Here is a 144,179-nt window from a genome sequence, read left to right as displayed (position 1 = left end):
GATAAAAACACTTCAAAAGGTAGGAATTGAAGGAACCTTCCTCAATATGATAAAGGGCATATATGAAGAAAAACCACACCCAGCATAGTCTTCAATGGTGAGAGGCTAAAAGCCTTCCCTCTAAGATTGGGAATGAGACAAGGATGCCCACTGTCACCTCTATTATTCAACATTGTGCTAGAATTTCTAGCCAGAGCAATTCACCAAGACAAAGATTGTGCCAGTTTGAATGTATTATGTCACCCAAATGCCATTATCTTTGATGTAATCTTGTGTGGGCAGACCTATCAGTGTTAATTAGATTGTAATTCTTTGAGTGTTTCCATGGAGATGTGCCCCACCCAACTGTGGGTGATGACTCTGATTGGATAATTTCCATGGAGGTGTTGGCCCACCCATTCAGGGTGGGTCTGAATTAAATTACTGGAGCACTATATAAGATCAGACAGAAGGAGCGAGCTTGCTACAACCAAGAGGGACACTTTGAAGAAAACACAGGAGCTGCAGATGAGAGACATTTTGAAGATGGCCATTGAAAGCAGACTCTTGCTCCGGAGAAGCTAAGAGAGGACAAATACCCCAAGTGCAACTAAGAGTGATATTTTCGAGGAACTGCAGCCTAGAGAGGAACATCCTGGGAGAAAGCCGTTTTGAAACCAGAACTTTGGAGCAGACACCAGCCATGTGTCTTCCCAGTTAACAGAGGTTTTCCGGACACCACTGGCCATCCTCCAGTGAAGACACCCAATTGCTGATGTGTTACCTTGGACGCTTTATGGCCTTAAGACTGTAACCGTGTGACCAAATAAACCCCCTTTTATAAAAGCCAATCCATCTCTGATGCTTTGCATTCAGCAGCATTAGCAAACCAGAACAAAGACATAAAAGGCATCCAAATTGGAAATGAAGAAGTAAAACTGTCATAATTTGCAGATGATGTGACCTTATATTTGAAAAATCCTGAGAATTTGACCACCAAGTTACTTGACCTAATAAACAAATTCAGCAGAGTGTCGGGATATAAGATTAATGCACATAAGTCAGTCAAGTTCCTTTACACCAGCAATGACTTAACTGAAGAGACAATCAAAGAAAATACCATTCACAATAGCAACTAAAAAAATCAAGTACCTAGGAATAAACTTAGCCAAGGATGTAAAAGACCTCTACACAGAAATTACAAAGTTTTACTAAAAGAAATCAAAAAGGATCTATATATGTGGAAAAATATTCCATATTCACGGATAGGGAGGCTAAACATTGTTAAGATGTCAATTCTAGCCAAAATGCTCTACAGATTCAATGCAATTCCAATCAAAATTCCATCAACCTACTTTGCAGACTTTGAAAAGGTAGCTATCAAATTTAAATATAGGCCTCCCTATATTTGTGCCTAAGAGCCTCCTCCCTAATGCCTCTTTGTTGCTCAGATGTGGCCCTCTCTCTCTAGCTAAGCCAACTTGAAAGGTGAAATCACTGCCCTCCCCACTACATCGGATCAGAAACCCAGGGGAGTGAATCTCCCTGGCAATGTGGAATATGACTCCTGGGGAGGAATGTAGACCTAGCATCGTGGGACGGAGAACATCTTCTTGACCAAAAGGGGGATGTGAAAGGAAATGAAATAAGCTTCAGTGGCAGAGAGATTCCAAAAGGAGCCGAGAGGTCGCTCTGGTGGGCACTCTTACGCACAATTTAGACAACCCTTTTTAGGTTCTAAAGAATTGGGGTAGCTGGTGGTGGATACCTGAAACTATCAAACTACAACCCAGAACCCATGAATCTCGAAGACAGTTGTATAAAAATGTAGCTTATGAGGGGTGACAATGGGATTGGGAAAGCCATAAGGACCACACTCCACTTTGTCTAGTTTATGGATGGATGAGTAGAAAAATAGGGGAAGGAAACAAACAGACAAAGGTACCCAGTGTTCTTTTTTACTTCAATTGCTCTTTTTCACTCTAATTATTATTCTTGTTATTTTTGTGTGTGTGCTAATGAAGGTGTCAGGGATTGATTTAGGTGATGAATGTACAACTATGTAATGGTACTGTAAACAATCGAAAGTACGATTTGTTTTGTATGACTGCGTGGTATGTGAATATATCTCAATAAAATGATGATTAAAAAAAAAAAAGAAAAGTAAGGGGCCTCAAATTGCCAAAAACATCTGTGCCAGTTTGAATATATTGTGTCCCCCAAATGCCGTTATCTTTGATGTAATCTTGTGTGGGCAGACGTTATCAGTGTTGATTAGATTGTAATTCTTTGAGTGTTTCTTTGGAATGTGCCCCACCCAGCTTTGGGTGATGACTCTGATTGGATAATTTCCATGGAGGTGTTGCTCCACCCATTCGGGGTGGGTCTAAGTTGAGGAATGTCCTGGGAGAAAGCCATTTTGAAACCAGAACTTTGGAGCAGACACCAGCCACGTGCCTTCCCAGCTAACAGAGGTTTTCTGGACACCATTGGCCATCCTCCAGTGAAGGTACCCAATTGCTGTTGTGTTACCTTGGACACTTTATGGCCTTAAGACTGTAACTGTGTAGCCAAATAAACCCCCTTTTATAAAAGCCAATCCATCTCTGGTGTTTTGCATTCTGGCAGCATTAGCAAACTAGAACAACATCCAAAAAAGAACAATGTGGGAGGACTTACACTTCCAGACTTCAAAGTCTACTATAAAACTACAGTGTTCAAAACAGCATGGTATTGGCATAAACATAGACATATTGATCAATGGAATCAAATTGAGACTTCAGATATAGACCCCCAGATATACAGTCAACTGATTTTTGATAAGGCCCCCAAATCCACTGAACTGGGACAGAGCAGTCTCTTCAAAAAATGGGGCTGGGAGAGCTGGATAGCCATAACAAAAAGAATGAAAGAGGATCCCTACTTCACACCCTATAGAAAAATTAACTCAAAGTGGGTTAAAGACCTCAATATAAGAGACAGTACTAGGAGTGTTTTACAAATTCAATTTCAAGATCAATGTTAATGTGTTATTTAGGAGATATTTATTTGGTACTGTTCTAGTTTGCTAATGCTGCCAGAATGCAAAACACCAGGGATGGATTGGCTTTTATAAAGGGGGTTTATTTGTTTACACAGTTATAGTCTTAAGGCCATAAAGTGTCCAAGGTAACCCATCAGCAATCAGGTACCTTCGCTGGAGTATGGCCAGTGGTGTCCAGCAAACTTCTGTTAGCTGGGAAGACACATGGCTGGTGTCTGCTCCAAAGTTCTGGTTTCAAAATGGCTTTCTCCCAGGATGTTCCTCTCTAGGCTGCAGTTCCTCAAAAATGTCACTCTTAGTTGCAATTGGATATTTGTCCTCTCTTAGCTTCTCTGGAGCAAGAGTCTGCTTTCAATGGCCATCTTCAAAATGTCTCTCATCTGCAGCTCCTGTGCTTTCTTCAAAGTGTCCCTCTTGGCTGTAGCAAGCTTGCTCCTTCTGTCTAAGCTTTTATAGTGCTCCAGTAATTTAATTCAGACCCCCCCTGTATGGGCAGGCCAACACCTCCATGGAAATTATCCAGAGTCATCACCCACAGTTGGGTGGGGCACATCTCCATGGAAACACTCAAAGAATTACAATCTAATTAACACTGATAGGTCTGCCCACACAAGATTACATCAAAGATAATGGCATTTGGGGGTACATAATACATTCAAACTGGCACAGGTACAGTATATTCTCTGTAGCACACTATCTAATTTAACCTGTATGGTCAATTAAACAACATAATTACATGGAATGTAGAATAGAGAATGAGGTCTTGTTATTCAATACAGGTAAATGTAATTCCCCAATACATGTCAGAGTATTGGGGCAGAAAATAAAAAATCATTTGCAAAATCCCTTTGAGGGACTTGGGGAAAATGTGGAAATATTAAACTTCCCCACCTGGGGAATTCCTGATATTCTTTCAAGCATTAGGGACTCCCAATTTAATAAGCAAAGCCCTCAGTCTTGGAGCTTGCCCTTATGAAACTTATTCCTGCAAAGGAGAAGCTAAAGCTACTTATAGTATGCCTAAGTGTTGTCCCTAGTGAACCTCTTTTGTTGCTCAGATGTGACCTGTCTCTCCCAGCCAACTCTGCAAATGATCTCACTTCTCCCCACTATGTGGGAGATGACTCCCAGGGGTGTAAGTCTCCCTGACATGTGAGACCTGACTCCCAGGGATAAACCTGTCCCTGGCATTGTGGGATTGAGAATGCCTTCTTGACCAATAGAGGGAAAAATGAAACAAAATAAAGTTTCAATGGCTAAGAGATTTCAAATAGAGTTGAGAGGTCATTCTAGATGTTATTCTTATGCATTACATAGATATTCCCTTTTTGTTTCTAGTGTATTAGAATAGCTAGAGTGTAATATCTATATCTGTTGAACTGTAATCCAGTAAGCTTGATACTTGATGATTGTATAACTACATAGCTTTGATCATGGGACCATGCGATCATGAAAATCTTGTGACTGACACTCCCTTTATCCAGTGTATGGACAGATAAGTAATAAAAAAAAAGAGAAAAATATATAAATGATAGGGGAGAATATGGGTCATGGGACATTTTGGGTGTTCTTTTTTTACTTCTATTTTTATTTTTTTCTTTATTTTGGAGTAATGAAAATGTTCTAAAATTGACTGTGGTGATGAATGCATAACTATATTATGATGTGAGCACATTGTATATTCTGGATGGATTATATGGTGTCTGAATATATCTCAATAAAATTGCATTTAAAGAAAAAAAGAGACAGTACCATAAAACTCCTAGAAGATAATGTAGGGAAATATCTTCAAGACCTAGTATTAGGAGGTCTCTTCTTAGACCTTACACCCAAAGCACAAGTAATGAATGAAAAAATAGATAAGTGGGGATGCCACAAAATCAAAAGCTTCTGTACCTCAAAGGAATTTGTCAAAAAGGTGAAGAGGCAGCCAATGCAATGGGAGAAAATATTTGGAAACCATGTGTTCTAGTTTGCTAATGCTGTGGAATGCAAAACACCAGAGATGGATTGGCTTTTATAAAAAGGGGGTTTATTTGGCTACACAGTTACAGTCTTAAGGCCATAAAGTGTCCAAGGTAACATATCAGTAATCAGGTACCTTCACTGGAGGATGGCCAATGGCATCTGGAAAACCTCTGTTAGCTGGGAAGGCATGTGGCTCGTGTCTGCTCCAAAGTTCTGGTTTCAAAATGGCTTCCTCCCAGGATGTTCCTCTGTAGCAAGCTTGCTCCTCTTCAAAACATCACTTTCAGCTGCACTGAGTTCCTTGTCTTTGAGTCAGCTCATTTATATGGCTCCACTGATCAAGGCCCACCCTGAATGGGCGGGGCCATGCCTCCATGGAAATATCCCATCAGTTATCATCTACAGTTGGGTGGGGCGCATCTCCATGCAAACAACCTAATCCAAACGTTCCAACTTAATCCCCACTATTATGTCTGCCCCACAAGATTGCATCAAAGAATATGGCTTTTTCTGGGGGACATAATACATTCAAACCGGCACATTCCACCCCCTGGACCCCAGAAAAACATATTCTTTCCAAATACAAAATACATTCATCCCACAATACCACAGAAACTTAAATCATTTCAGTAACAATAGTTAAGTACAAGATCCCATCAAAATCAAATATAGGCGTGGTCAGTCCTAAGGCATACTTTTCCTTTAGCTTTGGATCTGTGGACTTAGAACAAGTTATATGCTTCCAATATACAAAGGAGGGACATTCATAGGATAAACATTCCCATTGCCTTAAGGAGAAGGAGTAAGGAAAACAGGGTTAACAGGACCAAAACAGTTCCTAAAACCTGCAGGATGAACTCCATTAGATTTCAAAGTCTGAGAGTCATTTACAGAACGACGTTGCATCCTTGGGGCTTGAGAAAGCAGGAGTCTAACCCTTCCTAAGGGCTTTTGTGGCAGCCCTTTCCTCTCCAAACACTTGGGTGAGTGCTCCAACATATCCACACACTGGGGAGACCACATTCTCGGCCCCACCCTCCTCAAACATTGGGGCTGCTCCCGGATTCCCTTCCATCTCCGGGGCACACACTCAACCCCTTCAGAACAGTGTGGTGGTGGCCATGCTCTCCCCAATTCCCTGGGAATGTGCTCCACCCTCTTTGGGGTTTGGGATGGCAAGACATTTCCTGAGCATCGAGGCGGAAGGTCCACCCTCGACCTCCAGGGCAAACTCACCCTTTCCATGCGTGTGGGCCACTCCACTCTCCCAGCTCAAGACCTCTTGACTCCAGACCTCAACCTCCTTGGCTCTGTCCTTGAAGAAATTTTTCCTTCAGTTTGTTCCTTGTCTGTCTTCTCCAGTCCAGACTGGCAATGGCTCTGTCTGTAAAGATCTCGCAAAAATTCTGTTGGCTTTGCATGAAGCATGCAGGGGTCAAAGCCATCAGATAATAGGACTTTCCACAAATCCTTTCTGGATAATTTCATCTCCAATCTTGGCTTGTACTGAAATGGCGGCTGGGTTCCATGTTTGGTTACATCCTCACATTGGGCTGTAGCTTCTGGAATTCCACCCCCTGGAAGCCTGTAATTTTCCAAGCCATCAGCTTCTGGTTTCTTTGAACCCAAGAGTTCAGTTCTAAGTTTATCTCTCTCTGCTCGCATTTTACTATAAGCTGCAAGGAGAAGCCAGGATACATCCTCCACATGTAGTCTGGAGATCTCCTCAGCTAAGTATTCCAGGTTGTTGCTTCCAAATTCTTCCTTCCATCTGACACCAGGACTCAATTTTGCCAAATTCTCTGCCACTTTAAAACAAGGATCGCCTTTCTTCCAGTTTGCAACAACACATTGATCATTTCTGCTCAAGTCCTTGTCAGAAGTATCTTTAGAGTCCATATTTCCACAAACAGTCTCTTCAAAGCAGTTTAGGCCTTTTCTATCAAGCTCCTCCCAATTCTTCCAGAATATTCCCCTTATCCATTTAAAAAGCCATTCCAACATGTTCGGTATTTGCAAACACAGCAGCAAAAGCACCCCACTTCTCTGGTACCAAAACTGTTCTAGTTTGCTAATGCTGTGGAATGCAAAACACCAGAGATGGATTGGCTTTTATAAAAAGGGGGTTTATTTGGCTACACAGTTACAGTCTTAAGGCCATAAAGTGTCCAAGGTAACATATCAGTAATCGGGTACCTTCACTGGAGGATGGCCAATGGAGTCTGGAAAACCTCTGTTAGCTGGGAAGGCATGTGGCTGGCGTCTGTGCCAAAGTTATGGTTTCAAAATGGCTTTCTCCCAGGATGTTCCTCTGTAGCAAGCTTGCTCCTCTTCAAAACATCACTCACAGCTGCACTGAGTTCCTTGTCTTTGAGTCAGCTCATTTATATGGCTCCACTGATCAAGGCCCACCCTGAATGGGCGGGGCCATGCCTCCATGGAAATATCCCATCAGTTATCATCTACAGTTGGGTGGGGCGCATCTCCATGCAAACAACCTAATCCAAATGTTCCAACTTAATCCCCACTATTATGTCTGCCCCACAAGATTGCATCAAAGAATATGGCTTTTTCTGGGGGACATAATACATTCAAACCAGCACACCATGTATCTGATAAGAGACTGATATCTTGCATATATAAAGAAATTCTACAACTCAATGACAATAGTACAAACAGCCCAATTATAAAATGGGCAATAGATATGAAAAGACATTTCTCTGAAGAGGAAATACAAGTGGCTTAAAAACACATGAAAAAAATGCTCATCTTCACTGGCTATTAGGGTGATGCAAATCAAGACCACAATGAGATATCATCTCACACCAGTAAGAATGGCTGTCATCTAACAAACAAGAAACTACAAATGTTGTAGAGGATGTGGAGAAATCGGACCTCTTATTCATTGCTGGTGGGACTGTATAATGTTACAGCCACTCTGGAAGACAGTTTGGCAGTTTCTCAGAAAACTAGATATCGAATTACCCTATGATCAGGAAATTCCACTTCTCAGTATATACCCAGAAGATTTGAAAGCAGTGACATGAACAGACATTTGTACACCAAAGTTCATAGCAGCATTGTTCATAATTGCCAAGAGATGGAAACAACCCCAGTGTCCTTCAACAGATGAGTGGATCAGCAAAATGTGGTACATACGTATGTTGGAATACTATGAAGCAGTAAAAAGCAACAAGGTCCTGAAATATATGGCAACATGGATGAAGCTTGAAGTTATAATTCTGAGTGAAATAAGTCAGACACAAAAGGAGAGATATCATATGTTACCACTTCTATGAACTACCTGAAGAATGTAATATCAATGTCTTATAATATAGAATGTGGGAGACCTAGTGATAGACAGTAGCTAGTGAGGGGGAATGATAATCTAATATGATCAGATATGTTAATGATGGTAAATTTGGAGGTATGGTAATGAATAGAGGTGATGATTGTTAATGGGATTATAAGTATCAGAGCTGTATTGAAGCCAAATAGGATTGAAAGGGGTTGTTTAAAGTCATGTTTCCCACAGATCAGCACCACAAATATAAATAGGTGCTTGCATGATATACTTCTAAAGTATGACACTAGCACAGAGAGTTGACAACAGATGGGTATATGGGAAAAATCCACATATTGCATACTAGGGATTATAATTAATAGGAATACCATACTAATATTATGCAAACACTAGGGACAAATAATTAAGGGCTGACAAGAACTACAAGATGTTTTGGGTCATGAGAATTGTTTAAAATGGAGAGTGATGAGGATTGTACAACTAAGTGATGATAATGTGAAATATGGATGGACTATCATGGACATAACATATGCTATGTGAACTTAGGAACCCCCTACTTTACAAGTCAAGCCCTCAATATTGAGGCTTGCTTGAGTGAAACTTATGGTTGTAAAGGGGAGGCCAAGCCCACCTATAATTATGCCTAGGAGTCACCTCCAGAGAATCTTTTGTTGCTCAAATGTGGAGTTTCTCTCTAAGCCTAACTCTGAAAATAAATTCATCACCCTCCCCCTGACATGGGACAGAACCCCCAAGATGAATGAGCCTTCCTGGCAATGTGGGACATGGATTCCATGAATGAACCTGACCCTGGAATCAAGGGATTGAGAATACCTTCTGACCAAAAGGGGGAAAAGAAAGGAAACAAAATAAGGTTTTAGTGGCTAAGAGAATTAAAATAGTTAAGAGGCTGTCCTGGAGGCTACCCCTATTCAAGCTTTACCTATATATGCCAAATGACTACAGTATGATAAACCCAAGTCAACAGTAACCCCAAAACCTTAAAGAATATACAGATCCCTGTCTGAGACTATAAGTTTCACTCACTAAGTTTGTTCTTCAGAAACTTAAATCCTTCAGAGTGCTCCTATGCCAGCTAAGTCCTGAAACCCAGAGGCAATAGCCTCTTCAAGAACATCAACTAGATGTGTCCCCTTTGCTCATAAGGTTAACACCCCTTTTCAACAGGAACAGGTTAGGCTGGTCACTGCCTAGACATCCCCGAAGATTGGGAAAGTGATTAAACTAGAGGAAGGGGTAGCAACAGACAAGGTGGAATTTAACAAAAGATTATGAATACTGAATCTTTATATAATTTTCTTTTTCTTAGTTGTTACAGTATTAGAATAGCTAGAAGTAAAGAACTGAAATGGTGGAACTGTAACACATAGCATCCTTTGAAATTTGTTCCATAAATTGTAATTTGAATACTATAACTTTTTGTATATATGTTATATTTCACAATAAGGAATAACTGAAACTATGGTACTATAACTTATAACAACTTTGGAAATTTCCTATATATCTACTTGTTAAATCATACTTTGAAAGATATTACCTTTTTGTATATAAGATATGTTTCATAATAAGGAAATAACTGTGGAACTGTAACCTATAATATTCTTTGAAATTTGCTCTCTGACTATTTGTTAAATTGCACTCAGAAATTTATTACTTCTATGTATATATGTTATAATCTACAATAAAAATATGATTAAAAAAGAAAAAAATTTTACCATCTGTAGCCTCCACCATCACCCCCAACCTCCTCCTCTGTCAATCTTCTCCATCTCAGTAAAAACCAATTACTCAAGCCAAAAATGAAGAATCATCAATATTTCACTCTTCCTCATTCTCCATTTCCTATTCATTACCAAGAACTGTTAATATCCAAATAGCTCTCAAATACAAACACTTCTCTCCATCTCCACCACCACCATCCTAGCAAAAGTCACCATCATCCCTCATCCACACGATACAATGGTCTCTCAATTCTTTGTCAATCCTTCCACTCTTCTCTCAAATCCAATCATAGCATTGCAGGCAGAGTGATGCTTTCAAAATGTAAATGCTGTCAAACTCATTCTCCTGCCTAAATCCCTTCTATATCTTCCCATGCATCCTGGGATAAAAATCAGATTCTTAAACACAGTGTATAGGAGGCGGGGCAAGATGGCAGACTGGTGAGCTGTATGTTTTAGTTACTCCTCCAGGAAACTAGGTAGAAAGCCAGGAACTGCGTGGACTGGACACCACAGAGCAATCTGACTTTGGGCATACTTCATACAACACTCATGAAAACGTGGAACTGCTGAGATCAGCGAAATCTGTAAGTTTTTGCGGCCAGGGGACCCGCGCCCCTCCCTGCCAGGCTCAGTCCTGGGGGAGGAGGGGCTGTCAGCTCCGGGAAGGAGAAGGGAGAACTGCAGTGGCAGCCCTTATCGGAAACTCATTCTACTGATTAAAACTCCAACCATAGATAGACTGAGACCAGACACCAGAGAATCTGAGAGCAGCCAGCCCAGCAGAGAGGAGACAGGCATAGAAAAAAAACAACACGAAAAACTCCAAAATAAAAGCGGAGGATTTTTGGAGTTCTGGTGAACATAGAAAGGGGAAGGGCCCTGAGGTGCATATGCAAATCCCGAAGAAAAGCTGATCTCTCTGCCCTGTGGACCTTTCCTTAATGGCCCTGGCTGCTTTGTCTCTTAGCATTTCAATAACCCATTAGATCTCTGAGGAGGGCCCGTTTTTTTTGTTTTGTTTTGTTTTTTGTTTTTTCTTTTTTTTTTTAATCCTTTTTTCTTTTTCTAAAACAATTACTCTAAGAAGCCCAATACAGAAAGCTTCAAAGACTTGCTATTTGGGCAGGTCAAGTCAAGAGCAGAACTAGGAGAGCTCTGAGACAAAACGCAATAATCCAGTGGCTGAGAAAATTCACTAAACACCACAACTTCCCAAGAAAAGGGGGGTGTCCGCTCACAGCCATCATCCTGGTGGACAGGAAACACTCCTGCCCATCGCCAGCCCCATAGCCCAGAACTGCCCCAGACAACCCAGTGTGATGGAAGTGCTTCAAATAACAGGCACACACCACAAAACTGGGCGTGGACATTAGCCTTCCCTGCAATCTCAGCTGATTGTCCCAGAGTTGGGAAGGTAGAGCAGTGTGAATTAACAAAGCCCCATTCAGCCATCATTTCAGCAGACTGGGAGCCTCCGAACACAGCCCAGCAGCCCAGAACTGCCCTGGGGGGACGGCACTCACCTGTGACATAGCACAGTCATCCCTCAACAGAGGACCCGGGGTGCACGGCCTGGAAGAGGGGCCCACTTGCAAGTCTCAGGAGCCATACGCCAATACCAAGGACTTGTGGGTCAGTGGCAGAGACAAACTGTGGCAGGACTGAACTGAAGGATTAGACTATTGCAGCAGCTTTAAAACTCTAGGATCACCAGGGAGATTTGATTGTTAGAGCCACCCCACCCCATGACTGCCCAGAAACACGCCCCATATACAGGGCAGGCAACACCAACTACACACGCAAGCTTGGTACACCAATTGGACCCCACAAGACTCACTCCCCCACTCACCAAAAAGGCTAAGCAGGGGAGAACTGGCTTGTGGAGAACAGGTGGTTCGCGGACGCCATCTGCTGGTTAGTTAGAGAAAGTGTACTCCACGAAGCTGTAGATCTGATAAATTAGAGATAAGGACTTCAATTGGTCTACAAATCCTAAAAGAACCCTATCAAGTTCAGCAAATGCCACGAGGCCAAAAACAACAGAAAATTATAAAGCATATGAAAAAACCAGACGATATGGATAACCCAAGCCCAAGCACCCAAATCAAAAGACCAGAAGAGACACAGCACCTAGAGCAGCTACTCAAAGAACTAAAGATGAACAATGAGACCATAGTACGGGAGATAAAGGAAATCAAGAAGACCCTAGAAGAGCATAAAGAAGACATTGCAAGACTAAATAAAAAAATGGATGATCTTATGGAAATTAAAGAAACTGTTGACCAAATTAAAAAGATTCTGGACACTCATAGAACAAGACTAGAGGAAGTTGAACAACGAATCAGTGACCTGGAAGATGACAGAATGGAAAATGAAAGCATAAAAGAAAGAATGGGGAAAAAATTGAAAAAATCGAAATGGACCTCAGGGATATGATAGATAATATGAAACGTCCAAATATAAGACTCATTGGTGTCCCAGAAGGGGAAGAAAAGGGTAAAGGTCTAGAAAGAGTATTCAAAGAAATTCTTGGGGAAAACTTCCCAAATCTTCTAAACAACATAAATACACAAATCATAAATGCTCAGCGAACTCCAAATAGAATAAATCCAAATAAACCCACTCCGAGACATATACTGATCACACTATCAAACACAGAAGAGAAGGAGCAAGTTCTGAAAGCAGCAAGAGAAAAGCAATTCACCACATACAAAGGAAACAGCAGAAGACTAAGTAGTGACTACTCAGAAGCCACCATGGAGGCAAGAAGGCAGAGGCACGATATATTTAAAATTCTGAGTGAGAAAAATTTCGAGCCAAGAATACTTTATCCAGCAAAGCTCTCCTTCAAATTTGAGGGAGAGCTTAAATTTTTCACAGACAAACAAATACTGAGAGAATTTGCTAACAAGAGACCTGCTCTACTGGAGATACTAAAGGGAGCCCTACAGACAGAGAAACAAAGAAAGGACAGAGAGACTTGGAGAAAGGTTCAGTACTAAAGAGATTCGGTATGGGTACAATAAAGGATATTAATAGACAGAGGGGAAAAATATGACAAACATAAACCAAAGGATAAGATGGCTGATTCAAGAAATGCCTTCACGGTTATAACGTTGAATGTAAATGGATTAAACTCCCCAATTAAAAGATATAGATTCGCAGAATGGATCAAAAAAAATGAACCATCAATATGTTGCATACAAGAGACTCATCTTAGACACAGGGACACAAAGAAACTGAAAGTGAAAGGATGGAAAAAAATATTTCATGCAAGCTACAGCCAAAAGAAAGCAGGTGTAGCAATATTAATCTCAGATAAAATAGACTTCAAATGCAGGGATGTTTTGAGAGACAAAGAAGGCCACTACGTACTAATAAAAGGGGCAATTCAGCAAGAAGAAATAACAATCGTAAATGTCTATGCACCCAACCAAGGTGCCACAAAATACATGAGAGAAACACTGGCAAAACTAAAGGAAGCAATTGATGTTTCCACAATAATTGTGGGAGACTTGAACACATCACTCTCTCCTATAGATAGATCAACCAGACAGAAGACCAATAAGGAAATTGAAAACCTAAACAATCTGATAAATGAATTAGATTTAACAGACATATACAGGACATTACATCCCAAATCACCAGGATACACATACTTTTCTAGTGCTCATGGAACTTTCTCTAGAATAGATCATATGCTGGGACATAAAACAAGCCTCAATAAATTTAAAAAGATTTAAATTATTCAAAGCAAATTCTCTGACCACAATGGAATACAATTAGAAGTCAATAACCATCAGAGACTTAGAAAATTCACAAATACCTGGAGGTTAAACAACACACTCCTAAACAATCAGTGGGTTAAAGAAGAAATAGCAAGAGAAATTGCTAAATATATAGAGACGAATGAAAATGAGAACACAACATACCAAAACCTATGGGATGCAGCAAAAGCAGTGCTAAGGGGGAAATTTATAGCACTAAACGCATATATTAAAAAGGAAGAAAGAGCCAAATTCAAAGAACTAATGGATCAACTGAAGAAGCTAGAAAATGAACAGCAAACCAATCCTAAACCAAGTAGAAGAAAAGAAATAACAAGGATTAAAGCAGAAATAAATGACATAGGGAACAAAAAAACAATAGGGAGGATAAATATCACCAAAAGTTGGTTCTTTGAGAAGATCAACAAGATTGACAAGCCCCTAGCTAGACTGACAAAATCAAAAAGAGAGAAGACCCATATAAACAAAATAATGAATGAAAAAGGTGACATAACTGCAGATCCTGAAGAAATTAAAAAAATTATAAGAGGATACTATGAACAACTGTATGGCAACAAACTGGATAATGTAGAGGAAATGGACAATTTACTGGAAACATATGAACAACCTAGACTGACCAGAGAAGAAATAGAAGACCTCAACCAACCCATCACAAGCAAAGAGATCCAATCAGTCATCAAAAATCTTCCCACAAATAAATGCCCAGGGCCAGATGGCTTCACAGGGGAATTCTACCAAACTTTCCAGAAAGAACTGACACCAATCTTACTCAAACTCTTTCAAAACATTGAAGAAAAGGGAACACTACCTAACTCATTTTATGAAGCTAACATCAATCTAATACCAAAACCAGGCAAAGATGCTACAAAAAAGGAAAACTACCGGCCAATCTCCCTAATGAATATAGATGCAAAAATCCTCAACAAAATACTTGCAAATCGAATCCAAAGACACATTAAAAAAAATCATACACCATGACCAAGTGGGGTTCATTCCAGGCATGCAAGGATGGTTCAACATCAGAAAAACAATCAATGTATTACAACACATTAAAAACTCGAAAGGGAAAAATCAATTGATCATCTCAATAGATGCTGAAAAAGCATTTGACAAAATCCAACATCCCTTTTTGATAAAAACACTTCAAAAGGTAGGAATTGAAGGAAACTTCCTCAACATGATAAAGAGCATATATGAAAAACCCACAGCCAGCATAGTACTCAATGGTGAGAGACTGAAAGCCTTCCCTCTAAGATCAGGAACAAGACAAGGATGCCCGCTGTCACCACTGTTATTCAACATTGTGCTGGAAGTGCTAGCCAGGGCAATCCGGCAAGACAAAGAAATAAAAGGCATCCGAATTGGAAAAGAAGAAGTAAAACTGTCATTGTTTGCAGATGATATGATCTTATATCTAGAAAACCCTGAGAAATCAACGATACACCTACTAGAGCTAATAAACAAATTTAGCTAAGTAGCGGGATACAAGATTAATGCACATAAGTCAGTAATGTTTCTATATGCTAGAAATGAACAAACTGAAGAGACACTCAAGAAAAAGATACCATTTTCAATAGCAACTAAAAAAATCAAGTACCTAGGAATCAACTTAACCAAAGATGTAAAAGACTTATACAAAGAAAACTACATAACTCTACTAAAAGAAATAGAAGGGGACCTTAAAAGATGGAAAAATATTCCATGTTCATGGATAGGAAGGCTAAATGTCATTAAGATGTCAATTCTACCCAAACTCATCTACAGATTCAATGCAATCCCAATCAAAATTCCAACAACCTACTTTGCAGACTTGGAAAAGCTAGTTATCAAATTTATTTGGAAAGGGAAGATGCCTCGAATTGCTAAAGACACTCTAAAAAAGAAAAACGAAGTGGGAGGACTTACACTCCCTGACTTTGAAGCTTATTATAAAGCCACAGTTGCCAAGACAGCATGGTACTGGCACAAAGATAGACATATAGATCAATGGAATCGAATTGAGAATTCAGAGATAGACCCTCAGATCTATGGCCGACTGATCTTTGATAAGGCCCCCAAAGTCACCGAACTGAGCCATAATGGTCTTTTCAACAAATGGGGCTGGGAGAGTTGGATATCCATATCCAAAAGAATGAAAGAGGACCCCTACCTCACCCCCTACACAAAAATTAACTCAAAATGGACCAAAGATCTCAATATAAAAGAAAGTACCATAAAACTCCTAGAAGATAATGTAGGAAAACATCTTCAAGACCTTGTATTAGGAGGCCACTTCCTAGACTTTACACCCAAAGCACAAGCAACAAAAGAGAAAATAGATAAATGGGAACTCCTCAAGCTTAGAAGTTTCTGCACCTCAAAGGAATTTCTCAAAAAGGTAAAGAGGCAGCCAACTCAATGGGAAAAAATTTTTGGAAACCATGTATCTGACAAAAGACTGATATCTTGCATATACAAAGAAATCCTACAACTCAATGACAATAGTACAGACAGCCCAATTATAAAATGGGCAAAAGATATGAAAAGACAGTTCTCTGAAGAGGAAATACAAATGGCCAAGAAACACATGAAAAAATGTTCAGCTTCACTAGCTATTAGAGAGATGCAAATTAAGACCACAATGAGATACCATCTAACACCGGTTAGAATGGCTGCCATTAAACAAATAGGAAACTACAAATGCTGGAGGGGATGTGGAGAAATTGGAACTCTTATTCATTGTTGGTGGGACTGTATAATGGTTCAGCCACTCTGGAAGTCAGTCTGGCAGTTCCTTAGAAAACTAGATATAGAGCTACCATTCGATCCAGCGATTGCACTCCTCGGTATATACCCGGAAGATCGGAAAGCAGTGACACGAACAGATATCTGCACGCCAATGTTCATAGCAGCATTATTCACAATTGCCAAGAGATGGAAACAACCCAAATGTCCTTCAACAGATGAGTGGATAAATAAAATGTGGTATATACACACGATGGAATACTACGCGGCAGTAAGAAGGAACGATCTGGTGAAACATATGACAACATGGATGAACCTTGAAGACATAATGCTGAGCGAAATAAGCCAGGCACAAAAAGAGAAATATTATATGCTACCACTAATGTGAACTTTGAAAAATGTAAAACAAATGGTTTATAATGTAGAATGTAGGGGAACTAGCAGTAGAGAGCAATTAAGGAAGGGGGAACAATAATCCAGGAAGAACAGATAAGCTATTTAACGTTCTGGGGATGCCCAGAAATGACTATGGTCTGTTAATTTGTGATGGTTGTAGTAGGAACAAGTTCACTGAAATGTTGCTATATTATGTAACTTTCTTGGGGTAAAGTAGGAACATGTTGGAAGTTAAGCAGTTATCTTAGGTTAGTTGTCTTTTTCTTACTCCCTTGCTATGGTCTCTTTGAAATGCTCTTTTATTGTATGTTTGTTTTCTTTTTAACTTTTTTTTTCATACAGGTGATTTGAAAAAAGAAGGGAAAGTTAAAAAAAAAAAAAGAAAAAGAAAAAAGACAAACAAGGGAAAAAAAAAAAAAAAAAAAGATGTAGTGCCCCCTTGAGGAGCCTGTGGAGAATGCAGGGGTATTCGCCTACCCCACCTCCATGGTTGCTAACATGACCACAGACATAGGGGACTGGTGGTTTGATGGGTTGAGCCCTCTACCATAAGTTTTACCCTTGGGAAGACGGTTGCTGCAAAGGAGAGGCTAGGCCTCCCTGTATTTGTGCCTAAGAGTCTCCTCCTGAATGCCTCTTTGTTGCTCAGATGTGGCCCTCTCTCTCTGGCTAAGCGAACTTGAAAGGTGAAATCACTGCCCTCCCCCCTACGTGGGATCAGACACCCAGGGAAGTGAATCTCCCTGGCAACGTGGAATATGACTCCCAGGGAGGAATGTAGACCTGGCACCGTGGGACGGAGAACATCTTCTTGACCAAAAGGGGGATGTGAAAGGAAATGAAATAAGCTTCAGTGGCAGAGAGATTCCAAAAGGAGCCGAGAGGTCACTCTGGTGGGCACTCTTATGCACACTTTAGACAACCCTTTTTAGGTTCTAAAGAATTGGGGTAGCTGGTGGTGGATACCTGAAACTATCAAACTACAACCCAGAACCCATGAATCTCGAAGACAGTTGTATAAAAATGTAGCTTATGAGGGGTGACAATGGGATTGGGAAAGCCATAAGGACCAAACACCACTTTGTCTAGTTTATGGATGGATGTGTAGAAAAGTAGGGGAAGGAAACAAACAGACAAAGGTACCCAGTGTTCTTTTTTACTTCAATTGCTCTTTTTCACTCTAATTATTATTCTTGTTATTTTTGTGTGTGTGCTAATGAAGGTGTCAGGGATTGATTTAGGTGATGAATGTACAACTATGTAATGGTACTGTAAACAATCGAAAGTACAATTTGTTTTGTATGACTGCGAGGTATGTGAATATATCTCAATAAAATGATGATTAAAAAAAAAAAAAAAAAAAAAAAAAAAGAAATAGAAGGGGACCTTAAAAGATGGAAAAATATTCCATGTTCATGGATAGGAAGGCTAAATGTCATTAAGATGTCAATTCTACCCAAACTCATCTACAGATTCAATGCAATCCCAATCAAAATTCCAACAACCTACTTTGCAGACTTGGAAAAGCTAGTTATCAAATTTATTTGGAAAGGGAAGATGCCTCGAATTGCTAAAGACACTCTAAAAAAGAAAAACGAAGTGGGAGGACTTACACTCCCTGACTTTGAAGCTTATTATAAAGCCACAGTTGCCAAAACAGCATGGTACTGGCACAAAGATAGACATATAGATCAATGGAATTGAATTGAGAATTCGGAGATAGACCCTCAGATCTATGGCCGACTGATCTTTGATAAGGCCCCCAAACTCACTGAACTGAGTCATAATGGTCTTTTCAACAAATGGGGCTGGGAGAGTTGGATATCCATATCCAAAAGAATGAAAGAGGACCCCTACCTCACCCCCTACACAAAAATTAACTCAAAATGGACCAAAGATCTCAATATAAAAGAAAGTACCATAAAACTCCTAGAAGATAATGTAGGAAAACATCTTCAAGACCTTGTATTAGGCGGCCACTTCCTAGACTTTACACCCAAAGCACAAGCAACAAAAGAGAAAATAGATAAATGGGAACTCCTCAAGCTTAGAAGTTTCTGCACCTCAAAGGAATTTCTCAAAAAGGTAAAGAGGCAGCCAACTCAATGGGAAAAAATTTTTGGAAACCATGTATCTGACAAAAGACTGATATCTTGCATATATAAAGAAATCCTACAACTCAACGACAATAGTACAGTCGGCCCAATTATAAAATGGGCAAAAGTTATGAAAAGACAGTTCTCTGAAGAGGAAATACAAATGGCCAAGAAACACATGAAAAAATGTTCAGCTTCACTAGCTATTAGAGAGATGCAAATTAAGACCACAATGAGATACCATCTAACACCGGTTAGAATGGCTGCCATTAAACAAACAGGAAACTACAAATGCTGGAGGGGATGTGGAGAAATTGGAACTCTTATTCACTGTTGGTGGGACTGTATAATGGTTCAGCCACTCTGGAAGTCAGTCTGGCAGTTCCTTAGAAAACTAGATATAGAGTTACCATTCAACCCAGCGATTGCACTTCTCGGTATATACCCAGAAGATCGGAAAGCAGTGACACGAACAGATATCTGCACGCCAATGTTCATAGCAGCATTATTCACAATTTCCAAAAGATGGAAACAACCCAAATGTCCTTCAACAGATGAGTGGATAAATAAAATGTGGTATATACACACGATGGAATACTATGCGGCAGTAAGAAGGAACGATCTCGTGAAACATATGACAACATGGATGAACCTTGAAGACATAATGCTAAGCGAAATAAGCCAGGCACAAAAAGAGAAATATTATATGCTACCACTAATGTGAACTTTGAAAAATGTAAAACAAATGGCTTATAATGTAGAATGTAGGGGAACTAGCAATAGAGAGCAATTAAGGAAGGGGGAACAATAATCCAAGAAGAACAGATAAGCTATTTAACGTTCTGGGGATGCCCAGGAATGACTATGGTCTGTTAATTTCTGATGGATATAGTAGGAGCAAGTTCACAGAAATGTTGCTATATTAGGTAACTTTCTTGGGGTAAAGTAGGAACATGTGGGAAGTTAAGCAGTTATCTTAGGTTAGTTGTCTTTTTCTTACTCCTTTGTTATGGTCTCTTTAAAATGTTCTTTTATTGTATGTTTGTTTTCTTTTTAACTTTTTTTCATACAGTTGATTTAAAAAAGGAGGGAAAGTTAAAAAAAAAAAAAAAAAAACAAGGAAAAAAAAAAGATGCAGTGCCCCCTTGAGGAGCCTGTGGAGAATGCAGGGGTATTCGCCTACCCCACCTTGATGGTTGCTAACATGACCACAGACATAGGGGACTGGTGGTTTGATGGGTTGAGCCCTCTAGCACAGGTTTTACCCTTGGGAAGACGGTTGCTGCAAAGGAGAGGCTAGGCCTCCCTATGGTTGTGCCTAAGAGCCTCCTCCCGAATGCCTCTTTGTTGCTCAGATGTGGCCCTCTCTCTCTGGCTAAGCCAACTTGAAAGGTGAAATCACTGCCCTCCCCCCTACGTGGGATCAGACACCCAGGGGAGTGAATCTCCCTGGCAACGTGGAATATGACTCCCGTGGAGGAATGTAGACCTGGCATCGTGGGACGGAGAACATCTTCTTGACCAAAAGGGGGATGTGAAAGGAAATGAAATAAGCTTCAGTGGCAGAGAGAATCCAAAAGGAGCCGAGAGGTCACTCTGGCGGGCACTCTTACGCACACTTTAGACAACCCTTTTTAGGTTCTAAAGAATTGGGGTAGCTGGTGGTGGATACCTGAAACTATCAAACTACAACCCAGAACCCATGAATCTCGAAGACAGTTGTATAAAAATGTAGCTTATGAGGGGTGACAAGGGGATTGGGAAAGCCATAAGGACCACACTCCACTTTGTCTAGTTTATGGATGGATGAGTAGAAAAATAGGGGAAGGAAACAAACAGACAAAGGTACCCAGTGTTCTTTTTTACTTCAATTGTTCTTTTTCACTCTAATTATTATTCTTGTTATTTTTGTGTGTGTGCTAATGAAGTTGTCAGGGATTGATTTGTGTGATGAATGTACAACTATGTAATGGTACTGTGAACAATCGAAAGTACGATTTGTTTTGTATGACTGCGTGGTCTATGAATATATCTCAATAAAATGAAGATTAAAAAAAAAAAAAAAGACATAATGCTTAAGAAAATAAGCCAGGCACAAAAAGAGAGATATTGTATGTTACCACTAATGTGAATTCTGTGAAAAATGTACAATGTTTTATACTGTAGAATGTAGGGGACCTAGAGATACCAATTAGTGGAGGGGGAATGATAATCTAATAAGAACAGATAAACTACGGAGGGTAATCTCAATGTTATGGGAATGCTCAGGAATGATTATGGTTTGTAAACTTTCTTGGATATAGTAAGATCATGTTGGAAGCAATAGAGTTATTTTAGTTTTTTTTTTTTCTCTTATTCCTTTGTTTTCTTAGGGGTTGTTAATTTTCTTGGGGTATGGTAGGAACATGTTGGAAGCAATGTAGTTATTTTAGATTATTTGTTTTTCTTACTCCTCTGTTTGGACATGGTTTATTAATTTTCTTGGGGTATGGTAGGAACATATTGGAAGCAAAGTAGTTATTTTAGGTTATTTGTTTTCCTTAATCCATTGCTTTGTTTGAAATGTTGTGGGGTTTTTTTGGTTGTTGTTTGCCTGTTTGTTTTTAATGTTTTGATAAACAAAGTTAAAAAATTGAAAAAAAATCAGTAGAAAAATGGGAGAAAAAACTAAATGACAAATAGGGTGGGATGGGGGGATGGTTTGGGTATTCTCTTTTCACTTTTATCTTTTATTCTTATTCTGATTCTTTCTGATGTAAGGAAAATGTTCAGAAATAGATTGTGGTGATGAACGCATAACTATATGATCATACTGTGAACAGTTGATTGTATACCATGGATGACTGTATGGTTTGTGAATATATTTCAATAAAACTGAATTAAAAAAATAAATAAATAAATAAATAAATAAACACAGTGTATAAGGCCCTGCATATTCTGGTCCCTGCTATCTCTCCAGACAGCATCTCTCACCATTTTGCTCCTCACTCTGTACTCTAGTCTCACTAACCTTCTTAAGTTCCCTATCTGAATTACACTCCCTCTTGTGTCAAGGTGTTATAAATATAGTTCCCTCTACCTGGAACTCTTCCTCACCCACTACTTCTTTTTTTTTCTTTATTTAAATTGTGGAAACATATTTGCAACATAAGTTTTCCCATCTCAACCACCCTCATGTGTACAAGTCAGTGGGATTAATCACCTTCACAAAGTTGTGCTACCCTTCCCACCACCCATTACCAGAACCTTCCCATCACTTCAAACATAAATCCTGCACCCATTATGGATTAACTCCCAATTCCCCCTCCCCTCCCTCCACCTCTGGTAACCGGTATTCTACTTTCTGTTTCTACATTTTAGCTATTTCGTGTAAGTGAAATCATGCAATATTTGTTCCTTTGTGTCTGACATTTCACTCAACATGTCTTCAATGTTCATCCATGTAGTGGCATGTATCAGGACTTCATTCCTTTTAGAACTGAATACTATTCCATTGTATCCATATACCACATTTTGTTATTCATTCATTCATCCACTGATGCATATTCAGGCTGCTTCCACATTTTGGCTACTGTGCACCCTATACTTCTTGACCTCCATTCCTCTTTTTAACTCCCATTTATCCTTCAGCTAAATCAACATCACTTTCTCAGGAAGTTCTCTCACCCTGCCTCTTCCATCTCCAGATAAGGAGATGCAGTGGATGGAGGTGACCTAAGGGCACATTGACTGATGAATGGAATGGTGAAATGGAATATTGAGCTGCTACAAGAAGGAATGAAGTTGTGAGTTATGCAACTAGGTGAATGGACATTGAGGACAGTATGTTGAGTGAAATAAACCAGAAATGAAAATACAAACATTATAATGCCTCACTAATATGTATTAACTATAATGTGCAAACTCTGAGAATTGAGTCTGAGATAATAGGTTATCAGGGGAAGGCTTATTGTAAAGGTTCCTAGATTGTAAGCTCTTACAGCAGTTACATCTATTCCTGAGTTATAATGGCTATTTCTAAATTCTGAGATGCTGAGCTCTTTGTGTATAACCTCATCAGTCCCTGGAACTTTGGGTATCTGTGTGACACCTGAGACTCTGAGCCAGAGTCTGGCAATTATGAACATCAGCATTACCCCATACAGCAAATGTTAAGGAGCCTGAAAAAGGAGATCAGACTTCAATTAGAGATATAAATGAAATGGACTTTATTAGGACTAAGGTAAATCAGACTAAAGGGAAAAGGAAGTTTTAAAACTTCAACTTCTGTATGAGACCAAAGGAAGAGATGTTTATTAGGGGCAAAATCTATATATTTTGTAACACACTACATAATTTAACTTGTATGGTCAGTTTATTCAAACAACATAATTGCATGGAGCATTGAATAGCGAGTGAAAATCTGGGTGGTTTGTACAGGTTCGTGTGAAGCCCAAATACATCTAAAAGTAATTTGGGCAGAGAATTAAAATGTACTTGCAAATGAAAAATAGGGTGGGATGGGGGGATGATTTGGGTGTTCTTTTTTACTCTTATTTTTTATTCTTATTCTGATTCTTTCTGATGTAAGGAAAATGTTCAAGAATAGATTGGGGTGATGAATGCATAACTATATGGTGGCACTGTGAACAGTTGATTGTACACCATGGATGATTATACAGTATGTGAATATATTTCAATAAAACTGATTTATAAAAAAAGAAAGAAACTATCAAACTGTTTTCAAAAGTGGCTGTACCATTAAAAATTTCCACCAGCAAAAAAAAAAAAATTTATTTGCAAATCCCCCTTGAGGGACTGGGAGAAAATGTGGAAATATTAAATTTCCCCACCTGGGGCATTAATGATATTCTCACAAGCACTGGGTGCTACCAATTTAGAAAGCTGAGCCCTAGATCTTGGGGCTTGCCTTTATGAAGTTTGTTACTGCAAAAAGAGGCTAAGCCTACTTATAAGTATGCCTAAGTGTCACCCCCAGAGAACATCTTTTGTTGCTCAGATGTGGCCCTCTCTCTCTAAGCCAACTCTTCAGGTAAACTCACTGCCCTCTCCCCTATGTGGGACATGACTCCCAGGGGTATAAACCTCCCTGGCAACTTGGAACAGGACTCCCAGGGATAAGCCTGACCCTGGCATCATGGGATTGAGAATGCCTTCTTGGACCCAAAGGGGGAAGAGAAATGAAACAAAATAGAGTTTTAGTGGCAAAGAGATTTCAAATCAAGTTGAGAGGTTATTCTGGAGGTTATTCTTATGCATTATATAGATATCCCCTTTTAGTTTTCAGTGTATTGGAATAGCTAGAAAGAAATACCTGAGACTGTTGAACTGCAACCCAGTAGCCTTTACTCTTGAAGACGATCGTATAACTGTGTAGCTTACACTGTTTGGCTGTGATATTGTGAAAACTTTGTGTCTCCCATTCCCTTTATAAACTGTATGGACAGATGAATAGAAAAATGAGGACAAAAAGTAAATGAATAATAGGGAGGGATGGGGGTTATGAGATGTTTTGAGTGTTCTTTTTTACTTTAACTTTTATTCTTTCTCTTTTTTGTGTGTGGTAATGACAATATTCAAAAATTGATTGTGGTGATGAATGCACAACTTTATAATGGTACTGTGTACAACTGTTGTACACTTTGAATGATTGTATGGTATGTGAATATATCTCAATGAAATTGAATTTTAAGAAAAGAAAAAAATAAGTAAGCTTACAGTGGCTAAGAGATTTCAAATAGAGTCAAGAGGCTATCCTGGAGGTTACTTTTATGCAAGCTCCAGCTAGATATCCCAAATGGCCATAGTATGCCAAGCCCTAACTAATGTAGTCCCAAAATACCTAGGTGTCTGAGAAACTTAAATCCACCAGAGTGTTCTGATGCCAGACATGTCCAAAAACCCAGAGGCAACAGCTCTTTAAGAAAAACAATCAGATGCAGCCCTCTTCCCCATAATATTGACACTCCTTTTCAATATGAGCAAGTTAGGGTTGTCACTGCCTAGACACCCCTCAATATCAAGAAAGTGATTAAATGAGAAGGAGTAGCAACAGACAAGATATGATTTAACCCAGTAACCTTGATTCTTGAATACAATCTTGTAACTATGTAGGTTACATGGTGTGACCATGTGATTGTGAAAACCTTGTGGCTCACACTCCCTTTATCCAGTGTATGGACAGATGAGTGAAAAAATGGGGACAAAAAGTAAAGGAATAATAGGAGGAGGAGGAGGGGCATGAGATGTTTTGTGCATTCTTTGTTTTCCTTACTTTTATTTTTATTTTTTTTTATTTTTATTTTTATTTTTTTTTGGAGCAATGAAAATGTTCAAAAATTGATTATGGCAATGAATATACAACTATATGATGATATTGTGATCAACTGACTGTACAATTCAGATGATTGTATGGTATGTGAATATATCTCAATAAAATTGCATTTAAAAAAAGGATTTAACAAAGGATTATGAATACTAAATCTTTATATAAGTAGATTTTTTTTTCTTAGTTGCTAGGGTATTAGACTAGGTAGAAGCAAATAACTGAAATGGTGGAACTGTAACCTATAACATTTTACAAAATATGCTCTATAGCTATTCATTGAATTGTTCTTTGAAAGTTATCACCTTTCTGTATATATTTTATAATTTACAATAAGGAAATAACTGAAACTGTGGAACTGTAACCCATAACATTCTTTGAAAGTACCTATATAACCACTTGTTAAATTGTACTTTGAAGGTTATCATCTTTCTGTATATATGTCATATTTCACAATAAGGAAATAACTGAAATGGTGGAACTGTAACCCATAACATTCCTTGAAATTGCTCTCTAACTACTTGTTAAATTGTACTTTGAAATTTATCACTATTATGTATATATGTTAAATTTCACAATAAAAAACACATTATAAAAAAGAGAGAGAGTTGGTAGAAAGTCAGGAATTGTGGGGACTGGACACTGCAGAGGAATTTGAGTTTGGACATGCTTCATACAACACTCACAGATGTGTGAACAGCTGAGATCAGTGAAATCTGTGAATCTTTGTGGCCAGAGGGCCCATGCCCCTCCCTGCCAGGCACAGTCCTGAGGGAGAGGGGCTGATGGTGCTGGGAACCAGGAGGGAGAACTGCAGTTGAAGCTCTGATTGACAAGCTCAGACTCCTGAACAAAACTCCAACCATAGATAGACTGAGACCAGACACCAGAGAATCTGGGAGCAGTCAGCCTGGTGGAGAGGAGATAGGACTAGAAAAACCAGCAAAAAAATAAATAAATAAAAATAAAAACAGAGACTTTTTGGAGGTGAACATAATACGGAGAAGGTCAGGGCTCAAACACAATCAGGCATATATACAAATCCAGGGGGTGAGAGCCCTTGTCTGAAAAGCTGGTTTCTCTGCTTCCTTGATTGCTCCTTAATCGCCTTCAACTCCTTGTCTTTTAGCATTTCAATAGCCCATTAGATCTGCAAGGACTGTAAATAGTCCATACTGGGCCCTTCTTTTTCTTTTTTCTTTTTTCTTTTTTCTTTTTTCTTTTTTTAAGTCTTTTTCTCTTTTTTTAAAATAATTATTCTAAGAAACCCATTACAGAAAGCCCCAAAGACTTGCAATTTGGGCCCAGGCAAGAGCAGAGGTAAGATAGCACTGAGAGATAAAGCAATAAGTCTCTTAGTGGAGAAAATTTGCTAAACACCATAACTTCCCAAGAAAAGGGGAGTGTGGCCCAGCTCCAGTGGTAGCCCTCCTTTTGGGAACTCAGACCCCAGGGGCTGGAATTCAGAAACCAGCTTCAGTCAGCTATGCCCCCGACAGGGTCAGGGTCACTGGGAGAACTAAAGGCTCCATACCTCTTTACACTGGTGGGGGAACTGCAGGCTGGCAAGCACAACCTGCTGGATGGCATAGGAGAAGCACAGAGTCTAAAGGGTCACAGGAGGGTCTCACTCTCAAGGAAAATGCACACCCTCCTGCTGAGAACTAGGTCTCTCTGGACTGGGAAAACCTGACTAGGTTTGACCATATCTGAGGAGACAATCACACAAAAAGGCTACATAGAGGCAGGGCAAGAAACAAAAAAAAAAGAGGTGAAAAACTCTGATCAACTAAACAGAATCTAAGTTAAAGTTCTAGAATAAGCTGAACTGAACACCAAAAGTTAGAGAACAAAGCCAACCAAGAAGAAAACTCTAGGTAAAACAGTGAAAACAAGCTCCCAAAAAATAATCAAGAAAGTCAGGTGCCTATGCAGCTTAAGATAATGAGGCATACTAGGAAACATGAAAATATGGACCAGCCAAAGGAACAAATTAATAGTTCAACCAAGATACAGGAGTTGAAGCAATATTGCTAAATCAATTCAATGAATTGAAGGAAGAACTAATTGGAGACATTCAAACAAATCTAAATCAATTCAGAAATCAAGTCAATGAACTCAGGGAAGACATAGCAAAAGAGATGAAGGATATAAGGATGACAGCGGATGACCATAAGGAAGAATTCATAAACTTGAAAAAACAAAAGGCAGAACTTATGGGAATAAAGGGCATAATGGAAGAGATTAAAAAGACAATGGAGGGATACAACCTAGATTTGAAGAGGCAGAAGAAAGGATCAGTGAATTGGAAGACCAGACATCTGAATTCACACACACAAAAGAACAGATGGTGAAAAGAATGGAAAAATATGAGCAAGATCTTAGGGAGCTGAGCGACAACATAAAATGCACAAATATACGTGTTATGGGTGCCCAGAGGGAGCAGAGATGGGAAAGGGGGCAGAAAGAATAATAGAAGAAATAATCACTGAAAATTTCCCAACTCTTAGGAAAGACAGAAAATTAGAGACTCAAGAAGTACAGCACACCACAAACAGAATAGACCCCAATAGACCTACTCCAAGACACTGATCAGATTTTCCAACATCAAAGACAAAGAGAGAATTCTGAAAGCAGCAAGAGAAAAGCAATCCATCACATACAAGGGAAGCTCGATAAGATTATGTACAGATTTCTCCACAGAAACCATGGAGGCAAGAAGACAGTGGTATGATATATTTAAGATACTGAAAGAGAAGAACTTCCAACCAAGAATTCAATATCTGGCAAAACTGTCCTTCAAAGATGAGGGAGCAATTAAAATATTTTCAGACAAACAGACACTGAGGGAGTTTGTGAATAAGAGACCAGTGCTACAAGAAATACTAAAGGGAGTGCTACAGGCTGATGGGAAAAGACAGGAGAAGTTCCAGTGATGCACCAGCTGGACAAGGTCTGCTAAACCCACAGGGACTGTGCATTTGGTGAAACCGGGAGTCTGCATTCTGAAATGAGAGAGTGAGCTAGCTGAAAGTCCAGCAGCCACACTGCGGTATGGGGAAACTGTGGGTTGGCATTTGGAGATGGACTAGGTCTTCTAAAAAAAAAAAAAAAAAAACTGGGACTGACTGCAGATACAATGGTGAGAACCGTGCAGTGAAGCACAGCAGGAGCAGGCTCTCCCAACACCTCGGTGTCTGGCATGAAGGATAACCCTACCCACACCTACTGCTGATTGTCTTGGGGCCAGGGGGGGCAGAGGAGAGCCAAAAGGAGAAAGAAACCACTCCTCTTGCAACCATCTCCGCGGCAGGTTGGGGATGCTCCCACCTGGGGCCACACCCACAGCCCAGAGCCGTGCCAAGAAACCCAGTGTGACAGGGAGGGATTCCCACAGCACCGCGCACACACCACAATATCGGCTGTGGACAGTGGCCTTTAGGGCACCCACAGCTAATTGTCCTGGAGCTGGGAAGGCAGAGCTGTGCAAAGAGGGGGATATTAACACGCCCCATTCAACCATCTTTACAACAGGCTGGGCATGCCCCTGCATGGCCCAGCAGCCCAGGGCTTCCCTGGAGGGCCAGCACACACTTGTGATGTGGCACAGCCTTCCCTTGGCAGGGGTCTTGGAAGAGCACAGCTGAGAAGGGGGACCTTCTCAGAAATCCCAGGGACCCTAAGCCAGTGTCAGGGACTTGTGGGTCAGCGGCAGAGATGATCTGTGGTGGGACTGAGGTAAAGGCTTGGACTCTTGCAACAGCCTTAAATCTCCAGGAACACCTAGGAGGTTTGATTATTAAAGCTGCCTTGCCTCCCTAACTGCTCAGATACATGCCCCACATTCAGGGAGGACAGCACCAACAACACACCCAAACTTGGTGCACCAATTGAACCCCACAAGAATCAAACCCCCACACACCACAAAGACAAAGTTGGGGAGAACTGACTTGAGGGGAATAGGTGACTCACAGATGCCATCTGCTGGTTAGTTAGAGAAAGTGTACGCCACCAAGCTGTAGATCTGACAAATTAGAGATTGGTATTTTATAGACCCTGAAAGAACCCCATCAAGTAAAGCAAATGCCAAGAGGCCAAAAACAACAGAAAATCTTAAAGCATATGATAAAACCAGATGATATGGATAACCCAAACCCAAACACCCAAATCAAAAGATCAGAGGAGACACAGTACTTGGAGCAATTAATCAAAGAACTAAAGTCAAACAACGAGAGCATGGCACAGGATATAAAGGACATGAAGAAGAGCATGGCACAGGATATAAAGGACATAAAGAAGACCCTAGAAGAGCATAAAGAAGAAATTGCAAGAGTAAATAAAAAAATAGAAGATCTTATGGAAATAAAAGAAACTGTTGGCCAAATTAAAAAGGCATTTGATACTCATAATACAAGATTAGAGGAAGTTGAACAATGACTCAGGGTCCTCGAGGACCACAGAACGGAAAATGAAAGAACAAAAGAAAGAATGGGGAAAAAATCAAAAAACTCAAACGGATCTCAGGGATATGATAGATGAAATAAAATGTCTAAATTTAAGACACATTGGTGTCCAGGAGGGGAAGAGAAGGGTAAAGGTCTAGAAAGAGTATTCAAAGAAATTGCTGGGGAAAACTTCCCAAACCTTCTACACAATAGAAATACACAAAGCATAAATGCCCAGTGAACTCCAAATAGAATAAATCCAAATAAACCCACTCCAAGACATATTCTGATCAGACTGTCAAATACTGAAGAGATGGAGCAAGTTCTGAAAGCAGCAAGAGAAAAGCAATTCACCACATACAAAGGAAACAACATAAGAGTAAGTAGTGACTACTCAGTGGCCACCACGGAGGCAAGAAGGCAGTGACATATTTAAAATTCTGAGAGAGAAAATTTTCCAACTAAGAATACTTTATCCAGCAAAACTCTCCTTCAAATTTGAGGGAGAGCTTAAATTTTTCACAGACAAACAAATGCTGAGCAATTTTGCTAATAAAAGACCTGCCCTACTTCAGATACTAAAGGGAGCCCTACTGACAGAGAAACAAAGAAAGGAGAGAGAGATATAGAGATATTTAACAGACATATATGGAACATTACATCCCAAATCACCAGGACACACATTCTTCTCTAGTGATCATGGATCTTTCTCCAGAATAGACCATATGCTGGGACATAAAACAAGCCTCAATAAATTAAAAAAAAAAAAAACTGAATTCATTCAAAGCACATTCTCTGACCACAATGGAATACAAATAGAAGTCAATAACCATCAGAGACTTAGAAAATTCACAAACACCTGGAGGGTAAAAATCAGGGGGTGATGAAAACATTCCTGGATAATCAAAAGCTGAGGGAATTCATTACCAGTAGATCAGTCCTATAAGAAATGCTAAAGGGAATTGAGCAGGCTGAAAGGAAGGGACATTAAACAATTGACTGAAACCACATGAGGAAATAAAGATTTCCAGTAAAGATCACATGGTAAATATACATACCAATACTACTGTATTTTTGATTTGTAACTCCACTATTTACTTCCTACAGGATCTCAAATACATAAACTGCAATGATAAATCAGTGGTTTTGGACTCAATGTAAAATATGTATTTTTTGACAAGAACTACATAAAGGTGGGGGAATGGAGGAGTATAGGAACATAGTTTATGTGTCCTATTGAAGTTAAGTTGGTATCAAAGAAAAACAAGATTGTTATAGACTTAAGATGTTAAATTTAAGCCCCACGGTAAACACAAAGAAAGTATCAGAGAATATGACCATAGAGATGAAAAGTGGAGTATGGGTTACGAGAAGTGGGGGAAGGGGCAATGGGGAGTTAAGAAAGGAGTGTAGGGTTTCTGTTTGGGGTGAAGGGAAATTTCTAGTAATGGATGGTGGGAAGGTGATAGCATTGCAACATTCTAAATGTGATTAATCCCACTAATGGAATACTAGGGAGGGGTTGGAGTGGGAAGATTTAGGCCGTACATGTGTTTCCACAAGTGAAAAAGAAAAAGACAGTCTAAATAGACAATGACAATTAAATGCCAAGGATGATCCTGGATGGGATCTGAGGATGGAGGAGAGGAGGCTCAAAGGGACACAGCTGGGACATTAAAAAAAAGGAAATGTAGAATGTAAGCATTGTATCAATGTTGAATTTCTTGAACTTCTTAGCTGTGCTTAATGGGCATGCATAAAAGAATGTTCTTGTTCATGGGAAATGTATATGTGAATTATATTGTTTGTTCAAGGATGTGTGCAGCCTGCTCTCATATGTTCAGAAGACAGAGCAATAGATGATGGATGATAGATAGGGAGGGAGAGAGGGAGGGAGGGAAAGAAAGAAATGGTGTGACCAGATGTTAAAGTTGGTGGATTGGGGTATCAGGGGAGGGGGGTCGGGGTATGCTAGAGTTCTGTGTATGGGGTTTGTATTGTTTTTGCAACTGTTCCTGTAAGTTTGAATTTATTTCAAAATAAACTTTAAAAAAAAGACAGGAGAAAGAGGTTTGGAGAAGAGTGTAGAAATGAACATTATCAGGAAGAGTAAAAAGAGAGAGGAAAAAATAAGACATGATGTATAAAATCCAAAAGACAAAATGATAGAAGAAAGTACTGTCCTTACATTAATAACACTAAATGTTAATGGATTAAACTTCCCAATAAAAAGACACAGACTGGCAGAATGGATTAAAAAACAGGACCCATCTATATGCTGTCTACAAGAAACTCACCTTAGACACAAGGACAAAAATAGGCTGAAAGTGAAAGATTGGAAAAAGTTATTCCATGAAAACAACAACCAGAGAAAAGCTGGAGTAGCAATATTAAGTATCAGACAAAGTAGACTTCAAAAGTAAAACAAAAGAAACAAAGAGGGACACTATATATTAATAAAAGGATCAATTCATCAAGAAAACATAACAATCATAAATATTTATGCACGAAGCCAGAGTGCCCCAAAATTCATGAGGCAATCACTGAGAACACTGAAAGGAGAAGTAGATAACTCCATAATAATAGCTGGAGACTTCAATACAGTGCTGTCATCAATGGATAGAACATCTAGACAGAGGATCAACAAGGAAACAGAGATGTTGAATTGTATGATAAATGAACTAGACTTGACAGACATTTATAGAACACTACACCCCACAACATCAGGATACAAATTTTTCTCAAGTGTTCATGGAACATTCTCTATGATAGACCACATGCTGGGTCACAAAGCAAGTCTCAACAAATTTAAAAATATTGATATTATAAAGAAAAACTATCTTGGATCATAATGGAATGAAGTTGGAAATAAATTACAGGAAGAAGATTGTAAAATTCACAAATATATGGAGACTAAAAAACACACTCTTAGAAAACCAGTGGGTAAAGGAAGAAATTACAAGATAAATTAGTAAATATCTTGAGGCAAATGACAATGAAAACACAGCATATCAAAACTTATGGGATGCAGCAAAGGCAGTGCTGAGAGGGAAATTTATTGCCATAAATGCCTACATTAAAAGAGAAGAGAGAGTAAAAATTGAGAAATTAACTGTTCACCTGGAGGAACTAGAGAAAGAATAGCAAACTAACTGCAAAGCAAACAGAAGGAAAGAAATAACAAAGATCAAAGCAGAAATAAATGAACTGAGAACAGGAAAACAATAGAGAGAATCAACAAAACCAGAAGCTGGTTCTTGGAGAAAATCAACAAAACTGATGGACCTTTAGCTAGCTAACCAAAGAAAAGAGAGCACATGCAAATAAGTGTAATCAGAAATGGGAAAGGAAACATAACTACTGATGCTGCGGAAATAAAGGAGATAATGGAAGATACTATGAGCAATATATGCTAATAAACTGGACAACTAACAAAAAATGGAAAACTTCCTAGAAAAGCATAAATAACCAACATTGACCTGAGAAGAAATAGATGACCTCAACAAACCAATCAGAAGTAAAGAGATTGAGTCAGTCGCCAAAAAGCTCCCCAAAAAGAAAAGTCCAGGACCAGATGGCTTCAAATGTGAATTCTACCAAGCATTCAAGAAAGAATTAATACAAATCCTGCTCAAACTCTTCAAAAAAAATTGAAGAGGAGGGAAAGCTACCCAACTCATTCTATGAAGCCAACATCACCCTAATACCAAGATCAGAAAAAGATACCACAAAAAAAGAAAATTATACACCAATTTCTTTAATGAATATAGACGCAAAAATCCTCAACAAAATTCTCACAAATCGAATCCAGCAGCACATTAAAAGAATTATACACCACGACCAAGTGGGGTTTATTCCAGGTATGCAAGGCTGGTTCAACAGAAGAAAATCAATTAATGTAATACACCACATCAATAAATTAAAGCAAAAGAACCACATGATCATCTTGATCAATGCAGAAAAGGCATTTGACAAAATTCAACATCCTTTCTTGATGAAAACACTTCAAAGGATAGGAATAGAAGGCAATTTTCTCAATATGATAAAGTCAGTATATGAAAAACCCACAGCTAACATTGTACTCAATGCAGAGAGACTAAAAGCTTTCCCTATAAGATCAGGAACAAGACAGGTATGCCCACTGTCACTATTGTCATTCAACATTGTGCTGTAAGTTCTAGCTAGAGCAACTGGGCAAGAAACAGAAATAAAAGGCCTCCAAATGGAGAGGAAGAAGTAAAACTTTCACTCTTTGCAGATGACATGATTCTATATGTAGAAAATCAAAAAAAAAATCTACAGCAAAGCTATTAAATCTAATCAATGAATACAGCAAAGTGGCAGGCTACAAGAGCAACACACAAAAATCTGTAGTGTTCTTATACACAAGTAATGTGCAATAAGAGGAAGAAATTTTTTTAAAAATCCATTTCCAATAGCAACCAAAAGAATGAAGTATTTAGGAATAAATTTAATGAAGGCCACCAAAGACCTATTTAAAGAAAACTACAAGAAATTGCTAAAAGAAATCGAACAGGACCTAAAAAACTGGAAGAACATACTGTGTTAATGGATTGGAAGACTAAATATAATTAAATGTCAACTCTACCTAAACTCATTTATAGATTCAATACAATACCAATTAAAATCCCAACAACTTACTTTGCAGAAATAGAAAAACCAATAACCAAATTTATTTGGAAGGGCAAGGTGCCCCAAATAGCCAAAAGTATCTTGAGAAAGAGGAATGAAGTAGGAAGTCTCACACTACCTGACTTTGAAGCATATTACAAAGCTACAGTTCTCAAAACAGCATGGTACTGGCAAAAGGACAAAGATACTGACCAATGGAATTGAATTGAGCATTCAGAAGTAGACCCTCACATCTATGGACAATTGATCTTTGATAAGGCAGTCAAGCCAAAGCAACTGGGAGAGTGCAGCCTATTCAGAAATGGTGTTTGGAGAACTGGATATCCATTTCCAAAAGAATGAAAGAGGACTCCTACCTCACACCTTATAAAAAATTAATTCCAATTGGATCAAAGACCTAAACATAAGCGCTAAGACCATAAGACTCTTAGAGGAAACTTAGGGTGATATCTTAAAGATCTTGTGATAGGAAGTGGTTTCCTACACCATACACCCAAAGCGTGAGCAACCAAAGAACAAATAGACAAATGGGATCTCCTGAAAATCAAACACTTTTGTACATCAAAGGCCTTCATTAGAAAAGTAAAAAGGCAGCCTACACAATGGGAGACAATATTTGGAAACCACATATCAGATAAGGGTTTAACATCCTGAATATATAAAGCAATCCTACAACTCAACAACAGAAAGCCAACCAACCCAATTAAAAAATGGGCAAAAGACATGGATAGACACTTTTCTGAAGAGGAAATACAAATGGCTCAAAAACATATGAAAACATGCTCAACTTCTCTGGCTATTAGGGAAATGCAAATCAAAACCACAATGAGCTATCATCTCACACCTATGAGAATGGCCATTATCCAAAAAGCAGAAAATTACAAGTGCTAGAGAGGATGTGGATAAAGAGGCACACTTATTCATTGTTGGTGGGAATGTAGAAAGGTGCAACCACTCTGGAAGACAGTGAGGAGGTTCCTCAGGAAGCTAAGTATAGATTTGTCATATGACCCAGCTATTCCATTGCTATGTATATACTCAAAGGAACTGAAAGTTAAGACACAAATGGACATTTGTAAACTGATGTTTATTGCAGCATTATTCACTATTGCCAAGAGATGGAAGCAGCCCAAATGTCCATCAATGGACAAGTGGATAAACAAACTGTGGTATATACACAAGATGGAATATTATGCAGCTATAAGACAGAACAAAGACATGGAACATATAATAATGTGGATGAACCTTGAGGACATTATGTTGAGTGAAGTTAGCCAGAAACAAAAAGACAAATACTGTATGGTCTCACTAATATGAACTAACATTAATGAGCAAACTTTGAGAGTTAAAAGCTGATAACACAGGCTATCAGGAGACAGAAAGGGGGTAGAGATCAGGCATTTGATGCTGAAGGACTACAGAATGTTCAGCAGGATTGATTGTATAGAACCAGAAATAGACAGCATAATATTGTGTGAACGTAGCACAATATTGTAAGTACACTGAACAAAGATGGCTGTGAGTAAAGCTGAAAGAGGTGGGATAGGGGAATGTATGACACCAGAGGTAAAGATAGATGATAAAGACTGGGACTGTATAACTTGGCAAAAACTGGAGTGGCCAATGACTGTTGCTAAATGTTCAAATATAAAAATGTTTTTACATTTGGGAGAAGAAATGAATGTCAACCATGCAGAGTGTTGAAAAAGGGATGATATTTGGTAAAAAACATAATCAAAGCAAACTGGAGTCTGTGGTCAACGGTAGCACTGTAATATGCTTCCATTAAATGTAACAAAGGCAATATACCAAAGTTAAATGTGTATGAGAGGGGGATATAAGGGAGGGATATGGGATTTTTGGTAGTGGTGTTGTTTTCTGTCCTTACTATTATAATGTATTGTATGACATTTTATTTTTCTTTTTATTATCTTTTTTATTATTCACCAAAAAAAACTTTTTCATAGCAATCAATATGTTCAAGTGCTGACTGTGGTGATAAATGTACAACTATATGATGAAACCATGAACTGACTGTACACTGTGGATAATTGTATGGTATGTGAATATATCTCTATAAAATTATAGGAAAAAATATAAATAGGGGTTAAAGTGCTGGAGAAAACATGGAGAGAGGGATGCACCTATTTACTGTTGATGAGGAAGAGAATACTGTAGCCTTCCTGGAGGTAACTGTGGTGGTTCCACAAGAAGGTAAGTATGTGGGGGCCATAAGGTCCTGCAACTTCATTATGGGGTCTGTACTTGGAAGAACTGAGAGCAGAGACATGAATGGACATTTACACACTGCTGTTTATGGAGGCAGTATTCATGATTTGCAATGGGTGGAGGTGGCCTAAGGGTACACTGACTGAGGAACAGAATGGTGAACTGTGGTGTATGCATACGATGGAATACTGAGCAACTACGAGAAGGGAGTGAAGCTGTGAGGCACGCCATCAGGTGAATGGATCCTGTAGACAGCATTTTGAGTGAAGTATGCCAGAAACCAAGGCAAACACTACAATGCCTCACCAATATGGACTAACTACAATGTGTAAACTCAAAATTGAATCTTAGAGCACAGCCTAACAGGGAAATGCTTATAATTGTGCCTAGTAGTCTTCCCGAGTCCTCTTTGTTACTCAGATGTGGCCCTCTCTCTCTAGCTGGAGCACCTCAGTGGGTGAACTCATTGTCCTCCCCCCTACGTGGGACCTGACTCCCAGGGGTATAAATCTCCCTGGCAATGCAGGATATGACTCCTGGGGATGAATCTGGACCCAGCATCCTGGGATTGAAAACATCTTCTTGACCAAAAGGGATGCAAAATGAAACAAAATAAAGCTTCAGTGGCTGAGAGATTTCAAATGGAGTCAAGAGGTCACTCTGGTGGACATTCCTATGCACTATATAGATAACCCTTCTTAGGTTTTAATGTACTGGAATAGCTAGAAGCAAATACTTGAAACTATCAAATTCCAACCCAGTAGCCTTGACTCTTGAAGATGATTGTACAACAATGTAGATTACAAGGGTTGACAGTGTGATTGTGAAAACCTTGTGGCTCACACTCCCTTTATCCAGTGTATGGATGGATGAGTAGAAAAATGGGAACAAAACCTAAATGAAAAATAGGGTGGGATGGGGGGATGATTTGGGTGTCCTTTTTTATTTTTATTTTTTATTCTGATTCTGATTCTTTTTGGTATAAAGAAAATGTTCAAAAATAGATTGGGTGATGAATGCACAACTATATGACGGTACTGTGAACAGTGGATTGTACACCATGGATGATTGTATGGTATGCAAATATATCTCAATAAAACTGAATTTTAAAAGAGAGAGAGGGGTGGGGGCAGAGGGAGATTTGACACACAGAAGAGGACTTGGCAATGTGACCAGTGGAGGCAGAGAGTGATGTGGCTGCTAGTCAAAGAATGCTGACAGCCACCAGAAGCTGGAAAAGGCAAGGAACAAAATCTCCCCTAGAGCCATCAGGAGTGTGGCCCTGCTCACACCTTTATTTCAGACTTCTGGACTTCAGAACTGTGAAAGAATAAATTTCACTTGTTTTAAGCCACCAAGTTTATGATAATTTGTTACTATAGCCCTAGGAAACTAATACAGTTAGAGTAATAGAAGTTGGTTGACACTCTAACTAACTTAGGCATTGTTATCCTGCCTGCTATGCTCACTGGCTTATACCAGCTACTTACAATTTGGTTTTGAATGAATGAGTAATGATAGCTCCTGGGATTTTCCTCTGGTGAAAAACCCCACATCCTCATGCAGGGAGCTGCAAAGAAGCAGAGTTTGAGCACCTCTGTCCTGTGGCTGCTGGATGCCATCCATCCAGATTCAAAGGGCAGCATCCTTCAGGAGTCTTCAAGCCTTATCTCCCCTGCGGGACCCAGAGCCAGACCACCTAGGGGAATCCAAACACAAATCTGCTTCCCACTCTGGGTATTGACTATTGGGCCTATTGGGAAACAGCTCTCAGAATTCTGATGAAAATACTCAAAAATTTCTGGGCTTTGAAAAGACAAAAAAAAAGAAAAAGAAAATACTCAAAAGTAGAGATCTCACTAGTATCCCATTATACACTGGGGGAATTAAAAGGTGATATTTTTATTCCATCAGCCAAGAGATGGTACACAGTGGTCCTGTAGGCCCATCTTAGAGATGGGTCTTTTTGCTGAAAACACTGATTTGGGCTGGACGGAATTCATGTGTGTGGCATGATCAGCCTTATTGGCTATGGCAAAAGGTACTAAAACTTTGGAACGGTGGGGTGATTTCCAGAACATTCTTCCCCTGTCACTTACCTGTACAGGTGATGGGTTGGAATCTCAGCAGAGGAAGCTGTTTGCTCCTGTAAGATGAAAGCTGAATGCTGTCAAGTTGTGCACCTGAGCATGGCTGGAAATGGGCTCAGTTGGACTGTGGTCTCTTTCCTACTGGCCCCTCGGCCAACTATCCCTCCTTCCAGGAAGTAAGTCTGAGCCCTGGTGGGCTCTAGGGATGTCCCTGCCTTGCCACTGCCCTGTGTTTCTCCTCCTCTTTCTTTCTGCAAAGGCATGCCTGCCCTTCCCTTTCAGTCTCTTTCTTATCCCTCTAAATTTAGATCTAAATCCAAAGGTTTGCAGGATGTAGGAAATTGTATCTGCACTGGAACCTGGCAATTCTGGAGTTACAGAATTGTTACCAAGATGACTACTGCCTGCGAAATTCATCTACTGAAAGTTGATGAGTGTTATTGGGTAAATTTGGAATTTACTTAATATGTGACAGGTACTGTTCCAGCTTGCTACATTGTACCAAATTGCAACAACACTATTAACCAGGTATTATTACTACTTCCATGTAACAGATGATAAAACAGATTCAGAAAGGTAGTGTCATGTTTAAAGCCAGAGCCAATTAAAAGATTGAATCAGGATGCTGACCTATGTCTGTCTGACTGGCAAGCACTGTTTACTTCCTCCTGATACCGGACAAAAGTGGTGGGTTCTCTGTCCAATGTGCTCAAGTGACCAATTTCTGAGACACCAGCGTTTCAAAGGGAGAAAGAGTTCATTGCTAGGTGTGAAGCAGGAGATCAGATGGCCCATCGGCCTAAAAATCTGCTCCCCGAACTGCAGTAACTCTGATGGTTTTATAGTATCCAAAGATGATGGGCAGGTTTTAGGATAAGGAGCACAATGTCTCTAGATGATATAATTAGAAGTGATCTAATTACTGAGCATGTGCAGATTGATTACATGCTTGGTCACAGAATGTATGTAAGAAAATGGCGACCTTATCATGATGGGTGTCATTCTTAGTATTATAATGAGGTATAGGTCACTTTATAATGAGGTATAGGTCACTTTAACTATAGGTTAAAGTTTAAGCTACTGTGCATATCGGGGGGGGGGCATTTTGGTTAGATTCAGCTTAGGTTATCAAGACAGCCTTGGGATTGGGGTGGGTTAGTTCTGGACTGACTCAAGGCCCTTCATTAATAAAGATAAGGGGCTGTCTTTAGTGATCATAAGACTCTAAAGTTGAAAAACCGGATAAAATGGGTACAAGTGAGTGTCAGTCACAAGGTTTTTACAATCACAAGGGCACAAGATAAAGGCTATACAATCATTATCAGAGATCAAAGCAGTTGGATTAGATCCGAGATTTCAGGAATTTCCCTCTGTCTACTCTAGTATACCAGAAAGTAAAAAAGGAATATGTATAGAATGATTCAGTAATGATAAGCATCCGTTAAATTCTCACACTCCTAAGATAGAATTCCAACCTAACAGACTCCCCAGTGCCTCCACTAGCAACAGTGTAAGCCTGAATTGCCCCTAAATTCTAAATTTTAGAAACAAATTGTTTAGAGTCCACACACAAAAGTGATAATCCTGGTGGGATATTGAAGCAGCTGTGCTGATTCATCATGCCTACAGTTCTGCCCCCAACCCCACCATACATCCCACTACCTACAGGAGAACATTCAAAATAATAGCATATCCTTTGTCTGTGCAGCCTTCATTATTTCCTCCTTATCCCTTTCAATCTCTGTGGTCAAGGACCTGTTTTTGCCGATTTATCCTAACTCAGCACTCTTCTGTCCATTTGCCTCAAGCAAACCTTCTTGCTGGGACCTCCCTTTAGGTCAAAGTTGAGCCAAAACTATGTATTCTTAGAAGGCATCCTTTCTTCCATTCCTGAATTTCAGGAGCTTTACACAGAAGCTAAAATCCCCTGCCAGCAGGACCAAACAGGCTTGGGGAGGAGTGTGCCGTCGGGTGAAGAAAATGAACAAGGAGAAAGTGGGGGGGGGGGGGGGGGGATGGTCTGGGGAAGGCTGGCAGTCTGACACCAAAGGGGACATTCATTTGCTGAATTTACCAAGGTCTTCGGCATAGCAGATGTCAGAAACCTGCTTTGGTAGGATGGATCTGTCTCCCCAAGACCAGAATCATATGTCCATACTTAGGAATCTACTGGGACTGGGCATATTTGGCAGGAGACCTTGGATGGGTGGGTTGGGGAGCCTCCTTGGAAGGAACTCATGACTTTTATATTTTGGGGGAGGCAAGGGGGTGCTGGTGGTCAGATATCCCTAGAGCATGTCTGGAGAGCTAACTGGTGAAACGGGCCCAATGGAAGTCTACTGCCAATAGGGCCTGAGAGCCTCCAGGAAAGAACTCAAGCTTTGTTAGCTGATTGAGTCAGTGCACACCTGGTGAACTGCCCAGAGGCCTGAAACAAGACTATTTTCAGGTCATATGGGGGTGGCCTGCTACAAGAGAATTCATCCTGAGGAACAGCAGAGCCAGGTGCAATGAGCTCAGTTCAGGAACAAAGCCTAGTCATTAGGATAGTACAGCTATTCTAATGGCAGCACTGGAATTGGGATTATCTGTTTCTGTTTCAATACCCCATGGTCTAGTATAGGTAAATGGCTCAGAAAATACTTACTGACTATATTCTTTCAGAAGCCTAATATTCCCTTATCAGAAAACTGAAGGGATATGTGTTCTCTATATCTGTCTGTGCTGATGACTCCTGGGGGGCATCTATATACAGGCTTCAGGTAACCCCCGCCCCTCCCTGGTGGGATACTGTAACCTAACATGGTGACTTTGTGGACAAGCCTGTTATGCCTTCATGAGACTCCATGTTGGTCAATTTAAGAGCAGGTTGTGAAACAAGTCTTGTGACAACCCCTGGTTGGTATCAGGCACAGCATGTGGAATTTCATACCATCAGCAGCTAGCTGTTTTGCAATAGGCCTTGAGGCCCATCTTGGAGAAATCCTCAATTTTGCTGACCGTGCTAGGAATTCTCTCTGATGGAAAAGGAACTTGATTTGTAAATGAATTTGAAAAGTATTTCCTTATCAATTTGCTTGGAGCAGGGGGAGAAGATGTGCCATATTTACAGATTGGATTATCTCCACTCTGGTTATCTCCTTTATTGTTGGATAAAAAAATACATGAACGTGAATGGGTGAATATAGGACTCCACACATAAGCCAGTGGTTCAGTGCATCAGTATCACTTGGAGGTCACCTTAAAACAGATTGTTGGGCCCTGCCCCCAGTTTCTGAGTTGGTGGGGGGTCTGGGGTGGGGTCTGAGAATTTGCATTTCTAACAAGTTACCGGGTAATGCTGATGCTGCTTGCCAGGTACCACATTCTGAAAACCACTGACATAAGTCATCAATGACTGGCATAAGTCATCAATGGAGATAGACCAAGATTACTACCATGACTTCAAACTTTTGGCCAGATCCTGCCAAGGAGCTCATGTGCACGGTGTAAAATGAATCCTGACTTGGTGGTTGGAGGTGTTGGTGGGTGGCCCACATTGGATCACCAAGGGTACGTGTGTGTGAGCATTTGTGCTGCTTTCCTGACAAGTACTGCCATCCCTTTCCATACCAGTAGTGCTAACCGCTACCTTCTCCAGGACGTCCTTCCTTTGACTGCTTCCCTGAGCCCTTCTGAGTTTCTTATACAGCAAAGAAGAGGAAGCGAACACCTATGATCCCTGGGCCCAGCCTATCCTCTCCTGGGATTTGATGACATCTAGTGGCTAACTGGAGAATCCTGACTCAGAGAAGGTTCTGGAAAATTAACTCTGAGCAGCCTGGAAACCAAAAACCACCGATTCCTGAATCCTTTGAGAAAGGCTTCCTGAAGAGCTTAGGAGAGCAAGGTAATGCCTGGCTTAGTATAGAATAAGAGTCAAATGGATTTCTTGCTCTCCTGGCAGCTATGATAGGAATTGGAAGTCATCAAAGAATCTTAAATTACCTCCCACTGCATCTCCAGTTTAAATGATTTTCTAGAAATAGTTCTCAATGAAAAGTGCCTCTGAATAAACTGGAGTCAGTTAATACTAATTTAGTATGTCTCGGATCTCAGGGCATTTCCCTGGTCCCCAAGCCCAGGATAAGTCCAGTTCCAGGCTCATCAGATCTACGAAGAGGTCTGTAGAGGTTCAGGTACAACTGGAACTGCCCTGAGGGAATCAAAGCCTAAAGTTCATTGAGTTGTGGGATTATTAATACTGCTGTGATCAGGAGAGAAATGCAAGATAACCCCAGCTGCTAGGGGAGTTCAGAGTCCTCATGAGAGGTGCAAGGAAATTGTACATACATAGTCATATGTGATCTGTACTTACAGCTTAAGCATTCAAAGATCCTGAAGGAAGCTCTATTCCTCAAAGTTGCTGTTTGGGGAAAACAGAGAGTTCATGTAAGCTTAGCCAATGGAGAGCCATGACGGTTCTCAAAGCGTTGGCCTCAGGGCAGCTGCATCAGCAAATTCTCAGGCCCCATCCCAGAACTACTGAATCAAAAACTCTAGAGTGGGGTGGGGCCCAGCAATCATTTTAACAAGCCCTGCAGGTGTTTCTGATGCACGCTAAAGTTTGAAAACCACTGGTTTAAAACAAGCTTTAGATGCCCTGAGAAACCTAAAAGTAAAGGGCTAATAGGCTCTATTAATGAATTCAGGGAGAGACGGAATGATTTCTATAATAACATAGGCCTAATTATTTTCTAAAACATAAAGGTGACTTAGGTCTTCTAGCTTGTGGTTAAATGAAAGGAAAAGGATTATTATCTATTTGCTTTTATTTCTTTGGATTTTGGAGAACACTATCTTGATGAAGTACAAGGTCTCCAGTGTAGCTCAATAGTCCTGTGGACATAGTGATAATGCATTTAGAAACGAACAAAAAAATGCTCAATCTCAATATTAATGAAAGAAATACAAATTAAAATATCAGTAGGACTTTTCAACTAATAAACTGGCAAGGATCAAAAAGAATAATGTGCATCATCGAGGAGAGTATGGGGAAAAAATAAAACATGCAATCCTGGCAGAAACACAAAGTACCATAATCTTTCTGGTAATACTCGTCAAAAGCCTTAAAAATGTGTATACCTTTGACTCAGCAATTCCACTTCTAGGAATGTATCTTAGAAATAATAATATGTGCAAAGACGTGTTTAGGGCATTAAAAGTTTCAAAAAATAGTAATAAGTGGCAGGGGATTAAAAGTAAATTACAGTGTGACTGTATGACAGAACATCATAAAAAATCAAGCTGTACAAGATTATTTGTCCAGTTTTTAAAAGGAAGGTTTATTTAACAAGTTTCACTTAGTACAATACATCTAAATGGAAATCACAATACAAGGAAAAATCTAAATCAAAGCCTTGGAATTTCATACAAACAACATGACCAAACTCCTAAAGTATTGGTATTACATCTTAAAATTGTCCCAGATCTTTAAAAAAAAAAAAAAGTAAAAGTGTACACTCACGTGCCTTACAGGATATTAAAACAAAAAGCTAGAATTAACAAACATGCCAAATGTTTTCACTTTGAATCGTAGACACAGCTCCTATATTTGAGTTTTACAGAAAAGCATGTTTCTCAACATGCATCCAAAGTTTTCAATGTATTGTGGTATAAGAGCAACATTTAACATAAGTGAAACTGCTTTAACCTAAATATGCTTACTGCTTAGGTACACTCCTATAACATAACTAACTTGAGGAAAGCTGAAAATTGTTTTATAACAGTTATGGTCAATACTGAACTTTGTTATTACATCCTAGATGAATGTTTCAGTGTTCAAAACTACTGAGCTTGAAGTTTTAAAACAATCCTGACTTCCACTTATAGTAAGCATGAATCACAAGCCTGTAATGCAAAACTGTTAAACTGAATTTTTTATTTTCTTAAAAAAAAAGAGAGAGAAAGCAAGAAAGAAAGAAAGCTGACCAAGAGTGATCAGAATCAATTACATTTCCCATTTACCAAACCATACCGGATATGCTAGACATCCCTCCCATTCTATTCAACTCCCATAAATGCACAGCTTTTATTTCTGTAGTAGCTGTTTGGTGCACCTTCTCTACCTAAGCAAGGTTCGATTGATAATCACTGGAGTTTTCCTGCAGAACTTGGTCATATCCACTCATACTGCTCTGACCACCATAACCACCTCCATACCCACCACTCAGCTGCTGGCTAGCAGGACCCCCATAACTAGACTGGTTGGATAAGCCCATCCCTCCCATCATTTGGCTACCATAAGCACCACCACTTGCCCCTGCTGTAGAATTCAAAAACAGCTCTACATAGCTGTGATCATAAGCACCCCCACTTGTTCCTGCAGTAGAATTCAAGAAGAGCTCCACATATCTGTGCTGCATATTGGCTTTGTCTTTTGCCATAGCTGCCACAGCATCTTCATGAGTAGCAAATTCAACATCTGCCTCACCAGTAACTCTGCCATCAGGTCCAATTTCAATGTGTACTCTCATGGGGTTAAGAGGTGAGAAAAAATTGTAAATATCATTCTCAGTGGCTCTGTAAGGTAACCCTCTCATGTGCACACAGTGCCCTGTGGTGCTCTGGAAACTGGACCCACCATCTCCATATCTATGATCAGACATTCCTGAAAAACAGTAATTGAGGTCTCTTCCAAATCTATCAGACCCAAAGCCATACCCATCATTATAGCCACCATAGTCATCATAGCCTCCATACCCTCCACCATAGGCACCCCGCCTCATCCTTTCAAATCCAGCTCCTCTGCCAATGCTATTATACCCTCTGCCAGCCCCTGGCCTATCATAGGGACCAGGCCGCTGCATAGCCATGAGCTTTCGAGGAGGATCATAGTGGGTTCGAACTTCAGCTCGGCTACTCTTGAAGATTTCAATGTACCTGTGCCCTATTCTTTCCTTGTGTTTCTTTAAGGCCTTTTCAGCTATCTCCTGTGAAGCAAACTGCACAAAGGCCTCCCCTGTGCTCCGCCCCTGAAAGTCCACCGGCAGTGTCATCCCATTTGGCACAATTTCCAACCCTGAAAAGAACTGAACAATTTCTTCCTTGCTACAGCCAAATGGGAGTCCTCTAAGCCGGACGAAGCCATCATTGGCGGTATCAGGACTATTCGGACCTGTATGCTTCAACACCCAATCCATTTCAACACTGTTGGACTTGAATACTTCAACGTATCTGTGTCCCATGGTTTCTCTGTCCTTCTTCAAAGCCAATTTCACTTCATCTTCAGATTCAAGTTCAACAAATGCTTCACCACTTGGTCTGCCTTCTCTGGTGTAGATGAAACGAATACCTGATGTGCCATTTTGGATTTTGCAATCAGAGAAGAAGCGCATTACTTCATCGGCTGAGCAGGACCAGGGTAGGCCCCTGACCTTGACCACGAACCCCTCCCTGCCTTCCGTGCTCAGCATCATGATGACTGTTTGGCTCTTGGTGGCAAGCTAGGCTTAATGCAATTTCGGTGTGGCTGAAAAAAAATTAGAAGACGACCACTGTCATGGGAAAATATTCATGATATATCAAGTGAAAAAAGCAAACTATAAATATAAAACTTAATTACACTGAGCTTTTTTTGTAAATAATGGTATAAACAAAAGACAGCACTAAATTTTTAACTAATTCATTCATTCAACAATTATTTATTGACAGCCTATTATGTACCAGGTACCATTAACGGTGGTTATTTCTGAGTGATATGATTATGGGTGCTTTTGTTGTAGGGAATTATTTTCTTTGGACATTTCTGTATGTTCCAAGTTTTCTGCATTGAATATGCATTAACAACAAAGTCAGAAAATAAGAAGGCTTAAAAATTAACAGCAACAAAATCAGTGGAAGATGTCAATAAATAAAAGATGGCTGTATCTGATGGAATAAAAATGGAAAACTTTAGATCAAAAGTAAGAGTAAACAGAATTAAAAGGCAAACCTCATGCTTATGAAGATACTGGCAACAAGTACATTAATGTCTTTATAACATAAAGAACCAATGAAATCAGGAAACATTAAAAACTAAGAGATAAATGGAAAAAAGACTACAGGCAATACACTCATTCATTTTGCAGACATTTTTTAGTTGCCAGGTCCAGCACTAGGCTCTGCTTACAAGGATCAATAAGCCTAGAGAGGGCTTATGGTCCTATAGGGGGCCTGTATGTCTTCACTAATGCAAAAATACATTATAGCAGTTGTTAAATTGTAATTTGAAAGTTATTACCTTTTTGTATATATGTTATATTTCAAAATAAGGAAATAACTGAAACTATGTTACTGTAACCCATAGCATTCTTGGAAATTTCCTATATAACTACTTGTTAAATCGTACTTTGAAAGTTATCACCTTTTGCATCTTTGTTATATTTCCCAATAAGGAAATAACGGAAACTGTGGAATTGTAACCCATAACATTCTTTGAAATCTGCTCTCTACTTGTTAAATTGCACTGGGAAAGTTATCATTTCTATGTAAATATGTTATATTCCACAATAAAAAAAAAAGAAAAAAAAAGCATTTTATAGCTGCTATGACAGAACTCTGTGAAGAGTGTAAGGGATGTAGGATGGATAAGTGAAACAGACTAACCAGTTCAGGGATCCAGAAACAAATAAAAAATTATAATGGAACACAGCATAGGAGGGGGCAAGGCAAGACAGATAAGGCTGGCAAGATAGAGTTCAGAATCCAGAAGGCCTTATTTGACAAATACTAAAAGCCTTTTAAGGGTTTTAAACAGGGGAGACAGGGAAGTGACATCATCAGAACCCTTTCAGATAAATCACCCTGGCAACAATGTGGCACTCAAAGGGAAGGGGGTTGGTTTGAAACTAGCTAAGATCAGTTAGAATGGGTCTCTTGGAGATGTGGTAAGGATTTTCTCCTATGGCAACAGCATTAAAAAGGGAAAGGGATGTGATTTAAGCATATCAGAAATGTGGAATCTACAGGAGTTGATGACAAATTACATATAGAAAGCACAAAAGAGGAGTAGTTTGGGAAATATCAATGTCTAATAAACACTAGCATGTTCAAATTAAAACCAGAATTGATCACTATTTTTCACCCATCAAGACAGAAGAAAATTGAACTGTGAGAATAAGTCAATGATATACAGAGTTCACAAACTGATACACTCCTAGAGAGAGTGAAAACTGATGCAGTATTTCTGGAAAGCAGCTTGGTAATATGTATCAGGTTTCCCACTTTTTGACACAGTCAAGTTTACTTTAGGTTATGTGCCCTAAGGAGATGATTTGAAATTCAAGTGAAGATTTACGGAGTTACATATTCTTTGAAAAGTATTTTACAATAAATAAACATGGAATATTAAAATCTTTAAAAACTTATGCTATAATCTTAAATGACCCAAGATCACAGCTACTTTATAATCTCAACTGTATTAAAAATATTATGTCCTCATACCCTTTGACCCTGGGATTCTACTTCTAGGACTCACCAACTGAAATATCCACAAATGTTCACTTTAGCACTGTTAGTAATGGCAGAAAACTAGAAACTTAAATATCCTTTAACGGGGGGGGGGGGGGGGTGGCTTAAATGAATTATGCTTAATCCTTAAAATGGAATGCTATGCAGCTGTTAACAAAAAATTTTATCTGCCTGATCTAGAAAGATTTCCAAAATACATTAAATGAAAAAATATGCACAGTATGACCCTACCTATATTAAAATATAACTAGGCAAGTATACATGTATGTAAATGCCAGGAAAAAGATCCGGAGGGATATAATACAAACTTGTATCTGTATGAAAAGAACTGGAGGATAGAGGGGGAGAAAGTGGATTTTCACTATATATTTCTATATTGTTTTGATTCTTTAAAATCACTGTAAATGCAATATAAAACAATATTAGAAAAAAATATGCCTAGGGAATATGTAAAATACTAGCAGTGATTACTTTGGTAACTTTATGGCTTTTTCCAATTTTATTTTTTCAACTTTTTGTACGTTCTTCATTTTCTAGTGAATTATTACTTTTATTTCAGCAAAAATATAAAATAAACAAATTAAAATGTTTGCTTTTCTAGGATTTGGTAAATCCCAGATTTTTTCTTGGGATTTTATAAAATCTTCTAATTTTTATATGTGGATGGCGTATCTGACATGGTCAGGGAACACTGGGCCTCTTGCAAGGAAAGTACAAAGTGTAATAACTGCCATAAAACTCTACTGAGGATTCAATTCAATAAACATTTACTAATTGCCTATTATGTGCCTGGCACACTGCATCTGCAGTGATAACAGTCTTTCTATAAAACATCCTTCCATCTGAGTGGCAGATTTACAGACTGGTTTTTTGCCTGCCTTCTCCCTGAGATGACCCATCCCATTTAATATCCCTGCAGCATCCTATGTCTTAGCAACCCCTCTGTACTGATAGAGGTTGTGCTTCACTACCGCATCTCCTGGGAAGACCACCAGAACTCTGACGGATTCCATTTGTGAGTTACACATACTTTTCAAAAATTGTAATGACATGTGGAATGAGTGTATTTTCTTCCCAACATTTTCTTCTTGGGAAGAAAATACACCCTAATGTTGGGCAGTTATTTCCGGGTGGCGAATTCTTTTTATAGTATACTGTTATTTTTCAAATCCTCGAAAACATGTAAATCACTGTTATAAGCAGAAAAATAAACGTTATTTAAATATTCAGTAAAAACATTTATCGGGCGCCTCTTTTCAGGCACGCAGCATTTGCCTAGATGTAACTCTACAGATATAATTCACTTGGTGCCTACCCCTACAATCAGACAGTGGAGATTGAAGGCTTGTATGGGTGGACCAGCACTCAGACCACTGGTTTCGGTATCTGTTTTTCCAAATTCAGGATCGTGGTTTTAAAACGTTTTTCACCTTACGGTCGTTCTTAGGGATTCCCTGATACCCGCCCAGACAGACAAATACAAAAACACATACACAGTCGCGAACGTCCACCATTTCCCCACCAGGCGCAGCAAAGGCGGCTTCCCGGCACTGAGATGGGAGGGGGGGAGGAGGAGGGGGTAGGAGGCGGGGGGGAGGGGTAGGCAAGGAATGAAAAAGGCGGAGGCGGCCCCTTGACCCCACTTTGGTCTCCATCATCACCACCCCTGGGTCCCCAGTTCCCACCCACACACCAACCTCTAACGATATCGGATAATTTTCCTCCTTCTTCCCTCAAAGCGGTATAGCGAGACGATAGACGACGACCAGAACTACTTCTGCTCACGTAAGCGGTTGATCACGTGAGCACCTACGTCATGTGAGAGCTCGGTCACGTGAGCAACTCTCGGCTTAAACTCGGGATCACTGAGATGCCGCACTTCCTTCTGGTATGAAAAAATTGGGCGGGTCAATATCAAGAAAGGAAGAGTGTGATTGGTTGTGGTGCGTCTTACGTGACTAATCATTGGTCTGCCTCTGGGGATAACTATCCCAGTTGCCTGAGAAACAATAACGTCATTATTTAATAACCCAACGGTGATTGGTCCGCCTCTTAAGGTTAAACTTCAAAGTCCGGGCTGCAGGTGGATGATCTTGGAGACAATGAAGCTGATGAGCAGAGACCTGCGACTGGACCGCGCGCTTTCGCTTGGAGTCCTGGCGCTGGTTCTCTGGAGCGTCCGTAGGGCCAGGGCCCTGGACAATGGCCTGGCGGTGACCCCTACCATGGGCTGGCTGCACTGGGAGCGCTTCTTGTGCAACGTTGACTGCCAGGAAGAGCCGGATTCCTGTATCAGGTGTCAGAGATATTAGGTGCCCCCTCCCATCGCCTTTTCGTGTGACTGTCGTGGTGTGTTTTCGGGTATGGAGAGTCTCAGCGGGAATGTTTGATCTGGAGTGAGAGCTGCCCTACCGCTGCGGCTTTTTTATCCGCAGCAAATTGCCCCGGGTCAGGACTAGCCCTAAACGTCTTCTTGTTACCCCTTCTGGGGTAGAAGTCAGACCAGTGGCCCCTACTTCTCCTCCACCCCACCCCCTCCCATCCCAGTCACCCAACTGGGGACTTCGTTTACCATCCAGTTTCATTCATATCCTTCTTGCGAGCTTCTGCTTTGCCTGTGCCTGTGGATAGCATTGAGCACTGCTGGAGTGGGTAGGAGAGACGAGGGATTAAGACCCGTGGCCATTTCTTCCGCTTTGGGGTCACGGGTTCCTTGGCTGTAACTCCAGGAAGTTAGATCATAAGATACGTGGTCTCTGAGATCTCCCCCACCTCCTCGCCTTTTAATGTGGCGTCAGGCTGGAAGGTTGCCTTCAGGGACTTTATCAATAGGCGAGGGTTGAGGCAGGATAAGACAGATAGATAGAAGACCTGTCTGATTCTCACATTCCTTGTCTGTAAATTGGGAAACCAGTTCTCACCTCACAGGGCCGATTCAAGCCAGTAAGCAGCAGCTTGGGCAGATTGGAAATTGACATCATCAGAGAGGCTCGGCAGTCAGGTCACACAGCCAGAGACACGTATGTGGGTGGTTTGTTGTCAGGAGTCGGGGGGGTTCCCTCCAAGCCCGAGGTCCCAAATTTATTCTGGAGGAATTTCCAAGTAAAGTCTAGAGTTGGTAATGGGGTTGGAGGTAGGGGTGGATTGCTTGAAGGGAAATAAGGCCCTCCCTCAATCTCAGTTTTCTTTTCAGTGAAATAGAAATAGTTGTTATCTTGCACTGGTGAGCTTTCAATGCAGTAATCCATGTAAAGTACATAGCATAGTAGGCATCTAGACCAAATTTTCTTAAACTGGAGTCCATGGGAAAATGAACATTGTATGTGTTTTTCTGGAGAGAAGTTCTCTAGTTTTCATCAGATTCTCAAAGGGATCTGTGATCTACAGGTCTACAAAAGGGTAAGGACTTCCGAGAGGTATTATTAAGAATATAATAAGGTTATCCATGATGTAGAAGCCCCTCTAAAGGCAGCAGTCCTAGTACATCCCTGTGTCCATAAGTGATTCCCATGAAAGTCTTCACAGATAAAGTCAAGGTATTGGTCAGACATGACAGAAGAAATTGGCCTTCCAGGTTTCAGACTAAGTCCATTGTGACCCTGGGGTACAGTGTGTGGCAATTGTGCCATCATATATTTCTTTTTGTCTTTTTTTTTTAAGCAATTGTTGTCTTTTCATTGTTTTCAATAAAAACAGTATCATGTTTATGTAGTGGTTAACAGCAAGACTAGAGCCCTCCTGTCTGGCTTCAAATTCTAGTTCAGCATTACTTAGCTGTATGAACTTGGGCAAATTAATTAAAATGCCTGGACTAGAATAAGAGATTCATAAATGATAATTGTCTATAACCTGTTTTTTTGTTTGTTTTAGCTGTTTATAACATGCCATTTTCCATGAAAAGCTAAAGATCTTTTTCACTTTGTATTCTATTGTATGTATATTCCATAATTTAAGCAATCCCTTGTTGATAGCTATTCAGGCTCTTTTCAAATTTTCATTTTTATAAACAAAGCTGCAATTATCATCCTCAGACATAATTTTATTCTTATCTGATTCTTTAGAATAACTTTTAAAACTTGTTCAGGCTTCCATTAAATGTATAGAATATTTTAGGGTTCCAGGGTATGCTCAACAGTGTATGAAAATGCCTGTTTCCCCACACCTTGGCCAACACTGCATTTTTGTCATTCTTTTAAAACTTTGCCAATCTTATGGGTGAGAAATGATTTTTTTTGTTTTTATTTGCATTTTTCTGATTACTAAAGAGATTGGATATCTTTTCATATGTTAAATTGGCTTTTTGCATAATTTCTGTTATGGATCCCCTGTTTATGTTCCCTATTTTTCAATGGGAGTGTCTTTTGTTTCTGTTTTTGGCCTACCATACATTGCAAATATTTTTTACAGTGGTTTTTGCTTTATGTTTTTATTTTTATGTAAACAAACCCATCAATATTTTCCTTTATGATTTCTGGCTTTATGATCATGCTGAGAAAGTCCTTTCCTACCTCAAAATATTGTCACCAACATTTTCCTATGAACTTTGTTTACATCTAAATCTTTAGTACATCTGAGCTTTATTCTTCTATAAGGAATGCCACAGTTATAATATATACTAAATTCCATGGTATCAGATGGCTGGAAGGATCACTTTTTGAACTTTCTCTTTAATTCCACTGATCTGTTATTTTAATTCTAGTTGTACTTCACCAGCTTCATTTATGTTTTATGGACTGTTCACATTTAATCTTTTGGGGGGAACTTCTTAAATCATTTTCCCAAGTTCCTTAAAAATTCCTTTTGGGATTTGTTCAGGGTTTCATTAAATGTATAAAATATTTTAGGGAGATTTAGCTTCTTTTTATTGACTTTTCTTATCTAAGAGCAAATTAACACTCTATTCAAATCCTTTAGGAGCACCACTGACTTATTCATATGGACTCTGCACATATCTTAAATTTACTTCTAGATATTTTAGGTTTTTCTGTTGCTCTTGCGAATGGGCTCTTTTCTCTCCAAATCAGTTATTGTTGATATGTAAGAAAGCTGTCGATTATGTTAACTTTGTAATTAGTTACATTACAGTTACTTTACTGAGCTTTCTTAATTGTAATAGCCTTTTCAATTTAATCATTGTTTGGGGTTGTTGAGGAGGAAGAATTAAGGGGGTAGGGGAGACAGAAGAGAAGGGCCCAATGAAAAATCCATCAAATTATAAAACCCCATGGTACCTGACAAATAGGAAGTACCCAGGTGTTTGTTGAATGAATTGTAGTGATTCTTGGACTTTGGGTTTCAGTGAGCAACTCTTCATGCAAATGGCAGACCTCATGGTATCTGATGGCTGGAAGGATGCAGGTTACGAGTACCTCTGCATTGATGACTGTTGGATGGCTCCCAAACGAGATTCAAAAGGCAGACTTCAGGCTGATCCTAAGCGCTTTCCTGGTGGGATCCGTCGCCTGGCTAATTATGTGAGATTATAAATAAATCTCTTTTACATTCAGGGGACCATAAGCACTTCTGAACAGAGCTTGTTCAGAAACAGCCCTAGTGACACTTAGAAAGTAGAATAGCTGCAGTTATCCAAACACTGAATTGTGAGGCTCCTCAGGGGGAATTTTCATCTCATCCACAGACACAGACAAATGTTTTGCAATAGCTCTAGGGGCCCATTTTGGAGTTCTTTTGCTGAAACCACTGAATTCTCCAGGAGGAAAAAGGAACTTGGTGCTTGACAAACGTATGCATATATTTCCCTAAACTCTTTGAAGAGCTATTGGAATTGTACTATAATAGAATTTTAGAAGATAGAAAAGAAATATTCTGGGGACAAATCTATCATTGCCCTATAAAGATAACATTTAGGATCCTATCAGAGTGAGATTAGAGTGGCTGATAGCTTTCTCCTCTGTCTGTGCCATAGCTCACATGTATAGTTTCAACAAGCTCAGCAGAATTGACGTATTTGCTCTTTATCTCCCAACAAACTCATCTGGATAATTTTGGGGTTGTGAAAAAAAAAAGTTCTTGATCCCTGGTGAAGTAAATTTGTCTCTACCCTTGCCTGGAGTGGTTCTCTCTTTTTGCCATGGCATGATTGCCCTGTTATTGTGGTGACTCTGTTTCCTCTAATTTCAGGTCCATAGCAAAGGACTGAAACTAGGGCTTTATGGAGATGTAGGAAACCACACCTGCGCAGGCTTCCCTGGGAGTTTTGGATACTATGACATTGATGCCAAGACCTTTGCTGACTGGGGAGTAGATCTACTAAAATTTGATGGTTGTTACTGTGACAGTTTGAAACATTTGGCAGATGGTATGTTTCAAGAGATTTAGCAACAAATAAAGGGAGGAACTTTGAGGCCAAGTATCTGAGCATCCATGGAACTAATCTTCAAATTTTAAATACCCATTTAAATACTAGAAATAATTGTCAGAGATTCCTACCTCTTCTCTTCTTTCAGTTTGTCCATTCATTCATTCATTCACTCTTTCATTCATGTAAAAGCCACAAATGCTAATAATCCCTGGCTAATATTGTGCACTTTTAATTTGAGAGGGCTTTCAGAGTCTATTACAATTTGTAATCGTAAATCTCTATAATATCACGTGTATGGTGCCCTTGGCAAAAAAAAAAAGAGGGGAAAGAGTCCAGGACGTCAGTCTCGGAGGAAAAAGCATCTTCAATTCTAGCAGTCTGAAAGGTACTATACACAATTTAAGCATAGAGCAGACTCCTGTCTCTGCTGCTGATTTAAAATATAACATGGACCTTCTAGGCAGCCTTTTTAAAAAAATATACAGCTCCAGCTGGAAATTCCCTTCTTTCCCTTATTTTACCCATTGTTTTCTCCTACAGGTTATAAATACATGTCCTTGGCCCTGAACAGGACTGGCAGAAGCATTGTGTACTCCTGTGAGTGGCCACTTTATATGATGCCCTTTCAGAAGGTGAGCTAGTAAGCCCAGAATCCACTATAGCCTGCTGCTCAATTTTCAGCTTATTGCAAAGTTGCTAGCTACTATCATCCTCTCAGAATCCAACCTCTTCTCACCATCTTCACTGCTGTAATTGGAGTCCAAGCTACATCCTGGTCATCCGAGCCACCATCATCTCACCCAAACTGCTACAACAGCCTGACCTACTTGCACTCTCTGCCCCCACCGTCAATCCATTTCCCACAGCACCAGTGTGATCTTGTCAAAGTTAGATGGGATCACATCACTCCCCTGCTTAAAACCCTTAACTGGCTTCCATTGCACTTGGAATAAAATCAAACTCCATACCATGGCCTACCTGGCCCAATTTCATCTGGCCTTTGCCTGCCTCTTCAACCTCATTTTCCATCACTGTTTTCCCAAAGGACACTGGATTTTCTTTCTGTCCCTCACACCCCAAGCCTACTGCTGCCTCAGGGCCTTTGTACTTGATTTTTATTTTTAGCCTGGAATGCTCTTCCCCCAAGATTTTAAATGGCCAACTCCTTATCATTGAAGTCTCAGACCAATGCTACTCAGACAGCTCTTCTCCACCTACTTTAAAAAAACCATTGACCTATTCATTCTTTATCATATTATCCTGTTTAATTTCCTTCAAAGCACTTATCACTATATGCAAGTATTTGTTGACTTGTTTATTTTCTGTCACCCCCATGAGACTGTAAGCTCCAAAAGGGCAGGGACCTTGTATAACTTTATCACTGTATCCGTAAGTGTTGAAGATTTATGGAATGAACCCGTACTATTTCTTTCAAGCCTCTGCAAAATAGCCTGTCCTCTTTCTCATCATCTTAAACCTCAGATATCCCATCTATCTACTTACATACTTTTATTCATTCCATTAACAAATTATATGCCTAGAATTCAGATTGTGTTATCATATGCTTGACGATGAGCTCTATGTAATTTTGCAGCTTTTTCTTTTCCTTAAGATTGTTTGTTATTATTTACTTATTATAAAAGTAATATGTTCATTTTAGAAAATTTTGAAAATATAGTAAAGTGTAAAGAAAATAAAAATCATCAATAATCTTAACACCTTGTTACTTTTTGGTAAATTTCTACATAGTGTTAGTCATTTTAAGTAGATTCTAAGTAATATGGCCTACTTCTAAAGTAAAATTCTTACAATAAAATTCCATTATAATTGGAATTTGGATCTCATGGAGATCTTAGATCTGTAAACTAAAAAAAAAAAAGGTTGCAAGTGCCTTCTTTCAATTTGCTTTCATCTCACTAGGATGTTAATAGAAAGTAATCAGGCCTTATCTATCTGTTTTCACAGCCCAATTACACAGAAATCCGACAGTACTGCAATCACTGGAGAAATTTTGGTGACATTTTTGATTCCTGGCAAAGTGTAAAGAGTATCTTGGAATGGACATCTTCTAACCAGGAGAACATTGTTGATGTTGCTGGACCAGGGGGCTGGAATGACCCAGATATGGTAAGAACCCTCTTTGTTCCAAGACCTTGCAGTGAGACTGTTTCCTCTTTGGCATTCAAGATAAATAGGAAAGTAGAATCCTTAGGAGGAAACTTTGTGATAGTACTTATAGCAGGGTGCTATTGAAAGTGGCTTCTGTTATGTTCTAGGTAACTTTGTCTCATTTTAATTATTTCATTCTTTATCCCAGTTAGTGATTGGCAACTTTGGCCTCAGCTGGGACCAGCAGGTAACTCAGATGGCCCTCTGGGCTATCATGGCAGCTCCATTACTCATGTCGAATGACCTCCGACACATCAGCCCTCAAGCCAAAGCTCTTCTCCAAGATAAGGATGTAATTGTAATCAACCAGGACCCCTTGGGCAAGCAGGGGTATCGGCTTAGAAAGGTATAGTAAATAATGCTCTAAAGGAGGAAATAGGAAATCAGCCAGAAACATGTTTTCCTGTCTTCTCTAGTAGATCTAGTTAATCCAAATGTTTATTTTGGTTGTGTATTTTAAGAAGATGGCTTTATACCCAAGTAGTTTGTCTTGGGCCTGTGAGGACATGCACTGATCTGAGAATATTTGGATTTTTTCCTTGATCTTCATATTAATATAGGTAGTGAGGCTCCTTAATTTTTCCTACAAGTGCATGATAGCTCATTTAGTTAAGGCTAAATGCCAGAACTAAAAAGGCAACTATCATACCTATTATCTTGGCTTACTTTTCAGGAAGACAACTTTGAGGTGTGGGAGAGACCTCTCTCAGGCTTAGCCTGGGCTGTGGCTATGGTAAACCTACAGGAGATTGGTGGACCTCGTTCTCACTCCATCTCAATTGCTTCCCTGGGTCGAGGAGTGGCCTGCAATCCTGCCTGCCTAATCACCCAGCTCCTCCCTGTAAAAAGAGAACTTGGGTTCTATGACTGGACTTCAATCTTAAAAACTCGAGTAAATCCCACAGGCACTGTTTTATTTCGACTAGAAGAAACAAGCCAGACTATTTTCAAAAAACTTCCTCTGCAGGATGCTGATACATTATGACCTAGGATACAAGGCAAGCATGTGTAACTTTGCCCAGAAGCCCCGCCCCCCCCACCCCTTTATCATCATGGAGTCCCATAAGGCAGTGATCTTCAAACTTGGGTGTGTGGGCATGGCTAATTTTAAGAGAATTTGTTAATTCCTTACTTTTCCTAAAACTGCCTGAGAACAAACTTATACTCAAGGCTTCAAGCATGTGCCATCACCACTTCCCCTTTTATAATTACCCTTTTCCCCCACAAGCAAACACCTCACCCATCCCGAATATACAAGTGTAAGAACCAACTATGAAAATACAAAGTACAATTATGTTTTCAATAAAACTGGAGAATTGTATTATCAGAATATCTGTACAAAAGGGTACAGATATTAGCCTAGAGAACTGGGCTAAAGTTTATTAAAGAGAATATTTGATTGACCTAGTAAGGATATGTGAGACAGATTATTTCACTTCTGTGCCTCACCTTACATTCTCTACGGATATTAACTGTTAATGATCACCCTCTATTATCCTGAGTTTCAGGTCTTATCTCCCATGATTCTCAATAATCACTTGTTTCAGCCAACTGGAACCCCATAAAGCCCCAAAGGATTAATAAACACCAAATTAGATCATCTTGCTATTCGATGTTAGCTGAACACCAAATTCAATCCAAAATGGGTTGAGTACCAAGACCCATCAAGCATAAATCTCCCTACAAAAGGGGCACCTAGTTTATTTCCCTTCCAAAAGACCAACTGCAACCAAATGAAGTGACCATAACTTCAAGATTTTATTATCATAATAAAACAAAAGACAAAGCTTAGAACTGGATCACTTGGCCCTGTAATAGAACAGAAAAAAAGGTCAGTTTTTTTTTTGCAAAGAACCTCTACCCCTCCAAAAACAATGTCTTTTTCCAAAAGGGATCACCACCCTTTAATTAAGGGAAGTCTTCTCATTCTTCCTTCCCTACTTAAGCCAAAGCTAGCACCAAGATCCTTATACTTCGGGTTTGGATCTATAGTTACTTTTAGAGCAGAATGCCCCTGGATCTCTATGCCACAATAAGAGAAATGTTCACCTCTTCAAATATATTAAAAGCTATGTCCCACCCATAATTATATACCTTTCTCTTCTTGTCTCCTCCCAGTTCAAAATGTTTGCATCTCTTAATAGCCAACATTCTCTTAGATCTGCAGTTGGGCTCAACGCATTCAAGCCTCAGCACAATCTTCTTTGTAGTTTTAGCCTGGAAAAAGATTAGGTCAAACTTCATAAATTACTGCCAAAAATCACTTTCTTCAAAAATATTACTATGTTGAGCTAACAACTTAAAACAAAGCGTAAACCTTTATTAATGTTAAAGCTGTGATAATTTGTCTTTAGCCTCAGGGAGAAAACAGTAATTTTTTTAAAAATCTCAGATTTAAATGTAATTTCCAGACTAAGGATAGCAAAGATGACAGATCATCCAATTTCCATCAAGTTCTACTATCGACCATTAATTCAGAACATCCTAGAGGGCTTCCTACCAAAAAGATAACTCACCATGCCACCTTGAACTTGTGGTTCTTTCAGCAGCACTATACAGATTTCTTAAGTATTCCAGACAACCAAAACAGTCAACCAATTCCATGCCATTATGAACTAAACACAACTTTCACAATTCATTAACTAGCATAAATAATTGTTACTTAAGATCTATCAATTCTCCTAACACTAACTATAATCTAGAATAAGTCAAAGCCTAGCTAGAATCTTGCCCCACCTTTCAGAAATTCATTCAGACTGGGAATGACAAAAATACTGATTTTAAGAGGCCAGGTAAAGGCCTAAATGGCTATTCAAGAGTTTTAAGACTTCACAAGATAGGTAACAGACTAACTGCAGGCTTCTGAGCTGACAGACTATAAATAAGAACAATTTCTGCTGCAACCAAAAGCTGGGAACTCACAAGGACATGATAGGGAACAGAGCAACAGGGAACGGGCTTCAGTCTTTAGATATGTCACTGCAGGCAATTTAGATAACTTCACTGAGCCTATACTTTACCCATATTTAAGGTATGAGGACTAGAGACAACAAGTACAAGTCCCTTACACAGTAACTGGGAAGCATGTCAAATAGCAATTACCACTAACCTTCTTCCGGAAAATTGGCTTAGTCTGCCCACCGTAGCCACTCTGCTTCCTGTCATAACGCCGCTTTCCTGGAAAAAATTAAAATCATTTGTTACGGTACCCTGGAAGACCAGAAATCAAAATAGCCACATGGAAAAGCCTTCTTATGAGATCTGTTTGCAGCCGCAAAAAGAAACAACAGTGGGCTCGTATATTACACTACTACACAAATGCCACCTTGAACCCAATTACGTAAAACTCTTCTTACCCTGGGCATATAGAGAATCCTTGCCCTTCTTGTACTGTGTCACTTTGTGGGGCTGGTGCTTACCACACTTCTTACAGAAGGTCCGGCGGGTTTTAGGAACGTTCACCTAGTAAATAAACCGTTCAGAATGTGCACTGTAATCAAACCACAACGGCAGAACGCACTACCAAGATCCACCTGAAACCCGGGCGTCGCACGAGGACTCGACTCTGGCTCCTCGCTACCACACAACGCTCCCGGAGCTGATTAGAAAAGCAGCCCAGCTGTACGTGTTCCTGGCATGAAACCTTCCACCAAGCCCCAAAGAGGGAAGGGAACATAACTTCATCCCCGGCTACCAGCTAAATCTACTTCTTTGACCCCACCATTTCAATTCCTGGCTCCAGAGCCCGGTCCCTCCAAGCCGACCTCATCAACTCTGAGTTTTTTAGCACATCGAGTCCAAGCAGGTGGCTGGACCCATTGTGGGACAGCACCGTCAATATGGGGGGAAAGATTAGACTGGATGTTGCCGAGCGCACCCCACCATCATACCATGTCTGCTGGAGCGCTAGCAGCGCGAAAAGAAAGAGGCCGGGCCGGAAATGGAAGTATATAGGAGGTTCCTGATCGCACTTCCTCATGGGAGTCGATGGGAGCGACCATAGAGTCTAAAGCTCTGTTCCGAGCGCCCTCAGGCGGCTGAGAAGACTCGTTTCGGAGTCGCGGGCGGGAGCCTAAGGAAGGGTTCTACCTAAGGCTGGTTCCTTTCCCTCGACCTGTTCCTGCCCCCTAGCTTTCAACTTTTCCTCGCATCATCACATTTGGTGTACTATTGGATAGCAGCGTCAGGTGGAGCCTGCAGTGCCCTTCCCTGACCCTCTGACCGCCCTGTCTCTGAAGAAGCAGGGACCAGGGACGAGTGAAGAGACCCTTCACCTCTATGTTCCGTACCTGTTCCACCAAGGGCACTGCAAGCATCTCTCTCAGCGAACTGCTGGTTCACTGAAGGGTTAGAGGGAACCAGTTGTTCCAGGTAATCTATCACATGGCCAGTTGATCCATTAAACAAATGTTTATTGAATACCTATTTATGTGCCAGCAGTACCGTTCTAGGGGAGGGACACAAATAATCACACTCATAAATGGATAATTACAGTCCTTTGAAGAAGAGCAACAATTGTCAGCATTAAGAAAGCCTCCTTTTGTTGAGGGAGTAAGTTGGCTGGTATAAGTTATGAAAAGTAACGATGACATTGTTTGGCTCCCACAATAGCAATAATCATGCCAAGAGATAGAAAGTAGCCAGCAGCTCTTCCCTTTCCTGCGTACTGGGTAAAAGGCATGCACTAAGTTTCCAGAAAGTCCAGTGAGAAAGACTGCAAGGTCATTTTGAATTATGTTCTTACTAGGTGCCAGGCAGTTTACTAGGCATGTAAAATCAATTGTCTCACATAATTCTCACAGTAACTCTAGGAGGTCGGTGGTACATTATTCCCATTTTACAGATGAGGAAATTGAAGCTGTGTGATGTTATACAGCTTGCCCAGTGTCCACAGTATTTAGTGGAGCCAGGATACAAACCCAATTGATCTGACTCTAGAGCCTGGATTCCTGTACCATTATATGATATTGATGTTGTTACCTAATAATTATAATAGCTAATAACTAGTGAGCACTTATATGCCAGGCATTCTCCTAACCACCTTACATGCTAACTCTTTTAATCCTGACAACAACCGCAGAAGGTGTATACCATTATTCATATTTTACAGGTGAGGACACTGAGGCACCGGAGACATTAAATTCACTTACCTAAAGTCACACAAGTGACTTTGTGGAGCTGGAATTCAAACCCAGGTAGTCTAAAAACACAACCATGCACTTAACCATGACGTCTTACAGGGAAAACACGGGCATCTGTGGGGTAGGGGATGGCAAGAGAGAATTGAGCTAATGTGAGCTAATATGTAGGAAGGGGTACAAGGGAACTAGGGGCTAAGAAACTCTTTAAGAGTCTGAGATCTCCTGCTTCCGAAACCCTCCAGGAACACCCATGTGTCCTAAGCTTGTTCTCTGACCACACTCTTTTTTGTTGTTTGGTCTCTGGGAATGAGATAATATAATTATTACCACAACCTGTTACATTTCCTAAGAGTTTCTTTGCCAAACAGTCAGCCTGCAGTCCCATAGCATTTTCTTCTCTCCAGGCTCTTAAGTGATCTCACTGGTCTTTGGGACTTTGTAGAGGTTTTTGATGTAACATGGAAATACAAGGACAGAAAAGGTGGTCCCTCTTGGTTTAATAAACCTTCATTATTTCTATTGTTCCTCATGTGAAATGGTTTTGGTTTTGATTCCTTTTACCAATCTTTGTCTCTGTTTTGGACAAGTCTCTCCCCATTAAGTTCTCCTAAGATGCAGCACTCCAACTAGGTGTGGCCTGACCTTGTGAAGTAAATGGTACAGTCAGTCTTTCCACTGTTTAGATACTTTACTTCTACATGCAAAGCCTGATATCACCTTGGCTTAACTGGTAGCCACGCCACTGATATGATGTTTTGCCTGATTACTATTGGCAAAAATCCCGAACCATTTTCACAAGTGCTACTGCTACACCACTTTGATCTGGAGTCTTTTCAAGTTCAATGTTGAGGCCCAATTATGGCACATGACCCTTAGCCCTCGTAAAATACACTTTGTGGAATTTGGCTCATTACTCCAGGTGATCAAGATATTGTTTAACCTAATTACCCTGACTCTGCTGTCCAATCTAGTCCACCCAGCCTTGCACCATTTGCAAGTCAGCTAGGCTGTTTTCTACATTTTCCTCCAAGTTCACAATTAAAAATGTTGAACAGGATAACACCAAGAACAGAATCCTATATTATATTGGGAAACTTTTGAGCTAACACTAGGTCATTCATTTGCTCTATTTGGGTACAGTCCTTCCATCAGTATAGGTAATTGTGCTAGAGGAATGGTTGTGGGGCACAGGGTAAGAAATAGCCTGGGGTTTACTTTCCCCTTTTCCCTGTCCTCCCTTGTCTAGATCTTCCATTTTATGCCTACCAACTTCTAGTCTCCACCCCAATATGGATCAGAAGAAGGCACAAGACGTAACAACAAACAGCATCTGACTGAAGAAAAGGAGAGGGTTGGTGAATTTCTGTGGCCAACTCTGGAGCAGCTTTACGGAGGTGAATAGTGAATAGATATAAATTGCCAATAAAAGAGGGAGAGCATACAACACTTGCTTTCCATCTAACTTGTGAAAATGTGAGGATTAACCACTTCAACATCCTGCAAATGCTTAAAAAAAATTAAAATCCCTGTTGCCTTAAAAATTCCAACAGACTTGTAACAAGATCTGTGATGTTTCTACATTAGGGTACAGTGCCTCAGGGCAAGTAAATATGGGAGTATCTGATGTGTCCAGGTGGGCAAGTGGATGAGTCACCAGGGGCTCTGTCGCCATCACTGTTTTCTTGGGAGAATCCTCAGGGAGAATATTGCAGCTGAAATAGGCTAGGAGGCAGTTGAGAAAACATCCAGACTGCAAGTAACGAAGCTAGTCTGATTTATCACTTTGCAGGATTAAAGAGAAAAGTGTAAATTTTAAGAGTTAATCTCGGAGGCAGAATTTTAAGTGGAGAAAATCAACATCCACAGAAAATGGGGAAGGACACAAGTCTTTGGGCTTACATTCTGACATTTTTATCTATGGAAAAAATGCTTTCTTAGAAAATGACTCAGCAGGGGGAAGTCTTGTCTCTACCTCTGTCAGGCTCTGTATTTTGGGGTCTCTGTGTGAGCACTCTCCATCTTTCACCATCATGGCTAATTGGGTGACCCTGAGTCTCCTCTATCTCAGAGGATATGAGACTCTAAAGACACCTTACCTAGGCAGTCTCTTTTTTTCCTGCCTCAGCCAGTCTCTGCTTTTCTCCCCTTTCCTATATGCCTGCTCTCTCTGTGCTGACCATCCCACAGTCCTTTAATTATGCTGTCCCTTTACTTTGGGGGAGGTCAGCCTGCCTACCTGTCTGCTCAACCCAGCCCCATCTAGAGTCTCAGTGGCCTTGTAATGTTAAGTAAGGTTCTTTCAGAGCTGAACTCATGCTAGTAGCGTTAGAGGTCCAAGTAAATGAAGGGCGGGGACAACTGGAGGTGGGGGGCGGAACAAGGACAGCAGCAGGGAACCAGATACCACGCTGCTAAGAAGAAGAAAAAAAAAGACATTGGTTTAACTCAGGAAACAAAAAAAAGGGAACTGAGTGGCTGTGAAAGGGTGGGGTTTGCTCAGACTGTCCTTCCTCTCTGGACTGTAAGAATATGTCTCCAGGGCCAGTGTCTTCTGAGATCGAGTCCCACCTTCAAAGTCCTGGCATCTCAATGAATCTGGGAGGCTACCTGCATTAAGTCAGGACTGAGGTGGGTCTGGGGCATGGCAGGGGCTGGGCAGCAGCAGTACATACCTTTCTTGGGAACCCCGAAGGCCAGAAAGAAAGCATGGCTGGTGCTATATAGTCTGCTGGCGGAGGAGGCTGATGGAGGGTGGCAGTGTCGTCAGCACAAGGCCCTGGCAGTCCCTTCCGGCTACCAGAAGGGGCTATAAGGGTCTTTTCTGAGGAGGGCTGTGGGGGGAACATGAAGGGGGGGGATGTTAAGAGATGGCCAACTGAACAGGTAGCAAATATTGGAAAGGGATACCTCTGCAAAACTTGGCAGAAAAGTACCATTGCAGGTGGCAGTGGGATAAAAATAAGCCATTTGGCCATGTATTACTTGAAGACCCAAAATTTATACTTGTGTCAATGAGGCCCTTAGAAGAAGAAATTCTAAGAGGCAGATTCTCTGAGAAAACAGTAAAAACCCACAACGCTACAACAGGCAGTTGACCTTCCTTAGCTGGGGAAAGGCACTAGCTAGACTAGAATGTAGGCTAACTACCTAGGGCTGCAGCAGGCCAAACTTTGCCGGAGCAGAGCTGGCTTGTTGGAAGGATTGTGTGGCAAGTGAGCCAACCTCGTGGTAACAGTGGGTAGGAGACTGGGGCAGAAGAAAGCAGCCTCTACTTCGGCCCACACGCTGTGGGGCCAACCCTTAAGGTCATGGCGAAGTTTTCTCCTATTACCATTGCCTACCATGTGCATGGCTTTCTTTTCTCTTATCTTTGTTATTTCTGTCCTTCTCCTTTTCCACCTCCTCCTCCTCTTTTTTCTACCCATCTCCTCTCTTCTTTATACCCTCCTTTATTTTGTTCATTGCTATATCCTCTGGCACAGAACCAGCTGCTTAGTAATTAATCATTGAATTACATTGAATTTTTTTTGTCCCTTACTTCTTCTTCCCCCACTCTTTTCTCTTCCCCCTTTTCTCTCAACTTGCCTACATCTTCCTCATGGAGCTGCTGTGAGGAGGAAGTGTATTAATATATATAAAGCAGTTAAAACAGTACCTGGCAAATATTAAGTGCTATTTATCAATGTTTGTTATTATTTTCATTCTGCTTGAGACCTGCCATTGTCCCCAGAGGGTCCTGCTTAGAGTAAATGGCATGGCATTTAGAATAAAAGGGATTGCTGACCCTGATCAAGATATCCTTGGATGAATTGATGGATCACCAAATGGAATCCCAGTCCAAGATCCTAGCCACCCACCTCTCAAAGCTGAAAGTGTCTTTCCCATACGATGCATTTCTAGAGGCAGGGCAGCAACAACACCCTGAGTTTGGGGGTCTACAGAGCTCAGGGGAGGCCTCTGTGCTGTTAGTTGTGTGTTAGTTCTGTTCCTTGCTTCATTTTGCATGCTAAGCCCCTGAAGCAAGGGTGCTACAGCCTCTCTGGAGCCTCAGTTATTTCATAAAATGATGTTACCCTCCAAATAAGCCACAAAATGCAAATAGTCACAAAGACCTAAAGCATTCGACCAGAAACAGCATCCCTAAAGCTAGCCCTATATGCTTTATTCTCACGCATAAAGACTATTAAAACTGCTTGCTTATTATAAAGTCCAAATTCACATTGCTTATGGCTATTGATGTTCTTGTTTAGAATCCTCTGTAAATTCTTTATGGTGAGAATGAGTGTAACTATTCACCCACTTGTAGGGTGCTGGTACAAGTTTAAATTATCACCACTATGATTTATTCTTTCCATTCAAGCAAATTTCCTATAGAGGGTTTCCTTTCAGTGGACGAGACCCATACCAGGAAGTGACTTAGGTATAAAGGGAAGATATGGCTTATGAAAGCCAAAATTTGAGTGTTCTCCAAAGGGTCCTCATATACCTGCTGCTTCTCCCCCAATGGTGCTGAGATCTTATTGGTAATTCCCGGGAATAAGGCAGAGTTAGCATTTTCAGCGAGGCAGTGCTCAACAAGCTAGAGAAGAAACCTTGACCTATTTCACTCCAGAGCTGCTTGGCTATGCAAATGAAACCATCAGGAGAGGGGGAGGGAGAGCTACTCTGAGGACCCTGAAACAATTGGGCCTCCTGTGACTTTCAGTTTCTATGGAGATTTGAGTACAGTAACTGAGGGTGTTCAGAGACTTTTGGAAACCTGGTAACCTTAATCCCAGGCTTTCTTCCCTACTCTCTGACAGCCATCACCAGATGCCCTTAGAGCTAATGTTGGTTGTTTGAATCTCAAGAAGACTCTCATTTCATGACCCTGCCTCCCTGAAATGAAAATAATAATCTATTAGCTCACTCTTAGAAGAAAGGAGTTCTAGAGAGTCAAGAGAAGTTACATTTTAGACAAGTTGTAGGCTTGAATATACTAGAATCCAAGATCACTGGCTAGCGGAAAAAAACCAGTCTTCAGTACAATGAAGTGTGAAAAATTGGTTTGACATGGAACAGAAAGGAGATAAACATGTTGGGAAAGGGGGCTCTTAAAAACTGCTATTTGGAATGGAAATTGGTGTTTCTGATGACTATTTTTTGGCAATATGCTTCAAAATGCAAAATACACATACTTTTTGACTTGGTAAATGATGTTTACAGAGAGATTCTAACAACAGGAAAATAATTAGGTATATTGTGAAATAAGAACCTTAGATCTTTTTTGTTAAAAGGTAAGGTATACTTGACCAAAAGGGGGGAAAAGAAAGGTAACAAAATAAGGTTACAGTGGCTAAGAGATTTCAGATAGAGTAGAGAGGCTATCCTGGAGGTTTCTCTTATGCCAGCTCCAGCTAGATATCCCATATGGCCACAGTATGCCATGCCCTTACCAACAGTAGTCCCCAAATACCTAAGTCCCTATCTGAGATTCCATAAAAGACTCACTCAATAAGTTTTATCTTTCAGAAACTTAAATCCACCCGAGGGTTCCTACACCAGACAAGTCCTAAAACTCATCATCAGCCTCTTTAAGATCAACAATCAGCTCCAAGCCCCCTTCCCCATACTGTCGACAACCCCTTTCTATATTAACAAGTTAGGGTACTCACTGCCTAGACACCCCTGAAGATGGAGAGAGAGATTAAACGAGAGGAAAGGGTAGCAACAGACAAGATAGGATTTAACAAAGGATTACGAATACTGAAACTATATATACATATATACATATATACATATATATATATATATTTTTAGATGCTCAGGTATTAGAATAGCTAGAAGGAAATAACTGAAATGGTGGAACTGTAACCTATAACATTCTTTGACATTTGCTCTATAGCTATTCGTTGAATTGTGCTTTGAAAGTTTTCACCTTTCTTTATATATCATATATTTCACAATAAGGAAAGAACTGAAACTGTGGAACTGTAACCCATAACAATTTTTGAAATTACCTATATAACTGCCTGTTGAGCTGTACATCAAAAGTTAACACCTTTCTGTATATATGTTATATTTTACAATAATGTAAATAACTGAAATTGTGGAACTGTAACCCATAATATTCTTTGAAATTTGCTCTCTGTCTACTTGTTAAATCATACTTTGAAAGTTATCACTGTTATGTATATATGTTAAAGTTCACAATAAAAAAAATGCATTAAAAAAAGGTAAGATATGGTGAGACATGACTAGGGATGAGCCTGGACTTGGCATTGTGGGATTGAGAAAATCTTGACCGAAAGGGGGAGGCAAGATGAAGCAGGGTAGAGTTTCAGTGGCTGAGGGATTTCAGGTGGAGTGGAGAGGTCACTCTGAGGGGCATTCTTGTGCTCTATATAGAACTCCCTTTTTAGTTTTTAGTATATTGGAGTGGCTGGAGGGAAATACTTGAAACTGTTGAAGTTGCAACCCAGTAGCCTTGATTCTTGAAGACAATTGTGTAACTATGTAGCTTACATGGTGTGACTGTGTGATTGTGAAAACCTTGTGGCTCACACTCCCTTTGTCCAGAATATGGACAGATAAGTAGAAAAATGGGAACAAAAATTAAATGAAAAATGGGGTGGAATGGAGGGATGGAGTGCTTTGGGTGTTCTTTTTTACTTTTATTTTTATTCTTATTTTAATTTGTTTTGGAGTAAAGAAGATGTTCGAGGGTTGATTGTGGTGATGAATGCACAACTATATGATGGTGCTGTGGGCAGTTGATTGTGCACTGTGGATGACTGCATGGTGTGTGAATGTGTCTCAATAAAACTGAGTTTAAAAGAAAAATAAAGCTATGTTACTGTTCTTAAGGAAAAAAAGAAGGTAAGGTATGCTGGACATATAGACATGGATGGGTGGATGGGTGGATGAATGGCTAGATAGATTATGTTAAGAAAAATAAACAGGCTACAAATAGTATGGGCAATATGATTGATAAGAAAAATGCACAGAGAAAATGTAAGGAAATATGCCAAAATATCAATGCCTCTTGATAATAAGCTTATAATTGAGTTTTCTTCTTTTAATATGCCTGTACTTGAAACATTTTCTATAATGGATGCATATCATTTTGATGTCAAGGGGGGAAATACACAAAATGTTTAAACCAGGGAAAACAGAAGTAAACTGAAAAATGGCCTGATGGTGCACTGATCTGGAGTGGAAGGTGGACACCCTAGCAATCACCCTCAAGGCAGAGGGGCCATACTGAAAGTACTACCCTCGCTCTGCTACTGAGTGTAAAATTGCAGATTAGCTAGCTGGCTCTCCTTTCATCATCACTTTGCGAGAACCTATTGTCTGTAGTGCAAGGCAGAAGAGATGATGAATCACAGAGATCCAGAAGTTTCCAAAACCACAGAATCAAAATGCAAAATGTTAGCAAAATGTAAAAATCATGAAATTCTGGAGAAGGGCCAGAGCCTTGGGACCTCTTCGAAATGACTACAGCAGATGAAAATGTATCTGATAGTATGCAGCCAGAAAACTGATTTTGGCTGTAGGTGTTCACCATAAATTTGGTCACCCTGTCAATCTGACCCTTGTTATCATATAATTAGGTTTCACTGTGGCCTGAACAGAGTTTCTTGGGAACTTAACAAGAGTAATTAGGTTGCTTTGTTGCTATGGCTATGACTTTTTTTTTACATTTTTTATCGTGAAATATATACAGAACAGTGATAACTTTCAAAGTACAATTTAACAAGTAGTTAGAGAGCAAATTTCAAAGAATGTTATGGGTTACAGTTCCACCATTTCAGTTATTTCCTTATTGTGAAATATATATACAAAAAGGTGATAAGTTTCAAAGTACAATTTAACAAGTAGTTATATAGGTAATGTCAAGGGATGTTATGGGTTACAGTTCCACAGTTTGTTATTTCCTTACTGTAAAATATAACATATACAGAATGGTGATAACATTCAAAGTACAATTTAACAAATAGCTATAGAGCAGATTTCAAAGAATGTTATGGTTACAGTTCCACCATTTCAGTTATTTCCTTCTAGCTATTCTAATACCCTAGCATCTAAATATATATATATATATGAAGATTCAGTATTCATAATCCTTTGTTAAATTATGGCTATGACTTTTTAAAAATGACTTCTTCTTGGAATTGAGAAGAGATTTTTGGCAAGGCAAAATTTAGCCTATCAGTTATATTCTACCTCTAATTAGACAGTTAATAATTCTATCAATTTTCAGGAAGACAGGGCTGAAAAGGGAACAAGGAGTAGCACAAAGTGCGTAGTCCAACAGATGAAGTGGACCTTGGTTACCATGTTGTCTGAGTAACTGAGAATTTTTTTCTGAAAGTAGAAAACTATGATCACATATACAAGAATGTTCATTTTGGCATCATTTATAGTTGAAAACAAGCAACCCAAGTGTCCATCAACATGAGAATGGATAAATAAAGTGGTATGTTCATGGTATAGAATTCTTTATACATATAAAAATGAATTGAAATGTATGAACCTGAGCTACAATGATAAATAAATCTTAAAAACATTACATTGAGGAAAAAAAGCAATTTGCTGAAGAATACATACCACTTATAAAAAATTTTAAAACATGCAAACCAACACACATGTAGTAATAATATAAAAACATGCCTAGGAATGATAAACACCAAATTTAAGATATTGGCAACCTCTAAGGAGGGAGAGAACTAAGATTGCGGAGGAGTACACAAGAGAGTTTTGACTCTATCGATAATATTTTATTTCTAAAATAACACCCGAAGCAAATCTGATAAAATATTAGGATTCCATAGAGCTCACTGGTGAGTACATGAGTGAAATGCTATTCTCTGTACTTTCTATTTGAAATATCTCATAATATAAAAGAAAACACATTCCATCAAAGCATTAATATTCACAGTAAACAATAACAACCATACACACAGAGAAGAGTGGGTGTCCTCCCCAAACCCTATGCTTTCATTCCATCAACAATAGAGCATCCTAATAAAGAAATAGCAAGTGATTCTAGGAATGCACCAGTTATACAGGATCTTCCTGCAAAGGAAAATGTAAGAAAATCTGATGCAACTGAGAGAAAAGTACTCAGATTGGGTAAAGTACAGCTGGCAGTTTACAGGAACAGATCATCCTTATCAGCCTGGAGGAATATTACAAGGAAAGTGCTCCAGGTCCCTGACTTCTCTTTTTACACCTTCCCCCCCTTTTTTACCACCATTTCCTCCTTTGCTGAATGTTCCAAGAAGATGCAGAGTGGGTCTATGCGAACTGCTCTTTGATGATAGCCATTGGGAATGGCAGGGTGTTAAGGTATATGGCATCACACATCACACCTCATCAAAGACTCCTCTGGGTGTACCACAGAAAGAGCAAGGGCTATGGAATCACATATGGATGATGTTGGGCAAGTCACTTAACTTTTCTGAGTCTCAGTTTCTTCATCTGTTTGGTGTGAGGAATAAATGAGATAATGCATGTAAAATGCCTGATAGATAGACAGCACTGAGAGAAACAGTACAGTAGTTCTTTTCCATTCTCCTGGGGAGAGAAAGGGAATAGACAGAACCTTGCTGCTCAGTTAAGTAGTACTCTAAAGGAGAAATAAAGAAGAAACACTGCTTCTTGGATATTCTGGTTAGGTAGTTATCATTTGAACTACGATTGGCTGGTCACTTCTAACCAGCATCTTGTGGTCTCATTCCAATCATAGGCAGTCTGTGTAGTCTTGTGAATTTTGCTCTGGTGTTGTCCTTAATAGTGTTTTATCTTAACATGAGCAAATATAGAAGCCAAAGATAGTTTAGTTTACTGATTCTGCAAGTGCTATTTGTATTAATTCTTTCGCATAGTGCAGTTGGTATGATGGCTGAACCCTGTCTAATAAGCATCCTCTTTCTAAATTCTGGGCTCCATGGGGAGCTGGAGGCTGCAAAAGGTGACCATGTGAAAATCCTTGCATTTGAAATTCAGTAAAGAGAATATTATAACTTTGGAACTCTATATTTTAAATGAAAGAGCTCTGTGTCTCTATTATTTTTCCTTCCCCTCTTTCTTTCTCTATATGAACAATAGTCTGTGTGTTTGTGTGTGTGTGTTTGTGTATAACATTCATGTCATTTCTGTTTCCACCCACTACTCCCTAAGTGAGGTGTGGGGACAGCCTTGACTATACATCTGTTGTGGTCAAATTGACTCTGTAAGTTGCTAAAACTGTTAGGGGAAAAATGGGGACCTTCCACAATAAGTACCTAAAGAAGCTGCAGCTACCTCTAACTCTGAATTGTCCATTACACACCAACCATGGGGAAAACATGAAAGTGGATGCTTCTCCTTTTACATTATTGGTGGAAGGACCAGTGGTGACTAAGGAAGAACACATTTCCAGGCTATGTGTGATTTGTGTCTGGACTGGATCATAAGGAATAAGGTAAAAGTAAAAAAAAAAAAAAAAAAAAAAAAAGGAAGGAAAAAAAAGAAAAAAGAAAAAGGGGGATACCAGGCCCTGGAAATCCCGGTAACCAGCCAGCTCAATGATGTAGAGATGGAAGCCATTTCATTCATTGCTCCATGAGGCGATGGCTAGTGTCAGGTTTACTTACTTCCTCATACTTAGACCAGTACTAAATCCTACCCTGACACAGACACATGAAAGAGACCAAGGCTTCCTTTTGTTCAAACTGGATTTGTTCTAAAAAAGAAAAAGAGCAGAGGCAGCTTCCAACATGGCATGTTTTATAGGAAATAAGAGCAGAGGACAAGACCTGAGCAGATGCTGGATCTAATCAGGGAGTAGGCAACAAAACTAAAGGTAAAATGCTATGTGTGCTTTACTAAAAAAAAAGCACAGCTGGACGTGGTTTGGTGGAATGCTTCTGATCCTGTTTACTGATCATGCTACTCAATTCCTTTAGGGCTTTATTTCATCTTCTGTAATTTGTGCTTTTGATTGTGAAGAGTGCTTAGTTGCAATTTGTCAGGGAAGTAAAAGTGATAATACTACGGGAATCTCAATGAGTTGGCAGTTCCTGAGAATAGAGTATTATTACTTGTTTTGCCATTGCTTTCAGGTAAATGAATAGTTTTAATGTCAAAAGGAACTTCTTTGGGGTTTCAGCTGAATCTGAATGTTAGAAAGGACTCTGGTTGGAAACTGTATCAGCTTGTCGCTCCAAACGAAGGCCATTTAAACCAGGGAATCAGGGAAGAGATGTGTTGGGCAGGGTATGGGGAAATGTTTGCTCCTTTGACCAATTTTTCTCAAAAAAAAAGTTCATTTGCAAAATATTGAACTAATCCACCACCAGAAGCTAGAGGAGGATAAATGGAAAAGCAATCATTCTGAACATTCCTGGTGTTCCTTTAATCTTTTTTTGTTTCCTCAGTATGATAATAGAACCTTCTACAGCTCAGAAAAGAGCAAAATAATGGCAATACAGCTTTGAACTTTGGAAATAACCACTCTTTTGCTTGCCTAGTGTGAGCAATAATCTGTGCTTGACAGTAGAGAAAAATTGCTGATTTTATTCTGCTTCCATGGTGCCACCAAAAGCACAAGGAGTTTGGTTTAAAAATAATAATAAACCCCACCCCTCCATAGGAAAAAATCCCCATCTCTAACAAAATTTGGGTAGGGAGGGGGGCTGGTGATTTTTCAGTACTTACCAGTGCTCTGTTTTTGTGACAATATTTATGCTTTCACTTTGTCTTTCTAATGAAAGTTTGGAATTAGTAATATAAGATTGTTAAGTGAACAACAGATACAAAGTGTTGTTTTGTGTAAATAAAAAACCAATGGTGACTTTTGGTGACATTCTTTGCCTTTCTATATCTCAGTTACCTAAACTGAACCTTTCTGGAATATTTTAAGTTTGGGGAAGGCTAAACAAGTACTTACTCTTCATAAATGATCAGGGAGTGCATCCACAACAGTAAGACAGTTGCATCACCTTTGCATGATGCTGTCTAAAAGAAATAATCGAAGAAAAAGAAAAAAAAACAGAAGCAACCACCTCCCCACCAAAAAAATTTTTTTTCAACTTTAGAACAAACCTTCCATCCTTTGTAGCTCAGTGGGTGATGGGCAAAATCGGTTGGGCGGCAGTTGGTGTATGTCCATAACTGCAGGTGCAGCCGCCTTATCCTTATTAGACCTCTTGGTACAGACCCCTAATGGGACACTATTTGAAAAATTAAATTCACTGTCTAGGAAATTGGGAACTGAAAGTCCAATATCTGCCTCAATGAAGTTCTGGCACCTGCATTATCCCTTCTGGGGATTTCAGGGTCAACAGCTGCACAGACTTTTGCTGTCCAGAGTCTACTTCCAAGGACAAAAAGAGTGATTAGTGTAAAGTTGTCTCTGGATATTGCCAAGGATACAAGTATATGTCACTTGGCATCCAGAGCATACCATTGCCTTACATGAAGACACAATGTAGGACCAAACTCCCCAATTCAATGTACATACATTAAACCTAAAAACTGACAGAGATGTTGACTGTGAAAGGAGGACACCAAGGTAAGCAGAAGGCTCTTGGTTGGCTTTGCATGGTTCTGTTTCATTCAAAACCAGAGCTAAACTGAGGTGGAACCAGTAGGGATGAGGACTGATGTGCTGGATCCTCAGGTACTGTCATTATCAACAGCGCACAAGTGAGCTCCAGAAAGAAGTTATGGCTGCAGTGATCCTGGAGAGCATCTTTCTCAAGAGATCTCAGCAGAAAAAGAAAACATCGCCTTTAAATTTCAAGAAGCGCCTTTTTCTCTTGACTGTGCACAAACTTTCCTACTATGAGTATGACTTTGAACGTGGGGTAAGTTTTTCTGCTGTGAAAAGTTAGTTTCAAGGGCTTGATCTTAGCTCTTCCTTGGGGAGGAGGTAGTAGGAGGAATGTAAAATGGACCTAAGTACATTCAAACTCAGCAAAATATTTTCTAGCCTACAACTAGCTACAGTCATGCTGGGGTAAAAATTCAAAAGAAGCTATGGGTGGGGACAGGGAGCATGGATCTTAACATGGAATCTTGCAATTGGTGAGCACTCATTAAATGATTATTGAGAATGAAATCCAAGAGTTGGAAATTGCTTCCTTATTTCTTACTATAAAGCATACACATCCACTCCTCTACAGTGTTTGCCCTCCATCTGGTAGTCAAAAAGGTTAGATTAATAGTTTCAAAATGACAGATCCTGATATAGAATGTGGGTGTCACCTCACTATGTTGAAGGATTAGATAACAAAATCTAATCATCCGGTTGCTTAATCGCCCTTAATCTCTTTCTCCATTTTCTTCCGCATTCTCTTTCTCAGAGAAGAGGCAGTAAAAAGGGTTCAATAGATGTAGAGAAGATCACCTGTGTTGAAACAGTGGTTCCTGAAAAAAATCCACCCCCTGAAAGACAGATTCCGGTAAGAAAAGACCATTGTCTGACAGAGAGAAAGAGATTGAGATTTTAAGAAATTTGGAACATTTAATCTTCTGTAAATAAGCTGGTGATGCTGTGCAATGTGGAACAGAGTAAAACTCCCTTTCAAAGTTCTTTCCTCTATCACATATTGATTATACTGAGTCTCATCATATTTCCCCAGATGTAGAACATCTTACTTAACCCAGAAAACTTGTAACATCAATTTCAAAATAATGTTTTATCAAGTTTTCAAACTGGCCAGAGATGACAGCTTTTACTCCCTCGGTGACTGGGCTCAGAATTAGAGGCTTGAGATAGTCTGAATGCAAGAATCCTAAGGCTCTGAGTCATAGGAGAGTCACTGATATCTCACTATTTATTCTCTCATTTCCCAGAGCCTTTCTGGTGCACAACACCCAGTGACTTCTAAGTTAATTTTTTTTAAATATCACATTGTTTTTTCCTGATTACAAGAGTGATGTATATTTATGAAAATCTGAAAAATATAAAAAAGCATAAAAAACAAAATAAAATCATTCATAATCTCATCACCTAGCTAAAAGAGCTATATCTGTATAGACTTACAGATGTTTTCCTCTAACAATGATATACATGGAAACTCAATTCACACATACATTCATTCTAATATATATGGTATATATTTAAAATATAGAATTGCTTTGTAGCCTACTTTTTCAATTTAGCAATATATGGTAAACTTTTTCCCATGACAATAAATTCCCTTTAATAACATGATTTTAATGACTGCATAGTATTCCCTATTATAGATGTATGATAATTTGTTTAACTAATCTCCTGTTACTACACATTTAGGTTGTTTCCAATGGTTTGATATTACAAACCACGTTGAGAGGAACATTCTTGCCTACATTTTGTGTGCTTTTCTTATAATAGATTCCTAGAAGTGAATTTTATTCTTCTTTTTGTGAAATTGGCACACTTTGGTTATTTTTATGTCTTTATTCTAATTTATTTTCTAGAAGTGGAATTTGAATTTCATATACACCTACTAGCTGTGTATGAAGAGTATCTATTTTTCTATATTCTTTACAACACTTGGTATTACAATTAATTTTAAATATTAGTCAATTTGACAGCCAAGAAAAATGATATTTTATTGCTGATCTGTACTACAATTTTTTAAACTACTAGTAAGGGTGAGCATTTATGTATTTTCATTTGCAGATTGCCTGTTAACTTTTTGTCCATTTTTCTATTAAGTTGTTTACCTTATTCCTAATAATTTTAAGAGATCCTGACATATTAAGACTATTAATCCTTTAACTGCAATATATGTTGAAAATATTTTTCTAGTTTTTCATTTACCTTTGATTTTGTTTATGGTGTTTTTGCCATATTGGGTTTTAAAGTCTATGTCATCAAATTAGTTGATCTTTTTCTTAATAGTTCCAACCTTTAGTATTATATTAGAAAGGCTTTACCTCCCATAAGATTAGTCATTTATGTTTTTCTCAGTCTTTCATAGTTTCATTTTTATGTTAAGCTCTTGGATCTATCTAGAATTTACTTTAGTATATGGTATGAAATAGCTACTTAACTCCCTCCCCCCATATTAGTGGTTAACTGTTCGTCCCAGTACCATTTATTGAATAACCTCCCTTTCCCCAATGATTTGAAGTGCCTGACATATTCTTGAGTGAATATATGTTGGTTCACATAGATATGTGATCCTACTGGGCTATAGGAAGTGGTCAGTAAGAATTGGCATTATCTATGCAGGAGAGCCTTCCAGAGAAGTTGCAAAGGACTTCCAGTACCTAATGAAATCCAGACAAGAGCAATTAATTAACCAATAACTGCACTATCTTCTTTCATTACAGAGAAGGGGTGAAGAATCCAGCGAAATGGAGCAAATTTCAATCATTGAAAGATTCCCTTACCCCTTCCAGGTGAGTCATTTTCTCTCAACAACTCTCCCAAGGGAGCCAGTAATGTAATTGTTAGAGATGAGGTGCAAGGAAGAGGGAAGGATACTAAGTTCCAGGGAACAGAAATTGAAGTGGACAAGGCAGTTAGACTGAGAAATGAGATTGGCATGCAGTGAGAATCCAGATCTAACATAGTCTCTTTAGTCTCTACAACTCTAAGAGAATCCATAAGGGCATTGATTCTATTATGGTGGGTCTCGTCCATGGGTAACTGCATTGAGAAAGATGCTGTTTGTTGAGTGAGCATTTCACTTCCTTCTGGTTCTGCCTATCTGTCTAATGGTGGTCATGTGAGTTGAAAAAACAGAAAAGGGGAGGGAAGGAGTAGTATTAGGAAGTTCAGTATGGGGAAAGTTTATTAGACTTACACATAAACCTAAATTCTATTCTAGTCTGAATTAGCTGACATAGGCATCTGTTTGGTAGATGCAATGTAAGCCATGACCGAGAACAAGAGCTTCAAATTTGATTCAGTTTGGCTTGCCTTGTCCTAAGAACTCTATAGGCCACATGTCATGAATATAGCAGCCTCTGCAACAGTGAAAGCCAGAAAAGGAAGTGTAAAGTCTCAGGGGAGGGGGCTTTCTGTCATGGATTTATGAGCACAGCAAGACTAACAAGCAAAAAAAAATGTAGAAAGATCTGTTCATGTTCCTGTCTGTATGAAAATTTTATAAACCTGTGAAGAAGGGGTGTTTTACATATGCTACCATTGTCTTTCAACAAGATGTTGTTTGTCTGGGCTAGTGGATAATGCTAAACAGCAGATAATTAAAAATTAATTTATGTTTGACTTTGGAATCCATTCTGTAATTACTATTAACTCTGTGGAGGTTGGAATCACATCTTATAGATTTCATTCTTCTCCACAACACCTATCATGATGCCTAGTGTGTGGCCGGTGTTCCAAAAGTATTGACTGATTGATTTGATGATAGTGCTTAATATCTACTTGATTCTTTTTGAAGTAGGTTTTTGGTTCTAAGTTTGGTTTATTTTGGCTAATATTGGTGAGAGGAGGCCACTAAGCAGAAGAAGAAAATTAGCCATAAATTAAAAATTCCTATCATTCAAGGGAATAATTCACTTATCATAATCAAAACTTAAGTTATATAGATCACTACTTCAATTCTCTTCTTTACAAACTCAAAGGTTAATGAGAAGATCATAAAATATCCTTTGTTGGAGAAACAAAACTCCTATCTTCAACAAGGGCTGAGAGAAACCTTATGAACTAGGTCTACATACAAACTGTAACACAGGTCAAGAGGATCTAGGAGGATTCAAAAGGCCATGAACTTCTAAGTTTTAATCTCTGGGTATGAGTGATTAAGGAATTCTTCAGGCAGTTCACATGACTCCAGAACTGCTGCTGACTGAAAAGCCTGCCTTTCTTTATTTTCCACAATGAATGTAGAAAGGTGTGGTTTAAGATTTGTTCTTTCAAGGGCCTTTTTCTTTTCCCTGAATTCTAACTACTAAAGTGTGTGTGTCCATTGCCTTAGGTAGTGTATGATGAAGGGCCGCTCTATGTCTTCTCCCCAACTGAAGAACTGAGGAAGCGTTGGATTCATCAGCTCAAAAATGGTGAGAATTATTTGGATATAAGCTGCTTTGCCAATAAAGAAGGAAAGAAAGAAATGAAGTAGGAAGAAAGGAAGATAGATAGATAGATAGATAGATAGATAGATAGATAGATGGAGAGATATGGAAAGACTGGGGTGAAAAGAAGAGGTAAGAAGGAAGGTGTGAAAAAGAAAGGAAGAAGGACAGAAAAGAAAGAAGAGAGAGAGAGAGAAAGAGAAAGAGAGGGAGGAAGAGAGGGAGGAAAAGGGAATGAAGAATGGAAAGAGGAAGGGAAGAGAAAGAAGAAAGAGGAGGTAGAGAAGGAGGAAGGAAGGAAGGAGGGAGGGAGGGAGGAACGGAAGGAAGGAAGGAAGGAAGGAAGGAAGGAAGGAAGGAAGGAAGGAAGGAAAGTTACATCTGTCCTTAACATTAGTAATATAATTGGAGTTTAGATTCCAGCATATGAATAAAAGATCAGGCACTGGATTAAGTTTCAAACCAGTTCCACCACTACCTCTCTAGTGCAATTTTGTAATTGTGGGCCCCTCCATTCCTCCAAACAGAGAAAGGTCCAATTTTTTACACCAATTAAAAGAGTGGTGTTGAGTTCAATGGTTATCCCATATTTGGAATCCTAAGTATGAAATTCCTACTTCCAAAATACGAAATAGATGATGTATCAGAGTGCTTGAAATCAGAGTCAGAAAACCTGGTTTCAAGACCTCTTGTACCACTTACAAACTGAGTAACCAGTGGCAAGTAAGCCAACAAGCTTCTTTGAGGCTGTTTCTTCTTCTGAAACAAGGGAATAATGATGATGACAGCCTTCCCTACCTCCAGGGTTTTCCTAAGGATTAAATGAATTAATGTATGTGAAAGCACATGGAAAACTGAAAAGTTATACTGTACAAGAAAGCACTGTACATCTCTTCATTGTGGATAAATATTTTCCAAGGAACTATTTTGTATTCCAGGTTTTTTTTGTTGTTTTGTTTTTTAAAGCAGATTTGTTGAGATATATTCAGATACTATGCTATCCATCCAATGTGTACAACCAATGGCTTTTAGAACAACCGCAGAGTTGTGCATTCATCACCACAATCAATTTTAGAACAATTTCATTACTCCAAAAAGAAAAACCCCATACCTTTTAACAGTCACCTTTCAATCCCTCTAATCCTCCCCAGCCCTATATACCACTAATCTAATTTTGTGTCTATAAATTTATGTTTGCATTTTATATAAATTTAATCACACAATATGTAGTACCTTACATATTCTTTCACTTAGCATAATGTTTTTTTAATTATTGTTATTATTATTTTAATTAGAGAGGCCGTAGGTTTATAGAAAAGTTATATAAACAATACAACGTTCCTATATACCCCCTTATTATTGACACTTTGCATTAGTGTGGTACCTTTGTTACAATTGATGAAACAATATTAAAATATTACTGTTAATTATAGTCCATAGTTTGCATTAAGTGTATTTTTTCCCATTTACCACCCTATTATTAATACCTTATTGTAATAGTGTCGTACATTTGTTCTAGATCAAGGAAGAACATTCTTATATTTGTTCTATTAACCACAGTTCATCGTGCACAATAAGGTTCAATGTGTTACACAGTCCCATGTTTTATCTTCTGACTTTCCTCCTAGTAACATACACAACCCGAAACTTCTTCTTTCACCCACATTCACCAACATAATTCAGTACTGTTAACTACACTCACAATATTGTGCTGATATCACTACTGTCCATTTCCAAACATTTACTATCAACCTAAATAGAAATTCTGCACAAACTAAGCATCAAATTCACTTTCTGTACCCCCATTCTATCCCCTGATAACCCATATTCCAGTTTCTGATTCTATTGGTTGGCTTATTATAATTACTACCTATCAGTGAGAATCATACTGTTTTGTCCTTTTGTGTCTGGCTTATTTCACTCAATGTAATGTCCATAATATTCATCCAGATTGTCACATGCACCAGGACTTCATTCCTTCTTAGAGCTGAATAATATTCCATCATATGTATATACCACATTTTGTTTCTCCATTCATTGGTTGATGAGCACTTGGGTTGCTTCCATCTTTTGGCAATTGTGAATAATGCTACTATGAACATTGGTGTGCAAATGTCTGTTCAAGTCCCTGCTTTCAGTTCCTTTGGGTGTATACCTTGCAGTGGGATTGCTGGATCATATAGCAATTCTGTATTTAGCTTCCTGAGGAACCTCCAAACCATCCTCTATAGCTGCTGTACTATTTTACATTGCCACTAGCAATGAATAAGTGTTCAAATTTCTCCACTTTCTCTCCAACAATTGTAGTTTTCTGCTTTTTTAATAGTGGCCATTCTGGTAGGTGTGAAATGATATCTCATTGTGGTTTTGATTTGCATTTCCCTGATAGCTAGTGAGGTTGAGCATCTTTTTGTGGGCTTTTTAGCCATTTGCTTATCCTCTTTGGAAAAATGTATATTCAAGACTTTTGCCCACATTTTTAATCAGGTTGTTTGTCTTTTTATTGTTGAGTTGTAGGATTTCCTTATATATTCTGGGTATTAAACTCTCATCCAATATGTGGTTTCCAAATATTTTCTCCCATTGAGTAGGTTGTCTTTTTAATTTATTGATAAAGTCCTTTGAAGTGCAAAAGTTTATACTTTTGAGGAGGTCCCATTTATCTATTTTTTCTTTTGTTTCTTGTGCTTTTGTTGTAAAGTCTAAGAAACCATTGCATACCACAAGATCTTGAAGACGCTTCCCTACATTTCCTTCTAGGAGCTTCATGGTCAATGTCTCTTATATTTAGGTCTTTGATCCATTTTGAGTTAATTTTTGTATAAAGTGTGAGATAGGGGTCCTCTTTCATTCTTTTGGATATGGATATCCAGTTCTCCCAGCACCATTTGTTGAAGAGACTATTCTGTCCCAGTTGAGTGGACTTGGTAGCCTTATCAAATATCAGTTGTCCATAGATGTGAGGGTCTACTTCTCAACCCCAATACAATTCCATTGGTTAGTATAGCTATCATTATGCCAGTACCATGCTGTTTGGACCACTGTAGTTTTGTAATATGTTTGAAGTCAGGAAGTGTAAGTCCTCCAAATTCATTCTTCTTTTTCAAGGTGTTTTTGGCTCTTCAGGTCCCCTTACTCTTCTAAATGAATTTGATAATTGGTTTTTCCATTTCTGCAAAGTAGGCTGTTGCAGTTTTGATTGGTATTGCATTGAATCTGTAGATCAATTTGGGTAGAACTTGACATCTTAACGACATTAAGTCATCCAATCCATAAACACAGAATGTCCTTCCATTAATTTAGGACTTCTTTGAACTGTTTTAGCAATGTTTTTCAGTTTTCTATTTACAAGTCCTTTACATCCTTGGTTAAATTTATTCCTAGGTACTTGATTGTTTTAGTTGCTATTGCAAAAGGAATGTTTTTCTTGATTTCCTCCTCAGATTGCTCATTACTAGTGTATAGAAACACTACTGACTTGTGAGTGTTGATCTTGTATCCTGCCACTTTGCTGAACTCATTTATTAGCTCTAGTAGCTTTGTTGTAGATTTTGGGGGACTTTCTATATATAGGATCATGTCATCTGCAAATGGTGAAAGTTTTATTTCCTCCCTTTCAATGTGGATGCCTTTTATTTATTTTTCTTGCCTAATTGCTCTAACTAGAACTTCCAGCACAATGTTGAATAACAATGGTGACAGTGGGCATCCTTGCCTTGTTCCTGATCTTAGAGGGAAAGCTTTTAGTCTTTCACCATTGAGTATGATGTGAGCTGTGGGTTTCTCACATACACCCTTTATCATGTTGGAGAAGTTTCCTTCTATTCCTGTCTTTTGAAGTGTTTTTATTAAGAAAGGATGCTGGATTTTGTCAAATATCTTTCCTGTATCGATCGAGAAGATCATGTGGTTTTACCCCTAATATTTGTTAATGTGCTATATTTCACTGATTTTCTTGCATTGAACACCTTGTAAACCTGGGATGAAACCCACTTGATCATGGTATAAAAATTTTTTAATGTGCTATTGGATCCTATTTGCAAATATTTTGTTGAGGATTTTTCATCTATATTCATTACAGAAATTGGTCTGTAATTTTCTTTTCTCAAAGTATCTTTTTTTAAAAAATACAATTTTATTGAGATATATTCACACACCATATAATCCATCAAATGTATACAATCAGTGGCTCACAGTATCATCGTATAGTTGTGCATTGATCGCCACAATCAATTTTAGAACATTTTCCTTACTCCAAAATAAAGAAAAAAATAAAAAGAACACCTAAAACTTCCCATATCCCTTCCCCCCCATTATTTTTTGTCTTTTTTTTTATTACTCATCTGCCCATACACTGGATAAAGGGAGTGTCAGTCACAAGGTTTTCACAATCACATGGTCACGCAATAAAAGCTATATAGTTATACAATCATCATCAAGAATCTAGTCTATTAGATTACAGTTCAACAGATTCAGGTATTTCCTTATAGCTATTCTAATACACTAGAAACTAAAAAGGAATATTTATATAATGCATAAGAATAACCTCCAGAATGATCTCCCAACTCTATTTGAAATCTCTTAGTCACTGAAACTTTATTTTGTTTCATTTCTTTTCCCCCTTTTGGTCAAGAAGGCATTTTTAATCCCACAATGCCAGGTCCAGGCTCATCCCTTGGAGTCATGTCCCATGTTGGAAGGGAGACTTACACCCCTGGGTGTCATGTCCTGTGTAGTGGGGAAGGTAGTGAGTTTATTTGCCGGTTGGCTGAGAGAGGCCACATCTGAGCAATAAAAAGTTCTCTGGGTGTGACTCTTTGGCATACTTATAAGTAGGCTTGGCTTCTCTTTTGCAGGAATAACTTTCAATAGGGAAAGCCCTAAGATCAAGGGCTTGACTTATTAAATTAGGAGTACCTAATGCTTGTGAGAATATCAGGAATTCCTCAGGTGGGGATGTTTAATAGTTCCACATTTTCCCCCAGTCCCTCAAGGAGACTTTGCAAATACTTTTTTATTTTCTGCCCCAAATACTCTGGGATGTATCAGGGTATTACATTAACCTGTACAGAATAATAAGATCTCATTACCTATTCTAGGTTCTATATAATTATGTTGTTTAAATAAACTGACCAGACAGGTTAAATTAGATAGTGTGCTACAGAGAATATAAATTTTGTACCAAATAACCATCTCTTAAATAGCAGTTAAAACTCAGGAATAGATGTGACTGCTGTGAGAGCTTACAATCTAGAAACGTATACAATATGTCTTATTGAACATTCTGTACTACTGCATCATGGATTGCTCAGTCTCTGCTCACGTTCTGTCCCCTGATAACCTATGCTCTCGAATTCAATTCTCAGCATTTACTCATTATAGTTAGTTTATATTGGTGATGCCTTACAATATTTGCTGTTTTGTTTCTGGCTTATTTCACTCAACATACTGTCCTCAAGCTTCATTCACTTAGATGCATGCATCACAACTTCATTCCTTCTTGCAACCACTCAATATTCTATTGTATGTATACACCACAGTTTACCTTTCCTTTCACCTGTCAATGTACCCTTAGGCCACCTCCATCCCTTGCAAATCATGAATACTGCCCACATAAACACCAGTGCGCATATGCTTATTCGTGTCCCTTCTTTCAGTTCTTCCAAATATATACCAAATAACAGGGTTGCAAGATCATATGGGAAACCTATACTTAGCCTCCTGTGGAACCACTACACTGCCCTCCAGAGGGGCTGCTCCATTCTACTTCCCTACCAACAGTGAATAGGTATATGTCTCTCTCAACATCTTCTCTAGCACTTGTATCTTTCTGTTTATTTTTTAAACAGTTTTATTCACGCACTATACAATCCATCCTGTGTGACTAATCAATAGCTCCTGGTATAATCACATAGTTATGCATTCACCACCACAATCTATATAAGAACATTCCCATTTATCTCTGCACTGTGGATCTTGGGCCTTCCACCCATTCCAGACTGGTGTACGATGTGTATCTGTTCATGGAAATCCCCCAAACCATTGTTCCAGGCAGTTCCTGGCTATTTGCTAGCTGTCCTAGAGGACAAACAAAATTCCACTCCTCCCTATGCTGCCATCTTGCCCCACCTCCAGTTTCTGCTTAATATCCTTTTTCTCTTTAGCCATATTTTCCTTCATTTCCTTGAATTGATTTAGGAGATTTATTTGAATATCTTTTATTCATTGTTCCAAATTATGTATCTCCTCCTAAGTTTAAATTTGTTCCTTTGACTGGGCCATATCTTCCTGTTTTTTAGTATGGCTTGTAATTTCTTGCTGACGTCTAGGCATCAGATTATCTTAATGAGTTTACTCTGAAGGTCAGCCTCTCTCTCTTACCTAGGTTTTTATTTTTGATTGGCTTTGTGTTAAGGCTCTTCTTTGATCCTTGGTTCAACTTATTCTAGACCTTTAGAATTGCCTATGTTTGACTGATCAGATTTTTCCTGCTCTTCTTTATCTGATTCTTGCCCTGGGTATGTGGTAGAATTTTTAAGATTGCACTATTTCTGCAGTTGTTTCACCCTCAGGAGAAAGCTTCCTTTCCTCTGATCCTTCTCCTGGAATCTTGATCTGTTCTGTTTGTTTTTCTTTTGCCTCTCTCTATATTTTTTTTACTCTGCTTTCATTGGCTCTAGCTGATTTTGCCTACAAGGCAAAGTCTGGGAGGTGGGTCACCCCAGAGAGGACTTTCCAAGTCAATATTTCCCAGCCAAAACAGGGCCAGGGATCCACAAAGGTGGCACAGACCAATTCCAAAGAGCTCTGAGGAGAGGGTCAGGAAAGACACCAAAATCCTTTTGACAGCTCCCCAAAGTGGCACTTTCCTTGCTTGCCCAGAAGATGGTGATCTTCTGCAAACTTTTCCCCACAGCCCTATGTCCACCATGCTTCTTTGACTCTCCACTGCCTTTGCCTCTGTCAGGGATGGGGTTGAAACAGTGGCACAGGTGGGCTGAAAGGACCAAGACCCTGTGATGTAAACTCACCAATACAAAATTGTGATCAGTACTCGGCCAACCCCACCCCTACCCCAGCTGCATTCTTGGGGAAGAGGGCTTCCACATCCCTGTCCATCTACAGGAGCTACCTAGGTACCTGGGCTTTACGTGGATAGCTTCAAGAGTGGGGGATGGGCACTGGCAGTTGCCACTGAGTGATTTACTCACAGTTTTTTTTTTTCACCACAGTATCTCAGCCTCTTTATCCTCCTCTTCCCTGGATGCTGCACAATGCTCCCCTGGCTTCTATAGCCTCAGAACAGTTGTTTCAGTCAGTTTCTGTCCATCCCTTAGCTGTTTTTGGAGGAAGAGTGAGCACTGAAGCCCCCTACTCTGCCATCTTCCCCAGAAGTTGATCTTTTCCTTGCTTTTTGAGGGCATAAACTTGAACATAGTTTCAACATTTCACATAGACTATACAGTGTGCCTTCAGATAAACTTGTATGTAAGTTCTTGCAGCACAGGATGCATACACACATATTTGTGTATATATATAGCCACATGTCAAGTGACTGAGAGATTAACTGGTTGAGTTGACATCAGGAAAGGCTGCGTAGAGAAACAGGAAGGATGGCAGACTGATAACAGTATGGTTGGGTTATTGCATGACAGCCCTTTGTCTTAATAAACATTTAGATTCTGATACTCAGTGGCTGGCTATACCAGTTTTGTTCATTCCCTTAAATGCAAGTCTGATTGGCTAAAATAATAATCACCAAGTATTTCAACCTGAAAGAAGAGAGCAGAAAAAAAGAGAAGGGTCATTTATTGAATTCTTACTGTGAGTCAGACACTGCGCTAGAGACTTTATATTTATTATCTCATTTAATTCTCACAGCAACCTTGGGCTAAAACCAACAATAATAATAACTAACACTTAACGAGTGCTTACTATGTGCCAGGCTCTGTGCCAAGTGCTTCAAATGTATTAGCTCATTTAATGCTCACAATAACCTTATCAAATATATATTATTATTACTCTATTTACAGATGAGGAGATTGAGGCTCACAGAGGTTAAGTGACTTGCTCAAGAGTACAAATCCAATAAGTGGTGAATCCGTTTTCTTACTGCATCACTAGGTCTTATGACTCCAAAGCCCAAGCTTATTACATAGTTTTATGCTTCTTGTTTTCCAAGCCCAGAAATTCCACCTGAAGTTAGGTGCAAAATATTCTAGGATAAGGCCATGTTGAATATTACAAATAGGTGAAATCCTGTGCCACACAATTCTTGACATGTTTTGAGAAAAGGGGCCTGTGTTAGCCCTAAGGAGTACAAAATGAGAAAACACTTCAATAGTGCTTATTATGATCCAGGCCTCTTTTATAATTCATTACATATATGACCTCCTTTATTCTTCATATTAACCATATGAGGCAATTATTTTCATTATCCTATTTTACAGATGAGAAAACTAAGGTACAGAGAGGTTAAGTACCTTGCCTAAGGGCACTCAGTAAGTGGCACAGGCTCCAGATTCCATGCTCTTAGCCAATATGCCATTTTCAAGCCAGAGAAATATTTGCAAGAGACTGAGATAGGAGCTCCAGAGGGCATATAAATTTGTACTTCTTTGGTTTTCTCCACAGTGCCACATACAGTGCCTTGTACACAGAAAGGGATCAATAGAGAGTTATATTGGTTGATTTTTCTGTGGACGTAAACAACCATCATCAGCTTGAGCTCTATGTTGATAGACAGCTAGGATTTAGTTTGGAAATAGGGGGAAAGCAAGAGGGTAAAACAAAGAAAAAAAAAGTGTGGCATGTTCAAGTTAGCTCCTTTATACTTCAAATACTGATATCAAAACCAGTCATAGCATAACCCAACAAATTTTACTGAGTGCCCACTATATTTAAGGTATGAATAATGACCAAAGATAGAATATCCAGATTATAAACTTGGTTTATTTACTCAGATGTTGATAATGCACTGCTGTGAAATATCATTAGGTAAGTAAGATGACACCAGGCTAAAAGTCAAATCAAACCAAACAAAAACACCACCACACCACTTTAGTTGAGTCATTAATGTGGGCAGGTAGAGTGGCTAGGTGTTATTTAGCCTTCTCTTCCCTTATGGTTTACTGAAGGCATTTTTTTCTAGTTGTTCCAGACCTGGGTGGAACTGACAACATGAGCCCCAAAGTAGGCACCTACCAACAAATACCATGGTTGCTGGGAGATTTAGGAGCAAGTAACTAACAATCCCAGGTCAGCCCCAGATGCTGGCAATGCTAATTAGTGGGATGCCCAAAAAGCCATAGAATCCCACTCTAGTGACAGGTTATCCACCTCTTGGTGAAATGCACCATTTGAACATCACCAACATGAAAGGGAGACCTCATCACAATACTGGTTACTTCTCCTGAGGTATTTACTTTGAAGGGGGAATGAGGGAGCCTTTTGAGGTGCTGGATCTGAATGATGGTTAAATCATTGTAGACGAATGTGGTTAGCTATTCACCTTAGACCTGTGCACTCTATTATGTATAAGCTAAACCTCAACTTAAAAAATAGGACCTCAGATACCTCATATCTGGCTGCTATCTTTTCTAAATGGCTCTTTCCATGCAGGGGTGGTATCCCTGAGGACTTAGCCATGGATGTTCTCCTTCCATTTCCTTCAACATGGCAATGGGAACTTCTATGTTACAGCACCACAGATATTTGTTTACACTCAATCTTCAATATTTGTTTGGTAAAGCTCAAAAGAGCCTGTCCTAATAGCTACTTCAAAAACAAGCAAGTAACCCAAGCTCACCAAAATGAATTAAAGTGGCATTGGTGGAACTCTGTAGACCCATATGGGGAGGAAATGTTGATTCATGCTTGAAACACAATTATAGACATAATCATGATAAATATGGACACAAGAGATCAGCCCATCAAGTACTTAGAGAATATGCACAAACCATTAGTTCTTCTCAGACAATGCTGGCCCTGTGTATTGGTGAAGTAAAGAGTCTTCCCTAGCTCTCCCACTAGGATGCCCTGCTTTTGCCATCCTCTCCTAAGTAGCTGGAAATACCAGCTCTGGATTAGCCAACAAAAGAAGGGGTGTCATCTACAGGGGAATTCTTAAGAGGCAGCCATTATTTAGGAATGCAGGGAGGGTTCTTGAGTGTGCTAGGGTTGGAGAGGGGAGGAAACCTTATTTTCTTTTATTAGCATATTAGCATAGCTTAGTTTATCAGATTAGCTAGGTGTCAATTAAGTATTCTTAGCATGTCTACTGGTGCCCAGCCCTGCAAAAGGCACAGAGGGCCTAAGGGTCTTCAAATCCCTTGGTGAAGGTTAGTGGCATGAGGGGAGAGAGTTGAGGGTGAGGGTGCTGGGAAAAAATCAGCCCTAATATTTTATCACTGACATTGTCCAGAATTACCATTGCATGGTAACAACAAAGAGGAATGGAATTTTAGTCAGTTTCATTATTGTTTTTTAATTCTCTACATCCCCTTACTGCCTGCACTGCATCTGAACAGCTCTCACCACCCTGATCTTGGTACAATGGTGAAGAAGAGTGCTGAAAAAGTGAGGGGGGGGGGGGAGAGGTTAAAAGTCTTCAAATCCGTGTTTAGAAAAGCATCAAGGCAGCACTTTAAGAAAAATAAACAGAAGTGCTGTTTATTTGCCTGTAAAATGCACTCAGCCATTAGAAGCTTCCAGGCCTCCACTCAAAGCCATAAGTGAGTGGTATATGACCAGTACTCTTAAGGAATCACATTGGTCTCTACCGAGGAAGGTATTTGTTTTGTTTTGTTTTGTTTTGTTTTGTTTTGTTTTTAGGTAAGCAGGGATTCTTCTTAGTAGTAAACGCTAAAATGTGTATTCCTAAAGTGTGAATGTTCTTAGACCAGCCTGGGTCTTTGTCCCAGTGCTTACTACTGTCAGTTGTTTCATGTCTGCTTCTCTCAGTTATCTGACAACGTGTGACCCCCTGGATGGCTTTTCTAAATGACTTGATGTTGCAATTCTTAAAATGTCACAGTCTTAAAAACAGTAACACTAATTCCTCCTATCTGTAAACCTCTCTACTCTTTGCAAAGTATTTTGGAGACTTTTTTTTGGCTTTTATAAAAGGGGATTTATTAAGTTACAAGGTTACAGTTCTAAGTGTCCAAACTAAGGCATCAACAAGATGATACCTTCTCTGAAGAATGGCCAATGGCATCCAGAACACCTCTGTCAGCTGGGAAGGCACCTGGCTGGCATCTGCTGGTCCTTTGCTCCCACATTGTGTTTCAAAATGGCTTTCTCCAAAATGTCTCTGGGCTTTTGCCTTAGCTCCTATCACTTGGCTCCAAAGCATCATTGCTTTTTTCTCCTAGGGCATTTCTCTCTAAGCATCTGGGGGTCCTCTCGTAGATTCCCTGGGGCAAACTCTGGACTTCATCTCTTAGCTTAGCATCTCCAAATGTTTGGAGACTGTTTGAACCTCACAACCCTGTGAGGAAAATGGAGCTGCTACGCGTACCTCCTGCAATGACCACGGCCCACCTCAGTGGCTCTAGAAAGATTGTAGCCCTGCTTATTCTAGAGGCAGAATCACCTTCATTGGCACCAATAGTTTTGCCCCTGATCTTGGTTCTGTTGACTATTCTTTTTAACACAGAAAGCCTAATCCTGACGTTCTTCCTAAGGCAAGTATCCCTAAAAGGTCACTCAGGGACCTGAGATACTGATATATTAAAAACCAAAGTGTTATACAATGAAATCTTAATCAGCCACAAAAAGAAATGAAGTTCTGATACATGTGACAACATGGATGAAACTTGTAGACATCATGTTGAGTGAAATAAGCCAGACACAAAAGGACAAATATTGTATGATTTGGTTTATATGAAATACCAAGAATAAGCAATAGCTAAGAGACAGAAAGTAGAATACAGATTACCAGGGGCAGGGGTTAGGAAGAATGGGAAGTTATTGCTTAACAGCTACAGAGTTTCTCCTTGAGGTGATGAAAAAGTTTTGGTAACAAATGGTGGTGAAGGGAGCACAACATTGTGAATGTAATTAATATCACTGAATTGTACACGTAAAGATGGTTAAAATGGCAAATTTCATGTTATATATATTTTACCACAATAAAATTAAAGCAAACTAAAAAAGCTGTAGTGAGAATTTAGCTTGGGCACATTGTTTCCCTTATCTGGAAAATGAACACCATAATCAAATCAGCCTTACAGGAAGATTGTAATGGCTACTGGGAAAACATAGATAACATATTTCTGTTCTTGGGCTCTGGAGACATCAGATATTCTTTTCATGTTGGTCAAGAGATATTCATCATGACAGACCACTGAAGAAACCTGCACAGGAACTCTCCAGGGCCAGGGCACACAGACAGGCAGGGCAGTCGTGTGAGCCAACCGTTGTCGTCAGCTTTCCTTCAGGGTGGATGAGGAAGGAACACTGTTGGAAGCATACCACTAAGCTCAAAGAGGAAAACTGGCAAATGGTGGATTCTCCCTCATTGTGATCTCTCCCTCAAATGTGATCTCTCTCTCTTCTCTCCTGCTACAGTAATCCGGTACAACAGTGATCTGGTACAGAAATACCACCCTTGTTTCTGGATCGATGGGCAGTATCTCTGCTGCTCTCAGACAGCCAAAAATGCTATGGGCTGCCAAATTTTGGAGAACAGGAATGGAAGTAAGAAATCTAAGTAGTATAATTTCTTCCTCCTTCAACTCTATTTCCATCACTCTCTCAAGGGTCTATCAAACCCAGGGACACTACACAAGGTTGTATATTTTGGCCCCTGAACAAAGGGGCCTGGGAGAGGGGTCTATTGGGGGCTGAAACCCAACTGGTGCCCTGCTCTCCAAGTTTTGTGCCCTGGCATGGGGCCAAGACCACCCAGACTTTTTTCTAACTTGCCTAAAGTTATGTGGGTATGAGAGAAAAGTCCCTATCAAACCTGTTGCTGAGCCCTTCCCTAAAATACATTCCATATCACCACTGGCTTCTTGTTTTTCAGGCTTAAAACCTGGGAGTTCTCACCGAAAAACCAAAAAGCCTCTTCCCCCAACTCCTGAGGAGGACCAGGTATACAGGGAAATTGGGTGCTGCTACCACTTAGATAGACATTTGCAGTCACATCCTGGAAATACACCAGTCTTAGAATTCCTCTAGGACTTGGCAATGTTAATTAGTATTCTTGCTGAGACAGGGGATTTGTCCTACTAATCAGGACTTCCTCTTCATTGGAGAGGTAGAGGGCTATTAGGTAGCTCTTGGCAACAATTTAAGCCAATCACCTGTTTGAAACACCATAACAAAGCTTGGCATTTTCCTTATTTTATTACGAAAATTTTCAAACATACAGAAAGTTGAAAGAAATTAACAGTGAACATCCAGATTATCCCAGTAACATTTTACTTTAAAACTGGATTTTTGGTTTACTTTTTGAGGTCTAAAAAACCCTTTCTCATATATCATAAGTAAGCAGGGCAAGTATTATGCTAATTTTACAAATAAGGAAACCAAGGTTCAGATCCACTTACCAGGTCAGTGTCAAGCACGTTTCCTGACCTTGGATATATATGGCATTTGCCCTGGAAGCTTAAAAATACTGATGTCTGGGTCCCATTCACAGAGATTTTTATGTAAGTGGTCTGGGAGACTGCCAGGGAGTCAGGCTTTAAAAAAGTCCCTAGGTGATTTTAATGTGCACTAGGTAAATTGAGAATGTCTGTGTAGATGTTTAAAAAATGGTTGTTGAATGCTAAAGAAAACCTTTTGTTATGCCTGATTTCGGTTAGAATGGTATTTCTGGTAATCCAGAGAACCGGAGGGAGAGATGAGAATACTTTATATCTAACCAAACCCTCTCCTTTTTCTCCTATCTACACAGATCTTGAAAAAGCCACTGCCCCCTGAGCCAACAGCAGCCCCTGTCTCCTCAAGTGAGCTGAAAAAGGTTGTGGCCCTTTATGATTATATGCCAATGAATGCGAATGACCTACAGCTGCGGAAGGGTGAAGAGTATTTTATCCTGGAGGAGAGCAACTTACCATGGTGGAGGGCACGGGATAAAAATGGGTGAGTGTGTGCAAGCCATTTCTGAGCCTTGTGCCCACCCACCCCGCACATGTGCAAAATCCTGCAGTGTAATTCTCCTACTCAGTGTCCTGATCAGAAATCATTCTTTCTAGGCAAAGTGAATGTGGCCTCCCATCAAGTTCTTGCTAGTGTGTCATGCTACACATGATCTCTGCCACCACTCTGAGCCTGTAGGGTCTGGCACATATGTTGTGCACAACATCAATGCCACAAGTGCAGAAGTGACACACTTTGCTGGCCTAACCTTGCACCAAAGACATGATCCTGTTTGGGGGGGGATACAATATGTATAGCTTAGTTCTGAGCCCAGGGATATAGGTATATGAATCTGTCTCTCTCCAAGGATGGGGAGATGCTGTATGATCTATTGCATTGTCTCATCTACAGGCAGGAAGGATACATCCCTAATAACTATGTCACCGAAGCAGAAGACTCCATAGAAATGTATGAGTGAGTATGCTGTACTCCCAGCACACAGTCTTCCAGGAGGACCAAAATATCGTGTATATCTTTTTATACTTTCAACAAAATTTTAATTTCAAGATATAAATTAAAACCAGTGACAACTGGGTCAGTTGATGCCACCACCCCTAATTAGTGCCAATTTCTTACCCTCACCTCAAACCCACTCTGCTTAAGGGAGCTAGTGAGGCCACTGCCTCTCCTCCCCCAATTCAGAAGAATCAAACCACAAGAGGGAGTTGACTGTCTGATAGGAAACATTTGAAAGGGTAAAAATATCAAACATCTAGCATTGCCCTTTACTCCCTAATCATGCAAGTGGGCTGTCCTTGAGTGCCCCAGTTCCTAATCACTTCCCTGCTGTCTGTCTTCACCCTCTACTTTCTATATCCATGAACCTTTAGTGCTAATCTGCATTTGGTAAAGGGACACAGTGTGCTCTGCATATATGACAGACCTTCAATAAATGGGGTTTAAATGACTTGACTGAGTCACTGGCACGGACAGCACTGGAGGGTGCTATATTTTCCCAGCTGCTTACCACAAGCCCTAGGAGTCCGTCAAACACTCTCACTTTACAGGTGGTATTCCAAGCACATGACTCGGAGTCAAGCTGAGCAACTGCTAAAGCAAGAGGTAAGTATGGGACCCACCACAAGCCAAATGTGAGGACAAACAGTATTCTCCTTGCACAGCCAATAAGCAAGGATCTTGAATTGAGGACCTGCTGCTGCCCACCATCTCCAGGCAAGGTGATGTCAACACTGCCATCCTATGGGGTCCCAATAACACTTTTCAGTACCAAAAGCAATGAGGCTGCAGCTCAAGCGTGGAACTCTGCAGTGAAAGCAGGGGTGGTTCTAGTTTCTCTCAGGTTTGGACAGGTGGGAAACAGGTGTGAGGACCCCCTCCACCTACCTTCACTGTTTTTTCATTGTTTCAGGGGAAAGAAGGAGGTTTCATTGTCAGAGATTCCAGCAAAGCTGGAAAATATACTGTGTCTGTGTTTGCTAAATCTACAGGGTGAGTGCTACTTCTCCAAGACCCTAGGGACCAAGGAAAGGGATGTCCTCCCAGTAGCTCCTTAATAGTGTGCCTCTCCCCACTTCCTCTGTCCCTTCAACTCAAAATTCATCCCATTTCACTTCTTGGGTTCAACTGACCCTAGTTCCAAAGTTGCTGACTGAACATCCACTTCTTCAGGGACCCTCAAGGAGTGATACGTCATTATGTTGTGTGTTCCACGCCTCAGAGCCAGTATTACCTGGCCGAGAAGCACCTTTTCAGCACCATCCCTGAGCTCATTAACTACCATCAACATAACTCTGCAGGTGAGTACTAGGGTCACTGAGAAGCAGAGTGTTACAAACACCTGGAGAAGCAATTGAGGATGAGGCGAGCAGTGGAAGAATAAGCCTCACAGGGCAGTGTGAATTAGTTGGATAGAGGTCAAGTAAAGAGATGGTCAAAGGTAGACTTTACACCAGATGGACTTCTTATTTGGTGATTGATCAGTTGACTTAAATGCTGGTGATTAATGAATCAGCAAGTATTCATTGAATTCCTACTGTGTGCTCACCAATTTCCTTGGTACTACAAAAGAGCACAGGATAATTATGAGTCAAGGTTCTTGCCCTCAAAGAACACACAGGTTAGAAAAAAACATCAGAAGAGTTTCTAAGTATAGAAATTCAAAAAGCTGAGATACTAGTGAGGGCAAGAATACATGGGAAAGCTTAATTGAGAAGGTAGGATTTGAGGTAAGCCTGCATTGGGAGGTGGGGTATTTTTAGTTGGAGGGGGAGTGTTTGAAGTAGCATTTTCTTTTTTATCAACCCTGAGAATTCTTGTGAGATGAAAAACTTTTAGAAGAATGTGGGTTCATGGAGATTTCCTGGGATTCAAAATGTACTGGAAAGATGCACATAGGGACTGTGAGGCTTTAAGTGAGGATGTATGACGCCTCACCCCCACGCTCCACCAACATCTTGATCCTCTCTGCACATTTCAGGACTCATATCCAGGCTCAAATATCCAGTGTCTCAACAAAACAAGAATGCGCCTTCCACGGCAGGCCTGGGCTATGGTAACTGTTTATTTCTCAAGGATCTGGTGGGCTGGCCAGTTGTAAGGATCACCTTTGGCAAACCCAATTAGACCTTGCCTCCGTGAGTGTGTGTCCTTGCAGTACTGTTCTGCACCAGCTACCTCAAGGAAGGTCAAAACAGAGATAAGCAAAGATGTTTAATGGTTTATCTCCTTCTAGTGGCTCCTACTGGGACTGCAAAAATGTAGGCTCATAAAGTGATTTGGAGATGTTGCCTAGTCCATGTTTCCTGTCTTATGACTTCTACCTAAAATTCCCAGATTCCTCCAACTAGTAACCTATCCAACCTGTCTGTGAGACTTACCCATGAGCAAAGATTTATTAGTTTTCCTGAGAAGTTCCTTTTTTACAAGTGCCCTATTCCTACCCCCAGTAGGGATTCTTATCTATTGTAGTAATTATACATACATGACAAAAAAGATTCACACCAAGGTTTTGTTGTTATAGGATCATGGGAGATTGATCCAAAGGACCTGACATTCTTGAAGGAGCTGGGGACTGGACAATTTGGAGTAGTGAAGTATGGGAAATGGAGAGGCCAGTATGATGTGGCCATCAAAATGATCAGAGAAGGCTCCATGTCTGAGGATGAGTTCATTGAAGAAGCTAAAGTCATGATGTGAGTGAGAACCCAAACTCAACTCTCAATCCAGTTGCTGGAGTCTAGTAATTACCAGGACAACTCACTGTGGTTTAAGGTGACTTACAGTGAGAAAGTTTTGGGACCAGGGCCTGAGGTCAACCTTTGTTTTGTGGGAGTCCTAACTTCTAAGGTAATCATTTCTCTGCCTTAGATATTGGTTGAGAATTGTGTTGATCATGGGTGTGTACCATTTCCTTAGCATTTGGGATAGAGTAGAAAATGAGACTGTCAAAAGAAAGACTGATTCTAATTTAGTCTTAGTGTTCATTCAGCCCTGGACTGGTTTCCTGCTCTATTGATGGACTCCAAATCCCTGCTTACATTCACGGTTAAGCACTTGGGGTTCGAAGTGGGAAGGAGGGAAGTTATTTTGCTATTATGGTCCCTAATCTGGTGCTCTACTCCTAGGTCAACCCCTTTCCTCCCCAGCCCCTTTATGAGTAGTATATAGAGTCAGAAGAAGAGGACTGGTTCGTTGCCTCTCTCTCCTGTAGGAATCTTTCCCATGAGAAGCTGGTGCAGTTGTATGGCGTATGTACCAAACAGCGCCCCATCTTCATCATCACTGAGTACATGGCCAATGGCTGCCTCCTGAACTACCTGAGGGAGATGCGCCACCGCTTCCAGACTCAGCAGCTACTGGAGATGTGCAAGGATGTCTGTGAAGCCATGGAATACCTGGAATCAAAGCAGTTCCTTCACCGAGACCTGGTGGGACCTCAGGAGGATTGGCCTGGGGCCAAGGGCTGAGGGTGTGGAAGCAGCAGTAAAAGATATATCATATACTGATGGGGAGGGTTACAGGTGCCATTATTTAAGTTTTATCTAGAAAGTACTAAAAGTAAGTTTGCCTCTGTCCCAGTGGGTGCATTTGGTCCATTTGTTTGTGTGTGTGTATGTGTGTGTTTAAATGATTATGTATTGGAAAACATTTAAAAAGAGATATTTCACATTTAAAAAATGGAACGTCCAACTTTTCTTGAAAATCTGGACCATCTTGTAACACTGAGCCTATCTCCTCACAGGCTATGCTAACAGTCAACTGAACCTGAGGAGCCTCCTTTAGACCAGGCGTGTGCTCCCCAGTTTCCTGCAATCTCCACCCACCCCACTTAACTCTTTTGCTTTGCCTGCCTGGCCCCTAGAGGCATCTGAGTTTGTGCCCTTATTTGTTTCAGGCAGTTCAAGGCTCAAATTGCCCCTTGTTCCACTGGCAGAAAAGCAGGGGGGAAAAAAAGCTTCTCTTCCTTTTCCCCCTAATTAGCTCAGCACTCATTGAAGGAATTGGTGTCACAGAATTGCCCATGTGAATGAACTCATTCTGCATGTCCTCCCTGCTTTACTTATGACTACAGAGCAGGTTGCTTTACATGTGGCAAAAATGCATCAAAACTTCCTAGTGGCATCAGCTGACTCCTATTAGGTGGCAGAATGTCTGTAGTTGAAAGAGATGAGGCTTCCCTGGCTTCATTCTGCTGGTGGGCAGAAGCTTTGTGCCTTTAATCTGTATGCCAGGGACAGAGTCTCACTTGGATCTATTGCGCTACAGGCTGCTCGAAACTGTTTGGTAAACGATCAAGGAGTTGTTAAAGTATCTGACTTCGGCCTGTCCAGGTGAGTATGCCTATTTCATCTTTCCCTTTAAATGTAAAAGTAGCACAGTACAAACATGAGCAGGCATTATAGTTTTTATTCTGTCCCTTTCTTTTTTTCTCTCATTTTTGTGTGTTCCACCATCTCTTGATCCCTCTTCTTCCTCTGAATTATTTAATTCACTTCCCTCATCTTTTCATTTTATTGTTATAACCCTCTCCTTTCTCCCTTTATCTTTGCCCGATGTCTTTTTGGCTATCTTCCCAATACCTTATCTTGATCTGTTAATCCTGTTGACCTTACCCATCCACTCTTCTTTCCTACTTAGTCTAATTTCCACCGGCAACTGAAGAATACAAGGAAGGGAAGTAGAAGAGCAGAGAAAGGAAAGGGGGATGGGAAAAAGAGGAAGGGAGCAACTGTTAGATCTTATTTGGCTCCATTCTTCCTATAGCCATTTTGTCAACCAGGAAAGCTAAATTAGGTATGAAAAACAGGAAAATTTAAAAAAAAATTGTGAAAGACACTGACTGGGTAGCAGAGCCTTTTGAGAAAGCTTGTAAACATGTTTGGGCAGCTTTTGCAACTGTGCCAAGAAAATTTAAGCAAATATCAAGCTCACCAAACCCAAACTATAACAAGTCTTGAATCCCTTGCAGGTATGTCCTGGATGATGAATACACAAGCTCAGTAGGCTCCAAATTTCCAGTTCGGTGGTCTCCACCAGAAGTCCTTATGTATAGCAAGTTCAGCAGCAAATCTGACATTTGGGCTTTTGGTGAGTGGATAAGATTCTACAGATTACACAGCTCAAAGGAAGAGGAATGCAATGGGAAAATGCACAGTTTGCAGCCTGTGCAGAGAGACTTATTTGTTCCTGCTCTCATTCATTGAATCCTTAGGGAATGCCTATGAAATGTCAGGTACTGCAAGGTTTGCTGGGGATAAAAACAGTAAACTAGATATGGTCCCTGCCTTCTTAGAATTTACAATATATTGGAGGAAAGAAACAATTCATTCACTATTGGACATTTCTGAATGCTGATCATGCAGCAGAGACTGCCAGACCCTATAACTACAAAGACACATAAAATGCTGTCCCTCCTCTAGATGAGCTGATAGTCTAGTGCAGCCCTTATCACAATCCAGTGCGGTCAGAACTAAAGCAGACATTTGTACAAAGTGCAAAAAAGCCCAGAGGGTGTGACAGCTGATTCTGATCTTTGAGGCTGTTCTAGAAGGACTAGGGCCCCTATTACCCAAAAGACTGAAAAACAACTAAGTACATTTTTCCCCCTTTCTAGGGGTTTTGATGTGGGAAATTTACTCTCTGGGGAAGATGCCATATGAGAGATTTACTAACAGTGAGACTGCTGAACACATTGCCCAAGGCCTACGTCTCTACAGGCCTCATCTGGCTTCAGAGAGGGTATATACCATTATGTACAGCTGCTGGCATGAGGTAAGGGTTTTATTGCAACCTCTTCAATCATTTCCTTGAATCTACTTTCCCATGTAACCTTCCTAGCACCCAACCTCCTCTCTCCATAGCTGCAGGCCAGCTGGGCAAACTGATAGCTGTGCACATTGCCTTACTCCAGACTGCACCCCACATCCTCTGATAGCCCCAGGCTTTCCCAGGCTCACCCCAAGTCTCACTATAGTATCATTAGAAGACCCCAATACCAACTCAGTTTTAGGGAGAGCCGGTGTTGTAAAGCCATGTCACCTAGCATAAGCAGGCTGCCAAAGGCACACAGACAAGTGTATAGACATTAGGAAAGAAAAAATTCAAGTTTGTGTTCATTCATTTGGAAGCCATTGGCCCTTCTTTCTTCTACTTTATTAGCTGCCAACTTCTTCTGGCTGAGGTCCTAAGTGAGGTATTTTGTTTTTGTTTTTCTATTTTTTTAACCCTAGGCCTTAAAGAGAACTAAAATAGGTAGTACTTTAGAAAACAATAGATGGCACCTTGTGGAATATGTGGGTGGATGTGGTATTTGGGAAATAAGGAGCCTGACCTACCATTACTAAAATGCTTCACTACCTTTACCCTGGGTTCTTCCAGAGGTGCTGTCTCCACTTTTCAGTAGATCCTTGGCCACCTTAATTTGGCAACCTAAATCTCTCATAGGAAATCAATGCCCAGCTCTTAGTTCTGCCCCACTAAACCTATGGAAAGATAGTGCCCCACAAGCACATATGTGAATCTGGAGCCCTCCTGATGAGGTGAAAAGTGGTGATTTAGATTCAGAGCATGGCTCCTTTCCCTGGAACAAATGACAGAGGTCACAAAGAAAGTGTGGAGAAAGGAGCCATTTCCCTTCTCTCTCCTGTGTGATGCAGGATTAAGGGTGACTGGCTATGCTCTCTCACAACTAGGGCATCCTCACTCTGCTATTTCAGATGGTATTTTTCCCCAGCCTGTTTCAAGTAGTGGCTCACAAACCTGGATGCATATCAGAATCCCTGGGGAACTCTTAAAAGTACAGATTACTGGGCCTCATCCCCAGAGATCCTGGGACCCAGAGTGGGACCCAGAATCTGTTTTTAAACTTCCCAGGAAATTCTGATACTTAGCAAAGTCTGAGAACCACTGATTCAAAATACCAAGGAATTGCTGACCCTTTTGTTCTGACAGATTGAGACCATTTTGGAATGAGTGTGCCCTGAACCACCAAATATCCCAGGGGCCTAATGACAATGGCTGTCAAAAAGAGCCTAAGTCTGGAGGCCAGACAGTAATAAAAGGTCCCAGATCCCCAGGAACCCTGCCCAGCGTAGGCCCATGGTTTTGAAATGTTAATCCCTTTGTTAACTTTGGATACTGGGTGATAGAAACAATGTTTAAAGTGAAACCAAAAAATCTCACAATTTATAGGATTTCAGTTCTGTTGACCTCTTAAACTTGTTTGGTGGCCATTTTTCATTTGAGGATCCAAAATAAGAATGCATTGGTGTACAATTATGTAATGAACTTGCCCTCAGTTTTAATCAGTATACTTGTCAATTATAATCTGCAAATTGTTCTTTTTTTAAAAAAAAAACATTTTATTCTGGTAACATATACAACTCAAAATTAACCATTTTAAAGTCAAATTGTTCTTAATACACTTATAACCTGAGTTATTAAAGATGTAAATTGCACAAGGACTTTACGGCAAGCCTATATTTCTTTTCCTATGTTTTGGTAATCGACAGGGTATGCTGCTGGACTTAGAGTATTATTTAATAAACATTTGCTGCTTAATCACGGCACTTTGCTTGAACTCTGGATTCTAGCCCGCTGTAACACTCTACTTTTTCTTTGGTCTTAGAAAGCAGATGAACGTCCTACGTTCAAAATTCTTCTCAGCAACATTCTAGATGTCATGGACGAAGAATCCTGAGCTTACCAATAAACTTCTTGGTTCCACTCCTCTCCAAGTCCCAATTTTGCTTTATTTGAGGAAATTCCAGGCTTTCAGTCCCTGGGGGCTTTGTGCTCCTACTGAATACACAAAGGCCCCTCTCTACATCTAGGAATGCCTTTCTTCTTTGGTTCCCTGGGATAGTGCCTTCTGAGCAAAGGCCAAGGTATTATTTTTGCCTGGTATTGCCCTCCAGAGAGGAAACGTCCCAAGAGTATTGAGACGGACTGAATTTTGGATGGAAACATTTTGGGGGAGGGCTGTAAATAGCCTCAAAAGGGGTCCAACCTCTCTTTGGGTAGGCGTTAGAGCTGGGGTAGGGCTGGGGGACAGAATATGGCAAGAATAAAGCTGTGTCATAAAAATGGGAGGGGAGGGTGTTTTTGATACAATAAAATTACTAGAAAGCATGAAGGTCTCTGCTGTCTCGATTAATCATGCAAGCTCCTGAAGCGCCGTGTCTCAGTATTCCAGAAAACTATTATGTGGCATTGGCTTGATATAGTCCTGCTTTGAGAACTCTACAGGATCTTCGCCATTTAACCCCTCTAGCCCTCGGAAAATTCTGCCTCTGAATCAAAAGATGGATTCACAAGCCAAAGCACAGTGCCTGGCACACAGTAGACATGAAATATTTGACTGAATCTGAAAAGTTGGAGACAAACTCTGCCAGAGCCTCATTTCACTGTCTCAGGAGAGAGACACTCCATCAAAGAACCAGGGCCAAGGGCCCAGGATGCCGTAGGGAACTAAAGAGGTGAGCAGTCCGGGCGATTGCACCACCCTGGTAACTGGGAAAGCGCGGGCCAATTTAGAAGCGGGTAGGGGCGGAGCGGTTGGGCCCGCCAGGAACAGGCCACGTGATCTGAAGTAACTTCCTTTTATTTTATGATTTTATATTATCTTTGGAAGTAACTTCCTGACGGCGCCACAGCGCTGAGCTGCACGTCGTGAGGCGCACAAAAGGTGCCGCGGCGGAGCTACGGGAAGGAACTCGGACGCCCGACACCAGACGCCATACCCCATCCCCCTGCAAGGGAGCGCCCAGGCTGGGGACGCGGGAAGCCTGCCAGGCAGACTCCCGAGCCCCGCCTTGCGCCGACGCAGTGAGCTCATGGGGCGGTCCCTGAGCCGGCGGGTTGTGGTTCCGGTTCCGTCGCGGAGACACGCGAAGGTCGGCGAGTTGATGCCGAGTCGGTCTCGGCCCGCGTGGTCGCGCTGGGATGGATTCCTCCTCGTCTTCCTCCGCGGCGGGTTTGGGCTCCGTGGATCCGCAGTTGCAGCATTTTATCGAGGTGGAGACACAGAAGCAGCGCTTTCAGCAGCTGGTGCACCAGATGACTGAACTTTGTTGGGTGAGGATCCTGGGGCTGGGACCTGGACACTGTAACCTGCTTTCCGTCGGGGATCCGGGAGGGGGAGGAGAGGGGCCCCGGCAGCACTACTTGGTTTCTTCAGGTTCCTCAGGCCGAGCCGGAAAGAAGGGTGACTCCATTTCTCAAGGGATTGTCACGCCGGACCTCAGCTTTGTTGGTGCGGAGGAGTGGGGATCCGAGAAAACTTATGCCGCGGTCCCACCCAACACTTTGAGGCACCTGAGGGAGAAGCTGCCTAATGCTGGTCGCCAAGATTGATCATAGAACCCAGTACTGGGATTTTATTTTTGGAAGCCGAGTCCCAGGGAGTCAGTGAATCTGCTCTTTGTGGACTCCTCAGGGTTTACCTTGATCACCCAGTTGCTCTAACCCTGCCCCGTGAGAAATGAATGCTCTAGCCCACCATGAAAGTGGTTTAATCTCTCCCAAACATACACTTATTTGCCTTCTTGTTGGTTGTTGTGTAATAACCAAGCTGTTTCCGGTTTGAAGGTTAGGAACGTAGTATTCCCTGTAAGGGGACTTTGGCAAAAGGGTGGAAGGCATTTGCAGCTTAGGATCAAAGTGTTCTGGCTGCCAAGGACAGCGTACTGCCCTCCCTTGGCATACACAACACAGAATTCAGAGGCCAAGGATAAATTTCCCTTGGAATTGGAGAGTCTGAGGCTTGTATACACAGCAGAGAATAATGAAGGAAATTCATTTAAACCACTTGAACTATATATAGTAATTCCTTTCCATAGTCCCTTTCCCATAAACTTACGGTATTGCTGAACCATGACCCTGAACAAATGCTTACTTAACTTTTGTCTGCCTTAGAATAGAGTACTTTGACTCTGTTAAACTCTGTGATTCTTTACATTTTGGCCAGGAGGGGGTGTGATTAAGGACTACTGTAAGAATCTGTAGCTATGGACCCTTTAGGAAAATTCAACACTTTTCCATTCGTTTTGACTTAAGTCAAAAATGGCTAAGTAGATAAGGTTACAAAATCTCAGGTCATAGGTTTTGTTCTCTCTGGTAGGTTGTAGGTTGTCTTGATGCAATGGTTTATCCTTTTACCTTTTATTATGTAGGCAATGTGAAGGTATTTAATGAAAGCAACATTGTGGAGTTAATAACCAAATTCAGTGAATTCACTTGTATTTTGCCATTTTTCTTGCTTTGTTATATCTCAGCTCCACCACTTTCTGGCCCTATGACTTTTGGCAAAGTATCTGTACCACGGTTTACATCTTTGTAAAATGAAGACTAAAAATAGCATGTCTTCCGTAGAGTTGTGGAAAATTTCTTGACACGTTAAACTGCCAAATGTTAACTGTTAACATAGATATGATTTTTGGGTGAAGTTCTTCCTCTAAGCACAAGTTCCCTTTGTGATTCTTTTAACTTGTCCTGAACAGGAGAAGTGCATGGACAAGCCTGGGCCAAAGTTGGACAGTCGGGCTGAGGCCTGTTTTGTGAACTGCGTTGAGCGCTTCATTGATACAAGCCAATTCATCTTGAATCGACTGGAACAGACCCAGAAATCCAAGCCAGTCTTCTCAGAAAGCCTTTCTGATTGATTTTGGCATTACCTCGTTGGAAAAGGAAGGTAGTTAAAGAAATGAAGAGCTGTTGATGGGACGGTTGAAGAAAAGGCTACAGGGAGATTGGTTCCTACCTTTTATCACTCTTGGGACATCCTGTCATCTGAGCATGAACAGAGACCAATTATTTTTGTGTGGGGTTTGAGGGTCATATATGTATTTGGTTGTGTTTTTTAATGCTAATCTTGTGAAAAATAATTGACAGATGAATGGAAAACTATTAGATGCATATTACTGTATGTGGGACTGTGCTTTTCTCTAAGTCCCATTAGCTGCCTCCTGTAATTTGACAATGGGACTACATAGGTAACAGCTGCCATTTGTGTGGATTCATTTCCGATTTCAGGGGAGATCGGTACACATCTTTGTGTGTGTCACAAAGGGCAGTGGTGGCGGGAGAGTAATTTGGTACTGTAACTATAGGCCTCATTATCTAGTGTTTGACTATCAGTGCTGGAAAAAATCTATGGAGTGTTCAAACTGTACACCTCAGCTTTCTAGTTTATCTCCCTCTCCTATACTATGATTTACTTAAAAACCTATGTAAAGTATGGTCTCTGGAGGCAGTACAGGCCACCTGTGAGTCTAGAGGCCTTTAGTTAATAAGGGATCTAGGCAATAAACATAATTCTCATTACTAGACTGCCACAAGAAGAAGTTAACTTACCCTGTATTTCAGGGTACAAAAAATTCAAAGATGTTCCTAAATTAGTTGTGAAGATTTAGGCCAGTCAAAAACTTAACAGTGGTTTCAGGTAGAGGTGCATGCCTAATGTTAATCAGTATAGATTCCATTTACTGCATTCTTTCCATCACCAAAATAAAAGCTTCTACAAGATACAACTCTGTGATTGAGAAGGCTTTCTATTTTTATTGTCACTTGCACCCTTGAGAGATTTGGTGTGGGCTGCTTCCAAGGCTGAAATTTTGTCAATCTGGGTACCTTCCCTGTGTAAGGCACAGCATGGTATTCCAGGGATCCCTGACCTTTTTGTGAGAAAAGAGAATCTTGAGATGAGATGGGGAGGGAAGGAATTCAGTGCTGACAGTCAAGTCCCTGAATGCAATAGAGGAGGTTGTGTTGACTGGATTCCCCTCTTACTTCAAATCCTAGTAGACTGAAGTATAGACCTGACATGGAATTACTTTTTGGAAGCCTCTATGGCAAATCCATGAAAGTTGGGGAAGTATATATTTCTAGAAGCCTCAAGTGCCTGTTTAGCTTTTCCCTATAGAGGCACTTAGAAGGAAATGTTTTAAAAAAATGACTAAAAGGCGATTCAACAAACATTTGAATGTTTACTCTGCCAAGCACTGCTTTTGGTGCCAGGGATTCAAAAGTGCAAAAAACAAAGTCACTGCCCTTGGGGAGCTTATGTTCTAGTGACGAGAAACAGGCAATAAACATATAAATAAATCAATATAATAAAAGCCATGGAGAAAAAGCAGAATAAGGGTATTAGGGAAGGGGGGGCGTGCTGTAAGATGGTTAGAGAAGGCCTCTTGGGAAGATGGCATCTCGGCAGAGACCTGAAAGAATCTAAGTGACCAAGCTATATGGGTATCTTGGGGAAGAACATTTCAGGCAGATGTAACAGCAAGTCCAGAGGCCCCAAGGTGGGAGAGTGCATGCCATGTAGAACAGTCAAAAGTAAGGTAAGAAATGAAGTCGGAGAAATGTGTGTGAGACGGATCAGGGCTGGGGTGCATGTGCACTTATCTTGGAGGGCCTTGTAGGCCATCGGAAGAACTTTTGGCTTTTACCAATCAAGATGGGGAGTCATTTGAGTGTGTTTTAGCAGACTAGTGATGTGATACAACAAGTTTTAGGAGGGTCTGGCTGCTGTTTGGAGAACATGCACATGGTAAAATAGTAGCAGTAGTGGTAGTAATAAAAAACAATGGCATTTTGAAGTCCCAGAGAAATCAGGCTCTTAGGGATTAGTGTTCAGAACTTAGAGAGAAAGCCCTCATTTCAAATAGGAAAGGTAGCAAACTCAAGACTTAACTGTAAAACAAAAGGGTTGGATCAGCAAACTCTTCCTGAAATGAAATCTTACTTAGAAGCTGAAAATATAAGATAGAAAAGCAAAGCTGCTCTGGTGGGGGCTGGGGGTGGTGGTATCTGGAGCCCTGCCTGCTGTTCTCTCTTCACCTACCCACACCCTCTAGTGGTGCCTAAAGCACTGTCTTAGAACCTCTATGGGTTTTTTTAAGCATACTGTGAAAACAAACCAGACTATCCCTCAAGTTCCCTGCTGATGAGTCCTTTTTTTTAATTCAATTTTATTGAGATATATTCACATACCATGCAGTCATACAAAGCATACATTCAATTGTTCACAGTACCACTATATAGTTGTGTGTTCATCACCAAAATTAATTTTTGACATTTTCGTTACCACACAAACAAAAACAATAAGAATAAAAACCAAAGTGAAAAAGAGCAACCAAAGTAAAAAGGAACACTGGGTGCCTTCTTTTTTCTCCCCCCCACCCCCACTTTTCTACTCCTCCATCTATAAACTGGACAAAGGGAAGTGTGGTCCATATGGCTTTCCCAATCACATTGTCACCCCTCATAAGCTACATTTTTATACAGTCGTCTTCAAGATTCAAGGGTTCTGGTTGTAGTTTGATAGTATCAGGTATTTACTGCTAGCTATTCCAATTCATTAGAACCTAAAAAGGGTTGTCTATATTGTGCGTAAGAGTGCCCACCAGAGTGACCTCTCGGCTCCTTTCGGAATCTCTCTGCCACTGAAGCTTATTTCATTTCCTTTCACATTCCCCTTTTGGTCAAGAAGATGTTCTCTATTAACGATGCCAGGTCTAGATTCCTCCCCAGGAGTCATATTCCACATTGCCAGGGAGATTTATTCCCTTGGGTGTCAGATCCCACATTGGGGTGGGGGCAGTGATTTCACCTGCCAAGTTGCCTGTTGATGAGTCCTTGAACTGACATTAGGGATAACAGATCTAAGGAAACCAAGCCAGAACTTCATATTTATTTATGATAAACAAAGCTCCATAAGGAGTTTGATTTTCAAAAATCAATAAGCCCTATATAGCTTTTACATGGAATAATAGAATGCAGTCAGTGGCCCTTTTGAATAAAACTGATTTTCCCCCATATCAATAATGAAAAATCTTAGCTAGGGAGATTTTTTTAATCATATTTTTTATTGTAGAATATTACATATACATAAAAGTGATTATAAGTGCAATTTAACAAGTACTTAGCAAGTATCAAATAATATAGATTACAATTCCACATTTCAGTTATTTATTATGAAATATATATACAAAAAGATAATATCTTTCAAAGTATGATTTAACAAGTAGATATATAGGAAATTTCCAAAGTTATTATGAGTTATAGTATCATAGTTTCAGTTATTTCCTTATTGTGAAATCTAACATACATACAAAAAGTATAACTTTCAAACTACAATTTAACAAGTAGCTATAGGACAAATTTCAAAGGAAGCTATGGGTTACAGTTCCACCATTTCAGTTCTTTCCTTCTAACTATTCTAATATCCTAGCAACCAAGAAAGAAAATTATATAAAGATTTACTATTCATAATCCTTTGTTAAATTCCATCTTGTCTGTTGCTACCCCTTCCTCTAGTTGAATCACTTTCCTAATCTTCAGAGATGTCTCCCCTTGTCTTTTTTTAACTTTATTTATAAAAAATTTAAAAAAACATTTCAAATAAAACAAAACAAATGAATAAGAAAAACAACCTAAAATAACTACATTGCTTCCAGCATGTCCCTACCATACCCCAAGAAAATTAACAAACCATAGTCATTCCTGAGCATTCCCATATCATTAAGATTACCCTCAGTAACTTATCTGTTCTTATTAGATTATTGTTCCCCCTTTAATAGTTGCTGTCTATCTCTAGGTCCCCTACATTCTACAATATAAAAACATTTATTTTACATATTTCACAGGGTTCACATTAGTAGTAATGTACAGTATCTCTTTGTGTCTGGCTTATTTCACTCAGCATTATGTCTTCAAGATTCATCCATGTTGTCATATGTTTCACGACCTCGTTCCTTCTTACTGCTGCACAGTATTCCATCGTGTGTATACACCACATTTTGTTTATCCACTCCTCTGTTGAAGGACACTTGGATTGTGTCCATCTCTTGGCAATTGTGAACAAAGCTGCTATGAATATCGGTGTGCAAATATCTGTTCATGTCATTGCTTTCAGATCTTCTGGGTATATACCGAGAAGTGCAATTGCTGGATCGAAGGGTACCTCGATATCTAGTTTTTTAAGGAAACTCCAGACTGTCTTCCACAGTGACTGTACCATTATACAGTCCCACCAGCAATGAATAAGAGTTCCAATTCTCCACATCCTCTCCAGCATTTATAGTTTCCTGTTTGTTTAATAGCTAGGGAGATTTTATTCCAAAAACCATGGAATAGTGCTTTTCTTAAGATGCTTCATACTCTCCTTCAACCTCATTTTTGTTGGCATCTTCTGGACTTAGATGGAAAAACATTTTGCGTCCTTCATCTTCAATACATGGAGCAGTAAGGGCATCGTTTAAGTTTGTTGATGTCAAGTCATAGGGCAACAGGTCAGGATCAAGAGAGACATCTTGAAAGGCATGGAGAAAATAAGCCAAGAGCTAAGGTAAGGAAACCACGGATAGTACCAATAACATTGTTGAGGTCCCTTGAAAAGAATGGCAGAGCAGATCATGACAGCAGTAGTGTAAAGGACATAATACATGGGAAATGAGTACAGAGGTACTGAAAACATCCAAGGCTCTGTTCAGATAGTTTGAATGCTTATGCAAATCACAAGACAAATTCAAGAGTATCCAGCCCAGAGCTGGTTTTGTGATTGACATTCCTAAAAATAGCTGTTTCAAGGCAATGCCCAAACCTTTGACCCATGACACAGAAAATGAGCCAACAGAAGAGCAGATAAGAATATACACCAGGATGTTACTCTGGTCATAGTGTGGTCCCACTAAGAAAATAAGAAAGGTGGAAGTGACCATTATTCACAGGGCAAAAAGGATGAATCCTGTGATAAAAAGAAAAAGAATCACTATTTTTTTTTTTTTTTTTAAGGTTTGGTACTTTATTTTTTTTTTTTAATCTTCATTTTATTGAGATATAGTCACATACCATGCAGTCATACAAAACAAATTGTACTTTCGATTGTTTACAGTACCATTACACAGTTGTACATTCATCACCTAAATCAATCCCTGACACCTTCATTAGCACACACACAAAAATAACAAGAATAATAATTAGAGTGAAAAAGAGCAATTGAAGTAAAAAAGAACACTGGGTACCTTTGTCTGTTTGTTTCCTTCCCTTATTTTTCTACTCATCCATCCATAAACCAGACAAAGTGGAGTGTGGTCCTTATGGCTTTCCCAATCCCATTGTCACCCCTCATAAGCTACATTTATATACAACTGTCTTCGAGATTCATAGCTTCTGGGTTGTAGTTTGATAGTTTCAGGTATCCACCACCAGCTACCCCAATTCTTTGGAACCTAAAAAGGGTTGTCTAAAGTGTGCGTAAGGGTGCCCACCAGAGTGACCTCTCGGCTCCTTTTGGAATCTCTCTGCCACTGAAGCTTATTTCATTTCCTTTCACATCCCCCTTTTGGTCAAGAAGATGTTCTCCGTCCCACGATGCCGGGTATACATTCCTCCCCGGGAGTCATATTCCACGTTGCCAGGGAGATTCACTCCCCTGGGTGTCTGATCCCACGTAGGGGGGAGGGCAGTGATTTCACCTTTCAAGTTGGCTTAGCCAGAGAGAGAGGGCCACATCTGAGCAACAAAGAGGCATTCGGGAGGAGGCTCTTAGGCACAACCATGGGGAGGCCTAGCCTCTCCTTTGCAGCAACCGTCTTCCCAAGGGTAAAACTTATGGTAGAGGGCTCAACCCATCAAACCACCAGTCCCCTATGTCTGTGGTCATGTTAGCAACCATGGAGGTGGGGTAGGCCAATACCCCTGCATTCTCCACAGGCTCCTCAAGGGGGCACTACATCTTTTTTTTTTCCTTGTTTTTCTTTTTTTTTTTTTTTAACTTTCCCTTCTTTTTTTTTTTTTAAATCTTCATTTTATTGAGATATATTCACATACCACGCAGTCATACAAAACAAATCGTACTTTCGATTGTTTACAGTACCATTACATAGTTGTACATTCATCACCTAAATCAATCCCTGACACCTTCATTAGCACACACACAAAAATAACAAGAATAATAATTAGAGTGAAAAAGAACAATTGAAGTAAAAAAGAACGCTGGGTACCTTTGTCTGTGTGTTTCCTTCCCCTATTTTTCTACTCATCCATCCATAAACTAGACAAAGTGGAGTGTGGTCCTTATGGCTTTCCCAATCCCATTGTCACCCCTCATAAGCTACATTTTTATACAACTGTCTTCGAGATTCATGGGTTCTGGGTTGTAGTTTGATAGTTTCAGGTATCCACCACCAGCTACCCCAATTCTTTGGAACCTAAAAAGGGTCGTCTAAATTGTGCATAAGAGTGCCCACCAGAGTGACCTCTCGGCTCCTTTTGGAATCTCTCTGCCACTGAAGCTTATTTCATTTCCTTTCACATCCCCCTTTTGGTCAAGAAGATGTTCTCCGTCCCACGATGCCGGGTCTACATTCCTCCCCGAGAGTCATATTCCACGTTGCTAGGGAGATTCACTCCCCTGGGTGTCTGATTCCACGTAGGGGGGAGGGCAGTGATTTCACCTTTCAAGTTGGCTTAGCCAGAGAGAGAGGGCCACATCTGAGCAACAAAGAGGCATTCGGGAGGAGGCTCTTAGGCACAACCATAGGGATGCCTAGCCTCTCCTTTGCAGCAACCGTCTTCCCAAGGGTAAAACTTATGGTAGAGGGCTCAACCCATCAAACCACCAGTCCCCTATGTCTGTGGTCATGCCAGCAACCATCGAGGTGGGGCAGGCGAACACCCCTGCATTCTCCACAGGCTCCTCAAGGGGGCACTACATCTTTTTTTTTTCCCTTGTTTTTTTTTTTTTTTTTTTAACTTTCCCTTCCTTTTTAAATCAACTGTATGAAAAAAAAGTTAAAAAGGAAACAAACATACAATAAAAGAACATTTCAAAGAGACCATAACAAGGGAGTAAGAAAAAGACAACTAACCTAAGATAACTGCTTAACTTCCAACATGTTCCTACTTTACCCCAAGAAAGTTACATAATATAGCAACATTTCTGTGAACTTGTTCCTACTATATCCATCAGAAATTAACAGACCATAGTCATTCCTGGGCATCCCCAGAACGTTAAATAGCTTATCTGTTCTTCTTGGGTTATTGTTCCCCCTTCCTTAATTGCTCTCTAATGCTAGTTCCCCTACATTCTACATTATAAACCATTTGTTTTACATTTTTCAAAGTTCACATTAGTGGTAGCATATAATATTTCTCTTTTTGTGCCTGGCTTATTTCGCTCAGCATTATGTCTTCAAGGTTCATCCATGTTGTCATATGTTTCACGAGATCGTTCCTTCTTACTGCTGTGTAGTATTCCATCGTGTGTATATACCACATTTTATTTATCCACTCATCTGTTGAAGGACATTTGGGTTGTTTCCATCTTTTGGCAATTGTGAATAATGCTGCTATGAACATTGGCGTGCAGATATCTGTTCGTGTCACAGCTTTCCGACCTTCCGGGTATATACCGAGAAGTGCAATCGCTGGATCGAATGGTAACTCTATATCTAGTTTTCTAAGGAACTGCCAGACTGACTTCCAGAGTGGCTGAACCATTATACAGTCCCACCAACAATGAATAAGAGTTCCAATTTCTCCACATCCCCTCTAGCATTTGTAGTTTCCTGTTTGTTTAATGGCAGCCATTCTAACCGGTGTTAGATGGTATCTCATTGTGGTCTTAATTTGCATCTCTCTAATAGCTAGTGAAGCTGAACATTTTTTCATGTGTTTCTTGGCCATTTGTATTTCCTCTTCAGAGAACTGTCTTTTCATATCTTTTGCCCATTTTATAATTGGGCTGTCTGTACTATTGTCATTGAGTTGTAGGATTTCTTTATATATGCAAGATATCAGTCTTTTGTCAGATACATGGTTTCCAAAAATTTTTTCCCATTGAGTTGGCTGCCTCTTTACCTTTTGAGAAATTCCTTTGAGGTGCAGAAACTTCTAAGCTTGAGGAGTTCCCATTTATCTATTTTCTCTTTTGTTGCTTGTGCTTTGGGTGTAAAGTCTAGGAAGTGGCCGCCTAATACAAGGTCTTGAAGATGTTTTCCTACATTATCTTCTAGGAGTTTTATGGTACTTTCTTTTATATTGAGATCTTTGGTCCATTTTGAATTAATTTTTGTGTAGGGGGTGAGGTAGGGGTCCTCTTTCATTCTTTTGGATATGGATATCCAACTCTCCCAGCCCCATTTGTTGAAAAGACCATTATCGCTCAGTTCAGTGACTTTGGGGGCCTTATCAAAGATCAGTCGGCCATAGATCTGAGGGTCTATCTCTGAATTCTCAATTCGATTCCATTGATCTATATGTCTATCTTTGTGCCAGTACCATGCTGTTTTGGTAACTGTGGCTTTATAATAAGCTTCAAAGTCAGGGAGAGTAAGTCCTCCCACTTCGTTTTTCTTTTTTAGAGTGTCTTTAGCAATTCGAGGCATCTTCCCTTTCCAAATAAATTTGATAACTAGCTTTTCCAAGTCTGCAAAGTAGGTTGTTGGAATTTTGATTGGGATTGCATTGAATCTGTAGATGAGTTTGGGTAGAATTGACATCTTAATGACATTTAGCCTTCCTATCCATGAACATGGAATATTTTTCCATCTTTTAAGGTCCCCTTCTATTTCTTTTAGTAGAGTTATGTAGTTTTCTTTGTATAGGTCTTTTACATCTTTGGTTAAGTTTATTCCTAGGTACTTGATTTTTTTAGTTGCTATTGAAAATGGTATCTTTTTCTTGAGTGTCTCTTCAGTTTGTTCATTTCTAGCATATAGAAACATTACTGACTTATGTGCATTAATCTTGTATCCCGCTACTTTGCTAAATTTGTTTATTAGCTCTAGTAGCTGTATCGTCGATTTCTCAGGGTTTTCTAGATATAAGATCATATCATCTGCAAACAATGACAGTTTTACTTCTTCTTTTCCAATTTGGATGCCTTTTATTTCTTTGTCTTCCCGGATTGCCCTGGCTAGCACTTCCAGCACAATGTTGAATAAGAGTGGTGACAGCGGGCATCCTTGTCTTGTTCCTGATCTTAGAGGGAAGGCTTTCAGTCTCTCACCATTGAGTACTATGCTGGCTGTGGGTTTTTCATATATGCTCTTTATCATGTTGAGGAAGTTTCCTTCAATTCCTACCTTTTGAAGTGTTTTTATCAAAAAGGAATGTTGGATTTTGTCAAATGCTTTTTCAGCATCTATTGAGATGATCAATTGATTTTTCCCTTTTGACTTGTTAATGTGTTGTAATACATTGATTGATTTTCTTATGTTGAACCATCCTTGCATGCCTGGAATGAACCCCACTTGGTCATGGTGTATGATTTTTTTAATGTGTCTTTGGATTCGATTTGCAAGTATTTTGTTGAGGATTTTTGCATCTATATTTATTAGGGAGATTGGCCGGTAGTTTTCCTTTTTTGTAGCATCTTTGCCTGGTTTTGGTATTAGACTGATGTTAGCTTCATAAAATGAGTTAGGTAGTGTTCCATTTTCTTCAATGTTTTGAAAGAGTTTGAGTAAGATTGGTGTCAGTTCTTTCTGGAAAGTTTGGTAGAATTCCCCTGTGAAGCCATCTGGCCCTGGGCATTTATTTGTGGGAAGATTTTTGATGACTGATTGGATCTCTTTCCTTGTGATGGGTTGGTTGAGGTCTTCTATTTCTTCTCTGGTCAGTCTAGGTTGTTCATATGTTTCCAGGAAATTGTCCATTTCTTCTACATTGTCCAGTTTGTTGCCATACAGTTGTTCATAATATCCTCTTATAATTTTTTTAATTTCTTCAGGATCTGCAGTTATGTCACCTTTTTCATTCATTATTTTGTTTATATGGGTCTTCTCTCTTTTTGATTTTGTCAGTCTAGCTAGGGGCTTCTCAATCTTGTTGATCTTCTCAAAGAACCAACTTTTGGTGATATTTATCCTCTCTATTGTTTTTTTGTTCTCTATGTCATTTATTTCTGCTTTAATCCTTGTTATTTCTTTTCTTCTACTTGGTTTAGGATTGGTTTGCTGTTCATTTTCTAGCTTCTTCAGTTGATCCATTAGTTCTTTGATTTTGGCTCTTTCTTCCTTTTTAATATATGCGTTTAGTGCTATAAATTTCCCCCTCAGCACTGCTTTTGCTGCATCCCATAGGTTTTGGTATGTTGTGTTCTCATTTTCATTCGTCTCTATATATTTAGCAATTTCTCTTGCTATTTCTTCTTTAACCCACTGATTGTTTAGGAGTGTGTTGTTTAACCTCCAGGTATTTGTGAATTTTCTAAGTCTCTGATGGTTATTGACTTCTAATTGTATTCCATTGTGGTCAGAGAATGTGCTTTGAATAATTTCAATCTTTTTAAATTTATTGAGGCTTGTTTTATGTCTCAGCATATGATCTATTCTGGAGAAAGTTCCGTGAGCACTAGAAAAGTATGTGTATCCTGGTGATTTGGGATGTAATGTCCTGTATATGTCTGTTAAATCTAATTCATTTATCAGATTGTTTAGGTTTTCAATTTCCTTATTGGTCTTCTGTCTGGTTGATCTATCTATAGGAGAGAGTGATGTGTTGAAGTCTCCCACAATTATTGTGGAAACATCAATTGCTTCCTTTAGTTTTGCCAGTGTTTCTCTCATGTATTTTGTGGCACCTTGATTGGGTGCATAGACATTTACGATTGTTATTTCTTCTTGCTGAATTGCCCCTTTTATTAGTATGTAGTGGCCTTCTTTGTCTCTCAAAACATCCCTGCATTTGAAGTCTATTTTATCTGAGATTAATATTGCTACACCTGCTTTCTTTTGGCTGTAGCTTGCATGAAATATTTTTTTCCATCCTTTCACTTTCAGTTTCTTTGTGTCCCTGTGTCTAAGATGAGTCTCTTGTATGCAACATATTGATGGTTCATTTTTTTTAATCCATTCTGCGAATCTATATCTTTTAATTGGGGAGTTTAATCTATTTACATTCAACGTTATAACCGTGAAGGCATTTCTTGAATCAGCCATCTTATCCTTTGGTTTACGTTTGTCATATTTTTCCCCTCTCTCTATTAATATCCTTTATTGTACCCATACCGAATCTCTTTAGTACTGAACCTTTCTCCAAGTCTCTCTGTCCTTTCTTTGTTTCTCTGTCTGTAGGGCTCCCTTTAGTATCTCCAGTAGGGCAGGTCTCTTGTTAGCAAATTCTCTCAGCATTTGTTTGTCTGTGAAAAATTTAAGCTCTCCCTCAAATTTGAAGGAGAGCTTTGCTGAATAAAGTATTCTTGGCTCGAAATTTTTCTCACTCAGAATTTTAAATATATCGTGCCACTGCCTTCTTGCCTCCATGGTGGCTGCTGAGTAGTCACTACTTAGTCTTATGCTGTTCCCTTTGTATGTGGTGAATTGCTTTTCTCTTGCTGCTTTCAGAACTTGCTCCTTCTCTTCTGTGTTTGACAGTGTGATCAGAATATGTCTCGGAGTGGGTTTATTTGGATTTATTCTATTTGGAGTTCGCTGAGGATTTATGATTTGTGTATTTATCTTGTTTAGAAGATTTAGGAAGTTTTCCCCAACAATTTCTTTGAATACTCTTCCTAGACCTTTACCCTTTTCTTCCCCTTCTGGGACACCAATGAGTCTTATATTTGGACGTTTCATATTATCTATCATATCCCTGAGGTCCATTTCGATTTTTTCAATTTTTTTCCCCATTCTTTCTTTTATGCTTTCATTTTCCATTCTGTCATCTTCGAGGTCACTGATTCGTTGTTCAACTTCCTCTAGTCTTGTACTATGAGTGTCCAGAATCTTTTTAATTTGGTCAACAGTTTCTTTAATTTCCATAAGATCATCCATTTTTTTATTTAGTCTTGCAATGTCTTCTTTATGCTCTTATAGGGTCTTCTTGATCTCCTTTGTATCCCGTGCTATGGTCTCATTGTTCATCTTTAGTTCTTTGAGTAGCTGCTCTAGGTGCTGTGTCTCTTCTGGTCTTTTGATTTGGGTGCTTGGGCTTGGGTTATCCATATCGTCTGTTTTTTTCATATGCTTTATAATTTTCTGTTGTTTTTGGCCTCGTGGCATTTGCTGAACTTGATAGGGTTCTTTTAGGATTTGTAGACCAATTGAAGTCCTTATCTCTAATTTATCAGATCTACAGCTTCGTGGAGTACACTTTCTCTAACTAACCAGCAGGTGGCATCCACGAGCCACCTGTTCTCCACAAGCCAGTTCTCCCCTGCTTAGCCTTTTTGGTGAGTGGGGGAGGGAGTCTTGTGGGGTCCAATTGGTGTACCAAGCTTGCGTGTGTAGTTGGTGTTGCCTGCCCTGTATGTGGGGCGTGTTTCTGGGCAGTCAGGGAGGGGGGTGGCCCTAACAATCTAATCTCCCTGGTGATCCTAGAGTTTTAAAGCTGCTGCAATAGTCTAATCCTTCAGTTCAGTACTGCCACAGTTTGTCTCTGCCACTGACCCACAAGTCCTTGGTATTGGCATATGGCTCCTGAGACTTGTAAGTGGGCCCCTCTTCCAGGCTGTGCACCCCGGGTCCTCTGTTGAGGGATGACTGTGCTATGTCACAGGTGAGTGCCGTCCCCCCAGGGAAGTTCTGGGCTGCTGGGCTGTGTAGGGAGGCTCCCAGTCTGCTGAAATGATGGCTGAATGGGGCTTTGTTAATTCACACTGCTCTACCTTCCCAACTCTGGGACAATCAGCTGAGGTTGCAGGGAAGGCTAATGTCCACGCCCAGTTTTGTGGTGTGTGCCTGTTATTTGAAGCACTTCCGTCACACTGGGTTGTCTGGGGCAGCTCTGGGCTATGGGGCTGGCGATGGGCAGGAGTGTTTCCTGTCCACCAGGATGATGGCTGTGAGCGGACACCCCCCTTTTCTTGGGAAGTTGTGGTGTTTAGTGAATTTTCTCAGCCACTGGATTATTGGCTTTTGTCTCAGAGCTCTCTTAGTTCTGCTCTTGACTTGACCTGCCCAAATTGCAAGTCTTTGAAGCTTTCTGCATTGGGCTTCTTAGAGTAATTGTTTTAGAAAAAGAAAAAAGGATTAAAAATAAATAAATAAATAAATAAAGGGCCCTCCTCAGAGATCTAATGGGTTATTGAAATGCTAAGAGACAAAGCAACCAGGGCCATTAAGGAAAGGTCCACAGGGCAGAGAGATCAGCTTTTCTTTGGGATTTGCATATGCGCCTCAGGGCCTGAGCTCTGCCCTTCCCCTTTCTTTGTTCACCAGAACTCCAAAAATCCTCCGCTTTTATTTTGGAGTTTTTCGTGTTGTTTTTTTTCTATGCTTGTCTCCTCTCTGCTGGGCTGGCTGCTCTCAGATTCTCTGGTGTCTGCTCTCAATCTATCTATGGTTGGAGTTTGGATCAGCAGAATGGGTTTCCGATAAGGGCTGCCACTGCAGTTCTCCCTTCTCTTTCCCGGAGCTGACAGCCCCTCCTCCCCCGGGACTGAGCCTGGCAGGGAGGGGCGCGGGTCCCCTGGCCGCAAAAACTTACAGATTTCGCTGATCTCAGCAGTTCCACGTTTTCATGAGTGTTGTATGAAGTATGCCCAAAGTCAGATTGGTCTGTGGTGTCCAGTCCACGCAGTTCCTGGCTTTCTACCTACTTTTCTGGAGGAGTAACTAAAACATACAGCTCACCAGTCCGCCATCTTGCCCTGCCTCAGAATTACTATTTTTGAACTTAAATAAGAAATGTTAAAGCCATTCGACAATTAAACCATTACATTCTTTGACACCTTAACAAGTAAGCAGCATTTGAGCAAATAGCCATTTAACCTATGAACTAAGAAAAACTGCATGGTATAGCTGAAGCTATATCTTGTAAAGATCATTTCCAAAAAGGTAAAGACATACCACTGAACTGCACACTTGAAAGTGGTTAAAATGGAAAATTTTGACTTGTAAGTTTGTTAACTACAATAAAAAGTTTTAAAAAAGCCAAACCCTACGTGGTATCATTATGGCAGTTTCTGCTACATAGAGATACCAGAACTCAGGTGTAATGAGCAGGGGCTCCAGATAAACCAAAGGGCCAACAGAATTTTGAGATGTATCTGCAACATAATGATAATCATAGCTATGCTTTATTGATGACATGCATACTAGTTGCTCATATTGTACTAAGTATTTTACATGGATCATCTTTTTAAAATTCTTACAATAACTATGAGAGAAGAACTACTATTACTGTGCCCATTTTACAGATGGAGAAGCTGAGACTCAGAGAAAAGAAACTTATACAATGTTACACAGCTAATAAGTAGTAGAACTGGAATTTGTGCCCAGGCAATTTGTGTCCAGAGCTCAAAGTCTGAACTACTATACTAAACTGCCTCCTAATGTATTTATTTATTTTTTTTTTTAAATCATCATTTTATTGAGATATATTCACATACCACGCAGTCATACAAAACAAATTGTACTTTCGATTGTTTACAGTACCATTACATAGTTGTACATTCATCACCTAAATCAATCCCTGACACCTTCATTAGCACACACACAAAAATAACAAGAATAATAATTAGAGTGAAAAAGAGCAATTGAAGTAAAAAAGAACACTGGGTACCTTTGTCTGTCTGTTTCCCTCCCCTACTTTTCTACACATCCATCCATAAACTAGACAAAGTGGTGTTTGGTCCTTATGGCTTTCCCAATCCCATTGTCACCCCTCATAAGCTACATTTTTATACAACTGTCTTCGAGATTCATGGGTTCTGGGTTGTAGTTTGATAGTTTCAGGTATCCACCACCAGCTACCCCAATTCTTTAGAACCTAAAAAGGGTTGTCTAAAGTGTGCATAAGAGTGCCCACCAGAGTGACCTCTCAGCTCCTTTTGGAATCTCTCTGCCACTGAAGCTTATTTCATTTCCTTTCACATCCCCCTTTTGGTCAAGAAGATGTTCTCCGTCCCATGGTGCCAGGTCTACATTCCTCCCTGGGAGTCATATTCCACGTTGCCAGGGAGATTCACTTCCCTGGGTGTCTGATCCCACGTAGGGGGGGAGGGCAGTGATTTCACCTTTCAAGTTGGCTTAGCCAGAGAGAGAGGGCCACATCTGAGCAACAAAGAGGCATTCAGGAGGAGATTCTTAGGCACAAATACAGGGAGGCCTAGCCTCTCCTTTGCAGCAACCGTCTTCCCAAGGGTAAAACTTATGGTAGAGGGCTCAACCCATCAAACCACCAGTCCCCTATGTCTGTGGTCATGTTAGCAACCATGGAGGTGGGGTAGGCGAATACCCCTGCATTCTCCACAGGCTCCTCAAGGGGGCACAACATCTTTTTTTTTTTTTTTTTTTCCCCTTGTTTGTCTTTTTTTTTTTTTTTTTTTTTTTTTTAACTTTCCCTACTTTTTTCAAATCACCTCTATGAAAAAAAAAGTTAAAAAGAAAACAAACATACAATAAAAGAGCATTTCAAAGAGACCATAGCAAGGGAGTAAGAAAAAGACAACTAACCTAAGATAACTGCTTAACTTCCAACATGTTCCTACTTTACCCCAAGAAAGTTACATAATATAGCAACATTTCAGTGAACTTGTTCCTACTACAACCATCAGAAATTAACAGACCATAGTCATTTCTGGGCATCCCCAGAACGTTAAATAGCTTATCTGTTCTTCCTGGATTATTGTTCCCCCTTCCTTAATTGCTCTCTACTGCTAGTTCCCCTACATTCTACATTATAAACCATTTGTTTTACATTTTTCAAAGTTCACATTAGTGGTAGCATATAATATTTCTCTTTTTGTGCCTGGCTTATTTCGCTCAGCATTATGTCTTCAAGGTTCATCCATGTTGTCATATGTTTCACCAGATCGTTCCTTCTTACTGCCGCGTAGTATTCCATCGTGTGTATATACCACATTTTATTTATCCACTCATCTGTTGAAGGACATTTGGGTTGTTTCCATCTCTTGGCAATTGTGAATAATGCTGCTATGAACATTGGCGTGCAGATATCTGTTCGTGTCACTGCTTTCCGATCTTCCGGGTATATACCGAGGAGTGCAATCGCTGGATCGAATGGTAGCTCTATATCTAGTTTTCTAAGGAACTGCCAGACTGACTTCCAGAGTGGCTGAACCATTATACAGTCCCACCAACAATGAATAAGAGTTCCAATTTCTCCACATCCCCTCCAGCATTTGTAGTTTCCTGTTTGTTTAATGGCAGCCATTCTAACCGGTGTTAGATGGTATCTCATTGTGGTCTTAATTTGCATCTCTCTAATAGCTAGTGAAGCTGAACATTTTTTCATGTGTTTCTTGGTCATTTGTATTTCCTCTTCAGAGAACTGTCTTTTCATATCTTTTGCCCATTTTATAATTGGGCTGTCTGTACTATTGTCATTGAGTTGTAGGATTTCTTTATATATGCAAGATATCAGTCTTTTGTCAGATACATGGTTTCCAAAAATTTTTTCCCATTGAGTTGGCTGCCTCTTTACCTTTTTGAGAAATTCCTTTGAGGTGCAGAAACTTCTAAGCTTGAGGAGTTCCCATTTATCTATTTTCTCTTTTGTTGCTTGTGCTTTGGGTGTAAAGTCTAGGAAGTGGCCTCCTAATACAAGGTCTTGAAGATGTTTTCCTACATTATCTTCTAGGAGTTTTATGGTACTTTCTTTTATATTTAGATCTTTGGTCCATTTTGAGTTAATTTTTGTGTAGGGGGTGAGGTAGGGGTCCTCTTTCATTCTTTTGGATATGGATATCCAACTCTCCCAGCCCCATTTGTTGAAAAGACCATTATGGCTCAGTTCGGTGACTTTGGGGGCCTTATCAAAGATCAGTCGGCCATAGATCTGAGGGTCTATCTCTGAATTCTCAATTCGATTCCATTGATCTATATGTCTATCTTTGTGCCAGTACCATGCTGTCTTGGCAACTGTGGCTTTATAATAAGCTTCAAAGTCAGGGAGTGTAAGTCCTCCCACTTCGTTTTTCTTTTTTAGAGTGTCTTTAGCAATTCGAGGCATCTTCCCTTTCCAAATAAATTTGATAACTAGCTTTTCCAAGTCTGCAAAGTAGGTTGTTGGAATTTTGATTGGGATTGCATTGAATCTGTAGATTAGTTTGGGTAGAATTGACATCTTAATGACATTTAGCCTTCCTATCCATGAACATGGAATATTTTTCCATCTTTTAAGGTCCCCTTCTATTTCTTTTAGTAGAGTTATGTAGTTTTCTTTGTATAGGTCTTTTACATCTTTGGTTAAGTTGATTCCTAGGTACTTGATTTTTTTAGTTGCTATTGAAAATGGTATCTTTTTCTTGAGTGTCTCTTCAGTTTGTTCATTTCTAGCATATAGAAACATTACTGACTTATGTGCATTAATCTTGTATCCCGCTACTTTGCTAAATTTGTTTATTAGCTCTAGTAGGTGTATCGTTGATTTCTCAGGGTTTTCTAGATATAAGATCATATCATCTGCAAACAATGACAGTTTTACTTCTTCTTTTCCAATTTGGATGCCTTTTATTTCTTTGTCTTGCCGGATTGCCCTGGCTAGCACTTCCAGCACAATGTTGAATAACAGTGGTGACAGCGGGCATCCTTGTCTTGTTCCTGATCTTAGAGGGAAGGCTTTCAGTCTCTCACCATTGAGTACTATGCTGGCTGTGGGTTTTTCATATATGCTCTTTATCATGTTGAGGAAGTTTCCTTCAATTCCTACCTTTTGAAGTGTTTTTATCAAAAAGGGATGTTGGATTTTGTCAAATGCTTTTTCAGCATCTATTGAGATGATCAATTGATTTTTCCCTTTCGAGTTTTTAATGTGTTGTAATACATTGATTGTTTTTCTGATGTTGAACCATCCTTGCATGCCTGGAATGAACCCCACTTGGTCATGGTGTATGATTTTTTTAATGTGTCTTTGGATTCGATTTGCAAGTATTTTGTTGAGGATTTTTGCATCTATATTCATTAGGGAGATTGGCCGGTAGTTTTCCTTTTTTGTAGCATCTTTGCCTGGTTTTGGTATTAGATTGATGTTAGCTTCATAAAATGAGTTAGGTAGTGTTCCATTTTTTTCAATGTTTTGAAAGAGTTTGAGTAAGATTGGTGTCAGTTCTTTCTGGAAAGTTTGGTAGAATTCCCCTGTGAAGCCATCTGGCCCTGGGCATTTATTTGTGGGAAGATTTTTGATGACTGATTGGATCTCTTTGCTTGTGATGGGTTGGTTGAGGTCTTCTATTTCTTCTCTGGTCAGTCTAGGTTGTTCATATGTTTCCAGGAAATTGTCCATTTCTTCTACATTATCCAGTTTGTTGCCATACAGTTGTTCATAATATCCTCTTATAATTTTTTTAATTTCTTCAGGATCTGCAGTTATGTCACCTTTTTCATTCATTATTTTGTTTATATGGGTCTTCTCTCTTTTTGATTTTGTCAGTCTAGCTAGGGGCTTGTCAATCTTGTTGATCTTCTCAAAGAACCAACTTTTGGTGATATTTATCCTTTCTATTGTTTTTTTGTTCTCTATGTCATTTATTTCTGCTTTAATCCTTGTTATTTCTTTTCTTCTACTTGGTTTAGGATTGGTTTGCTGTTCATTTTCTAGCTTCTTCAGTTGATCCATTAGTTCTTTGATTTTGGCTCTTTCTTCCTTTTTAATATATGCGTTTAGTGCTATAAATTTCCCCCTTAGCACTGCTTTTGCTGCATCCATAGGTTTGGTATGTTGTGTTCTCATTTTCATTCGTCTCTATATATTTAGCAATTTCTCTTGCTATTTCTTCTTTAACCCACTGATTGTTAGGAGTGTGTTGTTTAACCTCCAGGTATTTGTGAATTTTCTAAGTCTCTGATGGTTATTGACTTCTAATTGTATTCCATTGTGGTCAGAGAATGTGCTTTGAATGATTTCAATCTTTTTAAATTTATTGAGGCTTGTTTTATGTCCCAGCATATGATCTATTCTGGAGAAAGTTCCGTGAGCACTAGAAAAGTATGTGTATCCTGGTGATTGGGGATGTAATGTCCTGTATATGTCTGTTAAATCTAATTCATTTATCAGATTGTTTAGGTTTTCAATTTCCTTATTGGTCTTCTGTCTGGTTGATCTATCTATAGGAGAGAGTGATGTGTTGAAGTCTCCCATAATTATTGTGGAAACATCAATTGCTTCCTTTAGTTTTGCCAATGTTTCTCTCATGTATTTTGTGGCACCTTGATTGGGTGCATAGACATTTACGATTGTTATTTCTTCTTGCTGAATTGCCCCTTTTATTAGTATGTAGTGGCCTTCTTTGTCTCTCAAAACATCCCTGCATTTGAAGTCTATTTTATCTGAGATTAATATTGCTACACCTGCTTTCTTTTGGCTGTAGCTTGCATGAAATATTTTTTTCCATCCTTTCACTTTCAGTTTCTTTGTGTCCCTGTGTCTAAGATGAATCTCTTGTATGCAACATATTGATGGTTCATTTTTTTTGATCCATTCTGCGAATCTATATCTTTTAATTGGGGAGTTTAATCCATTTACATTCAACGTTAAAACCGTGAAGGCATTTCTTGAATCGGCCATCTTATCCTTTGGATTATGTTTGCCATATTTTTCCCTCTCTCTATTAATATCCTTTATTGTACCCATACCGAATCTCTTTAGTACTGAACCTTTCTCCAAGTCTCTCTGTCCTGTCTTTGTTTCTCTGTCTGTAGGGCTCCCTTTAGTATCTCCAGTAGGGCAGGTCTCTTGTTAGCAAATTCTCTCAGCATTTCTTTGTCTGTGAAAAATTTAAGCTCTCCCTCAAATTTGAAGGAGAGCTTTGCTGGATAAAGTATTCTTGGCTGGAAATTCCTCTCTCTCAGAATTTTAAATATATCGTGCCATTGCCTTCTTGCCTCCATGGTGGCTGCTGAGTAGTCACTACTTAGTCTTATGCTGTTTCCTTTGTATGTGGTGAATTGCTTTTCTCTTGCTGCTTTCAGAACTTGCTCCTTCTCTTCTATGTTTGACAGTGTGATCAGTATATGTCTCGGAGTGGGTTTTTTTTGGATTTATTCTATTTGGAGTTCGCTGAGCATTTATGATTTGTGTATTTATGTTGTTTAGAAGATTTGGGAAGTTTTCCCCAACAATTTCTTTGAATACTCTTCCTAGACCTTTACCCTTTTCTTCCCCTTCTGGGACACCAATGAGTCTTATATTCGGACGCTTCATATTATCTATCATATCCCTGAGGTCCATTTCGAGTTTTTCAATTTTTTTCCCCATTCTTTCTTTTATGCTTTCATTTTCCATTCTGTCATCTTCCAGGTCACTGATTCGTTGTTCAACTTCCTCTAGTCTTGTACTATGAGTGTCCAGAATCTTTTAATTTGGTCAACAGTTTCTTAATTTCCATAAGATCATCCATTTTTTTATTTAGTCTTGCAATGTCTTCTTTATGCTCTTCTAGGGTCTTCTTGATTTCCTTCATATCCCGTACTAGGGTCTCATTGTTCATCTTTAGTTCTTTGAGTAGCTGCTCTAGGTGTGTCTCTTCTGGTCTTTTGATTGGGTGCTTGGGCTTGGGTTATCCATATCGTCTGGTTTTTTCATATGCTTTATAATTTTCTGTTGTTTTTGGCCTCGTGGCATTTGCTGACCTTGATAGGGTTCTTTTAGGGTTTGTAGACCAGTTGAAGTCCTTATCTCTAATTTATCAGATCTACAGCTTCGTGGAGTACACTTTCTCTAACTAACCAGCAGGTGGCGTCCACGAGCCACCTGTTCTCCACAAGCCAGATCTCCCCTGCTTAGCCTTTTTGGTGAGTGGGGGAGTGAGTCTTGTGGGGCCCAATTGGTGTCCCAAGCTTGCGTGTGTTGTTGGTGTTGCCTGCCCTGTATGTGGGGGCGTGTTTCTGGGCAGTCGGGGAGGGGGGGTGGCCCTAACAATCAAATCTCCCTGATGATCCTAGAGTTTTAAAGCTACTGCAATAGTCTAATCCTTCAGTTCAGTCCTGCCACAGTTTGTCTCTGCCACTGACCCACAAGTCTTTGGTATTGGCGTATGGCTCCTGAGACTTGCAAGTGGGCCCCTCTTCCAGGCTGTGCACCCCGGGTCCTCTGTTGAGGGATGACTGTGCTATGTCACAGGTGAGTGCCATCCCCCCAGGGCAGTTCTGGGCTGCTGGGCTGTGTTGGGAGGCTCCCAGTCTGCTCAAATGATGGCTGAATGGGGCTCTGTTAATTCACACTGCTCCCCCTTCCCAGCTCTGGGACATTCAGCTGAGGTTGCAGGGAAGGCTAATGTCCACGCCCAGTTTTGTGGTGTGTGCCTGTTATTTGAAGCACTTCCGTCACACTGGGTTGTCTGGGGCAGCTCTGGGCTATGGGGCTGGCGATGGGCAGGAGTGTTTCCTGTCCACCAGGATGGTGGCTGTGAGCGGACACCCCCCTTTTCTTGGGAAGTTGTGTTGTTTAGTGAATTTTCTCAGCCACTGGATTATTGCCTTTTGTCTCAGAGCTCTCTTATTTCTGCTCTTGACTTGACGTGCCCAAATTTCAATTCTTTGAAGCTTTCTGTATTGAGCTTCTTAGAGTAATTGTTTTAGAAAAAGCAAAAAGGATTTAAAAAAAAAAAAAAAAAAAAAAAACGGCCCTCCTCAGAGATCTAATGGGTTATTGAAATGCTAATAGACAAAGCAACCAGGGCCATTAAGGAAAGGTGCCCTGGGCGGAGAGATCAGCCTTGCTTCGGGATTTGCATATGCGCCTCAAGGCCTGATCTCCGCCCTTCCCCTTTCTGTGTTCACCAGAACTCCAAAAATCCTCTGCTTTTACTTTGGAGCTTCTCATGTTGTTTTCCTTCTATGCCCGTCTCCTCTCTGCTGGGCTGGCTGCTCTCAGATTCTCTGGTGTCTGGCCTCAGTCTATCTATGGTTGGAGTTTGAATCAGTAGAATGAGTTTCCGATGAGAGCAGCCACTGCAATTCTCCCTTCTCCTTCCTGGAGCTGACAGCCCCTCCTCCCCCGGGACTGAGCCTGGCAGGGAGGGGCGCGGGTCCCCTGGCCGCAAAAACTTACAGATTTCGGTGATCTCAGCAGTTCCACGTTTTCATGAGTGTTGTATGAAGTATGCCCAAAGACAGATTGCTCTGTGGTGTCCAGTCCACGCAGTTCCTGGCTTTTTACCTGCTTTCCTGGAGGAGTAACTAAAACATACAGCTCACCAGTCTGCCATCTTGCCCCGCCTCTGGCTCTCCTAATGTATTTAAAGATTAGAACTAATGTTTCTCTAAAGGGCTGGGCAGGAATGACTGGAAAATAGCACAATATAGTGGATAGAACACAAGTTTTAGAGTTAGGGAGAACGGGTTCACATCCTGGCTCTATCAATACCTGTGTAGCTCTAGGGAAGTGTATTAACCTCTTTGATCCTTAGATTCTTTATAAAACTGAGATGGTAATACCTACCTTTCAGGGTTGTAAAATGAGATAACATGTAAAGTACTGGGCACACTTGTAGATGCTTAAATGGTAGCTACTTGTTGTTATTATTATTCAGAACCGAGATCTTTGGAACCCTGGCAGAGTCATTGTCTTGAAGTGGCAGGGTTAATGGAGCATATCATATTAAGAATTTTGGGTTTTATCCTGCAATTAATGGGAAATGATTGGATTTTAAACAGTAGAGAAATATAACGATACCTGCCCTTTTTATTACAATGGTACTACATGCATGTTTTAAAACTTTCAAACAAAATAGAATTGTATAAAATAAATGAAAGTCCTACCCTTACCCTCATATGTGCATTTAAAGATCACTTTGCAGCTGTATGGAGGTTGGATTAAGGCAGGGAGAACAGTAATAAGGGCACTTTACTAGTTCAGGCAAGACAGCTGGAGGATTCAATTAAGATAGTGGAAACAGGGATGAAGAGAAGGGGACATATATGAAATATTATGGAGCAGGGAGAGAGAGGAGTCAGGGGTAAAGTGGAAAGGGGAAAAACATGATGATAGGAAAAGAGGTAGGGTGTAGAATATGTGCCAATGAGAGGATGCCTTGGGGTTCAAAGAGCAGCAGAAATGATGAGGAAGAGAGGAAGATAAAAGAACAGATCACACTGAATGGGCTGTGGAGAGGAAGTTACACAAATGGTTATCCCCAGTTCCATAGCTCTGATGTCTGGGTAAATCTCCAATTTAAGGAACATAAGCATACCCCTAAAGTCAGAAATACATCACTCACAGACAATGTTCCATAAACTTTTAGCAGAAAATTTTAGAAACAAGCCAAGAGGGAAAAAAAGATAAAATGTAATAATTTGTGTTTTAACTTTGATAAGGAAAGGAGGAGAGAGTAGAAAGATTAAAAAAAAAAAAGAAAAAAAGAAGGAAGGAGTATGGAGTCAGAGACTTGGCTGAAGAGTTAAAACTGTACTTTAGACCTATAGTTATTTCCTTAAGGCTTAAACCATTTGCTTTATAACGTGATTGACCTGATGTACTAAACCAGTGTTGTTCAAACTAAAAATCTAATATGGTCACGATATTGCTAGATGTACCTTGTCACTACAAAGTAAACATTATCATTAACACTACCTCGTTGTTTTCTGAACAGCTATTCTTCATTATCTTTGTGTGACAGGATACACCACCCCATTTTTCAAACACTTTCTTTTTCCTTCCCTTAGTAGTTTCCAAGATGTAACCTGCTTTCCTTTCTTTAAAGTTGCCAACACTTGGGGATTCTTCTTTCCATAAGATAAACTATTATCCCTAATTCACCCTGGCTCCCTACTCAAGACACATAGGCCCTTAGCATTTTAAGGGTTTGGCTTTTAAACATTATGGGGAAATAGACATGGGACAACGGAAATCATAAATATTGGGAAATTACAAAGTTTACCAAATTTTACAAATTTTGAATAGGACTTCTGGTTTATATTCCCTTCCTTACTGATATGGTAATTATCAAGATCCCCCTAGGCATTTACTGTTGGGTGTTTTTCCTCCACTTTAAAATTATCTTAGTTCTTGTCAAATATTTTATTTAAAGGAATTGCTGTTCATGGGAATTCCAGCTGTGGAGGTTTGATGTACTTTTTTTTTTAAATTGAGGTGAAATTTGCATAACAAAAAATTAACTATTTTTTAAACAGCTTTATTGAGATATAATTCACATACCATACAATTCACCCACTTGAAGTGTAAAATTCAATAGTTTTTGGTATATTTACAAATATGTTCAATAATCATCACAGTCAGTCAATTTTAGGACATTTTCATCACCTCCAAAAAAAAAGAGAGAGAGAAAAAAAACCCTGTACAATTTAGCTATCAACCCCCATCACCCACCCATCACCACTGTTCTCCTCCATCCCTAAGCAAAATTAATCATTTTTAAGTGAACAATTCAGTGGCATTTAGTACATTCACAATGTTGTGCAACCACTACCTCTATCTAGTTCCAAAACATTTTCATCACCCAAAAAGGAAACCCTATACCCATTAAGCAGATGCTCCCCATCTCCCCTCTCCCAACCCTTGGCAACCACCAGTCTGCATTCTATCTCTATGGATTTACTTATTCTGGATATTTTGTATAAATTGAATTATACAGTATGTGACCTTTTGTCTCTGGCTTCTTTCACTTAGCATAAAATTTTCAGGTTCATCCAAGTTGTAGCACATAATCAGTTCTTCATTCCTTTTTAAAATTAATTTTGTATGGTGGTAACACACACAAACATGTATAACATAAATTTTGCCATTTTAAATATTTTAAGTGTACAACTTGATGGCATTAGTTACATTTACATTTACAATGTTTTGTTACCATCACCACCATCTATTACCAAAACTTGTTCATCACCCAAAATAGAAACCCTGCACCCATTAAGCAATAATTCCCTATTCCCTGTAATCTACTTTCTGTCTCTATGAATTTGTTTATTCTTGATATTTCATATAAGTGGAATCATGCAATATTTGTCTTTTTGTGCCTGGCTTATTTCACTTAGTACAACGTATCCAAGGTCCACTCACGTTATAGCATGTATCAGAACTTCATTCCTTTTTACAACTGAGTAACATTCCACTTTATCTATATACCACATTTTCTTTATCCATTTATCTATTCATGGACACTTGGGTTGTGTCCACTTTTCTGCCACTGTGAATAATGCTTTTATGAAAATTCATGTACAAGTATCTGAGTCCCTGCTTTCAAATCTTTTGGTATATGCTTGTTTTAGGTTTCTAGGCTACTTAAAGCAGATACCAAGAAGTGGTTTGGCTTAAGCAATGGGAATTTATTCACTTATGGTTAGAATCCGAGAAAATGTCCAAATCAAGGCATCATCAAGATGATGCTTTCTTCCTGAAGACTGGCTGCCAGCGATCCTTGGCTTCTCTGTCACATGGCAAGGTACATGGCAGTGTCTGCTGGTCTCTCCCTTCTCTTCTGGGTTTCACTGATTTCATCTTCTTGCTTCTGTGGTCTCTCTCTCTCTCTCTCTCTCTCTCTCTCTCTCTCTCTCTCTCTCTATCCCTTTTATAAAGGTCTCCAATAACAGGATTAAGAGCCATCCTGAATGAGGTGGGTCACACCTTAACTGAAGTAACTTCATCAAAAGATCCTACTTACAATGGGTGTACACTTGCAGGAATGGATTAGCTTTAAGAACATGTTTTTTCCTGGGGCTACATACAGTTTCAAAACACCACAATATCTAAGAGTGGAATTGCTGGATCATATGGTAATTTTGTTTAACTTTTTGAGGAACCACCAAACTGCTTTCTACAGTGGCTGTCCATTTCACATTCCTACCAGCAATACATGACAGTTCCAATTCTCCACATCCTCACCAACACCTTGTTTCTTCTGTTTCATTTTTTAAATTATACCCATACTAGTGGGTATGAAGTGGAATCTCCTTGTGGTTGTGGTTTTTATCTGCATTTCCCTAATGATTAAAGATGTTGAGCATCTCTTCATCTGCTTTGGCCATCTGTTTATCTTCCTCAGAGAAATGTCTATTAAAGTCCTTCACTCATTTTTTTTATTCATTTTATTGAGATATATTCACATACCACGCAGTCATACAAAACAAATCGTACATTTGATTGTTCACAGTACCATTACATCGTTGTACATTCATTACCAAAATCAATCCCCGACACCCTCATTACCACACACACAAAAATAACCAGAATAATAATTAAAGTGAAAAGGAGCAACTAAAGTAAAAAAGAACACTGGGCGCCCTTGTCTGTTTGTTTGTTTGTTTGTTTCCTTCCCCCACCTTTCCACTCATCCATCCACAAACTAGACAAACGGGAGTGTGATCCCTATGGTCCCCCCCCAATCCCACTGTCCCCCCTCATAAGACACATTTTTATACAATTGTCTTCAAGATTCATGGGTTCTGGGTTGTAGTTTGATAGTTTCAGGTATCCACCACCAGCTACCCCAATTCATTAGAACCTAAAAAGGGTTGTCTATATTGTGCATAAGAGTGCCCACCAGAGTGACCTCTCGGCTCCTTTTGGAATCTCTCTGCTGCTGAAGCTTATTTCATTTCCTTTCACATCCCCCTTTTGGTCAAGAAGATGTTCTCCATCCCATGATGCCGGGTCTACATTCCTCCCGGGGAGTCATATTCCACGTTGCCAGGGAGATTCACTACCCTGGGTGTCTGATCCCACGTAGGGGAGAGGGCAGTGATTTCACCTTTCAAGTTGGCTTAGCTAGAGAGAGAGGGCCACATCTGAGCAACAAAGAGGCATTCGGGAGGAGGCTCTTAGGCACAATTATAGGGAGGCCTAGCCTCTCCTTTGCAGCAACAGTCTTCCCAAGGGCAAATTCTGTGGTAGAGGGCTCAATCCATCAAACTACCAATCCCCTATGTCTGTGGGCACGTTAGCAACCATCGAGGTAGGGCAGGCCAATACCCCTGCATTCTCCACCAGCTCCTCAAGGGGGCTCTGCATATTTTTTTTCTTGTTTTTTGTTTTTTTTAAAAAACATTTTTTTTAAAATCAACTGTATGAAAAATAAAAAAATAAAAAAAACATACAATAAAATAACATTTCAAAAAGACCATAACAAGGGAGTAAGAAAAAGACAACTAACCTAAGATAACTACTTTACTTCCAATGTTTTCTTACTCTACCCCAAGAAAGTAACCTAATATAGCAACATTTCTGTCTTCACTCATTTTTTTTTTTTTTTTTTTAATCATCATTTTATTGAGATATATTCACATACCACGCAGTCATACAAAACAAATTGTACTTTCGATTGTTTACAGTACCATTACATAGTTGTACATTCATCACCTAAATCAATCCCTGACACCTTCATTAGCACACACACAAAAATAACAAGAATAATAATTAGAGTGAAAAAGAGCAATTGAAGTAAAAAAGAACACTAGGTACCTTTGTCTGTTTGTTTGCTTCCCCTACTTTTCTACACATCGATCCATAAACTAGACAAAGTGGAGTTTGGTCCTTATGGCATTCCCAATCCCACTGTCACCCCTCATAAGCTACATTTTTATACAACTGTCTTCGAGATTCATGGGTTCTGGGTTGTACACTCATTTTTAAATAGGATTGTCTTTTTGTTAGAGCTTTATTCTTTTTCTTAAGCAAAGATAAACTTTTATTGTGTGTAGTCACTGCAATTGAAGGATTGTTTGTTACAGCAGCTTGTGTTACTTACCATAATATAATGACCTAACAGGATTATCATTCTCAAAGGACTTCAAGGAGAACTATAGCTTATTCCAATGTGCTTTTTAAATTTTTTAATTCAGTTTTATTGGGATATATTCACAAATCATACAATCATCCATGATGTACAATCAACTGTTCACAATATCATCATAGCTGTGCATTCATCACCGCAAACAATTTTTGAACATTTTCCTTACTCCAAAAAGAATAAAAATTAAAGTAAAAAAGAACATCCAAAGCATTCCATCCCCCCCATCCCACCCTATTTTTCATTTAGTTTTTGTCCCCATTTTTCTACTCATCTGTCCATACACTGGATAAAGGGAGTGTGAACAACAAGGTTTTCACAATCACCCAGTCACACAATATAAGCTACATAGTTATGCAATTGCCTTCAAGAATCAAGGCTATTGGGTTGCAGTTCAACAGTTTCAGGTATTTCCTTCTAGCTATTCTAATACACTAAAAAATAAAAAGGGATATCTCTATATTTATATAGCACATAAGAATGCCCTCTAGAGTGAACTCTCAACTCCATTTGAAATCTCTCAGCCACTGAAACATTATTTTGTTTCATTTCGCTTCCCCCTTTTGGTCAAGAAGGCTTTCTCAATCCCATGATGCCCAGTTCAGGCTTATCCCCAGGAGTCATATCCTGCGTTGCCAGGGAGATTGACACCCCTGGGAGTCATGTCCCACGTAGGGGGAGGGCAGTGAGTTCTCTGCGGGAGACTCTTAGGCACAGTTATATGTAGGCTTAGCCTCTCTTTGCAGTAACAAGTAGGGCTTTATTCTTGAGTGAGGGGTTTCAGCAACTCCCCCCACCTGACACAAAACCCAGAAGCCAAAAAACAAAAGGTTGTTAATTTTTTCTATTATCAAAGTTAAAAGAAAAACAACAAACTGGGGACAAATAGCCGAAACATTTGCACAAAGGGCTAATTTCCTTATTATATAAAGGGTTCCTACAGATCAATAATAAAAAGACCAATAATTCAGTAGATATTTGGGCAAAGGATATAAAGAGACAGTTCAAAGAACCAGAAATACAAAGGGCTCTTGAACTTCTGAAAAGATGTTTAATCATAAGAAAAATAAAAACTAAAACTTTGTGATGGTAGTACAACATTGTAAAAGTAACTAATGCCACTGAATTGCATACTTTGAAATAGTTAGAATGGCAAATTTTATGTTATATATATTAGCACATTTAAAAAATTAAAACCACACTGAGATACCATCTCTCACCTATTAGACTGGCAAAGGAAAAGTCTGATAACATACTGTTGTGGTGTGGGTGTAAGGAAACAGATGCTCTTATATTACTGGTGAGAGTGTAAATTGGTACCACCTCCATGGACAGCAGTTTAGCAATATCTACCAAATTGTAAATATGCAAACCTTCCATCCCAGAAAACTGACTTCCAGGAATTTATCCTCAAGATTTACTCACATTTGTGCAAAATGACATATGAACGAGGTTATTCATTGCAGTATTGTTAGCATTGTTTGTAACAGAAAAGGACTGGAAAGAACCTAAGTGTGTCTCAATAAAATATCAGCCAAATAATTTCTTTTCCTACGATGGGATACTATGCAGCAACTAAAAAACTAAACTAAAATAAAATAAAATGAGGAGGAACCTCTTTACTGATACGGAATGAGCTCCAATACAATTAAATTGTTAAATTTTTTAAAAAGCAAGATTCAAGACATATTGTTTTAGTCTGCTAGGCTGCCAAAAGCAATATACCAGAAATGAGTTGGCTTTTACAATGGCAATTTATTAGTTTACACAGATCTGAGGACATGAAAATGTGTAAATCAAGGCACCAACAGGACGATAACGTCTTCCTGAAGACAGGCTGCTGGTGATCTTGGACTCCTCTGTCAGATGGTAAGGCACATGGCAGCATCTTCTGGTCTCTCCCTTCTCTTCTGGGTTTCATTGCTTCCAGTTTCCAACTTCAGTGGCTTCCTCTCTGTTTCTGTGTCTTTCTCTCTGTCTCTCTGTATTCATCCCTTTATAAATGACTCCAGTAAGAGGATTAAGACACACTCTGAATGCGGTGGGTCACATCTTAATATCCTACTCACTAAAAGATCCCACTTAAAAAGCAGCCACACCCACAGGAATGGATTAGCTTTAAAAACATGATTTTCTGGGATATATAACAGCTTTAAACCACACATGGAATGCTATATTTTTTAAATTCAATTTTATTGAGATATATTCACATACCATACAATCATCCAAAGTGTACAATCAATTGTTCACAGAACCAGCATATAGTTGTGCATTCATCACCCCAATCTATTTTTTGAACATTTTCCTTGTACCATAAAAAGTGAAAAAAAGAATTAAAAAAAAAGTAAAAAAGAAAACACCCAAATCACCCCCCACCCTATTTTTCAGTTAGTTTTTTGTCCTCATTTTTCTACTCATCCATCCATACACTGGATAAAGGGAGTGCGATCCACAGGGTTTTCACAATCACACTGTCACCCCTTGTAAGCTAAATTGTCATATAATCGTCTTCAAGAGTCAAGGCTACTGGGTTGGAGTTCAATAGTTTCAGGTATTTACTTCTAGCTATTCCAATGCATTAAAACCTAAAAAGGGTTACCTATATAGTGCATAAGAATGCCCACCAGAGTGACCTCTTGGATCCATTTGGAATCTCTCAGCCACTGAAACTTTATTTTGTTTCATTTCAATTCTCCCTTTTGGTCAAGAAGATGTTCTCAATCCTACAATGTTGGGTCCAGATTCATCCCCGTGAGTCATATCCCACGTTGCCAGGGAGATTTACCCCCCTGGGTGTCAGATCCCATGAAAGGGGGAGGCAGTGAGTTCACCTGCAGAGTTGGCTTAGCTAGAGAGGGTCACATCTGAGAAACAAAGAGGTACTCAGGGGGAGACTCTGAGGCACAATTATAAGAAGGTTTAGACTCTCCTTTGCAGTAACGAGCTTCATAAGGGCAAGTCCCATGATAGAGGGCTCGGCACATCAAACCGCCAGTCCTCAATGTTTGTGAGAACATCAGCAACAATCCAGGTGAGGAAGCCCAACACCTCTGCGTTTCCCCACAGCTTGTCAGGGGGGCCCTGCATATATATTTTTATTCTCTGTCCAAATTACTTTGGAATGTGTCTCTATTTCACACTAACCTATGCAAACCTACCAGGTCTCACTTCCTATTAAATTTCCATGTAATTATGGTATTTGAACAAACTCTATGAGTTAAATTGTTTAGGAAATAGATCTTGCACCAACTAAACATCTCTTCCCTTGGTCTCACGTGGAATTTGAAGTTTTAAAATGCAGTCAGTATTGTCCTTTACCCTTTGGCCTGATTTGCCCTAGTCCTAACCACATCTGCTTCATTCATTTCTCTAGTTAAGTCTGGACTCTTTTTCAGCTTTTTTAACAGTTGCTATATGTGCTAATACTGACGTTCATATCTGCCAAGTTCTAGCTCTGAGTTTCAGGTATCACACAGATACCCAAAGTTCCAGGGATTGATCAGATTATACACAAAAGGAATCAGCATCTTGGAATCTGGAGATAGCCATTACAATTCAGGAATAGATGTGACTGCTATAAAAGCTTACAATTTAGGGACCCTTACAATAAGTGTTCCCCTGATAAGCTGTGCTCTAAGGTTTAATTCTGAGTTTACACATTGTAGTTAGTCCATATTGGTGAGGTATTATAGTGTTTGCCTTTGTTTCTGGCATAGTTCACTCAAAATGCTGTCTACAGGTTCCATTCACCTTGTTGCGTGTCTCTCAGCTTCACTTCTCACAGTTTCTCAATATTCCATTGTTTGCACACACCACAGTTCACTATTCTGTTCCTCACTCAGTGTCCTCTTAGGCCACCTCCAGCCATTGCAAATCATGCATACTGCCTCCATAAACACCAGTGTGCACATGTCCATTCATGTCCCTGCTCTCAGATCCTCCAAGTAAATGCCCCCTAATGGGGTTGCAGGACCTTGTGGCACCCACATACTTAGCTTTGTATACATATTTTCTTTATGACTTTTGAATTTTGAATCATGTAAAAATGTATTACCTATCAAAAACAGAAATAATATTTTAAAAAATAACTAAAATTTCTCCCCATTTTAGAACTCTGTATTAGTATCATATATTTGTTATAATTCAGAAAAGAACATTCTTTTTTTTACTTTTTTATTGTGAAATATAACATATATACAGAAAAGTGATAACTTTCAAAGTATGATTTAACAAGTAGTTAGCAAATTTCAAAGAATGTTATAGGTTACACTTCTACAATTTCAGTTATTTCCTTATTGTGAAGTGTAACATATATACAGAAAGGCAATAACTTTCAAAGTACAATTTAACAAGTAGTTATAGAGCAAATTTTGAAGCATATGTTACAGTTCCACCATGTCAGTTAAGGAAAGAACATTCTTATACTTGTACTGTTAACTATAGTACATTGTCTACAATAGGGTTCACTGTGTTATACAGTCCTATATTTTATCTTTTAATTTTTATTCTAGTAACATACATGACCTAAAGTTTCCCCTTTTAACCACATTCACCTATACAATTCAGTGCTGTTGATTACAGTCACAATAATGTGCTACCATCACCACCATCCATTACCAAAACTTTACAATCAACCTAAATAGAAATTCTGTACAAATTAAGCATCAACTCCCCATTCCCTACCCGCTGTGTATCCCCATGGTAACCTATATCCTAGATTCTAACTCTGTGAATTTGCTTAGTTATCAGTGAGATCATACAGTGTTTGTCCTTTTGTGCCTGGCTTATTTCACTCAGCATAATGTCTTCAAGTTTCATCCATGTTTTCGCATGCATCAGGACTTCATTTCTTTTTATGGTTGAATAATATTCCATCATATGTAGATATCACATTTTGTTTATCCATTCATCAGTTGACGGACACTTGAGTTGCTTCCATCTTTTGGCAATTGTGAATAATGCCGCTATGAACATTGGTGTAAGAATATTAAAATTGTATTATTAACTATACTCAGTAGTTTACATTGGGTGTATTGTTTCTTGTTTTTGTTGCAAAGTTCACCAAAAAAGAAATAAAGAATCATTAATCTGATCAATTTTTCTCATATTAAAAATGACACATCCTGAATATATATGCACACATGAGATGTATCCTTCTCATTACCCTCACTATAGTCTTTTTCAATAAAGTTTTTTTTTAAGAAACTGGCAAGAAATTTGATATTTTTCCAAATGTGCCAAAATTAGGATAAAAAGAGAGGAAGCAGATATCAGGTAACTGGTAGGTTGACAGTTTTGTCTTCTCTTTAGGCAAGCAGAAATATTCAATGATGATTGAAATAGGGTAGAAAAAAATCCATTTACATTCTTCCAGGAAAGAAAGGATTGTTAGTCTTCTAAACAAACAATTAACATCCAGCCCAAGGCTGCTTGCCATCCTAAGATTATTTTCCTTTAAAAATAATCCTTGATACTATTTCTGTAATACAGAGGACAAAATAATCTGAAAGCCCTCTCAGACTAGAAAATACTTAGAGATACATAAAAATATAACATCCTTTTTTAAATGCAATTTTATTGAGATATATTCACACATCATATAATCCATCCAAAGTATATAATCAATGGCTCACACTATCATCATATAGTTGTGCATTCATCACCACAATCAATTCTAGAACATTATTACTCCAAAATAAAAAATAAAAATAAAAAAGAACACCCAAAACATCCCATACCCCCATACCCCCCCATTATTTATATATTTTTTGTCTTTATTTTATTACTCATCTGCCCATACACTGGATAAAGGGAGTGTCAGTCACCAGGTATTCACTATCACGGGTCGCACAATAAAAGCTATATAGTAATACAATTTTCATCAAGAATCAAGTCTACTGGATTACTGTTTAACAGATTCAGGTATTTCCTTCTAGCTATTCTAATAAACTAGAAACTGGAGGCGGGGCAAGATGGCAGACTGGTGAGCTGTATGTTTTAGTTACTCCTCCAGGAAAGTAGGTAGAAAGCCAGGAACTGCGTGGACTGGACACCACAGAGCAATCTGACTTTGGGCATACTTCATACAACACTCATGAAAACGTGGAACTGCTGAGATCAGCGAAATCTGTAAGTTTTCGCGGCCAGGGGACCCGCGCCCCTCCCTGCCAGGCTCAGTCCCGTGGGAGGAGGGGCTGTCAGCTCCGGGAAGGAGAAGGGAGAACCGCAGTGGCAGCCCTTATCGGAAACTCATTCTACTGATCCAAACTCCAACCATAGATAGACTGAGACTAGACACCACAGAATCTGAGAGCAGCCAGCCCAGCAGAGAGGAGACAGGCATAGAAAAAAAACAACACGAAAAACTCCAAAATAAAAGCGGAGGATTTTTGGAGTTCTGGTGAGCGTGGAAGGGGGAAGGGCAGAGCTCAGGCCCGAGCTCAGGCCCTGAGGCGCATATGCAAATCCCAAAGAAAAGCTGATCTCTCTGCCCTGTGGACCTTTCCTTAATGGCCCTAATTGCTTTGTCTCTTAGCATTTCAATAACCCATTAGATCTCTGAGGAGGGCCCTTTTTTTTTTTTTTTTTTAATCCTTTTTTCTTTTTCTAAAACAATTACTCTAAGAAGCCCAATACAGAAAGCTTCAAAGACCTGCAATTTGGGCAGATCAAGTCAAGAGCAGAACTAGGAGAGCTCTGAGACAAAACGCAATAATCCAGTGGCTGAGAAAATTCACTAAACACCACAACTTCCCAAGAAAAGGGGGGTGTCTGCTCACAGCCATCATCCTGGTGGACAGGAAACACTCCTGCCCATCGCCAGCCCCATAGCCCAGAACTGCCCCAGACAACCCAGTGTGACGGAAGTGCTTCAGATAACAGGCACACACCACAAAACTGGGCGTGGACATTAGCCTTCCCTGCAACCTCAGCTGATTGTCCCAGAGTTGGGAAGGTAGAGCAGTGTGAATTAACAAAGCCCCATTCAGCCATCATTTCAGCAGACTGGGAGCCTCCCTACACAGCCCAGCAGCCCAGAACTGCCCTGGGGGGATGGCACTCACCTGTGACATATCAAAGTCATCCCTCAACAGAGGACCCGGGGTGCACGGCCTGGAAGAGGGGCCCACTTGCAAGTCTCAGGAGCCATATGCCAATACCAAGGACTTGTGGGTCAGTGGCAGAGACAAACTGTGGCAGGACTGAACTGAAGGATTAGACTATTGCAGCAGCCTTAAAACTCTAGGATCACCAGGGAGATTTGATTGTTAGAGCCACCTCCCCCCTCCCTGACTGCCCAGAAACACGCCCCATATACAGGGCAGGCAACACCAACTACACACGCAAGCTTGGTACACCAATTGGACCCCACAAGACTCACTCCCCCACTCACCAAAAAGGCTAAGCAGGGGAGAACTGGCTTGTGGAGAACAGGTGGCTCGTGGACGCCACCTGCTGGTTAGTTAGAGAAAGTGTACTCCACGAAGCTGTAGATCTGATAAATTAGAGATAAGGACTTCAATTGGTCTACACATCCTAAAAGAACCCTATCAAGTTCAGCAAATGCCACGAGGCCAAAAACAACAGAAAATTATAAAGCATATGAAAAAAACCAGACGATATGGATAACCCAAGCCCAAGCACCCAAATCAAAAGACCAGAAGAGACACAGCACCTAGAGCAGCTACTCAAAGAACTAAAGATGAACAATGAGACCATAGTACGGGAGACAAAGAAAATCAAGAAGACCCTAGAAGAGCATAAAGAAGACATTGCAAGACTAAATAAAAAAATGGATGATCTTATGGAAATTAAAGAAACTGTTGACCAAATTAAAAAGATTCTGGACACTCATAGTACAAGACTAGAGGAAGTTGAACAACGAATCAGTGACCTGGAAGATGACAGAATGGAAAATGAAAGCATAAAAGAAAGAATGGGGAAAAAAATTGAAAAAATCGAAATGGACCTCAGGGATATGATAGATAATATGAAACGTCCAAATATAAGACTCATTGGTGTCCCAGAAGGGGAATAAAAGGGTAAAGGTCTAGGAAGAGTATTCAAAGAAATTGTTGGGGAAAACGTCCCAAATCTTCTAAACAACATAAATACACAAATCATAAATGCTCAGCGAACCCCAAATAGAATAAATCCAAATAAACCCACTCCGAGACATATACTGATCACACTGTCAAACACAGAAGAGAAGGAGCAAGTTCTGAAAGCAGCAAGAGAAAAGCAATTCACCACATACAAAGGAAACAACATAAGACTAAGTAGTGACTACTCAGCAGCCACCATGGAGGCGAGAAGGCAGTGGCATGATATATTTAAAATTCTGAGTGAGAAAAATTTCGAGCCAAGAATACTTTATCCAGCAAAGCTCTCCTTCAAATTTGAGGGAGAGCTTAAATTTTTCACAGACAAACAAATGCTGAGAGAATTTGCTAACAAGAGACCTGCCCTACTGGAGATACTAAAGGGAGCCCTACAGACAGAGAAACAAAGACAGGACAGAGAGACTTGGAGAAAGGTTCAGTACTAAAGAGATTCGGTATGGGTACAATAAAGGATATTAATAGAGCGAGGGGAAAAATATGACAAACATAAACCAAAGGATAAGATGGCTGATTCAAGAAATGCCTTCACGGTTATAACGTTGAATGTAAATGGATTAAACTCCCCAATTAAAAGATATAGATTCGCAGAATGGATCAAAAAAAATGAACCATCAATATGTTGCATACAAGAGACTCATCTTAGACACAGGGACACAAAGAAACTGAAAGTGAAAGGATGGAAAAAAATATTTCATGCAAGCTACAGCCAAAAGAAAGCAGGTGTAGCAATATTAATCTCAGATAAAATAGACTTCAAATGCAGGGATGTTTTGAGAGACAAAGAAGGCCACTACATACTAATCAAAGGGGCAATTCAGCAAGAAGAAATAACAATTGTAAATGTCTATGCACCCAATCAAGGTGCCACAAAATACATGAGAGAAACACTGGCAAAACTAAAGGAAGCAATTGATGTTTCCACAATAATTGTGGGAGACTTCAACACATCACTCTCTCCTATAGATAGATCAACCAGACAGAAGACCAATAAGGAAATTGAAAACCTAAACAATCTGATAAATGAATTAGATTTAACAGACATATACAGGACATTACATCCCAAATCACCAGGATACACATACTTTTCTAGTGCTCACGGAACTTTCTCCAGAATAGATCATATGCTGGGACATAAAACAAGCCTCAATAAATTTAAAAAGACTGAAATTATTCAAAGCACATTCTCTGACCACAATGGAATACAATTAGAAGTCAATAACCATCAGAGACTTAGAAAATTCACAAATACCTGGAGGTTAAACAACACACTCCTAAACAATCAGTGGGTTAAAGAAGAAATAGCAAGAGAAATTGCTAAATATATAGAGACGAATGAAAATGAGAACACAACATACCAAAACCTATGGGATGCAGCAAAAGAAGTGCAAAGGGGGAAATTTATAGCACTAAACACATATATTAAAAAGGAAGAAAGAGCCAAATTCAAAGAACTAATGGATCAACTGAAGAAGCTAGAAAATGAACAGCAAACCAATCCTAAACCAAATACAAGAAAAGAAATAACAAGGATTAAAGCAGAAATAAATGACATAGAGAACAAAAAAACAATAGAGAGGATAAATATCACCAAAAGTTGGTTCTTTGAGAAGATCAACAAGATTGACAAGCCCCTAGCTAGAGTGACAAAATCAAAACGAGAGAAGACCCATATAAACAAAATAATGAATGAAAAAGGTGACATAACTGCAGATCCTGAAGAAATTAAAAAAATTATAAGAGGATACTATGAACAACTGTATGGCAACAAACTGGATAATGTAGAGGAAATGGACAATTTCCTGGAAACATATGAACAACCTAGACTGACCAGAGAAGAAATAGAAGACCTCAACCAACCCATCACAAGCAAAGAGATCCAATCAGTCATCAAAAATCTTCCCACAAATAAATGCCCAGGGCCAGATGGCTTCACAGGGGAATTCTACCAAACTTTCCAGAAAGAACTGACACCAATCTTACTCAAACTCTTTCAAAACATTGAAGAAAATGGAACACTAACTAACTCATTTTATGAAGCTAACATCAATCTAACACCAAAACCAGGCAAAGATGCTACAAAAAAGGAAAACTACCGGCCAATGTCCCTAATGAATATAGATGCAAAAATCCTCAACAAAATACTTGCAAATCGAATCCAAAGACACATTAAAAAAATCATACACCATGACCAAGTGGGGTTTATTCCAGGCATGCAAGGATGGTTCAACATAAGAAAATCAATCAATGTATTACAACACATTAACAAGTCAAAAGGGAAAAATCAATTGATCATCTCAATAGATGCTGAAAAAGCATTTGACAAAATCCAACATCCCTTTTTGATAAAAACACTTCAAAAGGTAGGAATTGAAGGAAACTTCCTCAACATGATAAGGAGCATATATGAAAAACCCACAGCCAGCATAGTACTCAATGGTGAGAGACTGAAAGCCTTCCCTCTAAGATCAGGAACAAGACAAGGATGCCCGCTGTCACCACTCTTATTCAACATTGTGCTGGAAGTGCTAGCCAGGGCAATCTGGCAAGACAAAGAAATAAAAGGCATCCAAATTGGAAAAGAAGAAGTAAAACTGTCATTGTTTGCAGATGATATGATCTTATGTCTAGAAAACCCTGAGAAATCAACGATACAGCTACTAGAGCTAATAAACAAATTTAGCAAAGTAGCGGGATACAAGGTTAATGCACACAACTCAGTAATGTTTCTATATGCTACAAATGAACAAACTGAAGAGACACTCAAGAAAAAGATACCATTTTCAATAGCAACTAAAAAAATCAAGTACCTAGGAATAAACTTAACCAAAGATGTAAAAGACCTATACAAAGAAAACTACATAACTCTACTAAAAGAAATAGAAGGGGACCTTAAAAGATGGAAAACTATTCCATGTTCATGGATAGGAAGGCTAAATGTCTTTAAGATGTCAATTCTACCCAAACTCATCTACAGATTCAATGCAATCCCAATCAAAATCCCAACAACCTACTTTGCAGACTTGGAAAAGCTAGTTATCAAATTTATTTGGAAAGGGAAGATGCCTTGAATTGCTAAAGACACTCTAAAAAAGAAAAACTAAGTGGGAGGACTTACACTCCCTGACTTTGAAGCTTATTATAAAGCCACAGTTGCCAAAACAGCATGGTACTGGCACAAAGATAGACATATAGATCAATGGAATCGAATTGAGAATTCGGAGATAGACCCTCAGATCTATGGCCGACTGATCTTTGATAAGGCCCCCAAACTCACTGAACTGAGTCATAATGGTCTTTTCAACAAATGGGGCTGGGAGAGTTGGATATCCATATCCAAAAGAATGAAAGAGGACCCCTTCCTCACCCCCTACACAGAAATTAACTCAAAATGGACCAAAGATCTCAATATAAAAGAAAGTACCATAAAACTCCTAGAAGATAATGTAGGAAAACATCTTCAAGACCTTGTATTAGGCGGCCACTTCCTAGACTTTACACCCAAAGCACAAGCAACAAAAGAGAAAATAGATAAATGGGAACTCCTCAAGCTTAGAAGTTTCTGCACCTCAAAGGAATTTCTCAAAAAGGTAAAGAGGCAGCCAGCTCAATGGGAAAAAATTTTTGGAAACCATGTATCTGACAAAAGACTGATATCTTGCATATATAAAGGAATCCTACAACTCAATGACAGTAGTACAGTCGGCCCAATTATAAAATGGGCAAAAGATATGAAAAGACAGTTCTCTGAAGAGGAAATACAAATGGCCAAGAAACACATGAAAAAATGTTCAGCTTCACTAGCTATTAGAGACATGCAAATTAAGACCACAATGAGAAACCATCTAACACCAGTTAGAATGGCTGCCATTAAACAAACAGGAAA

General features: G+C 39.7%; 5 protein-coding genes across 5 annotated transcripts; 3 read left to right on the top strand and 2 right to left on the bottom strand.

Annotated features, from left to right (window-relative positions):
• Positions 1-44,088: 44,088 nt before the first annotated feature.
• HNRNPH2 (heterogeneous nuclear ribonucleoprotein H2) lies at positions 44,089-50,092 on the bottom strand. The gene is made up of 2 exons (XM_037822410.1): positions 49,972-50,092; positions 44,089-46,295 (listed from the first exon to the last, which is right to left on the bottom strand). Exon 2 carries the CDS (start codon positions 46,240-46,242, stop codon positions 44,893-44,895), a length of 1,350 nt encoding a protein of 449 aa, XP_037678338.1. The 5' UTR covers positions 46,243-46,295; positions 49,972-50,092; the 3' UTR covers positions 44,089-44,892.
• A 224-nt stretch (positions 50,093-50,316) lies between these two features.
• GLA (galactosidase alpha) lies at positions 50,317-58,840 on the top strand. The gene is made up of 7 exons (XM_037822252.1): positions 50,317-50,570; positions 53,574-53,748; positions 54,416-54,593; positions 55,137-55,228; positions 56,562-56,723; positions 56,914-57,111; positions 57,439-58,840. The coding sequence occupies exons 1-7, from the start codon at positions 50,362-50,364 to the stop codon at positions 57,748-57,750; spliced, it is 1,326 nt and encodes a 441-aa protein (XP_037678180.1). The 5' UTR covers positions 50,317-50,361; the 3' UTR covers positions 57,751-58,840.
• LOC119523470 (60S ribosomal protein L36a-like) lies at positions 58,500-60,766 on the bottom strand. The gene is made up of 5 exons (XM_037822253.1): positions 60,656-60,766; positions 60,122-60,227; positions 59,875-59,942; positions 58,860-58,982; positions 58,500-58,574 (listed from the first exon to the last, which is right to left on the bottom strand). Exons 1-5 carry the CDS (start codon positions 60,764-60,766, stop codon positions 58,554-58,556), a joined length of 429 nt encoding a protein of 142 aa, XP_037678181.1. The 3' UTR covers positions 58,500-58,553.
• A 3,648-nt stretch (positions 60,767-64,414) lies between these two features.
• Positions 64,415-101,658, top strand: BTK (Bruton tyrosine kinase). Its single transcript, XM_037821935.1, has 19 exons — positions 64,415-64,534; positions 74,575-74,742; positions 75,241-75,339; positions 77,201-77,269; positions 78,814-78,895; positions 91,484-91,612; positions 91,941-92,008; positions 92,817-93,004; positions 93,413-93,475; positions 94,069-94,123; positions 94,431-94,510; positions 94,691-94,818; positions 95,499-95,573; positions 96,042-96,213; positions 96,732-96,948; positions 97,787-97,851; positions 98,490-98,608; positions 99,135-99,292; positions 101,148-101,658. Exons 2-19 carry the CDS (start codon positions 74,602-74,604, stop codon positions 101,217-101,219), a joined length of 1,980 nt encoding a protein of 659 aa, XP_037677863.1. The 5' UTR covers positions 64,415-64,534; positions 74,575-74,601; the 3' UTR covers positions 101,220-101,658.
• A 707-nt stretch (positions 101,659-102,365) lies between these two features.
• TIMM8A (translocase of inner mitochondrial membrane 8A) lies at positions 102,366-105,056 on the top strand. Its single transcript, XM_037821574.1, has 2 exons — positions 102,366-102,595; positions 104,020-105,056. The coding sequence occupies exons 1-2, from the start codon at positions 102,464-102,466 to the stop codon at positions 104,179-104,181; spliced, it is 294 nt and encodes a 97-aa protein (XP_037677502.1). The 5' UTR covers positions 102,366-102,463; the 3' UTR covers positions 104,182-105,056.
• Positions 105,057-144,179: the final 39,123 nt, after the last annotated feature.

This window comes from Choloepus didactylus, chromosome X (genome assembly GCF_015220235.1).
Source record: "Choloepus didactylus isolate mChoDid1 chromosome X, mChoDid1.pri, whole genome shotgun sequence".
Classification (NCBI taxonomy): domain Eukaryota; kingdom Metazoa; phylum Chordata; class Mammalia; order Pilosa; family Megalonychidae; genus Choloepus; species Choloepus didactylus.
The sequence above is the reverse complement of the archived record's forward strand: the minus strand, read 5'-3'. Positions and strand labels throughout refer to the sequence as shown.

What these genes read in the sequence shown, in the direction of transcription:
- HNRNPH2 (XM_037822410.1), bottom strand. Translation starts at nt 46,242, where the DNA reads ATGATGCTGAGCACGGAAGGCAGGGAGGGGTTCGTGGTCAAGGTCAGG.
- GLA (XM_037822252.1), top strand. Translation starts at nt 50,362, where the DNA reads ATGATCTTGGAGACAATGAAGCTGATGAGCAGAGACCTGCGACTGGAC. An exon ending in TTTGAAACATTTGGCAGATG is followed by an intron (nt 54,594 to 55,136) that starts GTATGTTTCAAG and finishes TTTCTCCTACAG; the next exon opens with GTTATAAATACATGTCCTTG. An exon ending in AGGGGTATCGGCTTAGAAAG is followed by an intron (nt 57,112 to 57,438) that starts GTATAGTAAATA and finishes CTTACTTTTCAG; the next exon opens with GAAGACAACTTTGAGGTGTG.
- LOC119523470 (XM_037822253.1), bottom strand. Translation starts at nt 60,766, where the DNA reads ATGGTCGCTCCCATCGACTCCCATGAGGAAGTGCGATCAGGAACCTCC. An exon ending in GGATTCTCTATATGCCCAGG is followed by an intron (nt 59,943 to 60,121) that starts GTAAGAAGAGTT and finishes AATTTTTTCCAG; the next exon opens with GAAAGCGGCGTTATGACAGG. An exon ending in AGCCAATTTTCCGGAAGAAG is followed by an intron (nt 58,983 to 59,874) that starts GTTAGTGGTAAT and finishes ATCTTTTTCCAG; the next exon opens with GCTAAAACTACAAAGAAGAT.
- BTK (XM_037821935.1), top strand. Translation starts at nt 74,602, where the DNA reads ATGGCTGCAGTGATCCTGGAGAGCATCTTTCTCAAGAGATCTCAGCAG. An exon ending in AGTATGACTTTGAACGTGGG is followed by an intron (nt 74,743 to 75,240) that starts GTAAGTTTTTCT and finishes TCTCTTTCTCAG; the next exon opens with AGAAGAGGCAGTAAAAAGGG. An exon ending in TCTGACTTCGGCCTGTCCAG is followed by an intron (nt 97,852 to 98,489) that starts GTGAGTATGCCT and finishes AATCCCTTGCAG; the next exon opens with GTATGTCCTGGATGATGAAT.
- TIMM8A (XM_037821574.1), top strand. Translation starts at nt 102,464, where the DNA reads ATGGATTCCTCCTCGTCTTCCTCCGCGGCGGGTTTGGGCTCCGTGGAT. An exon ending in AGATGACTGAACTTTGTTGG is followed by an intron (nt 102,596 to 104,019) that starts GTGAGGATCCTG and finishes TGTCCTGAACAG; the next exon opens with GAGAAGTGCATGGACAAGCC.